This window comes from Phyllostomus discolor, chromosome 3, assembly GCF_004126475.2.
Source record: "Phyllostomus discolor isolate MPI-MPIP mPhyDis1 chromosome 3, mPhyDis1.pri.v3, whole genome shotgun sequence".
Taxonomy (NCBI): Eukaryota; Metazoa; Chordata; class Mammalia; order Chiroptera; family Phyllostomidae; genus Phyllostomus; species Phyllostomus discolor.
The window spans coordinates 90709955-90848115 of NC_040905.2; the positions used below are offsets into that span (position 1 = coordinate 90709955).

Consider the following 138161-nt stretch of genomic DNA (forward strand, 5'->3'; position numbering starts at 1 on the left):
AACAGGGTGTCCAGGAAAGTTACAGAGGGAGATCCAGGAATGCAGAGAATGAGGAACAAGTTCTGGTAAAGAAGAAAGAAGTGAATCAGAGTGAGCAGCAGATACATAGGTACAGAGAAGTGGAGCAAGAGACAGAATGTGACTGGAGGCACGGGGGGAGCCCTGAGGCCTCCAATGCCTCATCCTCACTGACACCACTGGGCTCTGTGGTCATATCTGCTCCAGAAATGGCACATTCCACCCATCCCAGCCCCAGGCTTCCCCTTGTGGCCATATGCGGCCCCATGTGTTCCCTCTGTCTCTTTCCCCCCAGAGAGGAGGCTCATTCTTGCTGGGGTGAGGTGGGGGCTGTGAGGCCGTGTGGGTCTCTGGTGCTCATCAAACTCTGACCTTCTGAGAGGCCCCTCAAGCAGATACTGCGCCCTTACCTCCGCCTGGGGAATGAACATAAACAGGACGTGGTAACGGCCATAGTAAATTTCAGGATAAGTAGAGAAATGACTGTGAGACAAGGGACTGTGCATATAAGTGGTTAAAGGGTTTCGGGGTGCTGTAGACGGGTCAGCAAGAGACGCAGACGTGGGTGGCCGAGGACGGATCAAGAGGGCCAAGACTAGAAGGGCGAGCCAACCAAGTTCAGCTCTGTTTCCACCTGTTGGTAAAACAGGTAAAAGCTTCCCCCACCCCCAAATTCCTGGTACCCTGAAGGGACCAGGACATGTGTCAAGTGGCCCCGCAGTGAGAGAGAAAAATCTTCTGGGATCTAAAACCCTCAAAGGTGGCCAGTGGGAGCACATCAACACCCAGGTGGGGGCAGGAGGATCTGGTCTGAAATGGCCAGGCGGCCATTCTCTCAGGTAAGCCAGCCAACTTCCCAGGCGTTTAGTCTACTCCGCTCATTGCTGAGGGAAGTAAAAAAGAATGCCCGAAACAAGGAGAAACGAGGAGCTTGGGCTGCATCAACAGTAACAGCCCAAGCTGTCCGGGTTCCTCGGTCCTGGCTCGGCCGAAACCGAGAGTGGCCTCCACTTAGAGGAAGCCTAGAATATGGGGGACAGTGATGGACAATATTTCATTTACTCCTCACAACAGGCCTGAAGGATGGAAATCCTCAGCTACCTGTCTACAAACCCCTATGTACGTACCTATCCACAAATCAGAAAACTAAGGCTCACAAATGTTTTGCCTACCAACGTGTCACCAGCTAAGTGTCAGACCCCTGTCCAGGCTGGGTCTGTGCGCCACTGAGTGTTGTTCTCCTGTTGTGGTGTATCGCTGTGTGACTTCAAACACGTTGCTCAGCCTCTCTGGGCCACGGAGCCTTCACCTGCAAGTTCAAAGGACTGGGTTAAGTGGTTCTTAGAGCCTTCCCTGTCCCTGGAACTCCAGCTATACATGGAGAAAAAAGCAACTGTGGAGCGCAAGGGTTACCCCACGGTGGGACGCAGGTTTTAGTGTTGTGACAGTTTTAGGAGACATGGCTGGTAGCAGCTGCAGAAGCCAGGAAGGAGAGGGGCTGCGGAGGCAGAGGAGGGGAGGCAGGTGTGGCACCAGTGTGGGGAAGAACCCCCGGACAGGCCAAGATTCTTCAGGCCGTCCCAAGGCTGTGATCTTAAGAGGATGAGACACGCAGTCCTCCCCCGAGCTCACTTCTAGGAGAGGAGCAGAACTGGCCCAGCCCAAACGCAGGCTATTTTTGGTGTTGTGTTGTTTGGAGGGCAACCAGGCCAGAAATAGTGGTGTGAGTTAGTAAGACCCTGTCCTTCCACCCCCAGCTCTCCCAGTGAAATCACTGAGAATCAGGAGGCCGGCTCCAACATTCCAAGGAGCCTGTGTAACTGATAGGAGGCAGCGCTCTCCTCACCGGAAGGCTTGGAACAGCGCATTTGACTGTAAAAGGGATTCTGGAAGAGGAGAGGAGAGGGAAAGAGGGATTGAGTCATAGAGAGTGGAAAAGAAAGAGTGGGAAAATGGGGGAGAGCTTATGTGGCTGAGGCTTGAAGAGATCTGGGGAAGGAATGGGCAGTAACCCCATAGATGGAGGGTTGAACAGAAGAGATCAAGAAGGGGAAAGTGAAAAAGAAGGCAGGTGGCCAGCATTGGGACAGCAACGGAGAAGCAAAGGGGAGGAGCCAAGTGCAGGCAAGAGGACGGCTGGAGGGCAGGAGGTGAAGGGCTGGAGGCTGACTGAGCCCCGGACTGAACCAGGGTTCCTGGGGCATGGGGATGTGTGTGTTGTGGTGGGTGTGTGTGTGGGGGGGGCAGTGTGGGGGATGGTGGCCAGTCACGGAAAGTGTGAGGCTGGTCTAGTCACGAACCACCTGCCGAGGGACAGATGGAGACATCTTTCTCAGCTGGCTGGAACTGGAACTTCCCCTAAATCCACAGCCCTGTAACTCATCCTCTTATCTCTGACTCTCCCGAAATCAGAGATTCAGCTATTTCAACAGCAGGGACTTTTCTCTTTCTGTCCATTTGACCCCTTACAAAAGAGCCAAAGCTTGAAAGAGGTGATTGGGCCGAGGGTGTTAGTTCCGGTTCAGGGAGAGGAGAGAAAGTGACAGCCCCTTGAGTCAGGCGAGATTCTGAGAAAGGCATTTTGGGAAGTTCTCCTCGGGGTCAGGGAGGCCTCCTGCGGGGCACTGAGTGGTCAGGCAGCATCATAACGAGTAGAAGGTCTCCAGAGGACAGACAGGGTTGAGGCAATGCCATCGCACAGACAGAAGCAGCAGGGACCACCGTCAAGTCTGGGTTTAGATCATCTAGTGGCCCCAGCGCATCAGAAACTCTGGCGTGGGACTTATACTAGGCTTTGCCTCACTTTCTAACACACACATACCAGATGCCTACGAGTCCCTCCAGTTTAGGAAAAGACCCCTTAGTAAGTCAGCCCTTTCTGTTTCCAATGCATAGTGCCCCCTCCCCTCCAACGGGACACAGAGCTACTCCCACACTCCTGTGCCTGGGAACAGAGTGTCTTTTCTGGAATGGTATTGGGATCATCCATTAGGCCCAGGAGTGGGGACAGAATTGTTCACAGCCTTGGCAGGGCCCTGGCCATCCACAGAAAATAGCAGGGGCTTTTACAGCTGAAGCCTGGCAAGGCAATGGACAAGGGCTGCTGGAATAACCAATGGAGCGAAGGAGGGAGGCTCAGCTGAAGTGGCTGGAGCGGCCAGGCAGTGAGGTGCAAGGAGGGAGCAGTTTCGGCTGAGTCTCAACCCACTACTCTTCTGACTTGGGACTTGGCACACCCAACCCAGGTTCCCAAGTGCCCGTCTGCCTTGGGACCCCGAGGATGGAGGCCAAGGCACTGGGGGTATTTCTGGGGACAGGAGATGGGTGGGGGGTGCTGGACTGGACTTCTGTTCTCCCCACCTGAGAGAAGTCAGGGGTGAATACTTCCTCCTCATGGCTAACCACTCTCTCAGGGACTCCAAACCGCAACCAAGAAAATGAAAGGGAATAAAACAGAAGCAGCTACATGGGAACAGTCCTGTAAAGGGTCAGTGATCCTAACTTTCCAAAGGAGGTTGTCCCTTTCTCCCTGTCATCCTGCATCCCCACCTGACTCCCAGGGGCAACAGAGAAAACAAAGGCAGAGTCAGAGCAAACGGGAAAGCCGTCCAGCTGTGGTTGCTCTTGGCATCTGTTTACTGAAAAAATCCAAAACAAATATCTCGATGCTTCCACCCACTTCAACTTGCTGTGGATCTGTATCAGCTGTCTCCATGGATACTCCCGCTTGAACACTACCACCTACACAAATCATGCCCGTGTGTGGACCCCAGGTCAAGTGCAGCATTTCCATCCCTCAGGACCCCTTGCCATCCAGCCCCTCTGTCCACAACATCCGGGCCTCACAGCCAAGGGTACCTGACCCTGCCAGGCCCCCAATGCACTCGCCCAGTCCCACACATCGCTTCTAGCCAGTTCCCACACTCTCTATATAGATTCTTGGGTCACTCTTCCACTTCTAACTCAATGCCCTATGAACACACCCCACAAACCAAACAGGAACCGATGCCCTCGCTTCTATCCCGACTAGTGCCGCTCTGGCCCTCCGAGTGTCTGCATCTGGAGGAAAAGGATAAGGCTTAATTTTCCCCAGTCACATCAGGCAGCTCAGAGAAACAGAACTTACATGTTGGGCAGCTAATTCCTTGGCAAGACTTTACCCCTGTAACTTCTGGTCTCTCCCTCACCCCACACAGCACACCTCAAAGCCCGGCCAGACAGGGCTATTGACACAAAAGAGAGCCCTCGGGGGCTCCTCAGAGTCTGGACACGTGGGAGAGTCAGCCATGCATCATCCCACACTGGAAAGGGAAGACGGAAAGACAGGAGGGAGTCCTCTGCCAGGCTCATGTCTTAGACAGTAAAAACCCAGACAATCACATGGCACGCTCCGTGCCTTGTGGTCGCTGGGACGTGGCCAAGAGGAGGGAGGGATGCTTTCCCCACTGGCATGTGCACGGGGTGGACTATGTGGCGGACACAAGTTCACAGGATCGTTAGCTTCTTTGATAACTCTGTGGTGACCTATTTCCCCAAAGAAAAAGGAGGAAATATAAACCGTTTTCCCCCAAGCTGAGCACTGGGGAAGGTAATCTCAAACTCGGGGCGCTTCGGGGTGTCTGGCCCTGCTGGTGGTCAGGCCGACATATAAAATGCAAAGACGGAGGGATGCAGGTGAAAGGCAGCAAATTCCGAAGAGGCCCTTGGGCCAAGCCTGTCGGGGTTTGCTCACTTGTTCCTGGGACCTCTCACACACATACACACACAGCAGCAGCACGCACGCACATGCCTCAGCAAGTCCAACTCCCAGAGCCAGAAAGTGGGAGGGGCCGAGCCATGAGTTAATCTATTTCCTGCCCACTTCTGGTATAAAGGGAGGGAGCTGCCTCCTTAGCAGCACAGCTGGATCTGGCTGCAGAGCCTAGGGCACTGTCAGGAGAGAGACCTGCTCTTTCCAGCAGCTGAATCACCACAGTCAGCAGCAGCAGCAGCAGCAGCAGCAGCACAAACCTCCAGGCACAGGGCAACTTGAGAACTTCAGGTAAGAAACAAACAAACTCTCTCCATCTCTCCCTTTGGGTTGAGGTAGAGAATGCCCCTCCACAGAATCTCCCAGTCCAAGAGCCGCCCCCCACCCCGCTTGCCTCTGTCCATCCCTTGCCCCAAGACCTGCCGCCCTAAGTTGCCCCCGCCATAGCGGTGATTGCAGAACCTGAACCCTCCATGGTTTCTTAGTGAATGTTGCCCTTTTGTTTTCCTAATACCTGTCAGCAGCAAACACAGGAAGCCTGGCCCATGGCTGGGATGCTGTCTCCCCTCCCCGCTCACCATCCTTCTAGAATTATTCCCTCATCAGATTCTTTCCCACTTGCTCTAGGATGCAAATGTCTCCAGTCTTTGCCAGCCTAGCTCTGGGCCTGGCTCTCATCTTTGGTGAAGGATATGCCTTGCACCACCAGTCTCAGGTGGCCCAGCTGGCCACAGACTTCGGAGTGAAGGTGTTTCAGCAGGTGGCACAGGCCTCCAAGGACCGGAATGTGGTTTTCTCACCCTATGGGGTGGCCTCGGTCCTGGCCATGATGCAGCCGACCACGAGAGGAGAAACCAGGCAGCAGATCCACGCGGCAATGCAATTCGAGATTGAAGGTGAGAGATGGGGCAAAGTAGGAGGCAGGCACTCATGCATCCTTCACAGAACTGGGGTGTAACCAACCAGAAGCAGAGGAAAGGCTGACTCCAGCTTAGCTGAGCCAACACCTGTACTGCCACGGCATAGGGACCACCATTCCCTGTGTCGCTGGGCCCTTGACTAGTTGCAGAGTGTACAGGCCAGTGAATTTGGTGTAAAACAGCCTTATATCACCACGTATTGGCCTACATAACTTTAGCCCCTCTGAGGCTCAGTTTCCTCATTTACAAATTGGGATTAATAAAAGTACCTAGCACAGCCCTGACTGATGTGGCTGAGTGGGCCAGGCATTGTCCTGCAAACTGAAAGGTCGCAGGTTCAATTCCTGATCAGGGCACATGCTTGGGGTGAGGGCTCAGACCCCTGGTTGAGGGCTTATAGGGGGCAGCTGATCGATGTTTCTTTTCTTCTCTTTCTCCCTCCCTTCCCCTCTCTCTAGAAATAAATGAATAAATTTTTTTTTAAAAGAAGAGTACCTAACACAGAGGGCCCCTGTAAGGATTAAAAAGAATTGTGTGTATGAAGTGCTTTGTATAGCTATTATTATGAAAAAAATTAGAGTTTGTAAGTTAAAATCAGAAAAATATTCTAGCCCCCAAAAAGGGTTAGAATCTGAGATTTTTTAGAAAAAGAGAGTTTAGAGGTTTAGAGTGAACTCTCCTTCCAGAGACACCTAGGAGAGCAGAAGAGCCCCATCCGTGAGGGCAGGGTGAGGTCTCTCGTGGGGGACGTTGGCCCCGCTGGGACCCCTGGGCTGAACAGGAGCCTGACGTGTCCTTTCTCCCACCCGCACAGAGAAGGGCGTGGCCCCTGCCCTGCGTCAGCTGTACAAGGAACTCATGGGGCCGTGGAACAAGGACGAGATCAGCATCGCCGACGCCATCTTCGTCCAGCGGGACCTGAAGCTGGTTCAAGGCTTCATGCCTCACTTCTTCAGGCTGTTTCAGACCACAGTCAAGCAGGTAGACTTTTCAGAGGTGGAGAGAGCCAGGTTCATCATCAATGACTGGGTGAAGAGACACACGAAAGGTGAGCAGGCAGGGAGAAGAGGCTGGTCCCCAAGAGCCTGCCAAGAGAGGGGATTCGGAGACAAATCCCAAATATCCCAACCTCTCCCTTTCAGCATTCTCTTCTTTGTAGGCTAAAGGTCAGGTGCTTTAAGCATCACCATCATGTTTTCCAGAATTAGGTCTTCTCATGAACCAACTCTAAAGGCATCCCTAAAAAGTGTTACAGGATTTCATTGGAAGTTAATAACCATGATGAGGAGCACACACAACCCATCAAGACTACAGCTTAGGGAGCAAAGTGAGGGAAGACTTAAGTTTCCAGGTCTGATCCTGGGCAGGATCCCAGGCCCGAGAAAGTGTGGTGAGCTAGGAGGCTTTCTGAGACCCTTAGAAAGTTGGAGCGCGTTGAAAACAGCTGGATTGGTTCGCCTAAACTCCCAGGCTATCTTCTGACAGGATCGCTTCAACAGACACACATCCATTTGAAGCCTGGGAGCTGAAGGGATCTGTGGAAGGGGATTAAAAAAATGGCTAGCCCCTGGCTGGCATAGCTCAGTGGATTGAGCGCGGGCTGCGAACCAAAGTGTCGCAGGTTCGATTCCTAGCCAGGGTACATGCCTGGGTTGCAGGCCATAACCACCAGCAACCACACATTGATGTTTCTCTCTCTCTCTCTCTCTATCTCCCTCCCTTCCCTCTCTAAAAATAAATAAATAAAATCTTAAAAAAAAATGGCTAGCTCCTGATCACCTGGTTTTCCCATAGGCATGATTAGCGACTTACTTGGTGAAGGGGCCGTGGACCAGCTGACGCGCCTGGTGCTGGTGAATGCCCTGTACTTCAATGGCCACTGGAAGACACCCTTCCCAGAGCAGAGCACCCACCACCGCCTCTTCCACAAGTCTGATGGCAGCACCGTCTCGGTGCCCATGATGGCTCAGACCAACAAGTTCAATTACAGTAAGTGCAAGACTCCCTTCCCCAAGTCCCTACTGGAAGTCACCCCTGGGCGTCCCCCTCTAAAGGAGGAGGAACCCTAGAATATACCTCAGCTTTAACAAAGACTTCCCAAAGAAGAAATGCTAGGATCATGGGAGCAGCAGAAGTAGCTTTATTTCATACAAGATGAAACTGAAATCCAGCAATTCCCTCAGGCCCACATTTGACCATCGAACCCTGCCTCTCATCCTCAGGTGTTTCCAGTGTGATGACAAATCGTGCTGTGGGGGGGCTATGTGGAAGTTGAGGTTCAGGAGCTGAGGACTGGAATGAGTCAGTGGGGATATGGGGGAGGGGGAGTGAATATACAGAGAGCCAGAAAGAAACAGAAACCAAACGACACTGAATTGGCAGAAAATAAGGGAAATGGAAATGAAAACACTGAACAGGGGAGTGGTGGGTGTGGGAGCATCAAAAGACAGAACTGAGAGCTGGCTTCCAGAAAGAGCGAAGGGGATGGGAGAACTAGTTGAAAACCCAGTGCTGGGTTGGGATCAACGAGAGCTGGAGCCATGCTAATGTGCCATCTTGGTGTCTTCTCAGCTGAGTTTTCCACCCCTGATGGCCATTACTACGACATCCTGGAATTGCCCTACCATGGGGACACTCTCAGCATGTTCATTGCTGCTCCGTATGAAAAAGAGGTGCCTCTCTCTGCCCTCACCAACATTCTGGATGCCCAGCTCATCAGCCAGTGGAAAGGGAATATGACCTGCCTGCCCCGTCTCCTGGTTCTGCCCAAGTAAGACCCACCTCCTGCCAGGGCCCTAATCCCTTCTACCTCCCGCCTCCACTCTCTCTTAAAAGCACCACCCCCACATTGATTTTCCCAAATGTGATGATGCTTACAGGGCAGGGTTGCTTGTGGGAGGCTGATGGGAAACACTCTGGTTTGGGTTTGATTAAGATTTCTCTCCTCATCCCACTTCTGCTGGAGGGCAAGGAGTTTTCTAGGCTGTGCCCTGGCATAACCTCTCTCAAAATATACAGCAAAAGCCAGCCAAAGGAAGAGCCAGAGTAATGACAGAGGTGGGAGGCTAAATCTGCCTTCACCCTTTTATGAATGCCCCTCACTCCCACCTCCATCTCCCCAAGTGAACATCCAAACAATGGGGACAAAAGGAGTGACTTCTGCAGATGGAGTGGCTGGAAGTGTAGCTGCTAGCTGGCTTCCAGAAAAGCAAGCTTTTAAAATCCTTCTGCAGAAGCCAACAGGGTGGAGAAGGCTGAGGCTGGGTAATTCCAGAATTGTAGGGAAGCCTCCCACCCACCATGCATACCTCAAATTTCCATATACTATAATGTCAGGCTCTGGGGAAGAGGAAAATTTAGCTGGTTTGTTCTCTCTCTCTCTTCTTCTCTCCCTCCCTCCCTCAAAAACGGAGGTAATTAGCTGTGCCCTGATGGGAAGCAGAGGGCACCCTGAAGACTCGCTGCTCGAGTCCTCTTCGGGGTTAACTCTCAGAAATACAATCTACAGACCAGATTTTTGTTCAAATAGTCTTGCAGGAGAATTTGCCCATGCCCCCCGCACCCCAGCCAGGCTGAATAACTACTGCCTTATTAACTGAGAAAGTGATTAGTCATAAATTCCAGAGGGTTGGGAGATGGCAGAAGAACATTCATTAATATTAGAACCTCTAGCAAGCAGAGAGGCTTTGGAAAAAGATTTGAAGCACCAAGCCTCCCTCTGTTACCGTCACATCAGCCCAGTCCCATCAGGCTGCTGGGGTGATACCTGGTGGGGACCTGGAGAGGCGGCCGGAGGCAGCCTGAGCTTAAACTGTTTCCTGCTCCTGTCTATAGGTTCTCCCTCGAGAGTGAAGTTGACCTCAGGAGGCCCTTGGAGAATTTGGGGATGACTAATATGTTTAGTCCAAGCCAGGCGGACTTCTCGAGTTTTTCAGGTAAGAGATTTTCATTTCACTTTCTTATCCTGGTGGACTGTGAGGCCCCTTAGGGAACAAAGGAGCTTCTCCCTGAAAACATGGCTGATGTACTCTTGCATCCACCCATTTCAGATCAAGAGCCTCTCTACGTATCGCAGGCGCTGCAAAAAGTGAAGATCAAGGTGAATGAGAAGGGCACGGTGGCATCCTCCTCTACAGGTGAGTTGGGCTTAGATGAGGCCTGGCAAGTCTCAGCCCAAGGCTTACCGGAGGGGCCGCTATGGCACCCAAACCCAGGACGGACCCCCTCTGCTCTCTTCCACCAAGCCTCTCCTAAAAGCAGCTCTTCCTGTGCGGGGAGTATTGCCTTTTCCTCACTAGCGTTTCCCAGCCTAGAAAATGGGCCCAGTGGCTCCTGAGGTCACCTGAATTTGAAAGGCTTCCCAAAGGAAAGCTCCTGGGTTGCTCTCACAGTGGCTAAGTCAACTTAAGGAACTTGCTTATCAATAGGCCTAGAAAGGTATAAATGTCTGTTTGTAATAGAGCCGCTGATAGATCTCTCCCAAACTCCTGGAGAAAACCAGGCCTCAGAGGACTTCCCTAAACGTTAGGGTTCATGTCCAACAGAACAACGGAGCCTCCTAAAAATCAGCCCCCAGTGCTGCCACCAGACGGAAGGCTGATGTCAGTGGACCACTTGTGACCAATCCAGGAAACAGTGCCGACGTCCCTCTGTTCTAAGACATTGTCCCCTCTCTTCCAGCCATTACTGTCTCAGCCCGAATGGCCCCTGAGGAGATCATCATGGACAGACCCTTCCTCTTTGTGGTGCGGCACAACCCCACAGGTGAGCCCGGGGCCCATGACTTGCCCCCCATTTCGGGTACCAGTCCATTCACGTGTAGACACCACTCTTACGTATGCCAAGACTCTAGGCAAGAAACCCGTAGCTCTGTTCCTCCTCCTCTCCTCAGGGCAGGGCTCTATCACAGAGGGCTGTGCCAGGACCCCAGTCCTAGCTTAGTCACTGAAGCAGCTGTGACTCCAGGCATCTCACTCATCTTCTCACATCTTAGTTCATCCATAGACTTCAAGCTTGGTGAGCCATGCCATTCCTTCTCATTCTCATCTCCCATGATTCTTCCATCCTCAGGAACGGTCCTTTTCATGGGCCAAGTAATGGAACCCTGAACTTGAAGCCCTCACCTGGGACAGAACTGGAGATGTATCAGAGAAGAAGAAACTCTGAAGAAAAGAATTTTTATTTTAATTAATCTTTCTGGAGAAAGAGAAGACATTTGCCTTTTTTGATTGTTTTTAAATGGTAAATCTGCCTTCTAGACCTCAGCCTCTCCCAAGGGAAGAGAAAGAGGACCCCTCAGTAAAACTCCCCAGTGGAGACCCTGGGAGGGACCTCTGAAGTGTGGCTCCCTGAAGGTCTCCAAACCAGACTGTGAGACTCTCAGAGCCACTTAGCAGCTGCTTCTGCCCATCGCTCTGCCTGCTCAGGCCTTCAGACCTGGATCCCACGGAGGCCTGGCAGGGTGGCACAACAAGGCTTACAGGAGCTTTCGTGTGCTTGGTAGCAACTCTTTGTGTTCCAGTCACGTTGCCATCACTCTCGCACTGTCTGCTGCTGCTGAGGAGGCTGGCAGCAGGCCAGAGAAGACCAATGGAAGAAACACTCCTTCATTGCAAGGTTCATCCTTCTCAGCTCAGAGGTGCTGTGGAATGGCAGAGCAGTGGCCCACCCGGTGCAGAGATCCACCCTGGCCTGGCCGTCTCCCTCCCCAGAAACAGAAATATTATTTCAGAGTGTAGGTGACTTGTTTACTTAGAGAAGCAGGTTTCTGCTTCCCACAAACTTTATTTTGCAGGAATAGAGGAAGAAGGTATGCTTGGTTCTTGGCTCCAGTCTCCTAGTGGGGAGGGTGGGATGCCAGAGGTGTGCTTGAATATTTATCACATTCTTGGGTGCCTGTTAGAGAGAAAGAGGACTATCAAGAAAAACATATTATTTAAACTTGCTTAGAGTGTTCCTTTGTGGTCTGTGTCATTGCATCTCAGGAGTCTGGCCACTCAACTGCCATGCCCCTGTGGGCAGCAAGCACAAGGGGCTCACACTGCCACCTTGTGGCTGCCTGAAGCCCATCGTTCTTCTTTTGTTGCCTTTCCACAGGATGGATTAGGACCCCTGCCAAGATTATCCAACTTCATCCACTTTAGGGACCAAAAGGATGTGGTGGGTGAGAGAGATTAGCATGAGGACAGAGTGGTTTCAAAATTTTCCAATATATTTAGGAGCAGGAGTGCAAACGGATGCACGACCTAGCAGGACAGAACTTTCCCCAATTATAGGGTGACTCACAGCTGCATTGGTGACTCACTTCAATGTGTCATTTCCGGCTGCTGTGTGTGAGCAGTGGATACGTGAGGGGGGGGGGGGAGAAAATGAGAGGGAATGAGAGAAAGAGACAGCGAATTCGGGCTCAACTACCCTAGTTAGACAATCTTTCTGAAAACCAACTAAGCTAGGGGTATGGCATGAAGACCAGTTTGTTGAAGAATTGCACATAGATGTTGAATGAATGCAGTCCAATAGAATCCTCATCATCCCACTCTTCACTGAGAAATCTCGGTTCTTTTTTTTTTCTTTTTTCATTATGCACTGGACAATGATATCCACATGCTGTACTCACCAGGTTACCCAAATGTGGGGTCCAATGTTCTCGAAACTGTGTTGAATTATATGCTTTTCTCACTTCTGATATATACAAAGTAAAAATGTTTTTTTAAATTAAATAAATAAATAAAAAGAATATTCTAAAACAGTCCCTGCATTTACTTCCCACGGTTCACACAGCACCAAGTCAACATACTCCCAGTTCACAGCCCCGTTGGGTAGAAGGGACCTTTAGGAAACACGCCCACACCGGCCCAGGCGTGCTGACTTGCCACGGTGAGTCCGCAGGACTGCTGCTGGGGCCCAGCAAGAAGGCCCCGGGGACACATTGTGTGGGCACGAGTCTTCCTTCGGGCATCATCCTGAACGGGGAGAAAGGGTTGCCCAAACGCCACCAGGCAGGCCTGCTCACACCCACTGTCCCTGTGGGTTCCCGTCCCCACTCATGCCACTTCCTTCTACCACCCAACGCCCCCACCCCCTGCACCCACCCTCTCTCCATTTCTCAAAACCCAGGCTGAGTCCATTATCTCCAACCAGCGTCCCTGTGGATCCAGTCAACATCATTGCACTCCAGTTGGCATTCACCGGTTTTTCCTTCCCCTGGTGTTTAACAGTGCTTTCATTCATGCACGCTCAAGTGTGCATGGCACCCCCACCCCCATCTACATATCGGGTTCCTGGAAAACAAGGCCCTTTTGTTATCCACACTCTTCATATCCTCCTTAAAATGGCATCCTGGAAAGTCTTTTATTTTCTTCTTCTAGTATCTTGAAGACTTTTCCCAGAAGACATATGTACTCCAACTAGTTTCTGTTTATATAATCAAAATTTTTTTAAACTGAAAAATTACCAAGAATTATCCATCAAAATTGTGTGCCTGCCTTCTCCAGGGCCCTCAAGACAAGACCGATGGATCTGGCCCCTGGGTTCCTAGGCCATATCTAAATAGAAAAGAATTACCATCTTCAGCGGGAGGGGTACTGGTCAAAACACTGTCTGATAGTTAAGAGGTAATGAGTTCTCCGTCACTGGAAGTGTTCTAGGAAAGCCAGGGTAACCACTTGGTGGGGATACTTCAGTAGTCAGTGTATAAGATGAGGTGACTTTTTTTAAGTGATCAAGAACGTGTGCTTATTGAAAGACAGTCAAACTGTTCAAAGGGTAAAAGTGAGAACTTAGTAGGCCTCAGGTTCTTGGGTGTTTTCTCAGAACTTTGCCGAGCATTTATAAGAATATTTAAAACATTTGTGACTTTTACACAAGATCATTATGTATATATCATATACATTTATCATATATAATATACACACACACACATTCTGCAGCTTGCCTTATTTACCTAATGATATATCCTACACACCTGTCCCTAATTCTTTTTACCAGTTGCATAAATAGATGTACTATAATCCCTTAACCACTGCAGATGGACATTTTGGATTTCGTGGCTTTAGAAATTGTCATTGTTGTTACCAGCAATGCTGAGGTGGATATCTGTCCACGTTTAATCCGTATGTCCGTGTCCTTGTGCATCCGTACAATAACTTCCTAGAAACGGAACTAAGGACCTCCCAGTCCTGCAATTCTGTGATTCTGGTAATATAAACATTTTCAAATGGTACAAAACAATCAAAAGTGATCTTTGCTGGGTTAGAATCTTAACTTTGCTCCAGCTTAAATAAGCCTTCCCAACTTTCCTAAAAAAAGCTCACTGCCGTAAATAAAAATAAATTTTAGACATTGAACTAAAAAGAAACTTCCTATTTTCATTCTCTCTAAAATGATGTTAGACTTTCTTGGAGAAAATCCTGATCATGGTGTAAATCCAGGAATGGCATTCACTCATTTACTCACTCCCCAGTCACCAGCATGTCCTGATGGCCGTCTCACTGCCCTCTGCACTCCTGCCTTCCTCTCGGGCTTCCTCAGGGGCATTCTTGGGTGCTTTGGCACGATGCACTAGGACAGCGATTTTCAACTGGTGTGCCACAGGATTTTTAAAACGTGTAATACCTATTTAGTCAGAGGCACTGACCTCTTTTCCCTTAGACTGTCAAATGAAAAAATGAAAACAGCCAACAGAACAATGGCTGTCTGGTGTGAATGAACCAAAATTATAGCTATTTTTTGGAAGATTGGCAAAAAATTACCTAGAAAAATTGTCATATTTCTTGGTGTGCTGCAGAATTTGAGTGAGAGTGCACGTATGCCCCGGGACGGGGAAGGTTGAAAGTGCTGCACTGAGATATTCAAAGGAGATGTGCTCCTAGGACACCTCTTCCTGACGGGTTCCTCTCTTCAGGTTTGCCTTCTTCAAGCTCTCTCTTCGCCGAAAGCTGATATAGTCAGAGGGGACCCAAAGCCCACTCAAGCCTGGAAGGAAGGTTTCCCTCTCTCCTTAGAAAGCCAGTGGGATCCAGGGCAAGACCCAGAGGAAAGAAGGCCCAGGATGGGTGTCTCACTAAAGTTACTCTCAGATTTAGAGAGAAACTCTCTCTTTTCACCTCAGTGAGTTTTCCATCTTTCTTTTCCCATGCAACTGGCAAGCTTTGTAGGACAAAGACATGGTTGTGGAAGTAGAGAAAAAAGGCCAAAGAGGGCCTTTGGCCTACTTCTGTCTTGGACCATAGACGCAAAAACTTGGTGTGGCTTAATCCGGTTCACAAGATACTTCTACACTGAGATTTGTGGTGAGAACTTCAGCTGGAACTCAAGTATTCCTCTTCCTGCAGGAATAGTTCCTTCCTCTTGTACAGATCCCCCTCTGGGCTCACAGGGGTGCCTGGGGTCCTGAAGACAACAGCCCAAGAATTCAGGGACACCAGGACCCAGATATATCTTTCATCCTCTTTATACCCTAAAAATATGACCGATTCCAGATAGTGGCTGAGGAGTTACCCATCTGTAACAAAGGTGCTTGGGAAGCCAAAAAAGCCTCTTTTTTTCCTCCACAAGATGCTTCAAAAAGTGGAACAAGTGAGCCTTAATTTTGCAGTATACGGTTCAAAAACTGTCTATACATGCTGAGAGGTCTCAGAAGAAAAGAGTTCTTCAGAAGGTCTCATGAAGGCAGAGGGCACTTGCTCCAGAAAGTGTCCCATTTTAACAGTGCCCTCTATTTTCTTAGATATTCTGAGGACAAAGACAGTGATACAGCCTCACAGGCTTTGCCCAGGCCCCCTCCTTCACCGTTCCAAGTCTCTTTTCCTCTATTTCTTTAGAGATTAAAAAGCAACAAGCGCTGCTTCTAGCATCATTACTGCAGATTTCCTGTAAACCTCACACAGTGGAATTCCTCATCAGCCTGCCCAAGTATGCGCAATGAGTAGGAACTTTGTAAATCCCTCAATGGCAAAAAGTATTTTATCAGAGTGAAACTTGTCAAGGAAACACCATCTGTTTCAAAATCACTTTAAAAAGATGGTTCCTCAGTTTTAGTCAGTCTTGTTGTACTAACAGTAGCAAACATTATGTAGAGATTAGGAAACTAAGACCAGAGAGAGGCTGAATGACTTGCTGCTGTTACTGTTACTTAGCCCCAGGCAGTGGGGTGTGTCCATGCTCCTCGCCACTGCACCCCATCTGCATGCCTTCTCCATGCCTGTGAACACAGGTTCCTGAGAGCACACCGCACAGTCAGCTGAAGCCAGGGGCATAGGTGCTGCCCTCAGGTGCCATTCACCAGCACATCCTTCACTTACACCTTTGCCTGACTAGCCTGACCACCGGCATCCTGTAGGTAGCCTCTGGTCCTTAGCCACCAGATGTCGCTTTGACTCCAGTCTTCCTTGTAAACCTTTCTAGACACAAAGCAGCTGTGGCCTCCACCAAAATCTTGCCAAGTTTGAACTCCATTCAATTTAGTAAGTGTTTATTTAAAAGCTTAACTTTATACTGCATGCTGTGAAGCACTTTTTACAAAGTATAAGTGATGTTCTTGACTATCAAGTATCTAAGGAGAATAGACACCAAAAAGCTGAAATGCTATGTGAGTCACTGCAAAAGTGATGGAAAGGAACATTGTAGAAATGATCACTATAGTGTAGATTGGAGCGTAAAGGCTCAGCAGGAGTGGCTGCTTGACTGAAACTTAAAGGATGAATAAGATGAATTTAGGTCCATTGGGGAGGGAATAGCAGGCCATTCCAGAAAACAGTGTGAACAAAATCCCAAAGTAAAACAATAGCAAGGCAGTTTCAAGGAACACACCTGAGGGTGAAATCCCAAGTCGCCAGGTTGGCTTATAGACTGTCGCCTTCCTCCTCTGCTAACCCAGCCAGCTGTCTCTCCCTCTTCCATATAGCCTTTCGAGTCTGGTCAGGCGAGTCTGATCAGGGTGCCTAGAATAGCCATGCTTTTATGTTACTCAGAATGTCCCAGACCTACATTCTGCAAGACTAGGAAAAAGCAGTGACATTGACCACAGTGGGGAACCTAGAGATGGGATAGTTTCAGGGAAAGGCAAGAGGAAGTAACTCTTTTTGGCAAATGAAATTTGAGACGACAATGGAACTTTCAAATGGTTAATTCAATATTCATTTATTCAACAAGTGTCAGGCACTGCGCTAGGCACAGTAGAAATAGCAAAAGAAGATAGTTTATCATCTACCAGGAATAATAGATATTAAATATGTACTATTAAATATGATATTAGAATTTAGCATATTTTGGATGAGAAGTAAGATTTAAATATATAAGTTTGACAATGATCATAATTGAAGCTAATCAATAAGCACTGTCCAGGGTGCTGTGAAGAAGCAAAAGATGAATAAGACACCACCCATAAACAAACAAACAAAAAAAGACACTGCCCAACAGGGAGCTTATAGTCCAGCTGGAGAGATGAGGCCAACCCACACATTCAGCCAGTGGACAATGTAGCAGGAGTGGCACCAATGGCAATGTGAGGTTCAGTGAGGGCACTGGTGTAATTTGGGGCCATTTCACTGCTACCTTAGGAATTTCACCCTATGACCCTCTGCTATAGTCTTTCCTTTCCTCCATCACCCTATCCCCACCTCATTCCTTCTTGGACTGGAGTCCTGGTGAATGTGTGGATTGGCCAAGTCTGGCAGACGTGTCCATGCCGTGGGTGCAAAAAAGGCTGCAAAAGCCAATATCTGGACATTTTAAATGCTACACGGGGAGGTTGTTCTAGCTCCCCTAGACTCATAAGGTGGAGATTCCTAAACCCTAGCAAGGGGATTTAAAGCCTGGGAGGTGAAAAAGAATGGTAAGCCTCTACAACAGAAAGTATTTTAATTGTCAGGACTGCTAGGCACATCATATGATAAGATCTCAATTGCTCAGTTTTTTAAAAAGGCATATAAAAAAAGAGATGACTGCAAATGACATCATCAGGGAACTACGAACTATTTAAAAAATACGCAATCCTGGATGGGTGGCTCAGCTGATTGGAGCGTCATCCCATCCGCAAAAGGCTGCAGTCCCAGATGGCGCTTACTGGGGACAGCCAGGCAATTGATGTTTCTCTCTCCTATCCATCTTTCTTTTTTTTTCTTTCTTGCCTTCTCCCTTCCTTCCTTCCTTCCTCCCTCCCTCCCTCCCTTTCCCTCCCTCCTTCCATCTTTCTCTCCCTCTCTCTCTTCTTCCTTTCTCTTCCTTCCTTTCTCTCTCTCTCTTTCTTTCTTCTTCCCTTTCTCTCTCTCTTTCTTTCTTCTTCCCTTTCTCCCTTTTTCTTTCTTTCTTCCTTTCTTTCTTCCTCTTTCTTTCTTTCTTTCTTTCTTCCTTCCTTCCTTCCTTCCTTCCTTCCTTCCTCTCTCTCACTCTCTCTCTCTTTCCACGCCCCCTTCCTCTCTCTCTGAAATTAGTAAACATATCCTCAGGCAAGGATTTAAAAAAAAGAATGCTCAAAAAATGGGTGCAGAGAGTATCACAAGAGGGAGAAACTCAGATTATAAACTTATAGAGATGAAAGGTTTCAGAGGTCATCTGAGCCACTCTTCCAACAGCTGCAGGAGCCACCTCTACAACCAGGTGAGAGGCCGCACAGGTGGTGCCAGCACAGTCTGCAGAGTGACAGTACAAACGCCATCCACACCTAGGGAAGACAATCTCACCTCTGCCATGGTTCCATTTAAGGAAACCAGAATTTAGCATATTCTGGATGAAAATATTATTAATTAATTTAATTTTATTTTTTATTAAATGTATTGTGGTGACAGTGGTTAACAAGATTATATAGGTTTCACCCAGACTGGTGTGGCTCAGTCACAAAACCAAAGGTCATTGGTTCAATTTCCAGTCAGGGCACATGACTGGGTTGTGGGTATGTCCCTGTTGGGGACAGTGAGAAGCAATGATGGATTGATGTTTCTCTCCCTCCCTTTCTCACTCCTTTCCCCTCTCTCTAAAAATAAATGAATGAAACCTTTTAAAATAAACAACAAAAGATGAGTAAGATGCCATCCAATGAGGAGCTTACAATCCAGTTGGAAAAATGAGACCAACTCACACATGCAACTACTTTCATTCTTCTTTCTTCTCTTCCACTTAGATGAGTGTTCAACTTCAGTTGATTGGACCCTTCCAGGTATCTCTCCAATTTGTCCCTCTGCACTTCTTCCTTGTGCTGGATTCCCCAAACTGCTTCCTAGATGATCTTCCAGCCTTCCACTTATCCTCTCAAGTTGTCCCCCACATTACTTTAAGATTAATTTTCTTAAAATTGTTTTCACCAAGTTATTCACTTGCTCAGACAACCATAACAATTCCCAAATGTGCGCTGCATCAAATCTGAACTCATCCACAGGCACAGGCTGTATTGGATCTACCAACTCATAGATTCTCTACATTCATTGTTCACTAACAATGAATAAATCCAGTCTGGCCCCGGTTGGTATGGCTCAGTTGGTTGGAGCATTGTCCCATAGCCAAAAGGTCATGGGTTCAATTTCTGGTCAGGGCACACGCCCTGCGTTTGGGGTTCAGTCCTGGCTGGCCAGAGTTGTAAGAGGCAGGTGATTGATTTTCTTCTCTCATACCCATGTTTCTCTTCGTCTCTCCCTCCTTTCCCCTTTCTCTAAAATCAACACGCACGTGAGGAGGAGGAGAAGCGGGGGGGGGGGGGGGGGGGGGAGGAAATTGGTCACCTGGTATCTGGGAGGAGGAGGAGGAAGAGAAGAAATCAAGTCCAATGTTTTCTAAATAGTTTAAACCACTTAAGCTGTATGATTCTACATGAGCAAAATCCATATTTCTAACAATTCTCTCAAGAATCTTATCTTTTCTGCAGGTAGGAATACCACACTGAGACAACGAATTCTAAAAGTGTCAGCTTTCTGAGGAGTGCAGGAGTTTATACCTCCAGAGCCTCTGAACTCCTGCTGGCTGTTGCCTTGCGGTCTGCTTTACTTATTTCACTTCTCATTACTCCTTTGTATACAACCTTCTCCTCTCTCCCATGAGAGAGGACACATCTCTTTTCATTTGTTTTGCCTTCCACCCTTCTTACACACTCCCCTTCCTTCTTTTCACTCCATTATGATTTACTCTTTCTAAATCTAACTTGCTTTATTGATATTGTTCTTCACCTAAAAAAAACTCAGCAAGATAATTCAGCCAGTGTCCATACCATCGGCAAGCCTAAGGTATAGGCAGAGGAGAAAGGAAAATGAAAAAGAAGGGAAGAAAAACATTGAAGTAGAAGACAGAATTTGGGAAAAGGAAATAATAATTGCTGCCATTATCAAGTGTTTAGAGTGTGCCAGATACTTTCTATACATCCTCAGAACAATCTTGATCCCCTATCCTCAAGTTTAAAACAAGGAAATGGAGAGTTAAATGATTCATTTGAGGCTAGTAAGGGTCAGAAACCAGACTGCATCCCAGGTGAATTAAGCCCATCCTCTTATAACTAGAGAATATTATCTCCACAACAAAAAGTAAGATAAGAATATAAAGTGGAGACAGATCAAACCTTATCAACAAGTGCTCTGAGTGCTACTAAAGAAATTATAGCACCATTAGTTACTAACAATTATCTAGAGATAGCCATTAAGTTTTCAGCATGATAAAATTTAAGATTTTCTCTTATACACAAACCCCTTTACATGGATACACACACATTGGCATACACACTCACACATGCACATCTCAGCTAAAAAGTCTGTATTAAAATTTGCATCCTCCTGATCTTTACACTTGTATCTGGGTTACCGGTATATCTGTTCCTTTTTAGTTTTGACCCATGCTAATCTTTTAAGATTCTCTTTATTTCTCCCCTTTCGCCTTATTTCATGATTCCCCACCTTTTCCTTACATCACTTTTAATTAGCACCTCTTTTTCTCTTTTATTCTCATCTCCTTCATTGCTTACCCATGTCTCTTACTTTAAGAGGATGTTGTTAGTACAGGAAGTTCTAGCCACAGAAATCAAACAAGAAGAAATAAAAGGCATACAGATTGGAAAGGTAGAAGTAAAACTGTTGTTATTTGCTGATGACATGATACTCTATATAGAGAACCCTAAGGATGACACCAAAAAACTACTAGAGCTGATAAATGAATTAAGTAAAATAGCAGGATACAAAATAAATAGCCAGAGATCAGTTGCATTGCTATACACCAGTAATGAACTATCAGAAAGGGAAACTAAGAAAACAATCCCATTTACAATTGCACAAAAAATAATAAATAAATAAAATATTTAAAAATAAATTTAAGCAAAGATGTAAAAGACCTATACTCAGAAAATTATAAGACACTAGAGAAAGAAGCTGAAGAAGATACACATAAATGGAAGCATATACTGTGTTCACGGATAGAAAGAATTAACATAATTAAAATGTCCATATTACTCAAAGCAATTCAATGCAATTCCCATCAAAATACCAATGGCATATTTCACAGAACTAGAACAAGTATTCCAAAAATTTATATGAAACCACAAAAGACCCAGAATAGCCATAGCAATCTTAAGAAACAAGAACAAAGTTGGAAGAATGATGCTATCAGATATCAAACTATGCTACAAGGTCATAGTAATCAAAACAGCATGGTACTGGCATAAAAGCAGACATATAGATCAATGAAACAGAATAGAGAGCCCAGAAATAAACCCCCGCCTTTACAGTCAATTAATTTAACAAAGGAGGCAAAAACATGTAACGGGGTGAAGATAGTCTATTCAATAAATGATGTTGGGAAAATTGGACAGATGTGTGCAAAAAAAATGAAACCATACCACATTCTTACATCATACACAAGAATAAACTTAAAATGGATTAAAAACTTACACGTTAGACTTGAAACCATAAAAATCGTAGAAGAAAAAACATAGGTAGCAAAATCTCAAACATTTCTTATAGCAATATTGTTTCTGATATATATATCCTTGCACAAGGGAAACAAAAGAAAAAGTAAACAAATTGGACTACGTCAAGCTAAAAAGCTTTTGCACAGCCAAGGAAATGATCAGCAAGATGATAATACAACCCACTGAATGGGAGAACATATTCACCAATGATACATCTGATAAGGGGTTCATATCCAAAATTTATAAAGAACTCAACACCAAAAACCCAAACAATCCAATTAAAAAATGGGCAAAGCACATGAACACACACTTCTCCAAAGAAGATATACAGATATACAGACCAAAAGATGTATGAAAAGATGCTCAGTGTCACTAATCATCACAGATATGCAAATGAAAACCAGAATGAGATATCACTTCATAGTAGTCAGAATGATTATCATCAATAAATCAACAAACAACAAATGCTGGTCAGGATGTGGAGAAAAGATAACTCTCATGCACTGTTGGTAGGAATGCATATTGGTGCATCCACTGTACAAAGAAGTATAGAGTTACCTCAAAAAATTAGAAATGGAAACTGCCTTATGACCCAGCAATTCCACTTCTGGGAATATATCCAAAACAGTGGCTTAAAATTTAAGAATATATGTACCCTTAATGTTCATTGCAGTGTTATTTATAATAGCCAAGATTTTGAAGCAGAGTCCATCAGTAGATGAGTGGGTAAAAAAAGCTATGGCACAATACACAATGGAATATTACTTGGCTTTAAAAAAAAAGAAGAAGGAAATCTTACCCTTAGCAATAGCATGGATGGACCCAAAGAACATTATACTAGGTGAAATAAACCAGTCTGAGAACAAGTACCATATGATTTCAGTCATATTTGGAATCTAATGAACAAAATAAACTGACAAACAAAATAGAAATAGACTCATAGAGAACAGACTGACAGCTGTCAGAGGGGAGGGGTGTTGTGGAGCTGGGTGAAAAAGGTGAAGGGATTAAGTAAAAACACAAAAGAAAACAACAAACAACAGCCCTGGCTGGTGTGGCTCAGTGGTTTGAGTGCCAGCCTGCAAACCAAAAGGTCACTGGTTTGGTTCCCAGTCAGGGCACATGCCTAGGTTGCAGGCCAGATCCCCAATGAGAGGCACTACAGAGGCAACCACACATTAATGTTTCTCTCCCTTTTTTTCTCCCTCCCTTAACCCTCTCTAAAAATAAATAAATAATATCTTTAAAAAATTCTCATAGATATACAGACAGCATGGTGATTACCAAAGGAAAAGGGGGGTGGGTGGAGGTAGAAGAGGGTACGGGGGTGGGGGGGAAATGGCGAGGGAAGGAGACTTGACGTGGGGTGGTGAACATACAATATACAGATGACCATACAATATACAGATGATGTACATATTATAGAATTGTACACCTCAACACCGTATAATTTTACTGACCAATGTCACTCCAATAAATTTGATTTTAAAAGTACAAAAAAAGAGGGTGTCGTTGGTCCTCAGTAGATATCTGTACTTTCCTCATTTCTGCCCCACCACCTTTTGTCTTCATCTTCCTTCTGTCATTCCTCCTTCACTACAACACCAATTCCTACCCTTCTCCCTCTCAATTGCCCATTCCCCTCCACTAATCCTCCCTACTTCCTCACAAACTCCAGTTATCCTCCCATCCACCTTGTACCCTTTTTCCCGCCTTTTCTTCCCAAGGTTCTAAAGCGCGAGGACCTCATTGTCTTTCTCCCCCATCCTCCAACCAGCCCACAGGGCAGCCTTGTTACCATGACGACAGAGCTGGTGAATGCTGAAGTCAAGGACCTGGTTGCCATGACTTCTGCTTCTCCGCCTCCATCCCCGCCCACGCGCCCTGCAGCGTTGGCGCCTGCGCAGTACTCTACAAGTAGGGGCGGGGAGGGGCTTCAAGCCGAGAGGGAGGAGGAGAAGAAAGGATAAGAAAGGGAGTGGAGCTGGCGCCTACGGTGGCCGAAGAGGGACGTGCCAAGACGGAGGCTGCAGGATGGTAGGCTATGCGAAAAGGGAGGGGAGGGGGAACCGAGGGACGTGGGTTGTACCTGCGGGGGTCCTTGGGGGCCGCCCTCTGTGGGATCCGCGCTTTCTTCCTCCGGTCCTGAGAGAACCTCACTTTCCTGGGTGGGCGAGCTGGCCTTGGGAGGAAGAGCAGCTGGAAATGGCTTTAGGGAGAAGGGGCGGGGAGAGGACGTATTAGTGGGGCGATAGGGCTGATTTAGGGGGCGGCGGGACCGTCCCGAGTCAGGGGAGGCGCGCGGGTCGCGATCCAAGTGGTCCCGACCACTGCCGCAGGGAAGTCGCCCGAGGAATAGGGGCGTGAGGGCCTGTTGGCGGAAGGAGGCAGCGGGGAGCGCGGGTCACACTCTGTCCCTGCGCAGCCCTGATAGGAGGCGGTGGCCGCGGAGTTAGGGCTGTATGGGAGGGTATAGTTTCCGGGTCCGAGGAGTGGACGGCCTGCTTCGGTTTATCGCCCGGCTGCCTAGAGGCAGGGTAAGGTGGAAAGGCAAGTGGGCTCGAGGTCTTGCTCTTGAGGACCCAGGCTTTTAACCCCGGCTCCGGTGCTCTTTTGCTCTCCGCTCCCCCCCCCCCCAACATTCTCTTTCCGGAACCCAGGCCTTCCGTCTTCCTGCTCGTCCCTCCACCCCTGTCTTAGAGGTGCAGGGCTCCCTGGCGCCCTTCTGTTGCCTTCCCACCATGCTAACGGCGCTTCCCCTTCCTCACCACCAAAAACAAACAAACACAAACCGCCCCCCCCCCCCCGTAATTGTAATCTTTAGCCTACTAAACGGTATTAAACTTAGTACTATTTCACACACCCAAAGATTCCAGCCCTGGTAAAGTCCGTGGCGAGGAGAGCTGCAGGGAGAAAGCAATAACTCCAGATGTGTCCTGGACCTCCTGGAACTGAGTAGCTGGGGGCACACGTGGTAGGGAAGGCTCTGCATTCCTCCCTAATCTGCCCAGTTTGAGCCTTGTTCCACAAGCATTCCCTAGGAGAACTACCCTGTATGGCTGTGTACTAACTGAAGACCTGAAAGGGAAATTGGTCACCTGGTATCTGGGAAGGAGTGGGCAGGTAGCAAGAGGCACCTTGAAAGAAGGAAGAGAGGAATACCAATGGCCAAGTGCCTGGATGGCTGATGATAGAGGAGGGTGGAATTTGGAGGGTGGGGGTTCTCATTACCAAGTGCTAAGATGAAAAACACCCCTAGGCATATGACTGGCATAGGAAGGCAGTGTGTTAGGGACATCTTCAAATGCGAGTGGCCAGGATGGGGTGGAGAATTGAAGTAGCTTCTTCAGGGACAAAATATCTGATTTCAGTGTGGTGGTGGATAGAAGGAGCATGGAAGGAAGCAGACATCTTGACATCAGCTATGGGCTGATTGTCACAGTGTTAGGCATTTTACTTACCTTTAGGAAACAGGAGGTTGGGGGGAAAATAATAGTTTAGTGTTACAGTGTTTACCATATGCCAGGCACCGTTGCATACATCAACTCATTTAATCCCTCCTAACAAGTCTGTAAGGTAGATACTTTTAATATCTCTGTTTTATAGACCAGGAAACTGAGGCCTAGAGACATAAATTGTCCAAAGCAAATTACTCAACTAGTGAAGGCAGAATTTCAACCCAAGTGACAGACAGATTCAGAAGCTCAGATGCTCCACAGAAGGAAAGGCACTAGCTGGTGGAAATACCCGGAGTTGAGAGCAAGGGCTGATTGTTTGAAGAAAGTAGGAGCTGTGAGTGGAGAAGAATTAGATGAGATGAGTTTGGGGCTGTTTGTTTATGGAGGAAAGAACCTCAGAGAATCAAATCTCTGACCCTCTGCTCTGCCTTTTCTCCTCCTAGATGCGATTCATGCTGCTGTTCAGCCGGCAGGGAAAGCTGAGGCTCCAAAAATGGTACCTGGCCACGTCAGACAAGGAGAGAAAGAAGATGGTTCGGGAGCTTATGCAGGTTGTTCTGGCTCGCAAGCCCAAGATGTGCAGCTTCCTGGAATGGAGGGACCTCAAAGTTGTCTATAAGAGGTGACTCCCCACCTACTTTCAGACCTCCCTGGATCCTGCTTGATTGGCGCCTGGCAATGGGTTTGAATGGCTGAGTAATAAGTAGTCCATAGGTCAGGGAGAACTGAGAGCTAAGGACATCTGAAGGGCAGTGATGAGCTCTAGCTTTCATTCCTTTACTAACTCACCTTGAAGAAATTTTTTAAAAGATTTTATTTATTTATTTATTTAAAGATTTTATTTATTTATTTTTAGACAGAGGGGAAGGGAGGGAGAAAGATAGGGAGAGAAACATCAATGTGTGGTTGCCTCCCTTGTGCCACCACTGGGGACCTGGCCCACATCCAAGGCATGTGCCCTACATTGGGAATCGAACCGGCGACCCTTTGGTTCACAGGCCGGTGCTCAGTCCACTGAGCCACACCAGCCAGAGCTGCCTTGAAGAAATTCTTATTCCCCACTTAGTTTTCCTCTAATCTCACACCTACTTCATGCACATAACTCTGTCCCGCAGGCCCTATTTTGCCCATTACACACGTCCCTTGCTGTCTCACTCAACAATCATAAATCCTGTGCTGCCCTTACTGGTGTGGCTCAGTTGGTTAGACGTCGTCCCACAAAGTGAAAGGTCACTGGTTCAATTCCTGGTGCACATGCCTGGTTTGCAGGTTCAGTTCCCTATTGGAGCCATGCAAGAGGCAACTGATTGATGTTTCTCTCATGTTAAAGTTTCTCTCCCTCTCTTTCTTCCTCCCTTCCCCTCTCTCTAAAAATAAATAAATAAAATATTTTTAAAAAATCCTGTGCTACTTTTCCCAACACACAGACACTTTCCAGTTCCTTTTGTGAGCAGGTGAATTACTTGGCTCAGTTTTTTGCTGAGTCAAAGTGAGCAGATCAAAGAGCAAGAGGAGTTTGGTGTCTGCCTGTTGGTGAGAGGCACTTAGAGACTGAACGAGTTACTGCTTGTATACCCTGGGACCACTCCACATCTGTCCAGTAGCCACACAGACTCTAAGCTGGGAATGAGGAGAAATGAGAGGTTTGAGCCCAGAATGCCTGGTCCTGGAGCAGGCCTAATAGCCTTCCCAGCTACCTCTCTCATGTGCCCCTGCCTTCAGATATGCCAGCCTCTATTTCTGCTGCGCCATCGAGGGCCAAGACAATGAACTCATCACACTGGAACTGATCCACCGATATGTGGAGCTCCTGGACAAATACTTCGGCAGCGTAAGTCTCCCCACCCTTCCCTGTTTTCATACTCAGCAATCCCGTGTTGCCTCCAAACTCTGGGACCCTTCTGTTCTGCCCTGGGATACTTGGGAGAGGTGAAGTTGGAGCAGTGTGAATGGTAAGTTCTCTCTCTCTTTAAGCCTTAAACCTAGCCATGCCCCTTAGCCAGCTGGGGGCAGAGAGTGGGGACCAGAATCTGCCACTTAATAAATCCATCTGCAGCTCAGCTCAGACTTCTCACAAAAGAACAGAGGCCCTATTCAGATTTTATCAGTAGTTCCTGATCTTGACTCCTCCTCCCCCGCCCCACACTACCTAGGGAAGGAGGCTAGCCCAGCTGCTGGTGGGAACAATGTCACAGATTTGGGGTGGGGGGACAGCAACAAGAGCCGCAGTCAAGGGCAACTAATATTTTATGATCACAGAGAAAGAGGCAGGAGAAAGAGAAGGAATACCTGAACCAAGTCTAAGGCTTAGGGGTTGGGAGAACATAAACCTGGGGCCAGAACCCAAGGTGGGAAGGGTCATCGTGAAGGAGGCAGGGAGCCACATTGAGAAAGGAGCTGGGACAGCTTGGATGGGAATGCACTTCATCACTCAGTTCTGCCTTTCCCCCTCCTCTCAGGTGTGTGAGCTGGACATCATCTTTAATTTTGAGAAGGCCTACTTCATCTTGGATGAGTTTTTGATGGGGGGTGATGTCCAAGACACCTCCAAGAAGAGTGTGCTAAAGGCTATTGAGCAGGCTGATCTGCTGCAGGAGGTATGGGCCCAGAACAGTGAGGAGAAGGAAGAATATCATGGTAGAGGGTGCCGTCCCTCCCCTGGACACCCTGCCTGCCTGCCACAGCTGCCCCCTTCCCACCGCCTCCAAAGGAACCCCCCTCCCTGTGGCGTCTGGCCCCCACGCCCAGTTGGCCAGCTTGTCCTCAAGCCCTGATTGCTTGGGGTGGAAAGTTGGGGTGGTAGACAGCCCCCTGCCCCCGTGTCAATTTTCTCCTCCTTTCCACAAGATCCAAAGTATCTCACCCCAGCTAAATATCCTTTGTCCCTTGCTTATCTTAGCATTTAAGGGTTGCTCAACGAATTGGAGAAAGGACACAGTAGATAATTCTTTTCTTCCTCCCTTTTTTTATCCACACTCAATGAGCCTCTGCTTCCCAGAAGCAAAAGGCTGTAGGGATTTGGGGTTGGGATAGAAGGCACCTAGCTACTTACTGGTTCACGCTGCTGTCAGGCACCCCTGCCCTCACCACATTAGTGCTTGCCCCCTCTTCGCTGTGTCACTGCTGAGACTTGGTGCAGGAAGATGAGTCACCGGAATCTGCAGTGACAAGCAAGCTGGCCTGAGCTGGCTTTGAGGAGGGGGTGAGATAGGGGCCTCTTCTCTGCAGTAGGAGAAAAGCAGAACTGAACTTGTCACCTCATTGGTACAGGTTCCCTTATACACATAAGTGTGTGCATGCGCACGTACCCTAGCATACATGTGCCTTGGTACACACACACACACACACACACACACACACACACACCTGTTAACTGGTGCTCTGCTCAGACCCTAATGACTCATCTCTCTGCAGTCTGGTCCACCATACCTCAGGGACCTGATGCCAACCTTTTACTCCTCTCTACCCCTGAAAAAATGGACCCAACCATGTGCCAACCCCAGCCCTCAGAAAGTGTTTTCCATTCCCCAGTCCCAGCTTCACCCCCTTTCCCCTCAGATACTAAAGCTGAGCCCCCTGCTCACCAACCTGGCTTTGGGTTCTCTGGGTGGTGGTGGATTCAACTTGGACCCTTCTCCTTGTCATGGTTGGCTCTGGGAGGTGGTCCTAGGAGGCTGGGGAACTCCCCTGAAGGGTTCCCCAGCTGTTCTGCCTTGGGCTCACATTGGCTTCTCTCTCCCCTCCCCGTTTCTCTGTGTGCTTCCCCCATTCTGCCTCTGTCTTTGTGATGCTGTTGTCTTACCCACCCACCTCCCTCATCCCCTGTCTGCCTCTCCTGGTGTCTCTGCGTCACCCTGTTTGTCTCTGCCTTAGGAGGATGAGTCGCCGCGCAGTGTGTTGGAGGAGATGGGTCTGGCATAGCCCCCGCCTTGGCTGCATGGAAATGTGGGGAGCTGGTGGAGAGGCGGGGCACAAGCCACAAGCAGCCCTTTTCTGAGTGGGACTCAGCTGCCCCTCCTCTGCTGCCTCACCTTCTTTCGGAGTAAGCTGTAGGCTCAGGACCCTCAAACAGTCCCTCCCTTCACCCCCTACCTCCTGTTTCCCTTTTCCTACTGAAGGTTTTTGGAGCTAGGAGGCAGAAAAATATGACCAAGACCCAAGAGGGGGGTGCTATTTGGCTTTCATTCCCTGCCTTTGAAGATCTGTTATTCCAAACTTCCTTCCCTCCCTTATAACTGTAAATATATAAATATGTCAGGTTAAAGGGAAAAGGTTTTCAGGGCTCTTCTCCCTGCCCCATAACCTACCTCCATCCCCCCTGCAGCCAACCAGGGCAGCCTTTCTGCCTGGGAAGGGGGCATCTGTGTAGTGATTGGGTTTTCCTTTCCCCTCATCTGCCTCCTTCCTTTCCTTCCTGGCTGCAGTAGAGCCTGTGTTCAGTGCTCGGGGAGGAACAACACAGTTAATTGTTTTTCTAACCTTGCCATTTGGAAGGAGGGAGGGAGGGTTGTGGGAAGGGCAGGCTTCATGGGCGACTGGGCCCTGTCCCTCTTCACACCTGGTTCTGGATGAGGCAGGAGCTAAGGGGATGGGGTGGGGAAGTGTCTGACTTTATTTCCTTTCATCTGAAATAAAAGGAAACACATTTCTGGACTTTGCCTGCCTGAGGGTCTGTGAAGGAAGGCAGGGCTGCTGGGATCAGTCAGGAGGGGATGGGAACACTGTACAATTGACTTTTCCTGGGAATTGGGGCTGCCAGATTTAGGGCCAAAAATTGTTTTTGAAAAAGGGTTAGAGACCCAGTTCAATTTGTATGAGAAGAATAATTTTTAGCCCTGGCTGGCGTAGTTCAGTGGATTGAGCACAGGCTTCGAACCCAAGTGTCACAGGTTCGATTCCCAATCAGGGCACATGCCTGGGTTGCAGGCCATGGCCCCCAGCAACCGCACATTGATCTCTCTCTCTTTCCCTCCCTTCCCTCTCTAAAAAAATAAATAAATAAAATCTTTAAAAAAAGAAAGAAATCCCTTCAAAAATATTTTAAAAAAGAATAATTTTTAAGGTTAAGCGTGTCCTATGCAAACATATCCATTGTTTCTCTGAAATGCAAGTTTAACTGAGTGTCCTGTTTTATGGTTTCTCTGTGGAAGATTGCATTTGCATGGTTTAGTTATATTTGGAAAGGAGACTCAGGAGTTCAAGGGTATATTCCACCTGCTATGCTTAGAAAAGGGTTGAGAAGTGGCTAGAGCCAGCTTGTTTATGTGGCTGCTGACCACCCCCCCAACACGCACACACAGCGCTCCTCATATTTCTTGTGAAGTATGTAGGCCCAGGGTATTTAGGGAGTAGTTAGGGGAGGCAGGTCAGTGAGGTGGAACAGGGGCTCTGGGGAGCCACCAGCACTGCCCATGTGGCTTCAGGGTCAGGGAAAGCAGAGGCTCCTAGGTAGCCCGGAGCGGTGGCTCCTTATCTACTTTGCATCTTTCTGCCAGGCCCTGGGAACCCAGGACTTAACTACCACCATCCCCAAGCTGGAAATGGACTGTGGGGTTTCCAAATGGATGTGAGCCTATACTATCCCCAAATACAGTATAAGTGTTTGGTGCCACTTCACCCTCACTTGTGAGCAGAGGAGATGGGTAATGTGGCTGGCGTTTCCCTCACCGCCCCTTGGGAAGGACCGCGCTGGCCCAAGGGGACGGGTGAATAACCGAGAACAAAGTCCTAATAAAATAGTCACTTTTATTTCTTAGCAAAACTATTTCCTCCGTGAGGGGTATTTACAAGAGATAAGGGAAAAGAAGGGTAAATTCACAGAGATCGGGAGAGGGTGGAGAGGCTTGTGGAAAGCCGAAAGGGCAGGAGACAGACACAACTGGAACTAGGAGACTAAATAGGGGCAGCTCCCCGTGAGGGGAGAGAACTCGCACAAACCACCTGCCCGCCTGGGCTGGCCCTGGAATACCCGAGAGTGAGTTTGGGGAGTTCGGGTTTTGGACCCCGGAAGAGGTCTGACAGGTTCCCAGCACAGCCCAGGGGGGGAGGGCGGGGGCCGAGGGCGGGGTCGGGACGCATGCAAACACCCAACAGGGACAGGAGCGACACGGAGGGGGGTGCCTGCGCGCCGCGTGGGCGCTCGGGGGCGGGGCCTGTCACGGGCGTTGGAGCAGCACGTGCTCGATGTAATTCTCCAACTCCTCCTGCTCCTGCAGCCTGCGCTCCTCTGCCTCCGCCTCCTCCTGCGCTCGCCGTGCCTGGGCCTCCCCGCCAGGATAGTGGCGCGAAGACGGCAGGGCGTGGTGGTAGTGGCGGCGGCGCGAGGCTGCGGGAGGGTGCAGAGTCCGAGGCCGGATGTAGTTGGGAGAAGGGTGGTAGGGCCCCGGGGGAAATACCTCCACCTCCTCCCGATCCCAAGGCGGGAGCACCTCGTTCCAATCTGGCAGCTCCTCTCGAGCGGGGGCGGGGGCGGGGGGCGGGGATTGAGGGGAGCGGACGTGGGTAGGGGCGGGGGCAGCCCGTGGGGGTGGCACGGGCTCAGGAGGGGCGTTCTTCTTCCGCTTCCGCTTCTCCTCCACCTCCTCGATGATGCTGACCACGTCGTCCGCTGGCAGGTGGAGTTTGGTGGACAGCTCAATGAGGCTATCGATCGTCTGTGGGTCCATCTCTTCGTCGTCGTCGTCGTCCTCCTCCTCCCCGCCCTCCTCTGCCCCCTCAGCGTCCTTCCGATGGTGGCCAGGCGTCTCCTCCTGGGAGCGCTTGTCCTCCGCTCCGGCTTCCCCGTCCTCCTCGGCGAACAGCAGCGCGTTCTGCCGCGCCCTCTCCGCCTCCTCCGCCTCCGCCTCCGCCTCCGCTGCCTCCTCGTCCTCTTCCCCCACCCTCTCCTCACCGCCGCGTCTCTCCTGCTCCGCCTCCTCCCTCTGACTCTCCTGCTCCTTCTCCTCTTGCTGCAGCCCCCGACCCCCCAGGCCGTGTGGCCGGGCCCCGCCCTGCAGCAAATACTGGAGCAGCAGGTCCGAGGCTAGGTCCGCCAGCCGCTCTTCCTGCGCAGCCGCCTGCCGGGTGGCCTCCGCCTGCCGCCGCCCTGCCTCTACCTGAGCCAGCCCTTGCTGTAGAAGGCGCTCCCCCGCCTCGGAGCCACTCAGGAGTGAGCTCTCCGGCCGGCGCACCTTGGGGAAGGGGGCGCCCAGGCCTTGGTACGCCTTCGACAGGGGTGCCAACGCCTCACCTAGGTGTGTTTTGGGGGAGGGCACTTTCCCCCCGAACTGGCGGGCTTCGGGAAGGGGGCGACTCTCGGGCATATGAGCCTGGAATTGCTGAGGAGCCGGGGGCAGCAGCGGCGCGCTCTCTGGGACACGCGCCTGGAACTCTCCCCAGGAAGCGCGCCACACGCGCTCAGGCCCGGGGCTCTCCAGGTTGACTCGGGTCAGCGTGTGGGTGCGAGTTTCCGTCTCTGCTGCTGCGGTCTCCTGCTGGCGCTTGGCGCTGCTCGGACTGAAATCTCTCAGTTCCTGGAGCAGGGAAGCTAGCGCCTCGAGCTCCTCGGAGGGGTCGCCCGCGTCGGGACCGTTTTCCTGAGTCTGAGGGAGAGGCGGAGCCGCGGGTGCTTGGGTCTCTGGCGCTTGGAGGCTGTGGGTTTGGCTTCTCACTGTCTCGGTTAACAGAGCTTCTGCTGCTTCTTCCTCTGGCCCCCGCTGGGAGCCGCCTGGCGCCGGGGGCGAGGCCGGGCGGTCGAGAGTCTGTAGCAGCACCGCGGCCAGCGCCCGGGGATCCACCCCCTGGAAAAGCTCTCCCTCGTCCTGCGGCTCCGAATTTCGAGCGGCTCGGACCTCTGGAACGGGACCATCCTTTGGCCAGGGTATTGCGTCCCCAGCTACCGGCTCTTTATGCTCAGAGGGGAAAGGAGGTGACTTCGCCTCAGGGCGCCCGGGGGGCGCTCCTTCCAGCCCCTTCAGCAGTAGAAGGAAGCAGAAGAGGGAGGAAGCCGGCAACCTGAGCGATTTCATGACCACCGGACTGTCCGAGACTGGAAAACAAAAGAGGGCAAAGGAAAAACAAAAGGATTTCTATAAGAATTTTTTACTCTCTGATTCTATATTCCCTTCCCCCACCTTTAATCAGGAAATCAGGGCTTCCCCAATCCCCATAATCTTACCCAGAAGAGGGATGTTTAGGCTCAAATTAGGAAGATATTATGGCGATCTCTGGAGTCGTGTAAATGGGAAAATGCCCGAAACCCTTGCACCCACGGAGCCTCCTCGCCCCCTTCTCTGAGCCATCTTATTGCCAGCGCCCACGTACTAAGGAGGGAAGATAAGGGAAAAAAATCTCTGCTCCCTCCCCACAGGACTCTGGATGGTGCGTGGGCGACTTCAGCAGCAAGAGAAAAGCAGCGACTCCCCCATTTACCAGGGACCCTCATGGGTGGCTTCCTGATGTGGTTTGAACACCCCCACCCGGGAGGAGAGAGAACCCTCCATCGCTCCCACTGCTGCCAGGGTTTGAGGGTCGGACAGTGGAGTATTTACCAGCTGGTGTCACGACGCAGGTGGTGAAGAGGAGGGTCGAGGCAGGGTGGGGACAGGGGAAGATCTGAATGCGTTCGCCTTGGCTTGGAGAGATGACTGGGATACGAGCGACGGGCAAGGTCTGGCGTCCAGTAGGCTGGACTCCGCTGGGTCCGCGCGTCTCCGGGAAGCTTGCTCGCTCCGGCTTCAGCACGCTGGACAGCGCCCGCGCCGCTGCGGTCTTATAAAGGGGGGCGCGCGTTGTCACGTGGGATGGTCCCGCCCCATTGACGTCAATGTTCATTCATGGGGAAGCGGGCGGGTGCCTAGAGGCTGGAGGATGCCCAGTGATTGGAGGTTGCGGTGCTCTCCCTGTCTGCGCCTGCGCACTGGGCCCTCGACTGGAGGGGCGTGCGCTAGTGAAGCACCCGGGAAATGAATGAATGAATGAGTGAATGAATGAAATGCCGGAGCGGGCAGGGTTGGGGGCTATGAATGAATGAAGGAGGAATGAGGAGAAAAGGATGAATGAATGAATGGGAGAATGAATGGAAAGGTGGATGCAGAGGCGCTGGAAGGCAGGAAGGTGGGTTATCCAGCAACTTGCAGCTGCGAGAATCCGTGTCGTGAAACGGAATAGGATGGGGGCATTCCCAGGTCTGACTGGGCACCAACAGGATATCTTACTGGGAAGGGGGAGGATAAAAATCCAAAGTAGGGGGTGGGGGCCTGCTCCCCATCCCCCGGCCTCAAAATCCATGGGGAACACGCCCAAGGACGGCGTGAACCTGAGAAAGAGGGACGGATCTGCGCGCCTGCAGGCGCTGTTCGCGGATCTGCGATGCAGGGTGCCGGCCCTGGGCCGGGACAGATGGGTGGACCTTGCGGTTTTGATAATCCCACCAAAAAGGGTCCAAGTCTTAAGAGAAAGGGGAAAGTCTGAGGATGTTTGTGCCCCTGTGTCGTGTCTGTACACTGTCGGTGCATGTCTGAAGAAAAAGGTGTGTCTGTCCTTCTGTCCAGCTGACTCTGTAGCGTCTCTTGGCACCTCCGCTGTGCCCCTTTGCAGCCCACCACTCCCCATCCCCCTTCGGCTTCTTTTTCTCCTGCTGCTTCCCCCCCAAAGGACGTTTGGAGGGCAAGAGCAACCAGGTGGGGAGGGGGTTGCGCAGGTGGCGGGGTGACTCAACTCCAGCTCTCTCCACTGCTTAAAGGGAAGGTTTGAACGCGATGCAGGAGGTGGGGGTGGGCGTGCAACGTCAGAGATCGCCCCTTACAGCCACCATACCCCTCGTCCGTATCTCCAGCCTGAGGGGTTGGGGCTGGGGGCTTGGACAGCTAGAGGTTCCGGGGGGGTGGGGGACGATGACGCACAGATTGCGCAAAGAGAATCAATCCATCAGCTAGCCGGGTCCAGTGAAGGGAGACCAGCCGTAGGCGGGGGGGTAGAGGAGGGGGGCGGAAATGGGGAGGGGGTAGGGGAGAGGGGAGATAGCCAAGGGGAGCGGCCACTGCAGGAATGAAGGGGAGGGAGGGGGGCTGCAGTGCAGGCAAAGAGCTGTGCGGGGGCGTGGGCAGGGAAAGGGGGGAGTTAAAATGACACATACCAGACACACAAGAACTGCGGACTCGGGTGCCCATGGCCACACACAGGGTTCAGACTGTCAGACCCAGTTCTCAGCCCCCTCCTCATCTCTTCCTAGCACTGACCCTCATTTCTCTCTTTCTCTCACACATACACAGTCACTCACGTGTTTTCCCTCTATAGCCAACAGTAGATTCTCGGTTCCATCAGTGGCTCGACTTTCCCAGAAGAAAGCCCATCAGCTCTGTGAGGAAAAAGGTGGGGAGGAGTAGAGAGAGAGAGGAAAGAGAGAAGAGAAGGCAGCAGGAGAGGGAGAAAGGAAGGAGGGAATCTGGAAAGGTAGAAGGAACCGGCTAAAGGAGGGAATAAACTGAAAGCCAAGGTGATTTTGGAGATGCCAAGGAAAGGAGGGAGAGGAGAGGACAGCAGACCACTGCACTACTTCACCCCCACCCCCACAAGACAGTTTGGGATCTCCTCCTGCCCCTGTGGGCTCCCCTCATTCTTCTCCCCTCCCCACCTGCCCCCTTTTTTCTCAGCCTGGTTACTGAGAGCGTTGGGATGAGGAGGGGTCACGTTACCTTCCTGAGGAGGATGAATCAGAGAGAGATGCTTCTGACATCTGGAGCGGGGGAGGGGAAGTCATCCAAGAGCGAGAAAGAGGGGAGGGAGCCAAGGGGGAGACTGGGAGGCTGAGGGGGCTGAGAGACCAAGTGTGAGATGAGGGGAGATACACCTAGAGAAACTGTGTTATTGTGGGCTCCTCCATGTGGACACGCACATATGTGAGCATGAACATGTGTGTGTGTGTGTGTGTGTGTGTGTGTGTGCAGGGATTAGTGAAACAGGAAGAAAGAAAAAGAGAGAATTGGGGGAACCAAGAGTGGATGGGCATGGTAGTGTTCCCTTTTAAATACGTAGTCTTTTCGAATCTGTGTGGCTGTGTTTTTGCCTGTTTCAGGTGTCTGTGTGTAAGCGAGTGTGTGTGGGTTCCGATCCCTTCTGAGTGTCAGTATACCTGTGTAGTTAAGATTCTTTACATGTATCCAGTCTGAGCATCTGCTGGTGTCTGGAAGGTGTGCCTGGGTTGGTGTGTCAGTAAGATGTGTCAGTACATATGTGTTTTTGTCCGTTTCTCTGGATTCTCTCATGCCTGATGGTATATGTTAGAGGTTATTTGGACTTTTATGTGCCTTTGCTCTTTCCCACCCCTCCCCCACACTGACATTTTTCTATGCCATAAAGCCTCAGTGCCCAAGCCACTCATCTGTAGCCCTCAAGTTCAGGTCCTTGCCCTTCGTTTTCAGAGTGTTCCTCCATTTCTCCATTCTTCCACAATTCCCCACTCCTTTCTCCACTCAAGCCCAAGAGCCCAGGGGAATAGCTCAGAAGTTAGCATCCCAAGAGTCCCAGACTTCATGGGGTGGATGAGAGGGCAGCAAGATGGAAGCCCCGGGTACCAATGGCAATCGGCTTGGTGATTCCACAATCTGGATCTGATCCCTCTTATCAGCATGGTCTCTGAATCTCTGGGTCTGTTTCTGCCTCTCTCCTCTCCAGTTCCCTACCCGGGTCAGTTTATTCACACACTCTCTACCTCTTGGAGATGTACTGTGCTCTTCATACCCTGCTGGATTGAAGATAGGTTTCTGGGATAGGGAGAGAGGGAGATGGCAGAAAAGAAAGAGAAATGGAGAGACAGAGTTGGAAAAGGCAAAGCTGAAGTGAGGACCCAGAGGGGATGTGTGGTGTTTGCTCTGAGTTGCATGTATATATCTATCTCTCTCTGTCTTTGTTTCCGAACCTCCCACTCTCCAGTAGAGTAGGAGGAGAATGTGGGGTCCAGCAGAGTGGTGATCCAAGCTAAAGGTTTGGAAAACCAGGGGAGGGGGCAGAGCATTGGGTCTTTTCCCAGAAAGTTTGGGAGAGACAGAGAGCGAGCGAGCAAGAGCTTATCTCCCCACCTCCATCCCCACCAACACCCCCTTTCCCGTGAAGCTTACGGTCCCCCATCCCTCCCTTCCCCCCAAATGGTGACTCACCTCTGCAGCCTTTCATTGCGTCAGCGATGGGGGTGGGGGACAGACAGGGTGGGGGCACTTTATGAGAGGGACAGGGGTCTCCACTTTGAATGGAAAGAAGGTGATGAGGCACCCCTTGGAAATGACCCCATTAGAATACATTGTTGCCCTATCCCCTGCTACCCCAGTTTAGTAGAGTGGAGAGTTCTGGGAAGGGGACTGGGAGAGAGTTCTGGGAAGGGGGCCACTGACATGCCTGGGAATTATAAATAATAGGAAGGGGGTGCTCACCCAAATTTTCACTACCCCATCCTATTCCTTCATACCCCCCTACAATCCTGAATGGGGGAGGGGAGACCCAGGAAGCCTGAGGGAGAGCAAAGCCGCAGAGATGAGTCACCAAGAAAGGGAGAGTGATAGAGAGAGAGAGAGAGAGACAGACAGAGATGAGGAGAGACACGAAGAGAGACAAGTACTGGAGAGACTGAGGAGGGAAAACATGCCATGAAGGTGATATCCACAAACTAACAAGAAAAAGGAAATTGTTTACTTCCATAAACCTGAGTCGACCTCCTCCCAACACCCACCTGTCACACACATACAACACACTATCATTCAGAGTTGCACTGATATCCTGAGACACACCCATTGCACAAACACCATGCCTGGCAGGGTCATGCAGACCTGTGCTGAAGATGTGACCAGGGCAACAGAGATTGGCTTTGAGAGCCTTCATTCTTCTTACATGGGATAGAGGGGTAAAAACCCTAAAGGTATGTGACTTCAGAAACCCACGACACGGATCAGGGACTCAGAGGCTACGCCTTGCACACACGACGACACACACACAGTTCCCTGCCTCCCCATCCACACGTACATAGCAACACATCAAGCATCGCCCTCATCAAAAAGACACTTGGAGTACCTGATTCTGGGGTACACCAGCCACGTTGTCCCGAACATATCTTACCCAGACATCCCATTACTTGTACACACATATACAGAAACGCAGACACACAAAGACGCCCATGGACACACACGGACCGAAACCACCTTGCGCTGCCTCGCCCGCGTCCGAACACGTCCTAGCGCCCCCGCGTGTTACTTTTCGGGATCGCAGCCTTCACTGTTCTGGAGCTTGGTTCCTGGGCAAGCGGCACCAGGCTACCTCCACCTCCTTCCACTTCTCCGCGGTGCCCACCCAGGAATGGAGAAAGCGAGAGAGCTGGCCACGAGAGAGTAGAGAGCTATGATTTAGACGCCTGGGTCGCAGGACTAAGGGAGGTGGTCCTGGATGTCAATGGGATACTTGGAGGAAGAGCCCACAGAATTTGGACAGCAGCGTACTCCCGAGTCCAGAGGAAAGTGAGACCAGGGTCTAGCCAGGGAGGAGCGCTGCTGACCTTGTTTTAGTGCAATCGCGTCTTTCTGCCGCTTGTCTGGCGCAGGGATGGGGGTGCGCAAGGGCATGCAGCCTTTCCCAGTTCCCCTCCGGAAAGTCATTAGCACCGTTGCCACAAGGCTTAGAGATCCTCTCTAACATAGGCTACTTGGGAAGGGGGAGGATAAAGCGTCTCGCGCCTCTCCATTGAGAAGAAGTAAAACAAACACAGATGGTGGGCTGAGTTCGTTTTATTGCAACACAGCCTTGGATGAAGTGACTGGAAGGGTGGCCGCAGGGCCGGGCGCAGCAGGTAGAGGAGCACATCAGCAAAGCCGGAACTGGAACGGCAGTGGTTCCCCGTGCCCACTTCCCACCTTCCGGCGCCCTCCTCTGCCCACGTCTCAGATTCCATCCCAGCGAACCGTGTGCTCGCTGTCAATGTAGCTCGCCACCATCCAACAAGGAGTTCAAGCTGCCACCGTCAGAGGCTCTGAGGCATGCTTTGGGCTTGGGACATCTCAGTTCTAGTCCCTGCGAGGCTCCCAGCTACTGTGAGAGACTGGGCAGTCACTTTGATTTTTCTGGGCCTCTATTTCCTCCCTCTGCAGTAGATGTGAGGATGCAGTATAGAAGACAGCACTGTGGAGATACAGCTGTTACTACTTGTATTTAAATAGAAGACTACCAAAGTCCAAAAAGCAGAAAGGAACAAGAGGAAGGGAGGACTGTCCAGAAAAACCTGGAGGTGGGGGTTGCAGTCTCACTAGAAGGAGCCTTTTTAGAATCAGGAGACAGCCCCACATGGGCTGAGGGGCCTGTGCTTCACTACACAACTCTCCAGCCTGAACCTCCTGGTTCTGCCACTGGTTGGGGGACATCACGGAGGGGCCCTGTGAAATAGTAACACCGTGCAAAATTGGAGGAAACCCTCATCAGAAAGGTGCAACAGCAGAGCATAAACAGAGGGCCAAAGTAGGGAGAGCATTATAAATCTGTTTCATTTACAGGGTCCCTCTCCATATTGCACACGGGCTGGGTGACAAAGGTCACGGGGAAAGGGAACAGAGAGGCAATGAGGAGCTAAGTGTCTGGGAGGTCCAGGGAGGAGGAAGATGGGGCTACAGAGAGGAGGGAGAGGCCACCGGTCTGGAGGCGCAAGAGGCTAAGAGAGCGGTGAGGGGAGCACTGGGCAAGCTCTGAGGGCTTGGGAAGGAGCACAAGGAAGACAGTTTTTCCAGGGCAGCTGTGCTCTGGGAGAGGTGCTGGGCGTTGCACACACTTCTGCCCACTTCCAGCCAGGAGGAGGCAGAAAGGAGAGCCAGGAAGCACAGAGGTTACTCCCAGGCTAGGATGAGGGACAGGAAAAAGCTATGAAGCATGTGAAGGAACAGGTTCTTTGGCCGGGAAGGGGAAAATGTGGGCAATAGCAGCACATGGGGATCCCTCAAGCCAGGTGATTCAGTTCAGGCTTTGGGCAACGGCGTTCGGGAGTGTTAAAGGCAAGATGACAGACAGAGGTAGGGGCCAAAGGGAAGGATGGAGAGCTGGTTAGAATAGGCAGCAGGGTAGGGGGTGGAGCTTGCAAATGAGGGCGGGGATTTCTGGGGATCTTGGGCTGGGGTCGGGGAGAGAATATAAAAAGTGCTCCTCAGATGGTAGAGGCCTCAGATGTCGGCCTCCAGCAGACACTGCTCAGCGTAACCCTTGACCAACTCGAACCCCAAGCCGGCTGGCAGAAATAAGCCAGCTGTGACCACAACTGGGGCGCCAGGAAGAGCAGACACAAGACGTTGAGGCCGGTGAGGTGCCGGGTCTGGAGCTGCAGATACCACGGAAACTGGCTCTGCATCTGAGCACAGTTGCAGCCAAAGGCATCTACACCGAGGCAGCACCACGCGCCTTCGCCCGCATGCAGAATGAGGAGAGGGCCTGTGCAAAGCGTGATCACGCGCGGGCACTTGCGGCTGTCCACCCGCCACTCCAGGCCCTTGGCCACCAGCAGGCGCAGGCTGCTCTGGGTCGTAGGGCTTCCAGTCCTGGATGAAGGTCCTGCCTGGCAGCACGTCGCGCTGCATGGAGGGCGAGCGACAGCAGGCTTGCCATGTTGCCGCCTGCCTCTGACAGGGCCTCGGTGGGCAGGGGAGAGAAGGCGCCTGAGACCCCCAGCGCTGCCTGCCTCGAGCCCACACCTGCCAGCAGCGTTGATGCGTAGAATCTGATCAAAAGGACGCCCTGCAGGGGGTACAAGCGAGCTCCCGACAGGCGACCGGAGGGCCGGCGAGCCCAGCGCCTCTCGACATCTTCACTCTCACATTCGCACCCCCGGGCTCCCACTTGGGCCCTACAGGGGTGCAGAATGAAGAGGGATATGTGAAAGCCTGGGTCCCGAAGGGTAACAAGGTCGAACCAGGGGCGAAACCTCCGAATAGGAGAGGGGGGGTCAGTGTGCAGCATCCAGGGAAAGAAGGTGTGAGCCCCTGAATCTCCAAGAGAAGCGGAAATGAGAAGGCAGATTAGTTGAGTTGGCAGGACGAGGGAGGATGAGGGGGGAGAATAAAGGCTCAGATGTCTGGGTCCCTGAAGGGAGGCAGCTTCACGGAAGTCTAGGCTCCTGGGCTTTTCGGCCTCTGGAAGTAAGGGCTGAGGGTTTGACAGCTGGGAGTCGGAAGCTGTTTCACTTCCCCATGGCAAAAGGGCCTGGGTGAGGACTGGGAGTCCCAGTGCTGGGCTCATGGGCGCCCCCTCTCGGTAGTGCCGGTATAGTAAGGAAGTCGGTGACTGGCTGGGCCTGGAGGAGAACGCTGAGCCCCGCCCGTGTCCTTCTCACCTGCTTGATGATTAAGTGGTATTTCTTCAGCCCCCGGAGGGGCAGCGGCTCTTCCCGGGCAAGCTGTGCCACCTTAACCCCCAGGTACTGTCGCTTGACTAGCTGCAAGCAGAAGCGCTGCAGCAGCTCGGTCACGCCCTTGCCGCGCTCCCAGGGCGCCACGCGCAGTCCCTCCACCAGCGCCGTCTTCCCGTGTCAATCAAGTGCACCAACTCCAGCGCGATCTGTGGACCAAGGCCATTAGGGGAACCCTTCCCCGACTCCGCCCCTTTCGGTTCACAAGGCTCGCCTCTTCCCACACGCTGAGCCCTCCTTCGTCACCACTCTTGGCGCCAGGCCAGACCTGGAGCCAGTTCAGGACGCTCTCCTCAGCACTTCGGTCTCAGGTTTCAGAGCCTGCAGAACGGTTATTCGCTGGGGTCGCTTTCACCTCTTGAGATGCTCATAGCTCCAGGGCAACCGGTCTCTGGCCACTCGCTACGCCCCTTTCCTTGGCCCCACCCCCAGGAGCTTGTCACGCTCTCCGTTGCCTACCACACCCCTTTCCTCTAGGCTCTGTCCAGGAGCCCATCTTCGACTGGTCCTGCTCACCCAACGCAACCAGGCCTTCTTTGTGCCAGAGGTCAGTCTCCTCAGGGGTCCTGGCCCCACTCTACCTGCTCCCACCCCTAGCTTACCCCCACTTATCTGCTCCCCTGTTTTTGTGCTCCTGCACTCAGAAACCCCTCAAACAAACGCTCAAATACTGAAGGTCTCACCAGTCCCTCTGGTTCCTCTCTTAGAGCTCTACATGTGCCCCACCCCATGCTCACTGGCTGGGCCCTTGGATCTGAACGCCCTACTCTTTGGTTCCAAAGCCTGCTCTATATCCTCAGCAACCAGACAAGGGCTGAGGGAGAGGCTTGCTTCCTCTCCTTCCTAAGATCCAGGCACCCAAAAGTAGCTTTACCCCTTTTCACCTGGGCCCAGGGTCTCACCACTCCTCTGTCCCACTTGGCCAGCACCGTGGTGCGGTTGGGGTCCTGGAGCCAGCTGTGACAGGGGTTAGAAAGATAGTCGAGACCACCACAGGAGCCCCCTGAGATGACAAGCACCTACTCAAACTCCCACTCTGTGGCCCCCAGGGAGTCCAACCATTCAACCTCAGTCTCAGGTCTAGATCCAGACCTGGGCTGGGCTCCCAAGAACTTGGCCTTGGCCTTAGGCCCTGACTCGGCCCCCAGAGGCTTGCCCACAGTCTCAAACCCTGATCCAGACCTGGCCTCCTGTGGCAGGTTTTCTGAGAGTGGCTCCTCATCTGGCTCAGACTCTTTTTTGGACTTAGGGACCTCTGAGGTGGCTACACCACAGCCAGCTTCCAGCTTCATTATTCTGCAGAAAAGAGAAAACCCAGCATGGGGTGAGAGCCTGCTGTTTCCACAACTGGATCTACATATAAACAGTCCCCACAATCCCTCCCTACACAAATTCTGCTTCCCTTCTGCTCCCCACACCCACCCTAGGGACGGAAGGCCTCCAGCTACCCACTCCCACCAGCTCCAAGAACTCGCAGTCCTATCCTGCTCCACCCAACCAGGACTCTCCTGAACACTCACAAACTCAGGACCCTGTGACCTCCCCAGAGACTAGCCTCTGACCCCCTCCATACCCAGTTAGCCCAAGAACTCAAAGGAAAAAGGGGGTGGTGTAAGTAATGGAAGGATACTCTTCAAGGGCCCTACCACCTCTCAGTGAGAATGTGAGAAAGAAATTTCCATCATCTTCACTCCCCCTCCAGGAGGGTTTCTGGGGAAAGTGAAGGATTCAACTCCCACCCCCTCTTTCCTGCCATTGTCACTTATCTACCAGAGTGAAGGGAGGGGGCATATGCCCCAGATTTCCTTTATATTGCTGCCCCAGTGCCCTCCACCCCAAACACACATATTCAAACATAAACCAAAGGAGTGGACAGATGGACAGTCCCATTAAAAAATTCCAAGCTGACCCTTCTGGGCTCATCAAAACCGTTCTTTCCTTCCTCCTGAGGGATACTTGACTCCACTCCAGGGTGAGCTGACCATTTTGAAAAGGGTTCTGTTGGAGCTTCAGCAATCAAAATATCCACCAAGATCACCCCGTGCCCCCTCCTCATTTTCCTTCCTTCTAAAGATGGAGCCCCTCTTTTTATATATCCTCCCCCGCTTCCTCCTTTTAAAATTTGTCCCGGTAATCTTTGCCCTGTCTCCCACACAGAGCTTTCCTTGCCCTTTCTATTCCTCAAAGTCTCCTTTTTGGGTCAGTCCCCTGTGGATCTGGCCCCCATTTGGCCTCTAGCTTTTCTCTTTTCCCTGCCCAGAAACAGGGCCAAGGAGGAAGTTCCCTCCCTAAGTCCTGATGATTCTTTATTTCCAGACCTCCCTCCTCCAGACCAACCAAATCAACCAAACCCCCTTCCTCTCTTTTTCAGCCAGCTATAACTCTCCCCTCACATAACCTGCTTTAAGCCTCATTAGCCAACATCCTGGGGGACGCACACACAAGCTGTGAAGGCTAATAATGGCTGGGTCAGATTTTTTTTTAAACAAGAGCATGACCTAGGCTTGGGAGGGGTACCAAGGGGTGGTTTAGGGGTGATTTTAGCTTCCATTCCATAAACAGGGCTTACATAAACACAGAGTGCTTGCTATACAAACAAGCTTCAAAAGGAGCACCATCTACCTCTTTCTTTTCAAACTGAGGCTGTTGCCTAGGGCTCTTCCAGGGGAGACAGCTCAGATCAGTATTGTCAAGGGCATAGGCTCAGAGGATCTTAGAGTCCCCGTTAAGGCCACTAGAGACCAGCCAGTTCAACCCGTACCTTTCACAGAGAGGACATTGAGACCCAAGACTATGTTTTCCTGGCTCCCAGGCCAGTGGGGGAGCCAGGAAAATGAAACTATTTTGTGTAGCTTTTTTGTCTATATGGATCTCCAAACCCAGCCTGAAGAGTGAAGATAGGAATTACTGGGTCCTGCTCTGGCTGGTGTGGCTAGGTGCATTGAGTGCCAGCCTGCCAACCGAAAGGGTGCCAGTTTGATTCCCAGTCAAGGCACATGCCTGGGTTTCGGGCCAAGTCCCCAGTTGGGGGTGTGTGAGAGGCAACTGATAGATGTATCTCTTGCACATTGATGTGTCTCTCCCTTCTTTCTCCCTCCATTACCCTCTCTCTAAAAATAAATAAATAAAATATATTTTTAAAGGAATTTCTGGGTCCTTGGCAGGAGTCAGAGGTCCCAAGTGCTAAGGGCTGAGCTGACTCAGAACCAGATATGTGGTAGGAACCCCGAACTGCCTTCCTAGAGTCTCACTGTCAGCAGACTCTAGGCCAACAACAAGCTCCAGCATCAGACTCCTTGCATCAGGCTCGGGGGATGATGTGTCCTAGAGATGAGCAGGTTAACCTGTGGCTCCCATTTGCATCTCCAGGCAACCTCACCAGCTGTTCATGGGTCCCTGGAAAATACAAACTGGTAGTTTAGGGGTAATTTCAGCAATTCCCCACTGCTCCCAAAGGGGGCAGAACGTGAGCAACTTGTAAACTGGAACACATCCAACAGCTCTAAGACATTCCACTTTTGTTTTCCTCCCTTGCTTTCAACCGGGAGACCATTTTCAATGGCGTCTCTACCTCTCAGAGAAACTTGTTTGTTAGGGAGAGGGAGCAGTTACCAGGGTCACAGGGAAGAGGGGACGGTTTGTCAATTCATCAGCCCTCTTTTTCTCTAAGGCACTCCTCAACTTCTATTCTCTTTTTGGGAGACAAATGTTGCAAGGTCCTTAAGCTCTGGGAGAGGTGGGTGCTGGGAAAACATAGGTCAGGGGTTCCAGGCCAACCCAAAGTTACCAGCCAGCTCCACGACCTTTGCTCCACACTCTGATTACTTCCCACCCGTCAGTATGATCCCCTCCAACCTGGCTCTCTGAACTCCCAGGAAGTGTCCAGGCAGAGGTAGTTTTGTGCCTCCAGAGCACTGTGTGAATGCAGTTCAGGCATCTCCTCGAACCAGCTCCTGGAAGAGGGGCAGCATTTCCCTGGCCACCCATACCTCCACCCCCTTGTGTCTGTTCTTTCAGTCTCATAAAGATGAATGACCATTCTTGGGAGAAGGGGTGATGGAAGTCATCGCTGAGCATACTGGGAGTGCCCCTCCACCTTCACTGCACCCCACACACCTGCAATACTGATGCCCTTGAGGTCCCAGGTTTTGGGAGCTGGAAGAGGGAGGAGAGGGAGCAGAGAGCAGAGAGGCGGAGACAGATGGCAGCTACACAAAGCAACTAAAGACAGAAAAAAAAAAAAAAAAGACAATACCCAAGGCAGAAAGGAGACAAAGGCAGGCAGGGAGATTAGGTTGAGAGAGGATGGGAGAGGGGAGCTGAAGGCGGCATGGATACCGAATCACAGACACGACACCTTGTGACTCAGGGCCCAGCTGATGTCAAAAAAGTCCTAGCACTGCACCGCCCCCCCCCACCAGGGAGACTGTAAATAGAAAGCAGCGTGACACACCCCCTTCTCCCGGCTGTGTGATGGGGGAAGGGGTCAAGGAAAGGAGAAAGCCAGAAGAGAGGCTGGAAGAGAACAGAGGTCTGGAAAAAAGAGACGGGGGAGACGAGGCGAAGTGGGGCAGAGGCAAGGGGCGAGGAAGACGGGCCGCGGAGTGGGGAAGAGGGCTGCCTTGGAGGGCCACAGCCAGGGAAGACGGGGCCTGCCCTGGAAGGCTTCCCCCTGTCCCCGCAGCCTCTCCCGGGTGCGGGGGCGGGCGCGGCGCGGGGGGCAGGCGGGAGAGGGACTGCGAGGAAGCTGCCTGCCGTGGCGACGGAGGTGGAGGGGGGGCGCGCCCGCGAGCACCTCGAACACGCGAGGAGAACGCGCTCTCGGCTGTCTGGGCCGCGGGACCGCGAGGGTCTGCCACAGCGGGCAGCGGCTTTCTTCCCCGGGGGGCGCTGGCCTCTGCTGCCCCCATTCCTCCGCCGAGCGGCCGCCCCTCGGGCCGCGCGGCCCCCTTACCTCGCCCGGGCCCGGCTGGGATGCCGGGAGGCGGAGCCCGGCGGCCGCGCAGACAGAACGGCGCCGGGAGGGGGTCACTTCGGAGTCCCGAGGGTCGAACTCGGGTGACGCGCGGGGACCGCAGGGTCCGCACTCGGAGTCCGAACGCACAGGGGCCGCCCGCGGGCTTCGACACCCAGCGCCGGGGGGAGGGGGCGGGGGCCCGGGCGGTGCGAGTGGCGCCCACGGTGACGCGGGCTCGGCCGGGCGGGCGGGCGGCTCCGAGGGGCGGGGACCCCAGCGACGGGGAGGAAACCCGGCTCGGATCCGGAGCGGAGCGGACTGGGTCCGCCCGGGGCTGGCGGGGCGGGGAGGGGCGGTCGCCCCCCCCACCCCCCGGAGGTGCGGCCCTGCGGGGGGCCCAGCTGGGTGGCCGGTTCGATGGCGCGACTCCGCCCCTTGTCCGGGGCGGGGAGCGGCCCTAGCGTGGGGAGGTGTCTCGGGGTTTGGTGGACGGGGCGATGCTGGTTTAGTTCTCGCGCCCTGCGCGCAACACCTCTGTGCTGGGCCCAGGAGTCAGTACCGCCCCGCAGGCCCCTCCGCGAGGTCGCCCCGGAGGTCACCCCCTTTCTCCGACCTCCAGCCTGCAGGTACGAGCAGCTGGAAAAGGGTGGGGAGCTGACGGCCCTGGGGACCGGGTCGGAGAAACTGACAGAGGAAAATGGAAACCCATGAAGACTGGCAAGCGGAGACACCGACAGACGGAAGGAGCATAGAGGCCGAAAGGAGCAAGGCCGAGACGGGCCAGACGGCCCCCAGCGTCGCAGGTCAGCCGTGTGCCGGGATGCACGAGGTGGCCCAGTTCACACTCAGCCACTCGTTTCTCGGGGGCCTCCAGGCAGCAGGGTCTCCGCGAAAGGAAAGACTTCCAAGTGCACGGTGTACACCAAGCGCATGCACACAGACCTCTGCACATGTGCACGGCGCTGGGGATCTGAGCACACGGGGCTTGGCACCACGTGCCAGCCCGGGCGGGTAGAGAAGGGATGGCAGGAAAAGCAAAGCGTGCACCTGGAATCCGAAAGGGTGCGGCACTGTCTCTGACTCTAATAAGCTGCTGGCCCAGCCTCCTAACGTCTAAGGACGTCCGTCTCACACCTTCATAAAGTGGTGTAAATATACCTGCAGTTCTGCCCTATAAAGAGGGGGGGGGGGGGGCGGAAAAGTGATGGATGTGAAAGCCCTTCAGTGACTGTAAAGCGCTGCAGAGAGTGTTAAGGTCTGCTGAGGATGGGACCCCTCCCTTCCTCCACCTGCCCAGCTCCCTTGCTCCCCAATGACCACCAAAGTTGATCCCTCACTTATCTCATTCCATTTTTGTGCTTTCCAAGGTGCCGATTCCATAATCTGGTAAACCGACCCCATTGGCCGAATGTGGTAAGATGGAGGGGACATGTTCCTTGACTTTGGCCCACCAAGTGGGTAAAGGAATGAGCGTTATCTCTTGAATTTTAGCTTCAAGTTGGCCAGGAAAGTAACTGACAAATCACTTAACCGTTTTTTTTTTTTTTAAATAGAACCTCCCCATTTCGATTTTTAAAACTTCTAACATGGCATGCATCTGGCAAAGCTGCAGGCAAACTGGAATATGCTCAGTAGTGGGAAGCGCCTCAAAAAGTTAAAGGTATTGAAGGAAATACTCACCAGTGGCAGGAGGGAGTGGCAATGCAATCACGTTCTTTCACCAGAAGCTTCACCCTCTGCCATCAGAAACTCTTGAATTGGTCCAACATTCACCCACTTCCAGTTCCCTCAGCCTGAGTCAAAATTTCCCAAAGTTCCAATCCCCTCATATTCACATTGTTCAGAGCAAGATGTCGCTGCTCACTGGGCCAGTCAAAAGCCATGTGGTTCTAACATCACTATGTTTAGACTTCTCCATTCTGGCTGACCTGGAGGACAGGGGGCAGTGGTGGTGGTAAGAAGTTGAAAGATAACTTGGCTGCCCCTCCCAGCAAGAGAGAACCAGAGTCATTCAGCATTTTAAAATTCTCTGAGGGTGCAGGGAGGAGGGCCATCACCCTGTGCTACATGTTTTGAAATGACCAAGGTCAAAGCCAGTGGGGGATGGAAGGATGATCTACTAGTTGAAAGGCTTCTCAGGCCTGGGTTGCAGAGCCACCTTGCACCCACTACTGGTGCTAATATGTGTGCAAAGCACTGTGGCTTAACCCTCACAACACTGTAGGATGGGTGGAATTGTTTTCCACTTTACAAATGAAGAAAGTGGGTCCTCAGAAGTTCCGTGGCTTGGGCTATGTCCCATAGCTGTCAAAGAATGCTATCAGGTCTTCTGGCTGCAAACTCAGACCCTTCTGACCACTCACAACTGTACCTTGTGAGAGTATAAAAACACTCGGCAAGCTATAAAGCACAAAACAAATGTCAGTACTATGAATGCTGGAGATTTCCATTAGTCGCTCTGAATTTTGTAAATGTCTTGTACCTTGAGGTTCTGAGTATTGGCTTTGACCCTCATGCTGGGCTTATTTATTTGCAAATAAATAATTAAGGCCTTCTATTTGGGAAGGCTTATTGTTTGTCCTCCCTCTGAGACAGGTATGTCTTACTGTCAGCAGGGTGCTACCTTTGATCTGTGTCATTTCAGTTGGGTCTGATTCTTGATTTCAGGGCCCTCCCCATCCACTCTTTTCTCTCCCATCCTTTCCCTACAATGAACAACCCTGGATCTTTTCCCCAGGTCTTCTGAATACTGCTGCCTCTTGGGTTTCTAGAAACTGTGACTTCCTCCTCCAGATTTGTGAGTCTTGAGTGTTCTCTCTGACCCCTCTCTTCTATCTTCTTCCCTCCTCCTGATATAGTAGCCCCTCCTCTATCTGGGTAATCACCAATCTACAAGTCTTAACTTTCCAGGGCATCTCCAGCTATTTATGAAATATCTGCACTTGGATGAGAACAGTGAAATGAAAGGCACAAAAGTGTTTTACAGGAACTGAGCTGGATACCTCATATATTTTCTGTCATACAATTGATAGAGGAACTCAAGAGTTAAAGATTTTAGCTGTAGTTATAGTTGATAGGCTTAAGTGATTAATGTATGTGGAGAGCTGTTAATTTGAGGAACTGGAATGCATGACTGATGTGATGTGATGCCAGGAGGTTGACAAGCAATCCAACCTTTGTACCTCAGGGGGCTTGCAAGCAGTGGAGATGGTATCTGAGCCATTGTGTTCCAGGGAAGGAACATCTGTGACACAAATAAAAAAATGTTGATCAGCAGATAAAGAAATACTGGGAAAATCACCACTGGATTTCAACTCTTATCCTTATTAACCTTTTCTTCCAAACCCCTTGCCTCACTTTTTTCTCCTTATAAAAAGGTCAGCTTGAGATGAGATGTTGAGATGGTATTTGAGGGCATGTAACCCACTATCTTCTCAGGTCACTGACATCTGAATAAAGTACCCATAAAGTTTCAATCCTTGTCTCTACCTGTTGGTTCTGGTAGTGACAGGCAGAACTAACCCTGGCATTTCTGGTTTCATAACCTTCACTACAAGCTCATTTTGCATATAGAAAGGAGACCAAGATCAAAAGGTTAAATAATTGGTCCAGAGTCACAGAGCCAGTGAGTGCCTAAAAGCCTTACTCAGAATTATAGCCCTGAAGAATCATCTGGTATCACAGATGCCATGCACTCTGGTGACTCACAGCTTCCTCATCTGTAAAGAGGGCATAGTACTTAACTTCCAATAAGGATTAAATAATATAATGTTTGCAAAGTGCCTGGCATAGCATAAAAATTCAGTTAATGGTAGGTATTATGATCTAGCCAACTGGAGAAGCAATTCTCAAATGGGGTGTATTATACAGCTTATACACTGGAATTCGGACATAACTGAAGCTCTCTTGTTTATTACTCTTCCAGGACTGTCAAACTCTAGGAACTTAATTAATCAGGAAGCAGAAAGATGAAAAACCATAGAGCTTGACCATAACCTTTTAGAACAGGGTTACATCACAGTTATCATTATACATCTGGTACTTAGTTCAGGTCTTGGCACATAGTAGATACTTAATAAGTATGTTATGGATAAATGAATGAGCAAAGGAATGGATGATTTCACTCTATTTCTGCAGCTGGGGAGAGTGAGACCAGACATTATTTATCAAATGTCACTCAATTGGGGCTAGCTGAGTTCTGGTCAAGACGGCAGAGTAGGACACTGTACTCACCTCCTCCCATGACCACATCACAGTTACAACTAAATTATAGAACGACCAACCTGTATAACAATCTAAAGACTAGTGGAACGGAAGTCCTATAATTAAGGATATAAAGAAGAAGTCACATCACAACTGGTAGGAGGGGTGGAGACATAAAACAGTCTGGCCCCATGTCCACATGGGGCAGTTGAGAATTCAGAGGGATGTCTCAGCAGCAGAGGTTTCCCCTGATGAATGAGGGGTCTCAGCCCCACACCAGGCTCACCAGCCTAGAATACCAGTGCCAGGAAGAGGAGCCCACATAACAGCTGGCTGTGAAAATCAGTGGGGATTTCGTTCATCCAGGGGAAACAGAAGGCTGCTGGAAACTCAGGCGTTCCCTTAAAGAGCTCACGCACAAACTCTCATTTGCAGGCACTCACCCTGGCCTCCAGGGGTGGGACAAGTTGGGGGTAGGACAGAGACCTACAAGGAGAAACTGAGTTGTGTGGCTTCAGCACAAGGGCTGGAGGTGTTATGGGACTGAGACTGTGCCCAGAGTGGGTCCGCCTCAGGCCAGCTGGTGTGTGGGTTCTTGACTTTATGTAGGCAAGATTCCACAGCATGAGTCCAGGTGATTGTGAGAGTATGCTTATTAAAGCTGGGGACAGTGAAACAAAGGAAGGGCTTAAGAAAGAAGAAGAAACAGTAGAGAGCCTAGGTGGGCTGCTTTGGCCGTCTAAGAAATAGAAGTCACAGTAAAAGAAGTGAGAAGTGACTTCTTTTGGAAAGTCAGAGAAAAAGAGAGCCTTGGAGATAGGTTCAGTGGGTAATTGTGGGACAAGCTGTTGCCCACCTCTCCCCTGGTTGCAAGTCTTGTAGGGTCCCTTAGGGTTTAGGAGAGAGTGAGCTGAGATACAAGGTGTGGATGTGTTCTAGCAAGAGCACTCGGTCATTCTTTGTCTTGAGGCTTTTTATCTCTCCTTGGCCTGTCAGAATCCTAGGGGAGGTCTCAGGGGAGGGTCTTAACAGAACATTCATTAACTTTTCAGGTGTGTCCTTCAATATATTGATTTATCAAAATGTGCATACAGAGGGGTCAGAGGTTATTTTCCAGTTAGTTTCATTTTTAAAGAACATCATCAAGAATGTCATTGAAAACGAAACAGGTCTGAGGCCATTCTGTCCCAGGACAGTCTGGCATGTGTAAACCATTTACTCCTAATTGTCCTTTGTTAGGAAAGATAAAACCTCATGATTCACTAGCTGGCTGTAAATTCTTCAGATTGTTTGGCCTTGTTTAATTATCTTGTCTCAGTTTCCCTTACTCCACTTGTCAAAGAATCAACAGCCAGTTGATGGGGAACAGCTGAAAATGTTTTCCCTAAGATCAGGAACAAGACAAAGATGTCCACTTCCACCACTTTTATTAAACATACTATTGGAAATCCTAGCCATAACAACCAGACAAGAAAAAGAAATAAAAGGCATCCAAATTAGAAAGGAAGAAATAAATTGGTCATTATTTGCAGATGGCATAATACTGTTTATAGAGAACCCTAAAGATTCCACCAAAAAACTACTAGAACAGATAAATGAATTCAGTAAAGTAGCAGGATACAAAGTTAATATTTTGAAATTGGTTGCATTTTTAATACAGAAATACATTATAGGAATGATAAACTAACAGAGAGAGAAAATAAGAAAACAATCTCCTTTTACAATTGTATCAAAAAGAATAAAATACCTAGGAATAAATTTAGCCAAGGAAGTTAAAGATCTACTCTGAAAATTATAAGACATTGAAGAAAATGAAGAAGATAAAAAAAATAGAGGTAGAAGCATATACTATACTCATGGGTAGGAAGAATTACCATTGTTAAAATGTCCATACTCCCCAAAGCAATCTATAGATTCAATAAAATCCCTATCAAAATACCAATGACATTTTTCACAGAGCAAAGACAAATAATTCTAAAATTTGTGTGGAACCACAAGAGACCCTGAATAGACACAGCAGTCTTGACAAAAAAGAACAAAGTTGGAGGTGTCATGCCACCTGATATCAAACTATACTAGAAAGCAACAGTAGCCCTGGCTGGTGTGGCTCAGTGGACTGAGTGTGGGCTGTGAACCAAGGGGTCACCAGTTCGATTCCCAGTCAGGGCACATGCCTGGGTTGCAGGCCAGGTCCCTAGTGGGGGCCATGTGAGAAGCAACCACACATTGATGTTTCTCTCCCTCTCTTTCTCCCTCCCTTCCCCTCTCTCAAAAAAAAAAAGTTAAAAAAAAGAAAGCAACAGTAATGAAAATGACATGGTAGTAACATAAAAACAGAGACATCAGTGGAATAGAACAGAGCCCAGAAATAAACACATGCCTATATGGTCAATTAATCTATGACAAAAGAAGCAAAAACATACATTGGGGTAAAAACAGTCTATTCAATAAATGCTGTTGGGAAAATTGAACAAATACATGCAAAAAGAAATAAAACTAGACTACCTTTTTACACCGTATCAAAAAACCCCCCTCAAATTGGAATGAAGACTTTAATGTAAGATCCCAAACCACAGAACTCCTGGAAGAAAACATAGGCAATAAAATCTGACATTGCTCCTAGTAATATTTTTTTCTGATATATCTCCTTGGGCAAGGAAAACAAAAGTAAAAATAAACAAATGGGACTACATTAAAAAGTTTTTATACATTAAAGGAAACTTCCAACAAAACAAAAAGACAACCTACTGAATGCAAGAAGATATTCACCAATGATACATCTGATAAGGGGTTAATATCCAAAATTTATAAAGAACTCATGCAACTCAACACTACAACAAAACAGCACAATTAAGTTAAAGAATGGACAGAGTCCCTGAATAGACATTTCTCCAAAGAGGATGTACAGATGGCCAATAGACACATGAAAAGATGCTCAGTGTCACTAATCATCAGATAGATGCAAATTAAAACCACAATGAGATGTTGCCTCACACTAGTCAGAATGGCTATCATCAATAAATCAACAAACAACAAGCGTTGGTGAGGTTGTGAGAAAAACGAACTCTCTTGCATTGTTTGTGGGACTGCCAATTGGTGCAACCACTGTGGAAAACTATATGGAGGTTCCTCAACAAATTTAAATTGAACTACCTTATGACCCAGCAATTCCAAAGAAAACCAAAACACTAATTTGAAAAGATAATATGCACCATGCACCCATATGTTTACTGCAGCATTATTTTTTTTATATTTTATTGATTGTACTATTACAGTTGTCCTGACTTTTCCCCATCTGCCTCCCTCCACCCAGCATCCCCTACACTTTCAGGCAATCCCCAAATCATTGTTCATATCCATGGGTCATGCATGGAAGTTCTTTGGCTACTCCATTTCCTGTACTGTACTTTATATCCCATGGCTATTCTGCAGCTACCTATTTGTACTTCTTAATCCCCTCACCTCCTCATCCCTACCCTCAAGCTTTCCTCCCATCTGGCAACTGTCAAAATGCTCTCTGAGTCCATGATTCTGTCTGTTCTTGTTTGCTTAGTTTGTTCTTTTAGATTCAATCATTGATAGATATGTATTTTTTGCCACTTTCTTGTTCATAGTTTTGATCTTCTTTTTCTTAAATAAAAGTCCATTTAACATTTCATTTAATAATGGTTTGGTGATGATGAACTCCTTTAATTTTTTCTTCTCTGGGAAACTTTTATGTGCCCTTCAATTCTAAATAAAAGCATTGCAGGCAGGAGCAATCTTCGCTGTAGGTACCTGCTTTTGTAATGTTGAATATTTCTTGCTAATCCCTTCTAGTCCCCAAAGTTTCTTTTGAGAAATCAGTTGACAGTCATATGGGAATTCTCCTGTAGGTAATGACTGCTTTTCTCTCGCTACTTTTAAGATTCTCTCTTTGTCTTTAACCTTTGGCATTTTATGAGTGGGCCTCTTTGCATTCATCTTGTTTGGGGCTCTCTGTGTTTTCTGAAGTTGTATGTCTCCTTTCTTCACCAAATTAGGCAAATTGTCTTTCATTATTTTTTCAAATAGACGTCCAATTTCTTGCTTTTTCCCTTCTCCTTCTGGCACCCCTATTATGCAAATATTGGGCCTCTTGAAGTTGTCCCAGAGGCTCTTTACACTATCCTCATTTCATTTTGGATTCTTTTTTCTTCTTGTTGTTCCAGTTGGTTGTCTTTACTTCCTTATGTTCCACATCATTGTTTTGATCCTTGGCTTCATCCACTCTACTGTTGTTTCCCCTTAAATTGTTCTGTATTTCAATTAGTGTATCCTTTGTTTCTGAATGGATCTTTTTTATGCTGTTGAGGTCCTCACTAATTTCTTTGAGCATCCTTATAACCAGTGTTTTGAATTCTGCATCTGATAGATTGCTCATCTCCATTTCATTTAGCTCTTTTTCTGGAGTTTTTATCTGTTCTTTTATTTGGGCCATGTTTCTTTGCCTCCTCATTTTGTCAGTCTCCCAGAATACATTTGTTTCAATGTGTTAGGTAGAGCTGCTTTGGCTCTTTGTTTTGTTAGTGTGGCCTAAGGTAGTAGGTGTCCTGTAGGGTGGAGGGGCACAGCCTGCCCTATCACCCAAGATGGTTACTTGAGGTGCACCCTTTGTGTGGGCTGAGTACACCTTCCTCTGGTAGTTGAGTCTTGGTTGCTGTTGGCATATCAATAGGAGAGATTTACCCAGGCCAGTCAGCTGCAAGGATTGGTTGTGACCACTTACCATCAGCCTCTGCCCTCAGTGGAGGATCAGCTGTGCAGGGGGCAGGGTGGTGGTGCTCTGCCACCTTGAAGATTCCCAGGTGAAGCCAAGCTGTGAGTCAAGACTGGCTGCTGCTTCTGTTGGGCCTGGGGCTCACTGAGGCCAGCTCTTGCTTGTTTGAAAGGATTTAGGAAGTTTTGAAGCATGAGGTAAGACCAGCCATTCATATGGAAAAGCAGTTTGGGTGGCCCTGAAAGTTGGGCAGAATCTCTGGGGATCTTCAAGGCAGGTCAAACAGTGTTAGCCATGTTGATGGAGTCTCAGATGTGGCACCAGCCTGCCAGCTCTATGGGGGGAGGGCCCAGAAAAGGGACAATGGCTTCTGCTTGCCTTGATGCCAGACACTTCAGTTTTTCCCCATATACCACTGATGCCCCTCAAGCCACCACTCTAGTGCCAGAGTCCAGAGGTAGTGAGTCTGAGTAGGTGAGTTTACGTGTGCGTTCTCTAAGAGGAATTGCTTAGGGCTCCAGAAGTTTCTTCCACCGACTCAATCCCTGCTGGTTTTTGCGGCCAGAAGTTGTGAGGGTGTATGTTTCTGGCACTGGCACCCTGGGCTAGGGAGGCTGGTATGGGGCTGGGACTCCTCGCTCCTGAGATATCCCTCCCGAATTTTTATCTACCATGCATGTGTGAGGAACCAGCCTGTTCCATGTCTACACCTCTCCTACCAATCTGGATAGATGAGGTTTCTTTAATTCTGTAGTTGTCAGACTTCCATTCAACTTGATTTCTGATGTTTCTGAGTGATGATTGTTCTATATTTTAGTTGTAATTTTGATGTGGTTGTACGAGGAGGTGAGCCTTGTCTACTGTAGCATTATTTACAATTGCCAAGATATGGAAGCAAGCCAAGTCTTATCAATAGATGATGGAATAAAGGAGATGTGATACATATATTCAATGGAATAATACTCAGTCATAATAAGAATGACATCTTACCATTTGTGACAACATGGATAGACCTAGAGGGAATTATACTAAGTAAAATAAGTCAGATAGGGAAAAACAAATACCATATGATTTTGCTTATATGTGAAATCTAAAGAACAAAATAAACAAACAAAATAGAAACAGACTCACAGATACTGATAACAAACTGAGTGTTGCCAGATGAGAGGGGGATTGGAGGACTGGGTGAAATAAGTGAAGGAAGGTCCTGGCTGGGTAGCTTAGATGGTTAGAGTGTCGTCCTGATACACCAAGGCTGAGGTTTTCATTCCCAATCAGGGCACATACAGGAATTGACCAATGGGTGCATAAATAAGTGAAACAACAAATTGGTGTCTCTCTCTCTCTCTCAAATCAATAAATAAAACTTTTTTAAAAAAGCTGAAGGAATTCAGATGTACAACTTGGTAGTTACGTAATAGTCACAGGAATGGAAAATACAGCACAGGGAATACAGTCACTAATATTGTAATAACTATGAATGATGCCAGGGTAACAGCAGATCATTGTTAACGGTGGGAAACTATAACCTACTCCACTATTCTTTTTACATTGTTTCTATAAGTGCAGACTCTGGCTAATATGTAGCTTGCAGATGAACAGCATGTTTATATAAGAATACTAGGAACTAACTTCACAAGATACAGACTTTGACCTTCAGGCATCCCAATTTCAGGAGATTTGCTGACCTTTAACTGTGGAGTCAGGATGATATGAAGCCCAGATGACTGGAGCCAGAATGACTAAACCAGGATGACACACACCGGACCATCACTTGCCTTATTAGAATGGACTGTGCTAGTCTGCATGTAGACAACTTTTCAACCCCCTTCCCTGTTCTTTTTGTTCTGTTCCCCTCTCCCGCTTTATAAAACCCCCTGCCTCCACTGAGATGTAGAGATGGGATTTGAATATGAGCCCCCCATCTTTCCAGGAGATTGGCTTTGTGACATGAATCCCCCATCTCCCAGTGGCCGGCATCTGAATAAACCACTTTCCTTTACACCAGTACCCGCCTCTAGAATATTGGCTTTTGTATCAGCAGGCAGCCAGACTGCTTCGGATTACACCAGACAGATACTAGAATTACAGGGTTATCACTTTGTAAACTATATAATTGTTTGACCACTATGCTGCACACCTAAAACTAGTATAAAATAATATTGAGTGTTAACTCCAATGGAAAAAAAGGTGCTTATAAGTTGAATTGTGTCCCACAAAAAGATATGTTGAAAGTCCAATTCCTAGCAACTAGGAAAGTGACCTTATTTCAAATAGATTCTTTCAGATATAAACAAGTGAAGATTAAGTCATATGGAATGAGTGGGCCCTAATCAGTATGACTGGTATCCTACAAGAAGAGGGAAGTTTGGACACAGACATAGAGGGAGAGCGCCATGTGACAACAGAGGTAGAGATTGGGGTGATGCAGCTGTAAGCCCAGAGTGGATGGCCAACTCCAGGGGCTAGAAGAGGGAAGGAAAAATTTCTCTCCTAAGGATTTCATAGAGAACATGGCCCTGCCAACACCTTGATTTTGACCTCCAGAACTGTGAGATGATAAAATTTTGTTGCCTTAATTTTCCAAGTAAGAGATATTTTTTATGGCAGCCTTAGGAAACAAATTTAGCACCCTTTCTTCCCATGGCGGATGCCACCCCACTTCCAACTCAGTGCAGGAAATCTGCATTCACTCCCACCCCCAGCTGGGTGTCTGATGCAGGGCACACCCTGCAACCACCCTCCCTCTACTCTAGGTCTATTGCACTCATTTCATTTGTTCAGCACTCACCATGCGCCAACCATCGTGATCACCAAGACATGGTCAAAATGCAAAAACAACAAGGCGCACTTCCTGCTCTCTATGTTGGCATTTAAAAATAGGAGATAGATGATAATAAACAAACCGTATATTGGTGTTGTAAAACAATGGTTTGCATAATGTGAAGGTTTGTTAGGTAGCAGTCAGGAATGAGCAGCCAGAGGGGAAATAAAGCAGGGCCCTACCCAGTACAGTATCATAAAGAACTTAAAACAGGAGGCTAGAAACAAAAGGGAGAGACGTGTCTCACCCATTGATTCAGCAGCCCTGAGCCTCATCTGATAAGATTGCCAGGTGTTCCAACATCACAAGCAAAATTATGATGGCACGGGAGGAGGGGAGCCCTTGAAATTCTGTGTGTATTGTGTCCATTAGCTGGGGAAGAAAGCCTTTGTAACTGTCCCAAGGTCTGAAAGGGAGAGGAGGAGAGGGAACTTAGAAACTGATTAAAGCCTATAATTTCTGAGCCCCCATAGTCTGGGCACTCAGATTAGCTGGGTGCCCACTTGCAGCTCTGAGCTCAAGTGTATAGAACAAATTTACTAACAACTTTATTTCCTCTATATGTTGGGCATTCAGATTAGCTGGGTGCCTGCCTGTAGTTTCGTGCTCAAGTGTATTTCATAAATAAACTTGCTATCTCATTTTCCACTATATGTGTTGTCTCTCTCCTGAATTCTTCTCTTGTAAACAAGACTAGGACCCAGGAGGGGGAATTCTGCTAACAGGTTTCACATAACGTGATCACATGATGTGATTCTTGTGATGTGGTCTTGGTTAGGAAAAGATTTTGTGGAAGAGGTGGGCAGAAAAATGGTGAAAATAGCTAACACTGAGTACCCTGCCAGACACTGTGCAAAGCTCATGGTGTAGGTGACTAAGGCTTAGAGAAGTCAAATAAGTCTGACAAAGTTGACAGCTATTAAGTGCTAAACACTGAAGTTGAGTTGTGACTTGACGGTGGGAGTCCCCAGGATGGACGGTGGGCTGAACTCCAGTGACAGGGGGGAGAGCAAGCTAAGGGTGGATGGGAAACTGGGCTGGGCTCTGGCTGTGGGATGCTCTGGCTGTGGGATGCTCTGCTGAGGAGCTTACACCTTCTAACAGTGAGGATCTGGTGACAGTGAGTAGGAAGAATGACACGATGAAAACTGTTTTAAGAAGAGCATCTTGAGAACATGAGAAGGTGTTAGATAGAAGACGAGAGGCAAGACCTCTGACCTCTGAAGAGTGGTCCTGGAGGAAGTCCATGGGAGGCGGGAAGGATGGAGGCATGGAGTAAGGGGAGAAGCTAAAAATAGTTCAGAAGAAAAACAGAAGAGGCTAGGAAGTCTGAGTGGGGTCTTAAAGGGTGGGGGGAGAAGAAGAAGGTGCAGGTGATTCTAGCACCTCCAGCCTGTGACTGGGCAATGATAACCTCTGGTGGCAGCAGGCAGTTCAGGATGCACAGCTCATTGAACACACAGAGGAGATTGGATGAGTTTTCAGAGCCAGAGGGATGAGCTGGAGGGGAGGACCCGCAGGGGTGGAACTCGGAAGGAACAACCGGTAGAAGGACTGGAGAGGAGCCCTCCTCGGAGATGTTGTGGCCGGAGTCCCAAAGCACATTAGGGTCTGCATAGGTGGCAGGTGAATAGGGATGGCACAGGGCTCAAGTCTGACCCCAGCAGGGTTCTCACTGTCTGGTCTGGAGCTTCTAAAACAGCTGCAATGATCTGCTCTAATCTCCTCTGGCCTGCTGGGTTGTCTCCTCTACCAGTTGTGAGGGCTCCTCCCTACCCTAGCCCTCTGCTGTGCTGGCCTTTCTCTTCATTCTACAAAAAGGCTTCCAAATGTTCCCTTCCAGCTGCATTGTGGGTGAATGGGTGCCCACCCAGCAGAGAAATTAAGGGTAGAGAGCAGTGGGAAGCCGGTGGATGACAGTTTTCTTCAACCTAAACACAAAGACATTTGTGCAGCTGTCCCATGAGCTTGCGTGCATCTTACTCACTTCCCAAAATAACTGTGTGTATATGGTTATTTTTGGTGAAAACTCAAGCAGTGTCTTATGATTTGTGCACTTGTCTGTGTTGTATTTCAATGAAAAGTTAAAAAAAAAAACAACCTAACTCTGAAGTAGGGAGCCCCATGTTACCAGGGGGAAACTGTAGATTGAAAAGGTTGAATGACTTGGCTAAGGTCATGGTCAATAGCTGAGATTCAAAGCCAGGTCTGTGGGACTCAGAGATAGGTGCCCTTCCCTCTCTGACCACTCCCTGACCCTTTTCCCTGCCATGTCCCTGAGGTGCTAAGATGGACATGGACAACGTTAGGTCTTCAGACCCAGGTTTTATGACAAGCCTCCCCTTGAAATATGTGCCTCTCAACTCTGTCCTATTTCTGTTTCCAATAAATGTCCATTGTCACAGCACCAGGGCAGCCCTGTGGCACGTCTCTTAGTCAGGACCTAGGACCTAGAAGTGGGAACTGGAAGGAACCGCCCCCTGATCCTGGGGCCTGGGCTCGAGCTCATCCTGTTTTGAGTCTCAATTCCTGCAGGGGCTCCAGTGTTGGTCAAAGTCTGAACCTGACCCCTCAGCCAAGCTCAGCACAAAGGCCAAGCTGGCAATCGAGTTTGGGGGATTTAGTTCCAATGTGAGATTTAGTTGGAACCCATACGATAGCAGCTGCTGGGAAATAGTTGATTGAAGGCCATTCTGAGTGTCTCACCTGGTATCTCAGTCTAGCAGGCTATACCTGTGGCCTGGACACTGTGACCTGGGATCTGCACAGACTGGTGGGCCAGACACATGGCCCAGACACATCCCAGGTACATGGACCAGACACATCCTTGCACAGACATGGACCTGGCACCTGAACTCTCGACTCTTCTTCATATGAGGCTCCAGCCTCTTAGACCAAGTCCCACCCAAAAAAGGTGCTTGATGAAGGAAGTCTGGAAAGCCAAATGACAGAAGAAAAATGGGGATCAGAGGACCCATGCCTCAGAGAGGCTAGGATCACAGCATGACAGCAGAGGTTACCTGGGGAGGCTCAAGAAAGGGTGTGAGTCGTGGCAGGAACTTCTGACACCGAGGGCTTCCTCCCAGGCTGGGCTGACTTCCTGGAGAGGATGGCACACTCAGAGGGTGGATGATGGTGGGGGAGGGCTGCTGGTGGCCGGTCACAGTGGACAGGAAGGATGCCAGGCTGGCATGATGAGCAGGGGAGTGGCACTCATCTTGCCCAAGGGACCCTGGAAGAACACACTAGTCATTGTCCAGGGCTGACATTTCTGTCTTTCTGCCATGTAAGTCTTTCCACAACCCTCTGAAGTAACAACATATTCTACTTGCCAGTCCGTCCCCAATACTCACATGTGGATTCCAAGTCTCTCTCCCAGAGATAGAAACCTGATGTTAATTTTCCTGTACCTTTCTAGTTTGTTTTGTGGTCTATCCCCTAACCCAGATGTTTCCACATAGAGGATAATGTCCCCTTCCAATTCTTCCTCTCTCCAAGAGCAGACCTGGAGTATTTTCTGAGAACCTTGCCCTACTGTCTTCAAAGGTACTGGGAACACTTTGTCCTTTTGATTATATCTCTGGCCCTTGGGCTAACCCCATTTCTTAACTGAGCCTCTTGGCTGCTCCTAATCCTCTCCAGCTTCAGGCCTATTCACTCTCCTCACCATGATTTCATTGGTCTTGGATTTCAGACAGGGGCCTTTCCCCACTTCCCTGCTTCCAAGTCCCACACAAAGTTCCCATTCCTTACCTACTACCCAGCCCAAGCCCACCATCCTAGAAAGGGGCACCCACTGCTCATAGGGAAGAAAAAGAGTAGGGGTCTTCTTGGTGAAAGGCCCAGAGTGATCTAATCCTCACACCCTAGCTCTTGGTGGCCAGTTTGGGTCTTTGGCCCTTCGGGGAAGGACCCAGAGAAAAACACGCAAGATGTGAACATGAAGTTTGGGCTGAGACACAGAGATGCAGTAAGTAGGTCTTCCATTCCATAAGTGACCAGACCACATGCCATATTTTTTTTAAAGATTATTTATTTATTTATTTTTAGAGAGGGAGGGGAGGGAGAAAGAGAGAGAGAGAGAGAGAGAGAGGGAGAGAAACATCAATGTGCGGTTGCTGGGGGCCATGGCCTGCAACCCAGGCATGTGCCCTGACTGGGAATCGAACCTGTGACACTTTGGATCGCAGCCCATGTTCAGTCCACTGAGCTACACCAGCCAGGGCTTCACATGCCACATTTTTAAAAGAAATGATTGAGAAGTGACTCTTGAGCCCCTCACCCATGGCAAGAATCAGTTTGGAGACAGAGAGGAGGGTTGGGGAGGACTTTGAGATTGCTTAAAGCCCTGCCATCAGAGGGCAAGGATTACTTTAACAAGGTCTGTGATGAAAGGCTTCAAGACACAAAGAGTTTGGTATGTTCCAGTGTTTGGTGGAGGTGTCCATCGGAGAAATCCAGTCACCAGAGAGTGGCTGACTGGGACTTTGGCCAGGACAGAAGGGAAAACGAGTGGTCGTATGAAGGCTGGCCTGCAGTCTAAAGGTATCAGGACTGAGGATGCTTGAAGCTGGGCTGTTTTTTTCTCTCCCTTTTCCCACCCCCCAAACCAGAAGAGTAAAGAACTGAAGATAACCCTATGTTGAGTGCATGGGCAGAAAACCAGGGACGGACAATAAGACAGAGAAAGTACAGAAGATGCCAGAGGGGCATTAAAGGGAAATCTTGAAAGAATCCTTCCCTGATTGGTGTGGCTTAGTGGGTTGGGCATCATCCTGCAAACCTAAAGGTTTCTGGTTCGATTCTGAAGAGGGAACAGGCCTGGGTTGTGGGCCAGGTCCCTAGTTGGAGCTTGTGAAAGGCAATGCTCTCTTTCTTTTTTCCTTGCCCTCTCTCTAAAATGAATAAGATCTTAAAAAAAAAAAAAAAAAAAACCCAACAACTTCAAAGAATCCATGGGAGTACCAAGAAGAAAAAGACTTTGAAGATCTGGAGGTCCGGAGAACACATTATTATCTTATGACAATGCCGTCAAGAACTCGTGGGCCCCCCTTCCCTCTCCTGCTCCACTCTTCAGCCTCATAAGGATCAGTAACAGCAGCTGGCAAGGGAGGGGGTGGAAAGAGGTCAGTCCCACCCCTTTCTACTCTGCCTTCCTCAACGGCCACTTCTGGGCAAGCAGGCAGCCCACTTGCAATCAGCCCTTGCTGGAGAGGGGATAATTCCTACCCCTCGCTGAAGATCCAAGTGTCAGTTATGAACTAGTTACCTCTATGTACTAAGTTAAAATGAATATAGAACTTATCACTTGAGAATGACCCAGGTAAGTCATGGGACTGCCAAGATTCTTATCCAGGGACAAGAGAAAATTCTTCCACTGAATAAATTTTAGGAAAGTGGGAGAAGTTACATTCCAATTCCATTCAAACAAATTAATCTTGTTTAAATACAGGCACAAAGCCACTCAACAAATAGGACTGACAAAAGTTTCTATGACTACATAAGGACCGTTAGGCTGTTTAATCTCACCGTCTCATTTGACTGATGCCATACCTATAATGATGACGGTGATAGCAAACTCTCATTGACTCATTTTGCCAATCTCTGTTCTAAGCTGCTAAATCTGAATTCTTTAATCTTCACAGTAGTCCTATGCTTATTAAGCAAATGAGTAAATGCTGGGCTTGCAGTAGGGCTTACTGCTGGTAAAACGAATCCTTGCTTCATCTGATCTCCCAGCCCCAAGGAAACTTCAAGAATGAGGAGGGGGTACAGAAGCAAGCTATGCACTTAACTATCTTTTCTATCACTGGGATCATTCCATTCTCTATACTATCAGGTACCCTGGACCAAGCTCAGTGCTCAGCTTTTCTCACAGTATTCCACTGTCCACACTATCTTTTCCACTTACCTAAACCCTGCTTATCCTTCAAAGCCTACTCCTCCGGCAGCCACCGTCCCCCTCTCAGTCCGAATGCCTCTTAGCTAAGCAGATAACCTCAGTTACAGAGGGAGAAGGGGCTCAGCAAAGGGAAGAGACTTATGCAAGTTCACTCAGCAGAATTAATTCTCACTGGAAGAAGAGTTTAGGATCCTGATACCCAATCTAAGGCAGCAGCTCTGTAGCACATTAGGATGGGCGTTGATTATGCCTGGGCATGCTAACCCCCAGAGCCAGAATGTCAGCCCTGAAAGCATCTGACTCCACAGAGCAGTGGTGGGAGAGAACTAGCTTTTATTGGAGGACTAGACATGGCAGTAGGTGGGGGGCGGGGGAGGGTCTCATCGCACTGGGATCAGGAGCTCAGGGGCGGGGGTGGGGCAGGAGCAGGGCCAGGGCTATATGAAGGTGAGGTGAGTAGAAGCAGGGACACCACAGCTTTCCTTGTGTTCCTCAAACAGTTCCTGCAGAGCCTTCATGTAGAGCTTGTGGTAGTGGTCAACTTCCTCCTCCGTGGGGTAGAGGCACTGAGGCACCGGGATGGGGCGGCCCACTGCAGGGAGAAGGGAGACGGGTGAGGTGAGGCCTCTGCTGCCCACGCCGCTGATGGCAGCTTTCTTCCCTGGAAATGAGGACTCACCCACAGTGGTGATGGGTACAGGGAAGGGCAGCAAGCCGCAGGAGTTAGCAGAGAAGAAACTGCGGCCATGGAAGATGCAAGGAGAAAAGCCTATGAGCTTCTTGAAGGTGGTCTGGCACAGGTGCTGCCAGGAGTCTTGGGCAAAAACCTTAACTCTGAAGGCATCATTCTCCCCAAAGGAGTACACAGGCACCAGGGAGGCCCTGGGAAGGAGAGGCAACAGAGAAGAGCGGTGGTCAGGTCAGCAGCTCCTGGAGCCCCAGAGAATAGCGTACCCCTCCCCACACCTCATGATTCCACTTCCCAAGGCCTTTAAAGCAAATGACAACAGCTACAGAGAAAGATATGGAAGAGGGGACTCCCATTTCCTGAGAAATGATTGTATGCTGAACCTTCCTGTACACATTTCTTCATCTGGTTATTACAACTACACCACTGCAAGGCAGGGGTTAACTCTGTTTCACAGGTAAAGATACATGGCTAAGGTCTTGCTTTTCAAATAGTACTAGAGAAGGATTTGAACCTCTGATCTGATCTGAAGAGTCTGCTATTTGCACCATGACCTTGACTCTCTTGGAGCGAGAGGAAGCCTGGAAAGTGGACATAGTGCTTGGTGCAGAGTAAACACTCAAGCGCTGACACACACGCCTTCTGGTTTAGGGCACAGTGTAAACTCTGGGAACACACAACCCAACCTACAGGTAGCTGGGTATGTAGGGATGGGGAGTGTGCACCCCCAGACACACTGTGAAGTTCTGACCATTAAAAGCCGACTTGACCCAGGCTGGCGTGGCTCAGTGGTTGAGTACCAGCCTGGGAGAGTCAATCTTTCACACGCTGACGTTTCTCTCCCCACCCTTCCTCTCTCTCTAAAAAACAAACTAAAACCTTTAAAAAGATAAAAAATAATAAACAAAATCTTAAAAAAAAAAGAGCAGCCCTGGGCCGGGCACCAGCACCCCACTCACCCATGCCTCAGTGCCAGGCGCACAAAGCCTTTGCGACTCCGGAGAACAATGCGATGCTCCCCTGGCATCGAATACAGGGCCTCCTGGGCACCCCCGACTAGGATGATCACGGCCTGCCCGAGCTGGGGCCGCGACAGAATACAGTCCAGGCCCTGGCGGTTAACAGAACATGCCCCTGCAGGTATGAGGAGGTAGGGAGCAGTTACCACCCCCTGCTTGGCTCCCCAGCCCCTCACCCCATCCTTTAGAATCTGAAGGGTGAACCCTACATCCCATTCCTTCCAAACTCCCCTCTCCACCGTGCCCATGTCTCTGTGCTCTGTGGTATCTGTTCTAGCAAGGACACTTGCTCCAAAGCTGTTCACTGATGCTGTCTGTGAACCTGGCTCGTGTTCAGGCCAGATCCCTGAGCTGAGTGGGTGGAGGCTACCCTAGCCCGGAGGGCACCCCCTCCCACCCAGCTGGAAGCTCACCAAACAACATGAGGTAGTCACGAAAGACTGGGAAGTAGAAGAGTAAGTTCAGCACGGCTAATGAGGGGTGAATCCCAGGGAACTGCCGGGAGAAACCGGTGCCCTCCGTGGCGAAATTACAGGAGCTTCCGATGCACATGATCCCGTGTGGGTGAGAGACGAACACATAATTCCGGTCAGGGGGCAGCTCTACTGTTTTTACCAGCTTTGGGGTGTTGGGCAAAATGAGGGGAAGAAAGCATAGAAGTCAGGACACCCATTGAAAAGTGTTTCCCCCTACCCCAACAGACTTCAGAGTTCAAGGTCCCAGGATGGGGTCAAGGGCAGAGGGGGCCCACTCTTGAACACCATTCCACCCCCTGCCCCATTGCCTTAGCTTTGGCAGCTGGGGCCCAGGCTCCCGGCACAGGGAGTGGTGAATAGGTGGGAGGGGGGAGGGAGGGGGAGGAGGCAGAGTGTCTCTCTGGAGGGTAACCTTTTACCTTGATAGGATGATAATCCCTTAGATGTTTCCAAACGGTCCAGTTCCTTGTCCACTCACACCGCCTTCCACCTTGGGGCAGAGAGACAGGGGTGGAAAAAGCTGTGGAGGCACCGAGCTGCCATTTCTCAATGCACGGATCCCCTCTCCAGAACTCACCTTGGTTGGGTGTGTGCCTGTCTAGGAAGAGCCATGCAAAGTAGAGAACAGAAAATGGCCAGAGGGATGTGAAGAGGAGGCAGAATAAAACAAGGGCTAAGAAAGGACCTGGGTGAAAGATGAGAAAGAAAAACCAGTTAGCTTTGGAAACAGGCATTTCATCCAGGTTCCTTTCCTCCACCCTCACATATCTTATCCTCCTGCTAACTCTCATCCCCAGTGGACCTTCTCCCCTTCTCTTTGCCCTCGGGCATCCAGGTGAGTGGAACTCCAGCCTTTCTCCTCCCAGTCCCTTCTCCCCCTGCAGACCCCGGACACCCATGCCTCTCCCACTCTTCGCACCCAGGAAGAGAAAACTGAGCACGTATTGGTAGATGCTCGCTGCTTCCAGCCACTGCTTCTGCTGGGTCTTCATGGTGCAGGAGGGCCGCAGGAAAGTGGAGACTCCTATTCCAGTAGCTGCCCTCTGCCAGCAGGTCTCCAGCACCCAGAGGACAAATGAGGAAGGTTCCCGCAGGTGTCTGGGGAGGCTTTCTTGTCCAGGGGCGGAGCTCTTGGGACCTCCCGGGACGCGTGTGTGGGGGGGGGGGGCGGGGGGGGGGAGTTGTGGATGAGGAGATCCTTGGACCCGGATGTCTCGAAGCTGTTCTGAGACTGGTCTTTGAGCTTCCAGAGTCTTTGAGCCTGGGCTGGCTGCAGGGCGGGGAGGAGGGAGGGGCTGTGCGAGGGCAGTGAGGCAACCACCGTGCGGAAAGGACTGGGAAGACCGGGAGAGCTCTAGGACTGCGCCTCCGCCGCAGTCTGAGCTTCAGTGCAGCCGAACAGGCCCTCGACACTTGCCCGGGATCTGTTTGAAGGTCTCCCGGAGTGTCAAGGCCAACTGGAGCTTCGGCCAGGAGGGGAGGGAGGGGGTAGGAGATGGGGGTGGGCTGCGGGCGCGCGCGCATGCCTCCCGCGCTGTGCACAAACACACAAACACTGACAGTCTGTTCCCGCCTTTAATTCCAATACCCCCTTCCCCAGTCACCGAGGCGTCCAGTAAGAAAGAAGTGGGAGGCGGCAGCGCGCCTAGGTGAGGACGAGGTGCCGGTCGGCCGGGATCCCATAGCGCCCTTTGTGCTCTTCGAACAGCCCCGTGAGCCTCTCCACGTACAGCGCGTGCAGTGCGTCCACCTGCGCCCGGCTGGGCCGCGGGGTCCGGGGCACCGGGATCGGGGCCCCTACTGTGAGCGGATCGGGGAGACAGCGGTCGCCGGGAGTGCCTCTCCCCCTTCCCTCCCGCCCGCAGCGGCCGTCGGGAACAGAGGTCGCGGCCCGGCAGTTGTCAAAGGCCTGTGTGGCCGACAGCCAGGCGGGGCAGCCAGGATCACAGGCCCCAACCAGTGACCTTCGCCGCCCGGGGCGGGAAGCGTGCAAGGGCTGAGCACCCGAGGAGTGGGCGGGCCCTGGCTCACCTACGGTGCAGACCGGCGTGCGGAAGGGCAGGAGGAGGCCCAGGCGGCCGTGGAACAGTGGCAGCGCCAGGCTCAGCACGCGCTGCAGCGCTTCCTGAGCCCTCCGCACCCAGGAGCCCGGCGGGTTCGGAAACTGCTGGAAGAGCTCGTTCTCCCCGAAAGAGAAGACAGGCACCAGAGAGGCCCTGGGCGAGCAGAGGCACACCTGACTCTGGGCCCAGGGGCACGCTGTTCTCCTCCTTCACAGGGCAGTCCAGAGTGTGCGCCTCGGGCCGCCCGGCTCCCTCACCCGTGTTCCAGCGCCAACTTGACAAATCCCTTCTGATTCCGGATCCGGAGACTCAGCGCTCCGGGCTTTGCCTCCAGCGCCTCCAGGGGCCCTCCTACGGCCAGGACCGCCACCTGGCCGCCCCCAGGCCGGGACAACAGATAAGCGGCGCTGGCCTTGGCGGAGGACACCAAACCTGGGGAAAAGCAAAGCCCGGAGAGTGGGGGTGGGGGGCGGCTGGTGCCTGGGTCTTCCAGAGGAGAGGAGAGGGAGGAGGGGCAGGTAGCGCTAGGACCAGGAGTCCCCGCCCCCTCGCCCCGCGACGGGAGGAATGCAGGTAAGAGGTGACAGCAGGAATTAGGGCTCCAGAGCCCGGGCTCCCCACTCCTCACCACTACACATGATGTAGTCCCGGAAGAGAGGTAGGTGAAACCAACAGGGCAGCATGAGCAGGTGCGGGCAGAGGCCGGGGAAGGTGCGTGAGAAGCCCGTGGCCTCTGTGCAGAAGTTGCTGAAGGCTCCGATGACCAGGACGCCGTGAGGATGGAAGCCGAAGAGATAGTTGTGGGAGGGATCCAACTCTGCGGTTTTAACCAGCTGGGGGGCAGAGGGTGCACACCCAACCAACCCCGACGACAAGATTGGATTTTGGGGAATGGCGTTGGGAAGCGTCTATTCTGTATCCGCGACCCCAACGCGACACCCGGTCCTTGCGGACCCTCACCGAGATGGGGAAGTAGTCCCGGAAATGTCTCCAGACGGCCCAGTTGCGGACCCAGGCAGATCGGCGACCTCCTGCCTGTGGGGTGCCCCTGTCTCCATAGAGCCAGACCAGGTAGAGGACCCCTAGGGTCCAGGCCGGGCCTAGTAGTGCAAGGAGCAGCACGGCCAGGCACACCTGAGCTGCAGAATGGGGAAGGCGGTTTCAGGACCCAGGCGTTTAAGTCCCAGGTTTCCTCTTTGACCCCTCTCCTGTCCCACCTAATTCCTTCACATTTCTTCAAGGACCCTGCTCCACCTCCCTCCCTTGTTGTAACAGGGAAGCAGAGCTCCAGGTGGGTGTGAGGAGGTTCCGCGTAGCGCTTGAGGGCCTCACCCAGCGCCAAGAAGGAGAAGACCCACTGCAGGACAGCAAACACTTGGAGACACCTGCGGAAGCGGCTGCAAGAGGCTGGCATTTTGTAGAAGAGAGCTGCCCAGGGGCCACCATGGGCTCTTAAACACGCTCCTTTTGGCCCAACCCATCGGCCTTGACCCCTAGCCCTGGTTCCACCCCACTTCCATCCCCTGTGCTGCCTGGCACACTGTGCTCTGCTGAGCCCCAGAGAGGAAAGGTTAACCACCACCAGAGGTCTTGGAAAGGGCAGGCTAGGGGTGGTGGAGGGGGTTTGATGGAGGTGTTTGGACTTTGTGGCTGTCAGGACCTCCCCCTCTGTGAGGAGCCAGCTAGTGGAGGCCTGGGACAGTGACTGGGAGGGGGAGGGCGTGTTTCCAGAGTGCTGTGTACCGTGAATGGCAGGGCTCCCAACTCGAGTGACAGCCTCTTGAAAACCCCTTAGTCAGCCTAGGACTAGGTGCGGAGCCCCTCCAGAAGGAAGGACTTTGTGGGTAAATCTTAGGACCAGCGGGCCTACCCTCCGAGTGGGCCGGAGCCAGTCCTCACTGTCGCCATGGCCCTGCGCAGCAATGACCAGAGGCCTGTGGGAGCTGGCACCTTCTGCAGGTCAGGGAATGTCACCTTTTTTTTTCTTTTTGAAAATTCCAGGTGCGCTTAATGTCAACATGACTACTTTATCTGAGTCTGGTTGTGATGCTTGTTGCCTCTTCAAACTGCACTTTTTCCTTTTAGTATGTCCTATATATTTTTTTACCTTTTTGGTTAAAGATTTTATTTATCTATTTTTAGGGAGAGGGAGAGAAACATCAATGTGCAGACGATACATCCACCAGTTGCCTCTTGCATGCTCCCAGCTGGGGAGCTGGCCCACAACCCAGGCATGTGCCCTGACTGGGAATCAAACGGGCGACATTGTGGTTTGGGGGCCAGTGCTCAATCTACTGAGCCACACCAGCTAGGGCCAGTCCTGTATTGAAAACCATTTTTTTGGTTGTTGAAAACCAGACAGAATGTACTAGGTAAAATAGGCCTTTAGTGACATGGCGGGAAGGCGTGAGGAAGGGGAAGCATTCTACAGGCCTATGACTAAGGTCTTGATCGTTGAGTGAGCCTGTGGCCTGGGCTGTGTGCTCCCCGCAGGCTTCTCGGGGTAGGTAGAGGGGGCCGAGTTGGACATTGTCCTTTCTCTAGGTTTGTCAAGCTCTGATAAAACTCCACCGTGTTAGGCTCCCGTAACATAGCATCTCCTGAGCTCAGGCCTTGTTAAGGACAGGATGCGCTGGCAGAGGGAATGCCACTGTTTTAGGAAAATCTGATGCACACACCATCAAGGGTCTCTGTCTCCGCTCTCCTAGCGTAAAATACTTTCCCTCCATCATGGTGATTTCCTGAGGAAGGTCTCCCCTAAACTGTAAGCAACGAGACTTGAGTAATGTGCTTATTATTGCAGCCCTTGTGATGGGTGCCTGGTGCTGGGAGATGCTCTGTAAGTAAATGCACTCCCTGGAGGAGACAGGATGAGCCAGCCCCCAATGCCCAGGACCAACTGCTCGGGCTGGCACACACTTTCTGTCCCACTCTTGTGCAGCCTTCCTCATCCAGGACCTTACCAGGAGGTATTTTCCTCTGCCCCTGCCCAGCGCACGTCCATCTACAGGGCATGAGACGAAGGCGGTGGGGGGTGGGGGGCAGGGTGAGATGAACTTCAAAGTCTGGCCAGAGAAGTGCTCAGCCCACTTGGTAAGGTGACCCACCCACTCAGGTGACATCCCCCACCCCCAGGAAGGAAGGCTTCTTAGGGAAGGTTTCCTGTGGGTCTAAGCAGGAGGTAGGAAATGTCCTGGGACAGGTGAACAGGCCTTCTTGGTTTTTAAAAGGCTTCTTCTGCAAGGGAACAGTTGGGAGATAAATTCAGTAAGGTAGGCTGGTTGGTACAAGGCTGGGCAGACCAAGCTCAAGGGGCAGGCACAGCCAGCTGTCCTCAGGGTTCCTGGGTGGAGGGGTCTTGGCAAGAGCTTGACAGCCCCCTAGAGGCTGGAGGCAGGACTTGCTCTCAGGAGGTCTCATCTTTTGGGGGCGGTGGGGTGTGATTCCAACATTTTATTTGGGACATTGAAATTTGAACGTCATATCATTTCCACCTGTCACAAAACATGATTCTTTTGTTTCTTTTCAACCATTTAATATTGTAAACACTTTCCGTCCTGGCTGGTGTAGCTCAGTGGATTGAGTGCCAGCCTGTGAATCAAGGGGTCGCAGGTTCAATTCCCAGTCAGGGCACATGTCTGGGTTGCAGGCTGGGTCCCCAGTGGGGAGTGCGTGAGAAGCAGCGACACATTGATGTTTCTCTCCTCCTCTTTCTCCCTCTCTTCCCTTCTCCCAAGATAAATAATCTTAAAAAAACAGAAAGTAAAAGTGTGAACACTTTTGACTCTGGCCAGTGTGGCTCAATTGGTTGGGCATTGTTCAGCAAAGCAAAAGGTCATGCGTTCAATTCCAGCTCAGGGTGAATGCCTGGATTGCAGGTGGGTCTCAGGTCATCCCAGTTTGGGGCGCCTGTGAGAGGCAGCTGATCAGTGTTTCTCTCTCACGTTGATGTTTCTCTCCCTCTTCCTCCCTTCCCCTCTAAGAATAAATAAAATCTCTGAAAAATAATAAATAAAAGTATAAACACCTTTGCTACTTCACAGGTTGTGAGACGGTCTCTCTTCTAAGGCTACTTCATATTCCTCTTCCAGGAAGTTTTCCTTGGGATGAGCCACAGGGCTTTGGACACCCCAGCGGCAGTTAAGGCCCTGGCCTGCCTTCCCTCGTGGGACACATGCCTCCAAGGAGCCTCCCTTCTCTGACCACCGTCCCTGAAGCCGGGCTCAGGGATATGCTGCTCCACCCTTAGGTAAAGGAGAAGTGCCATCAAGAGATGAGAGACTCAGGGAGAAGTGTGTGGGGGCTGGGTGGGGGTGACTTTCAGCTGAACCTGACAGTGAAGTCTTTTTGGTTTGTCCCCTCCAAGGTAATTCCCCAGCTCGGTCAGTAAAGGGCAGTGAGGAATGGGATCCAGGGAAGCTTCCAGGGTCCCGTACATTCTGCTTCTGCTTTTTCCTCTTCTCGGTTCTTTTTCTTTGGAGTAAGTCCAATCTCTCTCTACTCTGGATGGCAGGAGGGGTACAAGGTCAACAGGCAGGTGAAAGACAATAAGTGGACTCAAGAATTACAAATCCTCCTTTATTGGGAGTGAGGCTAAGAAACAATAAGTTATCACATGGGGAACCTCCCCAGAAACTCTTTCTCCACGAACCCTCGGGGGCTGAGGGGAGGCTCAAGGGGGCTCCGGGAGCTTCCTGAGACAGCTGTGTGTTGTGGGAGACAGTGAGGTGAGACATTCAGTCCCAGACACACCGGACGCACACTCAGTGAGCGAGGAGCCAGACAGACGCCCTCCGAGGAGTAGGGCACAAGAAGGCACGGTGGTAGGAGAGGTTTGGCAGAGTGGTTGAGCGTCAGGGGTCGACAAAGGACACCATGATGTAGCGAGTGCCCCTCGTGGTGGGCAGCCCCTCATGGTAGTGGGTGAGACGGCCAGGGTGCAGGAGCCCCCAGCCCTTCCGTGGGGCCGAGACCACACAGTCATAGCGCAGGAAGCGGCAGCCACCTCCCTGGAAGGGGACGGAAGGGGACAATGAGAAGGCATGGGGTTGGGGGCAGACAGATGCAAGGACATACGAGGCAGATAAAAAAGATAAGGGAGGGGGAGGCAGGGGGTTTGGGGAGACACAGGAGCAAGGAGGAGGCAGCCAGCCTAGAAGTGATCCAGGACAGGGTACCAGCAAAGAAACTGGGGAATGCGCAGGGGGCGGGCTGCGGGCAGGGTTGTAAGAGGCAGACACGGGGTCCCAGGGGAGGAGAGAGAGTGTGCGTGTAGGGACCCTGGTGGTACCCTGAAACAGGAAGACATGAGGGGCTCACCTCATAATCCAGGCCCTTGTGGTTAAGGGCAACGTTGAGAGTAAAGGTGGATGAGTCATGATGTGGCCGTAGAGAGGGCTGTTCATCTGGCCGGTAGCGGACCACAAAGTTCATCACTGCCCGGGTCTGGGGGCGGGGACACAAGAAAAGAGGATGGAGGGATGACCCTCAGGTTGAGGGGCCCTTCTAAGGAGGTGACAGCCCCGGTCCAGGGTGTGGCAGTGGCTGCAGGGGCTGGGCAGGCTCCCTCCAGGGCGGCTCTCCTGTGGTATTTCTTTCCACGGGGCCCCAAATGCTACAGGGGCCGGAAGGGTGCTGCACGGAAACTCCCAGTTTGGACTGGGGTGTGGGAAGTTTGAAGGGGCGAGGGTGGCAGGAACAGCAGCCCACCTTGGTGTGGTAGCCTGGGAATAGCTTCTCGGTCATGGGCCCCACGTATGTCCTCAGCAGCTGCAGCCACTGGTCCTCATAGCCCACCTGCTTCATGTGGATGTCCACAGTGGGCACGTTCTCGTAGCCACCAGCCAGTCTGGAGTCCTGTGCACAGTGGGCACTGAGCCCCTGACAGCAGTGCCAGGCCCGCCCCATGCCCCGCTCCTCTTGCTCCCAGGCCTGAAAGCCTGTGTTCCCTCATCTGGAACAGCCTCAACCACTTCTTAGCTTGACTCGTTCTTACAGTCTCTTCAAGTCTCAGCTAAGATGTCACCTCTTCTGCGAAGCTGCTTGGTCCCCCACGTCATGTTTGGGCCAAGGGCCCTTCCTCTGGCTCCCATAGTACCTGGGCTGCTGCTGCTAACGACAGCCGCAGCTGAGAGGGCGAGTGTGGCCTGCACAGCTCGCCAGCGTGTCTGTACAATCTGGGTCCGTGGCTGGCACCCAGCGCTTGCCCAGCAAGGATTTCTTGAACGAATAAATGAATGCAGTTGTGACCCTTACGGGCCCTCTCCCCGATAGGGACTCCTCTCTGTCCCCACTCTCCTGGTACTACTTTCCCTCCATCAGACGGACCCAGCACCTCGCTCTCCCTAGAAGGCCCCCCTGCCCCCCTTGCCCCCCAGCCCCTGTCACCTCATGCCGGCCTCCTGACCATTGGCCGTAGTGCTCCATCTCCTCCACCAGCTCATCGCACATTTGGTCCGACAGCAGAGGGAACCAGTACACATCTGGGCATGGCTGAGAATAGCCAGGGAAGAACAACAGGGCTGGGAGACACTCAGGGAGGGGACGGGCAGCCAATGAAGGACAGAAAAAGCAGGGAGCAGAAAAGGAAGCCGGGAGGTGAGAGAGGCTAGGGGAACGGGGTCGGAGCGTAAGGATGGGCCGTGGCAAGGGCTCGGCCAGGAGAGGCCGCCGGACATGGAGGGAGTGGCACCGAGAACACAGCACAAACGGCAGGAGAGTCCTGGGCCGCAGATTCTGGGACTGTGCTTTTCAGACTTCTTTACAAAAATGGCATTTTGCCTGTCATACCAATGTACCCAGTAGACAAGAGGGGCTCACTGACTAATGCTGAGGTTGGGGGGCTGAAAACCTATCTGATCAGCCTCTGCCTTCATCTTGCCTGAGCAGAAAACCCTAAGACACCTAGGGGAAGTCAGTTTGGAAACCACTAATCCAGGCAGTGGACCCAAGGGGGTGACAGCCATCGGGATGGTCAGGAGTCCTGCGTGGGGCTTACCTGTTCCACGAGTCCCTCCCCTTCAAGGGCCCGGCTGTAGTTCTCATGAATGTACTGCTCCTTCCAGTCCTGGGGCGGAGGCAGGGGAGCACACCTCGATGTGTGTCTTTTTGCTTCATCTGGTCCCACCCGGGAAGCCCCAGCACCTGGACAGCCCCTCCCTGGGCAGCAGCAGGTCCTGTAAGGGTGTGCATGCCCACATGCACCCTCCTACAGTGAAGGGCACTCACATTTTTTGAGCAAGGGGCCCACTACTCACTAGGGGGTTGTCAAAGATCTGCCAGAGGTCAGGATGCAGGTGGTCTGTGTCATAACGGGAAGTGGCCAGGAGTCGGCCAAACTCGTGCTGATTGCTGAGGTGGAGGAAGATGCCCTGGAGTGGAGAGAGGATGTGAGCAGGAGACACGAGGTCTCAGCACCTCCCGGCACCCCAGCACTGGGTCCAACCGCCCTGCTCACCTTCTCCCGCAGGCTCTTACAGAAGGCCATGTCCGGGTCAGTGTCGCTGCCCGAAAACACCTCCCTCTGGGGCAGCTCTGTCCTCAGAGTCTCCCCTTGGATCACATATGCCTGGGAGATGTAGGGCACATTCCACACGCCCCTGGAGGTGCCCACATTAAGGTCAGCAAGGTGGGTGGCCCCCACAATTCTGCCCAGTTTAGCCTTGGATCCCTCCCCTCAGGGCACCCCACTCTCTCAGCCAGGAGGCCCTGTCACTTCCTCCGTCAGGCACTGTGGTTGCAACCCTCTCATGCCCTGCTCCACAGTCACTTCCTACCCCAGAGCCACACCAGACCCCTGAGACTGTTCAGGCCCAGGTCGGAGGAGGAGAGGGGCTGCAGCCCGGGCAGGACTCACACTCGCTTCCGCTGCACTAACTCCACATAGTCCTCAGAGCGGGCGTAGTACTCATCGGGGCTCAGGGCTCCCCAGAAGTTGGACCACAGCTTCCCGTGGCGGGACAGCATGGGTGCTATGACCTTCCTGTGAACAGCGGGAGGTGAGGACTGGGCAGCGGAGAGTCCCATGCCCAGGGAACGAGCGGGGGGCTTCTGGGGGACTACTTGGGGGCCCTCTGGCTGAGCCAGGAAAGTAACCTGTTCTCTTCAATGAGGATGCGCAGGACCTGCTGGTTGGTAATGACGGCATCAGCATCCAGGCTGAAGTAGAATTCACAGTCGGGGTCCTGCCGACAGCTGTCCCTGGTGGGGACAGACAACAGACAAAAGAACTGAAATTGAAGCAGGTGGAAGAAGGAGGGGACTGCAGAGTGGGAGAAACTGCCCCTCTCTGGAACCCCCAGCTTGTCTAGTCTGTGAAAGAGGGGCAAGGGAGGGACAGAATGCTGGGCAGGCAGCACTGTGGAGGCCATGGAAAAGCTGGATGGTGGGTGGAGAGGGAAGGGGGACACAGTGGGTGGCAGCCTCACCCCCTCCCACCCCTTGCCCCCCTACAGTCCTCCCTGCCCAGGTTTCACTCACATGGCCATGTCCCTGGCCTCGCCTGGAGTCAGGGCCTCTTCTGGTCCCACCAGCTTCACTGCTGAGAAGTGGTTCTGGAGCTGAGGCCAGGAGTCTGCAATGTGGGGCTCGTGGTACACCTCCTGGAGATGGGAGGAAATGGGAGATGGTGCTGAGAGGGCAGAAAAGATGACTCCGAGGGGTGCAATGGAGAGGAAGGGAGGGAAGTGAACAGGGTGTTGGAAGCAATCTGGGGGGGGGGGGGCAGGAGTCCCTCAGGGCAGGTCCCTCGGGAGGGCCTAATGGAGAGGCTGCCAGGGTGTCTTACGTTGTTATGCAGGAAAAGGGTGATCCTGTCAGGGGGATAGTCCAGGAGCATCAGCCGTTGCAGGAAGCGGGGCAGGAATGGGGTAGGTTGTTCTACAAACACAGCCAGAAGCACCCGGGGGGGAGGCTGGAAAATACACAACAGAGCTCACAGGAAAGCCCAGAACCCCACCTGGTCTGTCTTCTACCACCCACCTGGCCAGGTTTGGGGCTTCCGGAGCTTTGCCCCCCACTGCTATCCAGCACGCTCTCCCTGCATCCCCTGCTTCAATGTGCTCTCCTGCCCCACCACTCCTTACCTGCCCCCCCGGGAGTGTCCTCCGGTCCTGGTCACAGAACCCACAGCCTCCCCCAGGAGTCCAGCCATTGGGGACATAGTTTCCCAGGTAATTCAGCTGTAGCTGTTGGGAGAGGCAGAAAGAGAGGCTGAGATAGAGGAGTCCAGGACCAGACATGAGGCAGATTGGGTAGACAGACAGGAACAAGGAAGTGGGGAAGCAGCGGACACTTGGAACCTCTCCTAGTACCTCCGTGGCTGGGACTGGGGAGGACCGACTGCCTGGAAGGGTTGGAGGTACCTCGGGGCTAGGGTGAGGTCTGGGGCAGGGACAGAGGTTGTGAGGCCAAGCCTGGGACAAGGTGAAGGGCTGAGGGTGTGAGTCTCTGAGGCACCTTGGTGGGACCGTTTCCATGCACCACCACAGGAAGCGTATCATAGGCCACGTTCCGTATACGCACACGATTCCGATCAAACTTTAAAACCACCTCATCTGGGGAAGAAAGGTCAGGATTTAGACTCCCTTTCTCTTGAAGCTGCTGAGCAGCACGTGCTTCTAAATATGAAGGAATCCAGCTTCTCTAATAACCTCCTGGGGAGCTCCTCCACTTACTACTGGCGTGACCTGGGCAAGGCACCAGCCCCTCAGAGAGGCAGTCTCCTCGTCTGTAAGAGGTAGATAACCAGAGACCCCAGCCCCCCTTTGTAGGATTGCTGTGTTAATGAGATTACAGAGGTAAAGGCCCTGGCCCAGGGCCTTGACACACAGTATTTTCATAGATATTGTATGATGGCCACTGCTTTTACTACTGTTAGCACTGTGCAACTTTACCTATCAGCCATTCAGATGTTTAATAAGTTAACATGAAGGTGAGCTGAAGACCACCCCAGTTCCACCAGGAGCTCTTCCCTAATTCAGGACCCCACAGTCTCTCTTATCTCCCCTTCTGATTGCCTTTCTGCTCACCTAACGCCCCATTGAGGTTCTGAAAGATCCGTGATTTATGATCCAGATTAAGGCTGAGTTTCTCCTGGATGGGATGAGATGGGGCAGTTAATTCAAGAAGGGGTGAGACAACATCTCTCACTCTTTTCTCTTTACGTCTTCCCCAAACCCCTTTACCCCTTCTCTCCCATTCAGCCTGAGGTCTGCCATGCCCACAGGGCTGAAAGTGGTCGCCCCTCCTCTGTCCGTCCCTACCCTCAGTCCTGGGTCCAGGTAGAGTCGAGTGTAGAACAGCTGATCATCATCGTCGTCCTTGTACTTCCACTGGCGGACAATTTGGTGGATGGTAGGAGCGAAGCCAATGAATCCTGTGGGGGGAGGGGAGGTGCTGACTCAAAGACTCCCTTTGTCCCATGAACCTGTCCTCACTCCCTCTCTGGCTCCTGGGCACCTGGAACACTCCAGACCCCACACTCTCAGCCCCTCTGCTTCAGGCACTCTGCCACTCACCACCAGAGTTGAGGAAGCGCTTCCCTGTGCCCACCTCAGGGTACTGCTCTGCCAGCCCCCACTCAGGCCAGCAGAAGCTCTCGGCAGAGAACAGCAGGCGGCTGCCACTCTGAACGAACTTCTTCAGCAGCTCTGAGGGGCTGCCAGCCAAAATCACATCATAGCTGGCAAGGAAGGGCAGGATGAACAGACAGCCGCTAGGACCCTCAGTATCCTCACCTCCTTCCTCTTGTTTGCCCCACCCATTTCTCCCCATCTCCAGCCTCTTTACCTGTCCACAAACATGATGACCATATCCTTCTGGTCTGCATATTTCTCCATTTCCTTCTTTAGCCACCTGACCTTCTGTCCTCCACCAACAGTTCGGGCTACATCACCCCCTCGCCACTCCTCTCCCAGGCCCAGGGTCTGTGGGGGAGATCCACCACGCCGGGGAAGGATTCAGCTGGCCAGGCTCACCATGGGGCCCCAGGCATCCAGCCCTCAGCCCACTCCTCCAGCGGGAAGCCATCCATCCCCACCTCCTAGCGCCCACAAGGGCATTCCTCTCACCCGCACTGTGTAGTTGAAGAACTCCGCTGATTGCAGGAAACGCCGGTACCCCTCGGTCTCGGCTGTGGCCACGGTGATCACCAGCAACTTCTCTGTCACCAGTCGAGAATTGGCAGTCGGGACCCACTCACCCAGCTCACTGCCCCACGTGCTCCACTCACCTCAGGCCCCCTTCCCCTCCCTCAAACTCTGCTAAAGTCCCTTGCTTCTTTTTTTCCATTCCCTCTTAAAATCTTCCCCCTGAGAAACTTCGACCCCAGTGAGAGCTATGGGAGTGACACCCAGGAATTCGGGGTCACTTAAAAGCGGGGATGAAAACAGTTCAGGGTCGGGAGCGAGTCGTTCGGTCCCAAGGAGCACGCTGGGCAGGGGAGAGACAGCCCCGCGCCCCAGCCCGCAGACACGTCAGCCCGGAGCTCACCGGGCACTCCCTGGGAGTTTCACCTGGGTTGACTGGGTGGCCACCCCGGGGACGGTCCGAGGCCGAGGCCGCGGCCGCGGCCGCGGCCTCAGGAGGTGGTGGTAGCAGCAGCAGCAGCAACAACAGCAGGAGCCGGAGTCCCAGGCCCCAGGAGGCCATCGCGGGGAGCTGGCTGAGACCGCACACAGGCCGGCAACGGGCTCCGGCTGTGTGCCTGGATCCCAACTACGGAGCGAGGTGGCTCTAGAAAGGCGATCGGGGCTGCAGTGCGACCCAGGAGGGGCCGGGCCGGGGCTCCGCCCTGGAAAAAAGGCGTATCCGGAGGCTACAGAAAACTCTAGATGCAGGCGCCCCAGACAAGGCGAGGATTGTCCCCGGACGCCGGCTCGCGGACTGCGCGGTGCGGGCGGAGGGGCCGCTGGGCCGTGAGGCGAAAGAGGGGCGGGGGCTTGGGCGGGTGAGCACTAGCCGAGGATTTTGGTAGAGACAGCCCAGCCCACCGCTCAGCAGACACTTGAGGAAACTGAAACCCCCAGAGGGGAAGTGACCGCTTGCGGGTCCGACCAGACGCGGAGGCGGGTCTTTGCTACAGCCCTGCCCCATCGGCGGGGCTGGAGACTGAGCGAGGCTGGGAGGGTGCGCAGAGCGGGAACGGGTGGAGGAGCGAGCACAAGAGAGGGAAAATGCCGAAGAGTCTGAAGCTCCAGGGGAGCTAGGGGTTGAAATATCTGCAGAGCGTCACCAGCGACCTCTCGGATTGCCCACTCAAGCTTTCCTACAATCTTTGAGTCCCTCCTGTCATCTCTACTGCCTAGACTGCCTAGAGAGAAGCTCCAGGGTCTGCCTTTCTGATAATAGCATCAAAGAAGGACCAAAAGCAAAGGACGTTTCTGGAAAGACCACTGGCACCACATCTTTAAAATGACCCATTTCAGGGCCCCCACAAAATACAAAACTACACTGAGGCCGGAAGTACATTTGCCCCTATAAAATATGGCAGAAAGCTTGCTTGTCTCCAAGGGAACAGCACGTAATAAATCTAAGCATTGGAGTTATTTTGCGCACGCGCGGAAGCACAGGCCGCCGGAAGTTACGGGGCCCTCACCCAAGCGGAGGGTTTAGCACGCGCGCGCCGTAGGCTCTTCCGTCAGCTGTGTTGTGGAAATGGTGGAGAAGAAAACTTCTGGTATGTGAGCCCCTCTGGGGTTGGCTCTTTGCCTCCTCTCAAATCTGAACCTAGCCTAAGATTTTCTCACCCAATTATTAGTCTCAAATTCCTTCCCTGGCCCTCAGGTCCTGGCATCCGGGCAGCTCCCAAGCCATCCATTTACATTTTATTGATGCCTGCTCAAAGCCGGCGCTGAGAATGGAAAAAGCAAAAAGATCTTTATCTTCCTGGAAGTGGTTGTTTGGGAGGGGGACAGACTTGCAGACCTACCGTTGTACTTCATACGCGCTATGGCAGAGGGATGCACAGCGCCTGAGCCCCTGGAAAGTAGGGGGCGGTAAATGAAGGCTTGCAGGGGAAAATAACGCTCAAGTCTTGACAGTCGAATTAGGTTTCGCTTTGTGTGGGTGCGCAGGGACTCATTCCCGGCAGCGAGAAATGCACTTACTAAGGCATGAAAGCAAGAAAAAGTAAGTCGCTTAGGAAGCCAAGTTCACAGTTCCATACTTTCGGAGGAATAATAAGAGAGGCTGGAGGGCTAGGGAAAGACACACTTGAAAGGCATTATATGAACTGCGGAAAATCTGAGAGCAGTGGAGACCCATTAAGGGCTTTTAAGCCAGGGGCGTGACCCAAACAAACTTATCTTTTAGAAAGGCAGTTCTAGCTTCAGTGAGAGGATGAATTGGAGGGAATAGAGCAGCGCTGCCCAGAACTTCTGGGATGATGGGAATGTTCTTAACCAGCACTGTTCATCATGGCAGCCTTAGCTACAAGTGTCTATTGAGCACTTGTAATATGACTATTGCAATCATGGGACTGAATTTTAAATTTTATTTCATCTTAACCTACATCTAAGCTTATTTTTTATTTTAAAATATATTTTATTGATTATGCTTCTACAGTTGTCCCAATTTTGTCTCCTTTGCTCCCCAACACCTGGTATCCCCATTCTCCCCAGCAATCCTCCCTTTTAATTCATGTCCATGGGTCATGCATATAAGTTCTTTGGCTATTCCATTAACTATACTGTTCTTAACATCTGTGTGTCTGTTTTGTACCTACTATTTTGTGCTTCTTAGTCCCGGTACTTTCTCCCCCATTTCCCCCCTTTCCCCTCCCAACTGATAACCATCCAGATGATCTCCATATCTATGATTCTGTTCCTGTTCGGCTTGTTTGCTTAGTTTGTTATTTGGATTCAGTTATTATAGTTGTGAATTTATTGCCATTTTAATGTTCATCGTTTTGATCTTTTTCTTCTATAATTCCTTTAGCATTTCATATAATAGTGGCTTGGTGATGATGAATTCCTTTAGTTTTACCTTGTATAGGAAGTGCTTTATCTGCCTTTCAATTCTAAATGATAGTTTTGCTGGATAGAGTAATCTAGATCTTTGCTTTTTTATCACTTTGAATAATTCTTGCCAGTCTCTTCTAGCCTGCAACGTTTCTTTTGAGAAATCAGCTGACAGTATTATGGAAACGCCTTTGTAGGTAACCATCTGCTTTTCTCTTGCTGCTTTTAAGGTTCTCTCTTATGTTTAACCTTTGGCATTTTAATTATGGTGTGTCTTAGTGTGGTCCTCTTTGTGTCCATCTTCTTTGGGCCTCTCTGTGCTTCCTGGACTTGTATGTCCATTTCCTTCACCAAATTAGGAAAATTTTCTTTTACTATTTTTTCAAATATTTTTTCAATTTCTTGTTCTTCTGAACAAGAAATTCTCCTTCTGGCATCCCTATGAGTCGAATGTTGGTATGTTTAAAAATGTCCCAGAGCTTCCTAAGTTTGTCCTTGTTTTTTTGAATTCTTTTTTCTTCCCAGTGTTCTGATCCAATGCGTTTTCCTTCCTTGTATTCCAAATCACTGATTTGATTCTTGGCTTCATCCCCTCCACTGTTGGTTCCCTGTAGATTTTTCTTTATTTCACTTAATGCAAACTTCATTTCTGCCTGGGTCTTTTTTATGCTGGTGAAGTACACAGTGAGTTCCTGAAGCATCCTGATAACCAGTGTTTTGAACTCTGCATCTGATAGGTTGCTTATCTCCTTTTCATTTAGTTATTTTTCTGGAGTTTTGTTCTGTTCTTTCATTTGGACCATATTTCTTGGTCTTCATATTTTGGCAGCCTCCCTGTGTTTGTTTCTGTGTATTAAGTAGAGCTGCTTTGACTCCCTGTCTTAGTAGTGTGGCCTATTGTAGAAAAGTGCACCTGTTAAGTTGTATTGGGCAGAGCATTCCATGTCACAGCTCTGTTGCTCTGTGTGGGGGAATGCTTGGAGAGGGGACAATGCCGCTGCCTGGCCTCTTGAGTTTTGCCTTGGAGGAAGCTGTCTCCGGGCACTAGCTCTGTTGCCAGTTACTTCACTCTCTCCCTGTATGCCACTGGTGCCCTTCAAGCTGTTGCTTTGGTGCTGAATGCCAGAGGGGATGAGTCTGAGTGAGTCCTAAGTCTGTTGTGGACCCTTTAAGAGGAATCTCTTGAGACCCTACAGTTTCTTCTGGTGCACCAACCCCCACTGGTTTTTATAGCCAGAAGTTATGGGTACTTATCTTCCTGGCACTGGAACCCTGGTTAGATAGTCTGGTCCAGGGCTGGGATCCCTTGCTCCCAAGATATCACTCCTGATTTTTTCCCATTGCATGTGGATGTGGTACCACTGGTTCCCCTCTCCACTCTTCTCCATGTCTCTGAGCCTCTCTGCCAACTCCCTACCTCCCCTCTTCATACCCATCTGCATGAATGTGACTTCTTTAAATCCTTGGTTGTTAGACAGAGCTCAGTTTTCTGACAATTCTGGGTGATATTTGTTTTGTAGTCCAGTAGTATTTTTGGCTATAGTTGTGTGAGGAAGGGGAGGCATGTTTACCTATGCCTCCATCTTGACCAGAAGTCTATATCTAAATTTAAATAACCACATGTGACTAGTAGTTACTTTATTATATAGCACAGGTCTAGAGCCTGGAAGGCCAGTTAGGAAGCTATTGAATAGTCCAAATTAAAAAAGGATGAGAGCTGGAACACCTTTAGATTGACTTGTAATAATCCTAGTCATGTTACTCCTTTCTTAAAACCCATCACTGGATTTCTATCACCTTCACCATAAAATCTCCAAATCTAGTATCCTGTAGATACTTAAAAGAAATAATTTTAAAGGGTCTGCCTGACTTCATACCCCATCCCCCATACACGCATATATACCAGCCATACAGAACTTCTTTTAATTTATTGAAGGCACTTAAGTCTCCCATCCAAGCCTCCTCTCATGCTGGTACCAAGGTCTGAGACACCCTCTCCTTACCTCCAACCAGGTTTACTTCTGTTCATCAGGCTGGCCTCACCTTAGACTTACTTTCCTCTGGAAATCTTTCTGACTACCCTAAGTCCAAGCTAGTTGTTTCTGTCATGTGCTCTGTAGCACTTTGTACTTCCCCATATTAGCATATGCTATGATTTACCATTCTTGTTTGATCGTTTGTATTCCCCAATAGCCTAGTGTACAACCTAGCACTTGGAAGGGCGGCGGTATAATGTAGTGATCAAGACCATGCTTTTTTTTCTTTTAAATTATATTTTATTGATTATGCTGTTACAGTTGTCCCAATTTTCTCTCTTTGCCCCCTCCCAGTACCTCCCACTTCCTTAGGCAATCCCCACCCCTTTGTCCATGGGTCATGCATATAATTTCTTTGGCTACTCTATTTCCTGTGCTGTACTTTACATTCCCATGGCTATTTTGTGATTATCAATTTGTACTTCTTAATCTCACCTCTTCACCCCTTTCCCTATACCCCCCTCCCACCTGACAACCATCAAAACGTTTTCTGTATCCATTCACAATTCTGTCTCTGTTCTTGTTTGCTTAGTTTGGTTTTTAGATTTAAATTGTTGATAGATGCATATTTATTGCCATTTTATTGTTCATAATTTTGATCTTTTTCTTAAATAAGTCCCTTTAACTTTTCATATAATAATGGTTTGGTGATGATGAAATCCTTTAGTATTTTCTTGTCTGGAAAGCACTTTATCTACTCTTTTGTTCTAAATGATAACTTTGCAGGCAGGAGCAGTCTTCACTGTAGGTACCTGCTTTTCATGACTTTGAGTATTGCTTGCCAATCCCTTCTAGTCCCCAAAGTTTCTTTTGAGAAATCAGTTGACAGTCTTATGGGAATTCCCCTGTCAGTAACTGAGTGCTTTTCTCTTGCTGCTTTTAAGGTTCTCTCTTTATCTTTAATCTTTGGCATTTTAATTATGTGTCTTGGAGTGGGCCTCTCTGCATCCATCATGTTTGGGAATCTCTGTGCTTCCTTTACTAAATTAGGAACGTTTTCTTTCATTATTTTTTCAAATAGATTTCCAATTTCTTTCTTTTCTTCTTTTGGCCCCCCTATGCTGTGAATGTTGGATTGCATGAAGTTGCCCTAGACTTCAAGTCTCCTTATACTATCCTCCTTTTTTTTGTTGTTGTTGTTCTTTTTCTTTTTGTTATTCTGATTAGTTGTTTTTTGTGTCTTATGTTCCATATTATTGCTTTGATTCTTGATTTTATCCATTTGACTGTTGATTCCCTGTAAATTGTTCTTTATTTCCATCATTTCTGCCTTTATATCCTTCATTTCTGCCTGGATCTTTTTTATGCTGTTGAGACACTCACCAAGTCCCTCGAGCATTCTTATAACCAGTGTTTTGAATTGTGCATCTGATAAATTGCTCATCTCCATTTCGTTTAGTCTTTTTCTGGAGTTTTGATTCTTTCATTGGGGCCATGTTTTCTTGTCTCTTCATTTTGGCAGCCTCCCTATATTTGTTTCTATATTAGGTAGAGCTGCTATGACTCTCTATCTTGGTAGCGTGGCATAATGTAGTAGGTGTTCTGAAGGATCTAGTGGCACAGCCTCCCCATGACCCAAGCTGGGTACTCAAGGTGCACCCTCCTTTTGTAGTTGAGCTTTGATTGCTGTTGGCAGATCAATGGGAGGGATTTACCCAGGCCAGTCAGCTGCAAGGACTGGCTCTGACCACAGACTACCAACCTCTTTCCTCTGTGGAGGATCAGCTGGTCAGGGGCTGGGTGGTGGTATTCTGACATGGTCTGTAGCTATTTACGGGTAAGCATGCTCTGATGTTTCCCAGGTGGTACAGGCCAGGATCAGCCACCACCTGTGTTCCACCTGGAGCCACCCTGCATGAGCTACAAAGCAATCTGCAGGTGGCTGCTACTTGTGCTGGGCTTGGAGATCCAGGCGAAGCAAAACTGTGATCCAAAGCTGGCTGCTGCTAGTGCTGGGTCTGGTGCTGCTTTGCCAGAAGTACGGGGGCTGGGGACTAGCTGAGTCCTGCTGTTGCTTGTTTGAGAGGATTTAGGAAGGTGTGAAGCCTGAACTAAGACTAGCCATTCATATGGAAAAGCCACTGTTAACAGCTTGGGTGGGGCCCCAGGGATTCCCCAGGGTGGAGCAAACTGTGTGAGTGAGGATGATGGAGTCCCAGATATGGCCCCTCCCTGCCAGCTCTGTGGCTCCAGGTGGGGAGGGCTCAGAAAAGGAACAATGTCTCTGTCCACCCTTCTGTCTGGGAGAAAGCTGTTCTCCAGCTGTCACCCTGATGCCAGACAATGCAGTGGCACCCTGCATGCCACTGGTGCCCCCAAGCTGCCACCCTGATGCTGGACTTCAGACAGGGTGAATCTGAGTAAGCCCGTATGCAGACCCTTTAACAGACATTGCTTGGGACTAAGCAGTTCCTTTCACTGAATGAAACCTCACTGGTTTTTACAGCCAGAAGGTATGGGAACTTATCTTCCTGGCACTGTAGCCCTGGGCTGGGGGCCCTGGTGTGGGGCCGGAGCCCCTTGCTCCAGATATATCCCTTCCTGAATTTTTATCCACCACATGTGGGTGTGGGCCAGCCTACTCTGTGTATCTGTGTCTTCCACCAGTCCAGATGGATGTGGTTTCTTTAGTTCCATAGTTGTTGGACTTCCATTCCACATGATTTCTGACGGTTCTGAGTGATGGTTGTTCTGTAGTTTACTTGTAATTTTGATGTTGGTTGTGCGAAAGAGCGAGCCATGTTTACCTCCACTTCTATCTTGACCGGAAGTGCTCACAAGCATGTTTTTTGATGCTTGGCAGTTCAGGGTTGAATTCTGACGCTGCCATTTACTAGTTACAAACTCTAGTAAGTTGGGGTGATAATGAAACCTGTTTCACAGGGTGGTCGTAAGGGTTAAAGGGTTCCATTTATGCAGAGCTGAGTGTAGTGCCTGACTCACAGTACATGCCCAGTAAGTGTTAGCAATGTAGCATCCAGCACACGCGAGAACCAATATTGGAGACTTTCAGGGGTTCAAAGATGTTATTTTATTGGCCAAGTTTAACCTGCGCAGGGGCGAACTCTCAAAGTGTCCAGCGACACAGTGCCCACAAGGAGCCGCAAACGAGAGCCGCGCCCAGCGGGTACAACTACTTTCTTATATAGGGGCGGGCAAGCAAGCGTTATACAGAAGCAGACGTGGCAGTTAGCAATCCGCTGACAGAGACCGCGCGCGGGAATTTCAAACCAAGCATTTTTGCATAAGGCGGGAAGGCAGGCTGTTTGTTCATTAACCTAGTTATCTCCTGGCTCTAGCTAGCTAGTTTTCTATTTTCTCATTAAAAACTACAAAGCATTGCTTATCTAGCCTACTCAGGGGAGAGCATCTGCTAGACACAGGATGTTTGCTTAACTGTACTTTGTCTCTTTTATCATTTCCTTTTAGCTACAATGTGGTTCTTGTCTATTAGAGGAAATTTAGTTCTTAATTTCCTTATTCCCAACAAGCAACTGGCACTAATGGTACTATTATGGTTACAGGCACTCAATAAATATTTGTTTAATGAATAAAGAGATATTTTGTGTAGAATTATCGGAACCTAGTGAACAGTTGATATGGTAATGAAGAAAGGTTTAAAATATATTAGGTTTTCTGGTTTGGATGTCTATGTAGATGGTTCCATTTATTTAAAGAAAGTCTGCAGGAGGAGAATCAGACTTGAGTGGGAAGATTTTTAATTTTGAGTTGCAGTGTCAATGGGGTCAGCTGGTAATTTCCTGCAGCCAGTTGAATAGTCAGTTTTGGAGCTCAAGAGAAGGTTCTGGATGGAGAGAATCACTTTTGGACTCATTTGCTTGTGGGTGAGAGAGCCCTGTGTTTGGATTAGAAATCTCAGTCTCTTTATAGACTGAGAAAGAGAATGGGGATAGCCATCTCCTTAGAGGCCGAGAGAGAAGGCAAGGTTAGAAACAGAACCATAGCCAGAGATGGGAAAGGAACACCTGGAGTTCATATCAAAGAAACAGACAAAGAGACCCTTTCAACCTGAGTGAGATGGTCAGCATAGTCTCAGGTGTAGAGAATTCAAGTAAACTGCACTCTGGGCTTGGCTCAAGGAGGTCACCAGCATTCTGAATGTGAATAGTTACCATAAAAAACCAGCCCATTACTGGGTGTTGAGAGATGGCCAGGAGATGAGGAAATGAAACATCACGTGGAGCACTCTGTCAAAGAAGAACAGGTATGAAGTTAAGTAGATAGAGTTTAGTAGGTTTTTCCTGGAAGGAAAAATGTCAGTTGAGGAGGAGAGATTAAAGATGCTAGAGGGAGGGGAGGACTCGGCTGGAGAAGAAAGGTTGGGGTTAGCAGTGGAATTTGGTGTGGGGGGGGGGGTTGGGTGTCCATGCAATTATGATTGAGGGTGGGCTAAAAGACAAGTGTCTCTATGTATCAGTGACCTATTTCCTTTGAGGTAGGAAACGAGATTGCTGAGCGTGAAGGCCAAGTGCATTAAGGCCTCAGTGGAGCCTGTAAGCCTTGAGTGTACACTGGTCTCATCAGCATGATTCTGTGATTTCTGCCAGCAGTGAGAAGTCTCCAGGAGGCATTTCCTTGGTTAGGTCTGGGATTGGGAGGACAGGCTGGGGCCAAAGAGATAAAACACAGGGCTGAGTGACTGAAATAGCAATCTTCACGAGGAAGGAAGCAGACCAGAAGGGCTGATAGACAGTCCCCGCTTATCCACATCAAAAAAGTTCCAAGACTCCCAATGGTGCTTGAAATTGCAGATGGTACCAGACCCTGTGCGTATTATGTTTTTTTCCCTGTACATACCTATATTTTATGGCTTCTCTTTGGCATGACTACTCTTGTGTCTTGAGTTCATCATTAGGTAAAATGCGGATTACTTGAACACAAGAACTGTGACACCATGACAGCTGATCTCGTTAACTGAGACAGCTGCTTGGTGGTTAACAGACAGGTAGTGTGTACAGCCTGGATCCTTGGCCAGAGGGGTGATTCACATCCCAGGCAGGGTGGAGTGGGTTGGCATGAGATTTCATCACAGGCTCCTGTTCTGGGTGGCCCTGGATGCTGTGACTCTTGTGTGGTACTAGAGCTTCTTACACCCACACCTACTCAGAACAGCACACAATTTAAAACTTACGAATTTTTTATTTCAGTATCCATATAATGTTTTCAGATCATGGTTGACTGTAGGTAACTGAAACTTTGGTAAGTAAAACCACAGATGAGGGGAACTACTGTACTGGTAGAAGATACAGGGGCCAAGGGCTTGGTGACCAGCATGAGATCAGAGAACTGTGGCTCCCTACCACATGGACATCAGCCACACACGCCTAGAGCCACTGGCACCTCAGCTTCTGTCTTCTCCATGCCCCCCATAACTCTCTGGCTCTGTCCCATCTAGTTCGCTCCCAGGACCCTGGACAGCGGCGGGTACTGGACAGGGCTGCCCGGCAGCGCCGCATCAACAGGCAGCTTGAGGCCTTGGAGAATGACAACTTCCAGGATGATCCCCACGCAGGACTCCCCCAGCTTGGCAAAAGACTGCCTCAGTTTGATGATGATGCAGACACTGGTGAGGCGGGTGAGGCAGGTGGGGCTGGGGAGACAAGGCTGAAGGAAGGGGAAAGAGTTTACCTAGGTTAGGGTTGTGGAAGGACATTAGACTGAGGGGACGATGACCCGGGAGCTGCTGTGGCTCTGCCACGGGCTGGCTCCTGTGATGTTGAGCTAGTTGCTCTCCCCGTTCTGTGCCTCAGTGTCTTCTTGTGTATGTAGAACAAAGAAGATGGAGCAGATGCACTCTAAATCCCTTCCAGCTCTGATATAAAGGCTTAGATTCAGGGAGTGTAGAGAGGAAGGAAGGCTGGGATTAGAGATGTTGGGGGGAGGGAAAAGGATGGTAGACAGAGACCTACCTAGAGCCCAGGTGAGTAATGTGGGCAGGGAATGGACATGAGGGCATTGTGAATGACGGGGCAGAGAAAGATGGTGTCTTTCTTGAAAGGTGCCAAGTAACTCATTGCTCTCGATCTTTAGGAAAGAAAAAGAAGAAAACTCGAGGTGATCATTTTAAACTTCGCTTCCGAAAAAATTTCCAGGCCTTGCTGGAGGAGCAGGTGAGAAAGGAACTGGCAGGGAGGAACCCACGGAGAGGGGCTGCGCCTAGAGAGATGCTTGTCCCGGGCAGGTGTTTGCTATGTGGGTGGGCAGAGAAGTCATGGAGCCTGCCCCCTTGTATCTGCAGAACCTGAATGTGGCCGAGGGCCCCAACTACCTGACAGCTTGTGCAGGACCCCCATCCCGGCCCCAGCGCCCCTTCTGTGCTGTATGCGGCTTCCCCTCTCCGTATACCTGCGTCAGCTGTGGCGCCCGGTACTGCACCGTGCGCTGTCTGGGCACTCACCAGGAGACCAGGTGAGCTGGGAATGTCCCCAGGTCCACACCCTCTTCCTCCTATACCCCACAGCCTCCCAGACCCTCTCCTCACCCTGGGTTTCCTCTGCCTTCAGGTGCTTGAAGTGGACCGTGTGACCCTGGGTGTCCCTGGAGAGGAAGACCCTCCATGCATCATTCCGCTGGCCTTGGAGAGGACATCAAAAGGAAAGGTGCTCCCCTGGACCAAGAGAAGAACTGTTCACCCACCCAATAAACCTCACATCTCATCTCCCAGGGAAGACTAGTCTCACCCCTGGGGATGTGGAGGAAAGTGGGCCAGCCCTCAGGGTACCATCTACTGAAAGGTCTTGTGTGAGGAGGCACCTGCCTTTTGGTCACAGGGTGTTTTGGGGGTGAAGGTGATTGGTCGTGTCTTTCTCCTACTCACTGCTCTGTGTCTTTTTCTCCCTTTTTTGTCAATCACCCCTCCCACTGTCTGCCCCTCTAGGTCCCTGACTGCAAGATTTTGTCCCATTGTCCTACCATTCCCATGTCTCTGTCTTCCTTGACTGCTTCTCTGTGTCACTTTTTTGGTTATTGATTTGGTTCACTTGTTTTTGCTTTTAGTTTCTCGAGTTCCTCTGCATGTCTTTTGAATACTGTGAGGCCCCAGGAATGGCCAGCCTAATGGAAGGGTTGTCCTGAGGATGCTCTTATTAGCAGGGACCGTGGTACGTGCAGTTATTAGCAGAGGAAACCCAGGAGTTCCTGGGAGGCATGGAGAATTCATGGTGTAGAGGTTCCTGTTCTGGGTGGCCCTGGGTGCTGTAACTCTTGTGTGGTCCTGGGGCTTCTCACGTCACGCCTAACGTCCTTGGAGTTGCTGTCCTAGTTGCCCAGTACCCTGTTGGGACATAGCCAAGTAGGTGCTTAGGAAGTATTTGTTGAACATATGAGCTTAATAAGAAATTAATGAAATCCAGCAAAGTCAGTGTTAGGCACCTTCTTAGGTTCTTCTCCCCATCTTGAGGGACTTTCTTGGGGCTGGCCCAAATGTTCCTGGTGTTTTCCTGAAGAACTGCTTGCTCTTTCTCTGGAGACTTGCAGTTGGGAAAGTGGCATTGGTGACAGCTTTGTGTTGAATAGTAGTGAGAATGGGGTTTACAGGCAGTCTCAAGTGTGGTGGTGGTTTTAAAAGAAGGCCCTGGCTAGAGTAGCTCAGTGGATTGAGAGCTGGGCTGCAAACTAAAAGGTTGTTGGTTCGATTCCCAGTCAGGGCACATGCCTGGGTTGGAGTTCAGATCCCCAGTAGGGGGCATGCAAGAGACAACCACACATTGATGTTTCTCTCACTCCCTTCCCCTCTCACTAAAAATAAATAAATGAAATTTTAAAAGATGGCTATACATTTTTTGACTGTTCTTCCATTAAAGGTGAGGTCTTTGTCCCCTTTCTGTAGGATCCAGGTAGGCTTAGGACTGCTTCAACCAGTAGAGTGGCAGAAGTGAAACCATGTGACATTAAAGGCTGGTGGTCAAAGGCAATGCAGCTTCTGCCTTGTCCCTGGGACACTTGCTTTTGGAGCCCCCAGCTGCCATGTAAGAAATCTGTGCTCTGAGGAAACCCAGGCTACAGGAAGAGGCCACGGGCCGGTGCTCCCAGGGACAGGTCCAGTTGGCCAAGCCTTTAAGCCATCCCAGCCCAGACTCCTGTCATGGGAGTGAAGATGTGATGATTTAGGCCCTAAGGCACCAAGGTCAGCCTCAGCCATTTGAGTTCCTAGCTGTGTCCTCAGTAGCATGGAGCAGGCACATTTTATTATAAAGAATCACACATGCTTTGCTTGGTGTAAGGTTTGTGTATTCAATGACACACTCAGTCTTCTCCAACCGACCTTGGTAAGACCGAGCCAGACCCCAGGGGCCTTCCCTTGCTCTGATGCTGATTGTCTCCACAGATCACCCATTCACAATCTTTAGGAAGGATCTCCAGACCCCCATTTAAAACCATAGCTCCTCAAGAAAAGCCTTGAACTACTTTTGCCAGCTTCCTGTATACTAGTGAAGACCTTGTCCCCCACCTTGGGAGACACCGGGCCTTTGGGAAACCTATACTATACCAAAAGCTTCTAGAGGCTAGCACCAGTGTTGTGTGGTGGAGCACCAGAAGAGGCGAATGGTAGGATCTGGAAGACTAGAGACTTGCGGGGCTCACAGCTAAAGACCTCAGTGAGCACTGAATTGAACTGATGTGAACTCGTTTGCAGAGCCAGGAATTCTGGGCAGTGGGCCCATTGTGTCTTCAGTTTTGGACAAATCTTGGTCTTACTACTCACTAATTGTGTAGCTTGGGTAGGTCACTGTACTCATTCTGTAGCCACCTGCCAGATATGTGAGGGTTAAATGAGACAGGGCACCTGCCCCAGTGCCTGGAGAGTACTCAGTGAATGACAGCTGTTGACCTCATTGCCCGAGCTCTAACCCAGTTCATTGTGGAGCTTTTTCACGAGTTCCCTCAAAAACTGGAGGGCTCCTTGGAGTAGCCCCAGCACCTTGCCCATTATATGTTAATGAGCTGTTGACATTTCTTCTTGCTTCCAGCTTGTGATTTTTTGAAAGCAGGGGTCATGTCTCAGTGCTCTAACTTCTAAAAAAGAATGTGTTAAGAGGGGTGTGTCAGTAGCCCTATAGAGCCATGTGACCATGACTGGTGGACAAAGAAATCAATAATTACTCTGGTGATCATACTAAGTCACATATTTAAATGCTCAAATGTGAGACCTGGTTAAGGCTAGTTTACCTGAAAAGGGGAAGAGATGAGAAGAGGCAGGATGGAGTTGGGGAAAGGAGGTAGAAGCTGTGGGTGGGGCCGAGAGAGAGTTTGGGTTGGAGGTGCCTGGGTAGCAGTATCAGGAGTTGAAACTGGCTTCTGTCCTTCACTGTGGGGTACACGGGCATCCTTGTGCTTTTCGGAGCCTTTCAGAATTGTAAGGCCCTTTTTAAGCTGTGTGTCTTGCAGGTTCTGCTTGGTGTGAGATATGTCTGTCATACCACAGAGAGAAGCCTACTGTTGGTTTGCTAATGAAGCAAGTCAGGCGGCCCGATACTTGCCATAGTAGATTGTTACACTAAGGGCCCCCATGAAACACACTTCCCAGTGTCTGTGCTCTGTGCAGTCCCTTCCGTGTGGGCTTTGGACTTAGCCAGGGGAACTGGCTTGGCCGTGGGACATCCACAAACTGTCCACAAACAGAAGGGCATAGAATATGCAGAGTTTTTTGGACTCCTTGGCCATGGAAGCTTTCATATAGGGGAACAGCTCAAATGCACCAGTGTTTCTGGGTGGAGCCCGGTGGGAAGCCCTGATCCAAGTGTGTGTCCAAGGCCAGTGGAGCCGTCCAGCTTGCTGGGAGAGCAAGGCTGTGCAGAGGAATAGTGAACAGTGGGGACAGAAGGATGGGCCAGTGCCAGGCAGTGTGATGAGGTCTTGTGTTCCCCCACCCCCCACAAGCCACCAGGGGGCTGCCAGGGCAGGACAATGAATGATGCTCCGGTAGAGAAACATGGGCTAGAAGCTCAATTAGGGAAACCCTGTGACGAGTCTGGGCAAGGGAGGGTGAAGGCCTGACCCAGCATCAGGCAGTGGAAGGAAAGAAGGAGGATGTGAAAACTGGAGGGAGAACTGAGGATTTGGCAGCCAGCTGAGGGGAGGGAGTGGCGGAGGGGAAGTGAAGAGAGAAGTCAGAGATGATTGAAGTTGTCAGTCTGTTGACCGAGAGGCTGGCGATGACAGGAGCTGTGGGTGTGGGGGAAAGGAACAAATTTGCCCAGCCTGTGAAACGACCCAGTGGGTGCTCATACATCTGAACCCCAGAGAGAGCCCAGTTAGAATTTGGATGTGAGTGTCTTTACATCCCAGGGGCAGATGGATGAATGGGGAAGGAGAAGGGGCCGAGGTCAGAACCCAGGCCACCCCCAAGTGACTAGTGACCCTAGCCAGTGCTGCAGGGGAAGGTACCAGCGTAAGGTCTTATCACCTCCTTCCACTAGATGCCAGGCATCTTTCTCGTGGCCTCATTTTAGTCTAAAGTGAGTACCAGGTCTGCCCAGTTCCCTGTGCCAACCCTGTTCGTGATCCAGTGCTGTGTCTGAGCTGGACATCATGACGTCATACACATGCCACTAACAGACACGCCTCTGTGAATGGACCTTCAGAGCCTTTTCTGGAAGTTAATGAACCTTCCCCAGAAAAATGTGCCTGCACGGGACCCTTGATTTGACACAATTTCATAGGACTGGTCAATTTCTGACACCCACTGTCAGGCCCAGGCAAAGAAACTGCTCTAGACCACCTGTGTCCTTGCACAGCTGTGAAGAAAGGTCGAGAGTAAAAGGAATGACTTGTTATCTCAAGCTGGCCAGTTTCCTCCAGCTGGGTCTCCCAGGCTGCTCCTTGATGACTCTTATCAGTAATTATAAGAGTGCCACACTTTTGAAATCACTTGCAACCCTGCCTCTGTTTTGCTGGATAAGACAGTCCAAAGGTGATGGAGGGGGCACAGGTGACAGTCTGGTGTCCAAGAGCCGAGATGACTCTCGGTGCCTCCCCAGTCACCCCTTGCTTGACCAACTTCTTCATGACACTCTCAGCCCCTGAACAGTTCACAATACAAATTTATTTATGCATGTATTTATATGAAATGCAACCGCTCGGGGTCGTCCCCACATGCCTAGCCGCCCAGACCCCAGACTCAGAAGATAAAGAGGGTTTGAGTCCAGTCTCAGGAGTCCGAAGTGAGTCCTCAGGAGGCGGGTTCTAGGCCAGAGCAGGGAAGCATCGCCAGGGAGGAGCTCCGGCTGAGGAGGCGGGGCCTGAGCAGGGTGTGGCTTCCAGGCCCAAAGTGGAGCCCCAGGCGTGGCTTGGCCCTGAGGTGGTAACTGCAGGCAGCAGTCGGCACCTGCTGCCCTGGGTTCGAGGAATCCCTTTCCACTGGGGGGCAGTGAAAGGGGAGTAGGGCCTACAGGCCATGGCTTCTACACGTAAGCGTTTTTCCCGTATTTGTCAAAGCTGTTGTCTCCGTCCGAGGCTGCTGGGGGCAGGTGGGCAGCAAGGGCAGCAGACCGCACTGCGGAGGCCTTGTAGGAGAGCCGGGTGCTGCCGAGGGAGGGTCCTGTGTCGGAAGGAGGTGGCGCCCTCGTTGTCCCCTCCCACCTCCACCATGCGCTGCTCCCCTTCCCTTACCTGGCAGCGGGGTCCTCCTCCCGAGCCTTGCAGCAGTTGGAGCAGAGACAGACACCGCCCAGTATGGCCAAAAGGGAGGCACTCCAGCCCAGGTAGAGCGCAGGGCCCAGCTCATACCTAGGGACAACAACCATGCAGTGCCACGCTAGCTCAGGGGCGTGGCAGAGTTCCACCCAGTGCCCCAGAGGGTGAGCCTCCCACACTCACTTGGTTCCGGAGTATAAGGGGTTGAAGAAGTCCTGGGTGATGTTGGAGGCATACCAAGAGATGGCCACCATCCCGCAGCAACCTGGCACAGGGAGAGAACTGCACTGGAGCCCTAGGCCCCTAGGGAAATAGGGGAAGGGCCAGGCGGGAGCAGCCAAGAGAGGAGGTGTGGGACATCAAGTCCAAGAGCAAATTTCATTCCCTCCCTTTCTTCCCTTTCCCAGTTCATGACTCTTCTGTTTCCCAGGGTCAACTGCAAACTTCTCTATCTAGCCCTCACCAAGGACCCAGCCCCACCCACCTTTCTCATCTAGTCTCCCATGTGCTGCCCCTCAGCCAGCCTTTGTCCCCTCTCTACCCCTGACCTGCCTTGTCCTTCCAGGGCCTCTAGTGCCTTGGTCATTTAGTTTCCTCACTCAGTCTGTGCCCCATCCATCCTCGGAAACCCAGCTGCCCTAATCAGCCTTCTCCTACCAGCTCTGTCTGTTCTGACACCCTGGCCTTTGGCCTCTCAAAGCCCTCAGAGCCCGTGACACACCTTTGCATTCAGTGAAGTGAAGGCCTGAAGCCCGTGAGGCCCCTGGACTATGGGACCAGCCTTGCACTCACTGCGGGCTTGTCCTCCAGTAAGTCATCTGACCTCTCTGAGCCTTTTTCCACATCTGGAGAGCAGGATGAGACCCTCCCCGCCTCACAGGCTTATGAAATGATGTGCGTAGGTATGTTTCACAGACGGAAAAGGGAGGGCCTGTCAGACAGCACTGTTCCTGTGTGCACTGGGGTGCACACACACCCTGACTCTGATCTTCCCAGCCAGGCTGTAAGCTCAGGAGCGCAGACCCTCACTTCCACCTTTGGAATCCCACCCCTGCCTCACCTGTGGCCTGGCTCCTGTGGGCACTCAAGAAACATTGCTGATGGACTGATTCGTAGCCAAGGGATTTGGTGGGTGTGGGTGAAGCTGAGGTGATCAGGGAGGGAGGGAAGAGCTTAGCCTGGGAGGGTGGGCGTCCATGCAAAGGGGAAAGTGAGGCAAACATTAGGAGTGGGAGCTGGTGAAGACAGAGCCCCCGGGGTCTGTTGCCTAGGGCCATTCCCGACCTCCCACCACAGCGCAGGGCTCACCCATCACCTTCCGTCAATTACCAGCCAGTATGTGTAGGGCTCCTGCAGTGGCCGCCAGCTTGGCCTTCCTGGAGAGCACGATGCCCCCAATGTTTGTGCAGCGCAGCCCTGCCATGCCCAAGAACAGGCCCAGGAAGCCCAGGAGGATGGCGGTGATCATGAGTGCCCGGCAGGCCTGGATGTATCCTGGGGAGGTGGGTTGCAGCTGTGGGTCCCTGAGCCAGACCCACACCCCTCCATCTCCTCTCCCCTCGATGACAGCCAGGCCCTTACAGCCCCTGCTCAGGCCTTGTCCCTAGAAGCCCTCAAATCCTTTTCTTCCCCTTTAGACCCATCCAGCCTGCAGGCTGAGGAGTCACACACCCCTTCTTTTCTGGAGCTCACCTCAGTCCCAAGGAGTCTCAGCCCCTCCTGCCCTGTCACCTGCACTGGTGCACTTCGCCTATGCCTCAGTTATAGGATTTCTCCTCTGCACTATTGGCTTTTTGGCGGGATAATGCTTGGTTCTGGGGGGCAATCCTGTGCATTGTGGGATATTTAGCAGCATTCTTAGCCTCCACCACTAGATGTCAGTAGTCTCCCCAGGCAGGGCAATCAAAATATGTTGACTGTCAAATGACCCTTGGCAAAATCGCCTAGTTGAGAGCTACTGCTCTGTGAGATCACCACTAAGCTCTGCTGTGTATTGTAGAAACTGCACGTGGGCATCCCCAGCCCCTTCCCCACATCTGCCTCTTTCCAGGTCCTACCTAGTGCCTAGCACTGTGCCAGACATCTGGACCTGAGCTTCTTCCTGGAGTGAATGGTAGGGGGCAGCAGTGGCCTATGGGTCACTGGGTCCAGGGCAGTTTCTGATCTGGGAGGTGGGATACCTGGACCCAGGACCAATCCAAGTCAATCTTGTACATGTGCTTTCAGTGCCTCAGTTTCCCCTTTCTCAAAGCTGTAGGAAATGGCAGGCTTTCTGGTCCCCCTTCCCCCTTCTTGACTTTGATAGTTGCCAAGCACCCAAGGACCTTGCACCGCTTTCCCAGGTGGGGCAGTGCCATCAATGCTGAAGGGGAAAGGCTGGGTCCCTGCCAAGAGGATGTTTAGTGGCTCGGAGCTGGGGGGTAGGGAGGAGGAACAAAGTTCTCTGGGAGCACTTTCTCACTCCCAGCCATTCCCTCTGGAGTTCCTGCCCTCTCTCCCTACCCCATATCTTATCCCCACCCATCCATCTAACAGTCTCCACCTGTGAGAGCATAGGCCAAATGGCTGGAGGCTGGGGGTGCATGCTGGGAGGTGGCTAAATGACAGTCTGGATCCGTCTCAGGACCAGAACCGGCCTTGAAAGTTTGCCAGCGCTGGACTCAGAAACACGAGGCAGGATTCCAACTTTCCTACCACCTGTGCGATTCAGGGCAGGTTAACGCTTATCCCTGCGGTTTCCAGGTTCTGTAAAATGGAGTTACTAATGCACCCAACAGCAGAACTATTTTGTAAACCACCCTAAAATGGCGTTATGTGAAGCATCCAGCGCCACACTGGAACCAAGATGCCCCTCGACACTGGGCAGCTGCGCTCTGACCTTCCCCCAAGCCCACTCAGCCCCGTCTTTCCTGTGCACTCATGGTCCTCTCTCAGGCCAAGTGCTGCGGCTGCGAGTGGGCGCAAGTGAGGTGGGGGTGGCCAGGGTTGCTGAGCTGGCTGTCACTCATGTCCTTTCTGGCCACTGAGTATTCTGGGCTTCTGGCCCAGTTTGTGTTCAGCTTTTATAGGGTTTTGGTGGGGCACTTGCTTTGTAAGTCCTAGAGAGGGGGATGAAAACACGGAGCCTCTGCAGCTGCCTCAGGAGATTCTGGGAATAGTGGGGGCACAAGAGACCCACATGGACCCTCTCACTGCTCAGAGCATCTTCCTAGGGGGGTTTCGTGGATCCCTGCTTTAAACCCAGTTTAGTCTCTGCCCCTTCCCCTACCTGCGGCACCTGCAGAAGGGGATCTAGAAGAGCGAGAGGGCTTCACGAAGACCCAGTCAGGGCGAAGGAGTGGTACTGCAGAGGGTTCCTGGTCACCCCCTCTTGGTCTCTGGCAGGGGCTGACTGAAGGGAGACTCCCCTAGGGAATAGTGGGGGGCTACTTATAGGGTGAGCAGGAAGCAGGAGGACGTTATAGCCACCAGGGTGAATCTTTCTGGGCCAAAAGAGCCGTAGGCTCCAGCTCACCAAGAATCAAAAAAAATACACTACCCTGAGAACCCCAAACACACATGCACACCCCCTCACCTGCTTACATTAGACACTCAGACTCTTTAAAACAGCCTTTTAGAATTCGCCATGGCAGTGAGCTACTGAGAGTCTCAACTCTCAAGATTCCAAGATGGGGCCTCCTCTTCACCCCACAAACTCCAACACTCCCGACCCAATACTAAAATGCTAAAATTGTTTGAGTGCATATAGGTATTAACATTTTGCACCTTTTATTTTGTAAAGTCCCCACCACTACTCTGAATGAGTGCTATTATGATCTTTATTTGACAGATGGGTCAAATAGAGCTCATTTTACCACCTGTCCTAGGCACAGAGCTAGGGCACAGCAGGCGCTGGACCTGGCAGTCTGACCCTGGTGCCTGCACTTGTAGCCAGTGAGACAGTGTCACATGAGGGCAGGGGGCCATGTCACCACTAGCTCCAGACGGGGGTCTATCCCCAGAATTCCATGCTGCAGGAGCCAGTCTCTGAGCTTGATCAGGCCTCCCCTATCTGTACGGCACCCAAGGGCAGACCACAGGCAGCACCCGCACTTGCCAGAGCTCTCTCCAACCTCCCCCCTCCCTCTGCCCCCTTCACCCTCCACCTTGTACCGGAGAGGGCCAGCATGGACGGGAACTCCCAGCAGTTGTAGACTCCCAGGGAGTCAGTTGCGCAGCTGTGCCAGAGGTTCTCGAAGATCGTGTTGGTGGTGATGACATTCCCGTGCACAGTGGACACTCTCCAGTAGCTGTGTGGCAGGGTCACCCCCAGCATCAGCAGCCCCACAGCTGCCAGGAAGAAGCCAAAGGTCTCCACAGCCACTGACATGGTGGGATGCAGGCCCTGAGGGGCACCAGGGGCCCCGGAGGGAGAAGGGCTGCGCCCCAGGGGACCTTGAAGGGCTTTGGCTGAGGTGGGAAGAGAGAGGGGAAGGGTGGAAGACCAGCTGCAGCCCTGGCCTCTTCCTCAGCCTCAGGTCCGTCTCCAGGTTTCTGCCTTCCTCCCGTCTTTCTAGGTTTCTGCTTCCCTGCAGGCCAGTCAGAGAAATGAGGCAAGAGCCGGCGGCAGATGTTGATGAGATGTAGGGAATAAACGAAACGGGCCAAAAGTCCACTGCCTCCGGGCTGCCCCGGGCTCCCCGCCCTGGTGGGGGGGGGGCTCACCAGGGAGTGACTAACGGATGCAGCCAAGGAGGGGCCCCCCCGGGAGGCATCGGGAGCCAAGGGGAAGCGTGTCTCCGACTCGGCTTTCATCGGGGGCCAGAGCATGGAATACGAGGGACAAACAGAGGGAATAACCACAGGTACGCTGCTGTGGCCTTCACTGGGGAAGAAACCAGGGAGCAGAGCCACTGCCTCTAGGCACTGGTGAGAACAATTCAGGAAACTCCAAGGCCTGGGGCTTGGAGCATTGAGTCTTCCAGGAAGATTAAGTTTAGAGAAGGATCTGTGGGGGAAACCAATGGCTCTGGAGTCCAACCAACCTAGATTCACACCAAACCTCATCGTTCACTAAATTGACACGGGCATGAAGTTTGAGCCGTGAGTTCATTTCTGCTTCTGTGAACTAAAACTACTGCTGCCCCCCTCACAAGATATAACAAGAATTTTCACCAGAGATCAAAGCTCCCCACGTGTATGAATTACTCAATACTTGGTGACTAACCTGGGTTTTGGTGCAGCAGACCCAGGGTGAAGCCATTAGGAGTTGCTTTCCTCTAAACTTCAAGTTCATGAACTCGAGCTTTCCCCTTTGGTGGGTGGATCTTTGACCCTCAGCAACAAGCTTGATTTTGTGGCCAAGGGTCCCCCAAGGGGGATAAATCTCAGACCCAGGTGATCCTGTGGCTAATCTAAGTGACTCATTATCAGAAATGTCACTAAACTATATTAATTATGATGGATTAGAAACCTCTGGGCTGCCACTTCTAGCCAAAGCTGAGTACCTGTCCTGGTGTGGATGGTCTCGTTTTCTGCTCCAAGGCCACAGCAGGACAGCCCTGGTTCTCTTCTGGCGAGTGTGGCTGGGGCTCAGTCTCAAGGGGCTCACCCTATACCCAGGCAGTCACACAGTACAGCCCTGAGCTGAAGTGTAAGCCCCATTCCCCTCCTTCGTGTGTCAGGCTGCTCTGTGCTCTGCTCCGGGGCCTCCTCCCCAATCCCCCAGCGGGGCTGGCTTGGCTGTGGAATGAGAGGTATGCAGTGAAGCAAGACAGGTCCAAGCTGAGCCTGGCACGGGGCGGGTGTGGGGCACAGCGGGCTGGGTGGGGACCGGGTCCTCACCTTCCATCTTGGAGGCTATAACTGGTGTGTACTGCATCTATAACCTCTTCAAAGATCCCTGCCAACTCCATGCCAAATGCCTGTATCCTTCCACCCACCAGTGGCACCCCCTCTCCTCAGGAGGCTACAGGAGGAGGAAGAGGAGGAAGCAAGAAGACAAAGGGTGGGGAAGGGTGGAGGTTTTGGAGGAAACTGAGTGGGGGGGCCCCATGGTGTGGAAAACTCCACATACTTAAGAGCCAGCTGAGTGGGTAAGAGGAGACAGGAGACATAAATCCAAGCCTGTCCCTTCAGCTCTGCCCTTCCCTCCTCCAGTTGTTGCTTTCTCCCAGGATCCTAGGGCTGTGCAAAGGCCACGTGGCTTTAGTGGAGGGGAGGAAGGGTGTAGGATCCGGGCAGCTTACAGACAAAGAACCCCATGCCAGTGTGGAGGTAATAGGACAACACAGAGCAGGAGAGGACCATGCGTTACCCCCGCTTCTGGGACTGAGGGAACCTGCCCCTCCTTCAACACAGACACAGAGGTTCCCAAGTCAAAGCCTAATTTTATTTACACTCATACTAAAGCACATGATTTGGGGCTACAGGACAGGTCTCAGGGGGCCGCAGAGGACAGTGATGGGGTGCAGAAGAAAGGGACAGCGAGGATGGATGGGCCCTCCCTGAGTGTCCTCCATGGGCTCCCCCGTGTCCCCGGGTAGAGGCAGAGGTGCAGTCTCATTCAGGATTTGGACTTGGATACAGCAAATCCGATGAGTCCAGCCAGTCCCGCCACACCGAGGGCCATGCCTCCAACAATGGCCATGCCCACCAGTCCATCTGGGGAGAAGAAGAGGGAGATCGTCAAGAGTCAACCCCCAGCCCACCAGGACCCTGGCTACTATCTTCTTCCTGCCCACTGCTCCTCCACAGACGTGCCTCTCCATTTGGGAGTCACAGGGCGAGGGACTCTGAGGGCTGGACAAAGAAGGCTCCTGGGAGTTTGAAGAGGAGCTGCTGGCAGGGAGAGTCACTTCAAGAGGGCCCAGAGGGCCCAGGCATGCGGTAGGGGTGAGGAGGAGGACTAAACTAACAGTTGAGAGGGACCTGGGGATGACAGAGGCCCGGGAGACAGGAGAGTGGGAATGGAGGAAAACAGGAGAAGACGTTCACCTTTCTTCATAGCCTTGTCAATGAGCCGTTCCAGTTCCTTGGCCTGGTTGTTCTGGGGCTCTGTCTGCAGCAGCCCTCGCACATACTTCAGGGCCTTTTCATATTCCTACACACACACACATCCCTCTCTCAGTATTTCAGCACTCCTCCTGCCCATCAGAGGGGCATTCCCTTCACGTGCCCTGGGGGCTCCTCCCTCTACCACCACCCCCTCCCTCACCCTAGCCCCACCCAATGGAGTAGAGTCCACAAACAACCCCAACTGTGTGGGGATGATAAGCTAGGGGAGATAACAACCCAAGGCTCTGGGGCTGCACCCCAATCCTGACGTCACCTTTTCCCCACACCCTAGGCACCCTGATCCTCTGTCTCATCTTCCCTCAGCATCCTGATCAGCTATCACTTTGAACCTCTGTACCCAATACCACCCTCTACCTACTGCTCTCTTCAGGCTCTACCCTGGAGGACGGTGAGGAGAAGGTGCATGGCTCATCCAAATAGGATGGGGTGGGAAGGGAGCTTCCCGCCTTACCTTGAGGCGGTAGTTCCCCACAGCCAGGTAGAAGACATAATCCCGCTGCTCCTCTTTGCTACCTTTGGGCAATAGCTCTGGGGAGGAGAGAGTAAAGAGTAAAAACCGCTTTCTCTTTTCCTAATACTTGTGTCCCAGAGACCCCTTCCATTCTCTGAATCCCTACATAATTCTGGGAGAAAGTCACTGCTCAGAGCCTGCAGTTCCGGGCTTCCTAGTCAGAGCTCTGGGAAGCATGACTCCAGGCTGCCCAGACACCTGGGTGCCAATCCCACAGTCAACCTGGTTCATCCAAGTGAGCTGAAAGGCAGTAGAGCCACCGGAAAAGCCAGGAGGCACCTCTGCTCAGTTTTAACATCTGTTGTGTTTCAACTACAGTTGTGAGTTACCCAAATAAGTGTTAAAAAAAAGTAAGTTTGTATTCCCCACCCCGATTAAAAAAAAAAACAAAACAGCCTTTCCTGAATAACCCTGACTCATAATCCAGTGACTTCCCAGAAGTTTGTGTTCAACTGTACTCTATGCACTAGAATTTGTTGATAAATAGCTTTGTGGATATTTATAAATCTTCCCAAGTGTCTGTACGGTCTCCTCAAGTAGACTGGCATCTCTTAGAGACCACCACTTTTACAGCTGTGCCCTGCTATAGAGGAAACCTGAAAAATCTGAGTTGGCAAATTAGACAAATGTAGGGTGAAATTCTTTGCATTAAGCAAGATTATTATATTTAAAGATTTACAACAGGCATCCTTTGCCAGTACACTGACTTGTTTGCTTATATCCAATTACCTGACCAAGAGGGTTCAATGAACTTTAAAGGTCATATATAGAGGCTCCTGACAAATGGTGCCATATCCCAAAACAACTGGAACTAGGGTTCCTACTAAAAAGGCATCATCTGCTCACAGGGTTTCGGGACTGTCTCCTGAACATCTTCCACGCCACCCTCACGAAAGTTTTGTTCTCTCTACAATAGCTGCTGAATAAGCAACATGGTAGGGGGTGGGGTGGGGACAAAGAACCCAGGACCGGCACACATGAAACAGGAGCCTCTGGTCCTACTTCAGCCAATAGCTGTGGCACTTCAGACAAGTCACTTTCTTCATGGTTAGACTACCAGGTTACCCAAGTCCTGTGGAAACTGACACGGTCTGACTGTTGGGCAAAACAATGATGAGGTGGTAGGTAATTAGCCCGAAGTACACTGGGAGAAGCTAGGCTAATGTACACAGCCCCTTGTTAGTGAGTTTGCTGTAAAATAACTGTGAGGTGACTGGACTACAGGGTCCCATGTTGACCCTATGAAGGGAGGGCATGACCAATGGCAGTAAAGAAGGGCAGACCCTGACTGCAGTTGGGAAGGGGACGGTCGGGCAGCCTAGCACCTCACCCTCCAGCAGTACAATGCCTTTACGGATGTCATCGTTGTACTTGCTTCGCACCAAGCACCAGGCATACTCAAACTGCGTGCTCTTGGACACCGAGCCTGCTGCCTTCTCAGACTGAAATTTCTTTTCAAACTTCTGCCATAGGAGAGGAGAGGAGTCATTTAGAAATGAAGGGGGTAAACCATTCTCTATCAGGACCTAGGTGTCCATTTCCCAGTTACAATCCATCTTCCCCAGTCTCTGCCACATCTCCCTCGCGGGTCTTGATACCTCTCTCCACACAGGTTCTATACCCTTCTCTGGGACTCGGCTTTCTGTTTCTTGTAGGAATGATGTCTCCTTGGACAGTTCCCCTACCCTCCGCTCCCTCCCCCTAGTGGTACCGAGTGGAGATGCCACCTGGTGGCGGCTCCAGGCACCGCTCCCAGAGCAGCTGACCCAGAGCGGCTGAACAGTAAACACACTGTTCAACAACATTCAGAACAGCTCAACAGCCCACGCACTCCATCATCAGAGACTGCTGCCCCCTGCCCGCCCCACCCTGCCGCGTCTGGAGTTTTTCCCATCTGCAAAACGGGAATTCAAGAATAGTGCCTACCTCTTAGAACTCAAAGATTGAGATAATCGCCTGCAATGCACTTGGCATCGTGATGGATACAGTGAGTAATATATGACACTTTATGGTGGTCGTTATACTCCCCCGCCACTGCGAGAGCACTCAAAAACAGCTTAGGACCCTGACCTAACTGTTGCACGCACCCAGAACCCATCAGTCTTTCCACACCAGACTCTAGGCCTTGAGTCTGAGGGATGGTGGCGCAGGAAACTACAACTCCCACTAGCCTTTGGGGTAAAGTGGAATCTCTCCGCAGGAGCCGGGCGCCGCAAAGGCTGCCGGGAGCAGTAGTTCGGCTTCCCTAGGCAAAGCTGGTGATGGGAAGAGTTTGGCCCATATTCGATTCTCTTCGGGACCCGCTCGCCCAAATCTTTCCCTTCCCTCCCTCGGGGCCAGGCCTCACCAGCAGGTCCTCCGCAGACACCAGCTCGTTTAGCACGGCCTCCATAGCCGCTGGCCCCGCAATCCTTACACCTCAGACGTTACTGTGCCAGCGACTCCATGGCCCACTGGCAGGGGCGGAGAGCCACTTCCGGCGAGCAACGGAAGCTGGTCCCGCCCCTAACTCGTAGCCAACCGCCTCGGGTAGCCCGGTAGCAGACAGCGAGCCTCCACCCCCAGTGGCGTCCCGCCCCTTCCTCCGGCACAGCTGGCGCGCTGGTGGGCCTAGTAAAGCGCACGCGCGGCACAGGTCCCACTGTCAATCCCACCACCCTCGCGCCGAGCACAGTGCCACTCCTGTCCCCACATCCATCTTCCAGGTTGCCCTGTATGTGCCTTCTTCCTCCACGGAGGCTGCCACAATAAAGTCGGAGGCTACCTCTCCTCTCGGTGGTTAGCTCCTGGGACTGAAAATAGCAGGAAGAGGAAGGTGGAGAGTCGGTATTGGGTCACTTAATTTCAAGGACCAGTCTTACTCTACCAGTCCCACCCTCCACCCTCAGGTCAGCTGTAGGACCCTCTCAGAAATCTAGGACCCTGGAGGCTATGTGACTTCTCAGTGCCTGCAAGAACGTCAGAACAACTACCACAGGGTCTCCAGGGCCTCTGCTGCTCTTACAATGCAAGAGGACAGAAACATAGATAATAACCGGGGATATTACTGGGAATTTAAAGAAAAGCTGTTGGCATTATTTGCAGAGAGGGTCCAATCTTTTAAATATTATTTAGATAACCCCCCTTCCCCCCACCAAAGGGGAAGGCCTGCCTGCCATGTGGGGTTAAGGGCAATCAGGAGCTTGGCAGTGAGGAGCAAAAAAGTATGAAACGGGGAGATGCTTCTGGCTTCTCTGTCTAGCATCATTCTATGCAGTGATGGGACTGGGTAGGTAGTGACTTTCAAATTGTTTTTACCTTGTTAAAGAGAAAACCATGGGCCCAAAATAGCATCACTCAGTGTAAAAGCCATACACAATATAGATTTGATACCTAATTTAATTGCAGTTTCAAACTTCTCCCAGAAATGTAATCTGAATCAGTTTAGAATTTTCTGGTCAAGCACCAATAAGATAAATCTGTCACGTGGGCTCTCTCCATTCCCTCCATGCCCCCCCCCCCCCAAAGAAAGAAGAGGCAATCTGTATGACGAAAAACCTTTGCCATTCCTTCTCCCTAACAGGGGGGTCCAACCTGAGGCCTGAGGGGCACATGCAGCCCAGGATGGCTGTCAATGCAGCCCAACACAAAATTGTAAATTTACTTAAAACATTATGAGGGTTTTTTTTGTGTGTGATTACATGTCACAATGTATTTAATCTGTGGCCCAAAACAACTCTTCTTCTTCCAATGTGGTGCAGAGACGCCAAAAAGTTGGACAACCTGCGGGATGTCCTGGCTTAAAAAGAATACTTTCTTTTGTTAATAGTTCCACTTCATACAATCCTCTAGGAGCACCCTACCAGTTGCTATGGGATGCTGCCCAATGAATCGTTTAATAATGCCAATTAGATCTTCAAAGTTACTTGGTTGAATTTTTTAAACAACTTTGACCCTCAGTGCTCTAGTGTATATTAGAATGTAAGTTCCATGAAGGCAGAGACTGAATCTTGTTTATCCTTGCATCTTCAGCTCCTAATGTAGTAGGCAGTCAGGCAGGCATGAGCAGAGTAGGAGCAATAGACCAGGTACAGAAGGTCACCAGGGTGGAAAGTCTTTGGTGCCTAGCAACGGAGGAAACTGGGGTGGGACTTTGCTCCACAGGATGACCTTTCCTCCCCTTACGTGTTGCTAGTCATGCCGTAGACTCCCCTCTTACAGGAGGAACAAGGGGGCCAGAGAATAGCCTCATATGACTTCCTTGCACAAGCACTCCCTTAAGCATTAAGCCCCAGAGATAATATCTAGGCCACAGTTGTGTTTCTGCTCCAGGCTCAGAGCAGCAAGGCCAGGAGGGGTGACACCATAGCTGACCTCAAGACCAGCTGCGATGACTAATGACCCCCTGCCTAGGTGCCAACCAATCAGTGGAGACCATGACTCTTGAGAGGATACAACAGGAAAGCTGAAAAACATTCTATTGAGATCCACCTGAGACCTCCCCTAAAACCGCTGCTTTTGGGAAACAGATAAAACCTCTTCAGGTAAAGGGCTCGGGGCCCTGTCTCCTTCTACCCCCCCACCCCCCCCGTCACCCAGAAGCATGCCATGCCTTGCCCCACTCCCTTCTTTCCTCAGACCTAGTTCTCTCTGAAGCAACCCAAGCTTTCCCCCTTCACCCTCCCTCAGGTGTGTATATCCTTGCTTTTTCTCCTAATTATTCCAAGGGCCCTTCTTTTGCCTCTGTAACCTGTTTCCTGAGCCCATGCAGCCTAGCTGGCTCACTTTTTCTATCTCTGGGACTTTCTAAATAAACTTGCTTGTATTTGAGTCTTGGCTCTGAATTGTTCCTTAGCCAGAACTCTGGTACTGAGGTTGTTGAACTGAGGTCCAATTACTAGTAACATTCTGGTGCCATTTCACCGCTAACACTAGTACAAGTTCAATGTTCAAAAAATATCTGTTGAATAAACATGAAATAAAGTCAACACTAGCACAACCATGTCCTGCTTAACGATGGGGACACATCCTGAGAAATGCATTATTAGGTGATTTCCTTTGCAAACATCAGAGAGTGCACTTATACAAAGCTAGATGGTATAGTCTACAACACACCTAGGCTATATGGTATAGCCTATTCTCTGTAGGGGAAAGAAAGTAATTTTCCCTTTATCCTTCTGTGTTCTTGAATGAGACACCCCTGTATAAAAGACATAGTAGTATAAAAACAAACAAAAGTTTAATAAAATGTATTCCTCCAGTATACTTGGGCAAGGCTTACAAAAGCTGAGCAACTCACCAAAATGACTGAAGCCACCACCTTAAATACTGTCTTTGGCTGAAGAGAAACATGTTGGAGGAGGGGAGGAGTCAGTTATGGGAAGTTACCAGGACAAGCACAGTGACAAAGGGTAAGGCTGTTATGCAGGTTTAAGTCTTGGCCTTCAGCATAAGTTTCTACAGATAAGGTCATCCCCTCTTCCTGGTATAGCAAGGGAGACACCCTTACAAGTGTGGATTCCCTTACAGTGTAAATGTCTTTTGCACAGGGTAACTTCCACTTGGCTTTCTGAGTTTCTCCCATGGCTGCTGTTTCTTAAAATTAACTGGCCTAAAATAATCCTTATGCCAAATATGCATATTTTGGGGTGACAAATTCTGTCCCCTACAGTACAGGTTACAAACCTGTATAGCACGGCAACTTATTGTACTATAGACTGTAGGCAACTATAGCACAGTGGTATCTGTGTAGTGCATTGGGCTGTGGCATTATGACATGACTAGGCAATAGAGATTTTTCGGCTCCATTATTTATGGGACCACCTTCATATATGTGATGTGGCGCATGACTGTAAAGAGGGCTGTTCAAATGGAAGGATTACCTATCATCCAAGCACCTTTCACATTTGCAAATCCCCGTAAATTTCTTTTTTACTCTCCTAATAACTCTGTGAGTGAGGTAGATGTTTATTCTCTATTGGACAGAAACTCCAGTTTAGAGAACTGGCTCCTTCATTACCATGAGTATAATAGCAAGGAGAATAATTCCTGTTTATTCAAAGTTGCATCATTGCATCCAGCACCCAATTTTGATTTGGCCTTGGGGTAAGAAGGGGGCATAAAAATACGCACACAATATGAAGTAGACCAGGACCAAAAACACAGAGCAGGTACTGGCAAGGCAGGGACCGTAGGAAGGCCAAAGAATATGATTTTTATTGGGATGTTACTTCTATGCAATGGCTTCTTGCACCTTGATCATCTCTGTATCTGCTGCAGCTCTCGGAACAGGCCTAAAGCATGGCAAAAGCTCCATCAGAGTTTGTTGAATGAATATATATATAGAGAGAGGAGGGGGTAGAGAAGGGAGGGAGGAAGAGATAGAAACATCGACATGAAAAAAACATCCATCAGTTGCCTCTCACACACCCCAAACCAGGGGCCTGGCCTGCAACCCTGGTCAGGCATGTGCCCTAACCAGGAATTGAACCAGTGAATTTTCAGTTTGCAGGATGATACTCAACCCACTGAGCCACACCAGGCAGGGCATGCTGTTAACTTTTTATACAAATTATGTTTGTCTGCCTTCTTCAACCAGAATCTAAATGCAAACCTCTGTCATCTCTGCCTAGATGACTTTGACAGCCACCTCACTGGTCTCACACATCCATTCTTGCCCCATTACTATCAGATTTACCACCCAGTAGTCAGAGGGTCTTATTAAAACACAGTTCTCAATTTACCTGAAACCTTTTAATGGCTGATCTCATTGCCCTTAGAACAAAGGCCAAAATATTGTAACACAGCCTACAAGTCCTCTGCAGTCTGGTCCATGCTTAACTCTCTGCCTCATCTCTTCATTACTACTGTTAAAACAAAATTCAACTGAGTAGATTTGACTATCTAATTGACTTTATTATGTGATCCATGAATTGGGCAGCATCCCATTGAGCACCTCCAAGGGGTTATACAAAATAGAAGACTTTTACAGGAAAAAAGGTAGGCAAGGGAGCTATTAACAAAAGAAAAGATTATTTTTAAGACCTAGACATCTTCTTTTGGGGGTGGGGGAAGGAAATGGCAAGAGTTTTTATCATGCAGGTTGCCACTTCTTTCTATGGAGGGTGGAGAGGGTCCAAGTGGCATATTACCTTAATGATGCTTGATGAGAAAATTCCAGACCGGTTTATTAAGATTAAGTTTTATGAGAGAGGTAGAAACTGCAATTATGTCAGGTGTTAAATCTAGGTTTGGTATCATTGTCCTTAGCACCAGTGACAACATTTTGGGCCTGTGGTTTTGTCTTCAACACTACCTCTCCCTGTCTCTACCCCAGCCCCACGGGCCTTCTTTCACTCTGAAACCCCCAGGGGCCACAGACCCTCTGCACGGGCAGCCCCCTCTGCCTGGAACATCTATCCTCTCCCTCTTATTTGGCTCATTCATTCGTTTATGATTTAATTCATTCAGAAAGTACTCATTGAGCACCTACTATGTGCCAGGCACTAGCACCAAATAAGATTAAGTTCCTGTTCTCACAGAGCTTGCATTTTAGTGGGAAAACAGAAAAAATAATTGAAAAAGTGAATAACTAAAAATAATGATGTCTGGAGTGGAAAGTGCTGTGAAAACGAATCGGGGTAAAGGAACCACAAGAGAAGAGGAGTGCCTGGAGAAGGTCCCTCTGGAAAGCTGACACCTGGGCAGAGCACTTGAGTGAATGAGCCATGCAGGTGAATGAGGAAAAACATTCCAGGCCAACGAATGTTGGCAAATGAGACATGCTGAAGAGGCAACATACAAGGGTTGTTTGAGGCTGAACCAGGAAGCCAGTGTGACCAGAGAGGAATGGGCAGGCAAAGGAAGGAGTGACACAAAACGAGGGCAGAGAGGGAGCCAGGGGAAGATCATACAGGGCCTTGTAAACTTTGGTAAGGAATCTGGGTTTAATTCTATGCATGGTAGGTGAGCACGGAAGGGTTTTGAGCAACAGAGTGAAATGATCCATTGTGAAAGGATCCCTCTGGCTGCTGCTGGAAAAAAAGGCGGTAGGAATGAGAATGAAAATGGGGTGCCAGTTAGGAGGCTGCTGTGGTGGCCCAGGCAAGAGACAGTGGTGACCGGGTCTACAGCAATAGCAGTGGAGGTGAAGGGATTTAGGAACTGTGGTCAGAAGGCACGGCTGGCAGGATCGCTGATGTCCTGGATGTGTGCAAGTACAATATGACAGGCAGGCTCTGATTGGATCCACCTGGGTTCTCAGCTCTAAGACTCTTCTTTAAGGAAGACCTTCTCCATCATCCACACTAGGTAAGGTCTCCTGTAGAAAGGGAGAACATTACCTGTCCTACACTTTTAGAATATAAAACTGTAACTTGCACATTCCTGTCTTTGTTAGCAGTGTTTTTTGTGAGCCATGCAAGCACTGGGTTGGGTACGGTAATAATCTGCCAGGAGCTGGTGACTCTATTTTGCTCTCACCTATTTTTTCCTGCATAAAAGAATGCTCACAGAGGACATGTGGCCAAAAGTCACACCACGAAGGTGCTCTTATTAGTTCCATTTGAAACTAGGGCTCAAAAAGATTAAGTTATATGTCCAAAGTCACAGTGCTAGAAGTGGAGGAGCTGGGATTCAAATCCAGCTCCTGCTTCAGCTAAGAGACAGAGGTGTGTGCTCAGAGTAGAGGATGAGTCAGTTGAAGGATAAATAGGAGGAGAGAAGAGGAAAAGTTCGTAAGTACACTCTAGTTATTCATCTTTTAACAATTCAGGCACAGCCCTGGCCAGTGTGGCCCAGATGGTTGGGCCTTGTCCCACAAAGCAGAAGGTCGATGTTTCGATTCCTAGTCAGGGCATTAATTGAGGAGCGTGTGAGAGGCAACCGATCGGTGTTTCTCACAATGATGTTTCTCTCCCTCTCTTCCCCTCTTTCTAAAAATAAATAAATAAAATCTTTAAAAATTTTTAGGCATAAATTTTTATTTTTTTGTTGGTTCACAACAAAGGACTTTCCTTAAGCAGCAGGTGCACTAGGAAGAAACAATTCGGGTTAATGCAAAACCAAAACAGGAAAGGAATCCCAAGAAACCATTTTTTTTAGCCAATAGAGTAGTAAAATTTAAAATGAAAGCTTCCCCCCCCCACCCCGCAACCATCACCATAGCTGCTGAAATTGTTGTAAAACTGGTTTCTACCTCTTGGCTAGTGGCCAGTATTTTTAATTTACACTATTTGTCAGTTTGTAATTAATACCTGTGTGATGATGTGATTAATGCCTCCCTCCTGTTCCAGACTGGAAGCTACACAAGGGCAGGATCTGTGTCTGTTATGCCTTCTAGAGCCCAGCCCAGTGCTTAGCACCAGAAGATATTCAATTTGTCATTTCTGCACAAACGGATGTTGCTGTTGCTAAGATTAACTTTTTGGAAAGCAGTGAGACACTATAAAGTAAGTTCTGTAAGATGTAGTATCACTTGACTAAACTATCTTGTGGGAAAATATTCAACAAAAGAAAAAAAAGACAGGAAGATACTCATTTCTGCATTATCTGTGAAGGTAAACCACTAGTCATATGGATTCTATGCGTGTGGATGGCAGTATTCAAAACAAAAAACAGAACAAAGCAAGGCATGTACGTTTCCAATTCGGTCACACAAGGAGGCAGAAAGGAAAATGACATGTTTCTTGTTAGGGGCTGAAACCTAGAACTGGTACCTGTTAGCAGGTTCTGAGCTCTTGGCCCCTCCCCTGACCACAGCAGAAGTTTGAGTCTGTCCTGGACTTCTGCCCCACACCACATCTTGTCGGGGTCAGCCCAGGAAAGTGCTCAGCAAATACCCACCAAACAGGATTTCAGTATTTGTGTTCTTCCCATCTTCAGTGATCCATCCGCTCCACTTCACACTTGCATCTACTAGCCCATGGGTTAGGAAGGCTCATCAAGGGCAGATCGAGTTATTCATCAACACATATTTATTTGTTCAGGGCCCAATGGGTGCTAGGTACTCTTCTAGGTGTTGGCTAAGAGAAATAACTAAACAGGCAAAGTTCTTCCATTGAAAGTTACACCTTAGTAGAGGAGACAACGAATAAATACACGATTTCAGGTCACCCCGCCTCCATTCTGTCGCCATACTTCAACAGCCTTCGGATTTTTTACCCCTTCCAGCCCAGCCTGAATGCCAGTTGTATTTTAAAGTGCAAATCAGAGCTCATAATTGAAATACCGTTTAGGCTACTAGGACATTGTTTACATTTCTCATGTACACGAAGCCCTTCAAGCTCGCCCCTGCTTACCTTTCCAGCTTCATCTCCAGGCACCCACGCACCCTACACACGGACACGTTTTCATGCCACCTTTCTTCCACCCGGGATGTTCTCCAATCGGGGATCTCCATCCTCCAAACACCTGAGTGCCCGAGTGACCACATGGCAGGCAACTGCCAGGCTCGGGGCTGTTACCCCTCCGGTACAGCTTTCTTCTTTGCGGCCCGCGCCTCCAGCTCCTAGGAGGCGCGGCATTTATCACCCAAACCTACAATCCTTTATGCGGACAGGGGTTGTGTCTCGTTCATCTGTCTGCCAAACGGGAGGCATCCAAGACTCGTTTGTGGGGCAAATGAAAGAGTAACAACAAGCGTTCTAAAACGGACGCTAGGAACCTCTGAGACGTCTGCACTTCCGGGCGGCGGCTGGGTTGGCGCCCGAGTGAGGGAGAAGTGCGTGCCTCCTCGGGGCTGCTCTAGGAGGAGGGCTCGGTGGTCGGGAAGACCCGCGGAGACGCGAGGAAAGCCCAGCGTTGGCATCTGCGCAGTCGTCGTCCTCCACGGGGCGGGGCTTGGGGGACTTGGCTGGCCAAATAACCGGCTTCGCTCCGTGGGTGCTGCGGGCAGCGACGCTACCGAGAGGTGGAGCGGGCGGTGCCCAGGCCTGGAAGTCCAGAACCTTTACCTTTGGCCCTGCCCTTCGCTCTCCTGGCCAAGTGGACCAGTGGTGAACGAAGTTCTCTCTGCTAAACCTTGCCCCAGAGACGCTCTCTGTAAATTAAAGTTTACCTGTTGCCTCATTTAGAGTCTCTCTATCCCAAAACTGTGTGATGAGTGCGCACAAAGAACGTGCACAGGAGTCATCTGAAATCTTGTTTAAAATGCCGACTTTGATTCACTAGTCGAGGGTGAGCCTGCCTTTCTAACAAGCGCCCAGGGGGTGCCAATGCTAAGGATTCTCTGATACACTTTGAGCAGCAAGATCAAGGGCATCATCGCCTGGGAATTGCTAGAAATGCATATTATTGGGTCCCACGCCACAGCTGCTGATCATACGATACGGTCTGGGAGAGGGGCCCAGCAGTCTGTGTTTTAGGAGCCTGTAGGTGCACGCTAGGGTGTGAGAACCTCTGGGCAGGGGAAAGTCAAATTGAACCCCACCCCTCCACAGACTTGTGGCTTAGCGGGCTAAGCTTCAGTTTCTTCTGCTGAAAAATCCAAATAAAAATACTAATGCCTTCCTAGTGAATCTATTATGAGGAGGAAATGCGAGATATACATTGGCACATATAATAAGCATTCTATAAAAATTAGTTATAACCATTCCATTATTGCATTTTTACCACAGTGCTATTTACAATAGTCAAGACATGGAAACAATGTAAGTGTCCATTGATGGATGAATGAATAAAGAAGATATGGCACACACACACACACACACACACACACAATATAATATTATTCAGCCATATAAAGAAGGAAATCCTGTCATTGACAAGACAGCATGGAATGACCTTGAGGGCATTATGCTAAGTGAAATAAATCAGAGAAAGATAGTGTGTGTTCTCACTTAAATGTGGAATCTGTAAAAGCCAAACTCATAGAAACAGAGTGGAAGGGTGGTTGCCACCGCCTGAGGGGTGGGGGAGATGGGGAGGTGTGGGTCAAAGGGTTCAGATGTGCAGTTGTAAAATGAATGAATTCCAGAGAGCATAGCAGGGTGACTGTAGTTAGCAATAACATATTATATACTTGAAGGTCGGTAAGTAAATATGAAATGGTCTCATCACATCAAAAAAGTTATTATGTGAGGTGATGAATGTATGAAATAATCTGATCATGGTGATTATTCCACAATGTATCAAGTCACGGTGTTGCACACATTAAAGTTACACAATATTACATGTCAATTCTTTTTCAACAATGTTGGGAAAAGGAGAAATATTATAAGACTTTAGGTGATTGATTATAAATTTATTTATAGATCAATTAAACCATTGGCCAGAAATGGCTTTAAGTGAATTATGTTTAGACAGTTGATTTTAAACAAATTGGCCTAGAATTACTTTGAACATATTGCATTTAACATTTACATTTCATACACAATTACTTAAATGGTAGGTTAAGAAAGATTGAATGATTGACCACTTAATTATGTAAGTTGATCAAAAATCATAAACACCGATGCTTTTAGAATCTATTGGTAATAAGATTGTAAATTCATAGGATTGAAGGTAATAAGTGGGGACTGAAAGTTTGTGGGGTTCTAGAGAGCACATTCAAATTCAGGTTTTAGGATAACATTGTGGTGGCCCAACAACACAAATGGAAGGCCAGATCAGCCCATTGGATTCCAGCATTTGACCTCACTTTTTGTGAGCTGGCCTTATGCATGCTCATTACAACTAGTTTACTGCACGGCGATGCCCACTCTGTCTTTGTGGATTTATCCATTATGAGAGCAATTAATTTAAAAATTTAAGCAGGTACTTATTTTATTTTCTTTAAAGAGATTTTATTTATTTATTTTTAGAGAGAGGGGAAGGGAGGGAGGAAGAGCGGGGGTGAAACATCCATGTGAGAGAAAACGTTAATCAATTACTTCCTGTATGTGCCCCGACTGAAGACTGAACCCACACCCAGGAATGTGCCCTGACCAGGAATTGAATCCATGACATTTTGTTTTGCAGGATGAAGCCCAACCAACTGAGCCACCTGGGTCAGGGCAAGCAGTTATTTATTTTGAATAAGAAACCTATTTGGTGGTGGCTAGATTAGACAGTGGTGGAGGGGCAGAAGGAACCCTTGGTATAGAGGCCAGACATTTACTTTCTTAATTCTCTGAAATATAAGGAAAACAACTTTTTAAAACATCTGAGTATGTGGTTTGTGCTATTCATTACTGCTCTATCACCATTCAGAAAACAATTTCTGCAACAGACCATGTTTTTGGACACTTGCCCAGTTATTTATTCTGTCTTTTCTTGGAGAAATGCCACCATACACCTGGATAGTCCGCAGTTTTGGGACCAAGATGAGTCATTCAGATTCTCTTTTGGACTTAGCCATAGTGAGTTAAGCCTCAGCCTGTGTCTGACCTGAAGGTCAGTCATCATTTTTCTCTGTGCATGAGGAGCAGACAGAGCCATCTATATATAGACAGAGAAAAATGTAGTAGATAAACAGAGAAAAGTAGAGACAAAAGAATCTTTGGTGCCAACAAGGAAGATCCTGAAGGCCGAGCTCAAGATCTTTGGCTGATGTCTTCAATCCCAGTTTTAGTTCCTCTTGAAGGTAACTACACTCCTCTGGTTAGATTCTGAGAAAGAGTCTATATTCTTTTTTTTTTTTTACCTTAAGCTAACTTAAGTTGGTTTCTATTATTTGCTGTAGATGTATAATGTCAAGAGTTAGTGGATTTTCTTTCCAACCCCAGTGGTTGAAAATTACAAAATAAAGCTTTAGCACCCAGCCTGCCAGGGAACGTGGAATGCTCTCGGACAGACCCTGGATGCAGACCTCCCTGGGACTGGTCATAGGTCTTACAATTTCAGGCCATTATATGAATTCCCAAGGCAATAAAATAACTTATATTGTGAGTTATAATCATGTCATTTAGTTAAGCAGTTTTTAAAACCTTTTTACTTTGAAGTATAACATTCATACAAAAAAGAACACAAAACAAAAATGTGCAGCTCAGTGATTTTTACAGAATGAACAACCACCTCACCAACACCCAGTCAAGAAAGAGAACATCGTCAGGCTTCCAGAGGCATGTCCCTCCACAACTTGGACTCGCTGCCAGTATCACACCCTCCTACCTCTCCAATAGTGACCAATACCCTGAATTTTATGGCCACAGTTTCTTTCTTTCTTTTTTTTTGCTTTCCTTTAATAGTTTTACCACCTAAGCATGTATTGCTAAATACTATAGTTTAGTTTGTTTTTTAAAAAAACTTACTTGCACTTTTTAGTGTCTGGCTTCTCTCACTGAATGTCATGTTAATGAGATGCATCCATGTTGTTGTAACTCCAGTTTGTTCATTTTTCATCGCTGAATTATATTCCATTGCATATGAATATATCGAACAACTGTACTTTGCATGATTGCAGTTAAACAGAGCATAAAACCAGACTAAAGTCATCTATAGTTTAGAAATTGTGTTAGTGGTTATTCTTTGAAGGGACTTCTGGGATGTTGTTCTATTTTTTGGTCTGGGTGCTTATGTTCACACTGTAAAAATTAATTGAGCTGTAAATTTGTGTTTTGTGCATCTTTCAATATGTATAATTTACTTTGTTATGATGCAAAAAAAAAAAGAAAAGAAAAGAAGGCCTCCTTGCACAACCAAAAGAAGGACAACAACCAATTTAAAAACAAAAAACCACCAGAACTTCCAGAAAATCAAACTGTATGGAAGCCTGATAACCAAGGAGTTAAAGAAGAAACATTCATCCATACTGCACCACAACGCAGCAATGTGTGTTGCCCCATGCTGGTGAATACCTAAGGCTCAGCCCTTTACAACTTAACAGCTGTGCTGAGACAAAGAAATGTGGCCCAAATGAAAGAACAGATCAAACTCCAAAAAAAGAACTAAGCAATGAAGAAGTAGCCAACCTATCAGATCTAGAGGTCAAAACACTGATAATCAGGATGCTCACAGAAATGGTTAAGAATGGTCATAAAATAGAAAAAGAAGTGAAGGCTCTGCAAAGTGAAATAAAGAAAAATATACAGGGAACCAACAATGAAGGGAAGGAAACCGGGACTTAAATCAATGATTTGGAGCAGAAGAAAGAAAACATTCAAGCAGAACAGAATGAAGAAACAAGAATTCAAAAAAAAAAGTAAGGAGAGGTTTAGGAATCTCTGGGATAACTTTAAGTGCTCCAACATCTGAATCGTAGGAGTGCCAGGAAAAGAAGAGGAAGAGCAAGAAATTGAAAACTTATTTGAAAACATAATGAATGAGAATGTCCCCAGTCTGGCAAAGAAAATAGAATTCCAGGAAGTCCAGGAATCTCAGAGAGTCCCAAAGAAGTTGGACCCAAGGAAGCACACACCAAGGCACATCCTAATTACATTACCCAAGATGAAAGATAAGAAGAGAATCTTAAAAGCAGCAAGAGAAAAGGAGACAGATACCTACAAAGGAGTTCCCATCAGACTATCAGCTGATTTCTCACAAGAAACCTTACAGACAAGAAGGAGCTGGAAAGAAGTATTCCAAGTCATGAAAGGCAAGGATCTGCATCCAAGATTACTCTATCCAGCAAAGCTATCATTGAGAATGAGAGGGTAGATAAAGTGCTTCCCAGATAAGGTCAAGTTAAAGGAGTTCATCATCACCAAGCCCCTATTATATGAAATGTTAAAGAGACTTATCTAAGAAAAAGATGATCAAAACTATGAACAGTAAAATGACAACAAACTTACAACTATCAACAACTGAACCTAAAAACAAAAACAAAAACAAAAACAAACTAAGCAAATGGCTGAAACAGGAACAGAATTACAGAAATGGAGATCACATGGAGAGTTATCAGTGGGGAGGCGGACGGGGGAAATTGGGGGAAAAGGTACAAGGAATACGAAGCATAATTGGTAGGCACAAAATAGACAGGGGGAGGTTAAGAATAGTATGAGAAATGGAGAAGCCAAAGAACTTGTATGTAGGAACCATGGACATGAACTAAGGGGGAGAAATGCTGGTGGGAGGGGGGTGCAGGGTGGAGGGGAATAAAAGGAAGAAAAAAATGGGACAAGTGTAATAGCATAATCAATAAAATATACTTAAAATTTAAAAGAAAAGAAAATCTGATTGGCCTTCTAGACCTCAAGGCCAGGCTCATATATCACAGAGCCTCTCTGTCTTTTCCTGGACCCTGGGTTGGTAATTCTTTTTTTTTTTAGATTTTATTTATTTATTTTTAGAGAGAGTGGAAAGGAGGGACAAAGAGAGGGAGAGAAACTTCTATGTGAGAGAGAAACACCCATCAAGCTGCTGCCTCTTATACGTAACCCAACTGGGGACCAAACTTGCAATCCAGGAATCAAACCATAACCATTCACTTTGCAGAACGACGCCCAACCAACAGAGCCACACCATCAGGGCTGGGCTGGCAATTCTTCAATTTTTTAAAAAAACATTTTATTTACTTTAATTTTAGAGAGAGGGGAAGCGAGGGAGAAAGAGAGGTAGAGAAACATCAATGCACAAGAGAAACATGGATCACTGTTTTGTTGGCTATCTGATGCTTTTCATACCCTGACTCAGATTTTGTCTCCTCAGCAGGACAGATGGGCTGCATGACCTAATCTATCATGATCATAAGCAGAAGTTATCATATAATTTTATCAGGGTTCCAAGTTAAATTGAAATCATGGCTAAAGGTAAAGTCACATCTGTTAAAACATTAATTGTATTTTATTAGTGATTGTTATCCATTTTATTTCTAGGAAGTATATGGATCTTAGTGATCACTGGAACATTTATGTTGTTAAAGTCAGATTTTGTTTACAAGTTAATCAGTTAATCATATTAAACAATGGACGAGCTCACCCTGGCAGGATTGCTCAGTTGGTTGGAGTATCATCCCATTCACCAAAAGGTTGCCAGTTCGATTCCCAGTGAGGTCACATACCTAGGTTGTGGGTTCAGTCCCCAGTTCAGGCATGTATGGGAGGCAACCAATTGATGATTCTCACACATCAGTGTCTCTCTCTCTAAAGTCAATAAACATATCCTCTGGTGAAGATTAAAAATAATAATAATAATAGTCAGAAGAGCTCTATTATTCTACTGAAATACCATATATCCAAAAATTTGTTTAACTTTTTTTTTGCTTTCAACTGCCTTACTTGAAATAGTGAGATTTAGTCTATAAATTTAGCTGACCATCAACATAAATTAATACTAAAATACATCTGTCCAGGCTGTAGCAACAATAGGAAGCTTCCTTAAATTGTATATTTCATTTTAAGCTTTAAAAATCTCTATGGAAAATGCTTTTCTTTTTCCCAGTGCTTTCATTTGAAATACTTGAGAGAGAGAGAGAGAGAGCAAGAGAGAGAAGAAATATCAATGAGTTAATTTTTCTTTTTCATTCACATTATTTTATGTTCCCTAAAGGAATTTCCACAGGAGTTTTATCTATGAGTCCTCTTCAGCCAACTCATACACATTCTTCTCTGGTCATTTCTATTTTCTGCTCAAAGATTTCAAGAGCTACAAGTGACCTCAGGCAGCTTCAGCTTCATTTTTCCATCATAATGCATGTCTTCCCATTTCTTTTGCCATCAGGACTTCCAGTTAACAAACTTGCTCTGATTTCCCAGCAAGCACAAGAGCAAAAGGACAGAGTGGACATGAGAGGGTCCCTGACATGTAAGTGAGGGAAACAGAATAAGGCAGATGGGAGAGAATATAATAAGCAAAAGTCCTAACAACCTGTTTGGCATGCATGCAAGGGACAGAAGGTTCTTTTCAGCAATGTCCCCCTTCCTACCACGTCTAATAAAAGTATCATATTGGTGGCCACAATTTATTATCCAAATAAGAACATTTTTGAGAGTGCAACAGTGGTGATATCAATATTTATACAAGGACAACAGGGGTAAACTGGGACTGTTCTGGCAAACCAAGCCTCTGGTCACTCGAGTCATACAGGTTGCAAAGGGCTCCTTTTGTCAGCACCCCTGCCCTAACCCTGCATCACAACTTCACCCGGATGTTACTGTTTGCTTCCCTATTTCGATTTGGTTTGAGTTGACACTGAGCCTCAGGTCTTTACTTGGGCTCTAGAGCACTGGTTTTCAAACTTTAGATGCCCCAGAATCACATGAAGAGCTTATTAGAACACAGAGAGCTGGGTCACAGCCCCAGAGTTTCTGAACCAGCAGCTTTGGGTAGGGACCAAGAATCTGTTTCCAACAAGTTCCAAATGATGCTGTTGCATCTGGGACCACTTTTGGTTTCCAAGATTCTAGAGCATCTCCATGGAACTCAAGGTTGTTCCACGTTCCGAGTGAACCCTACCAATGTATGCTAATTTAATTTGAAGAAGACTGTTACTCTAGACCGTCAATTTATAGCAGGTAATTGTGATAACTGCTGAACTTTTACATGTTCTGCAAATAAGCCCTTCCTATTTTTGCAGAATATCGGCGTGGAAATAATTCATACCATGTGAATCATCTTGTTACGACACACTGCCCACATGTTCTCAGCAGTGCTCTTTACGGTCATCCTGAGGCTTCACTTGGTCTATTTGCAAGCTCACTGCTGCTGAAGCACCTTTTTCTGTATAGTAGTTTGCCAGGATTACCTAACATCAGGGAGTGCCACAGGTTGAGGCACATTACGGGACTGAAAACATTTAAACATTTAAATAATTAAACATTGTTATCGTTAAACCCCTATCTGTGTTCTCTCCGACGCGACTGGCAACGTGCCACTGGGCCCACAGGGCCGGGAGAAAAGTGAAAGGAGCGGCACCTCTTCCAAGGCAGGAACCTCAGTCTGGACACAGGGCACTTGCTTTCCAAGAAATGAGCCAGTTTCCAGAAGACCTATCTGGTTAGCATAAAATTTATCTTAAAACAATAATGCTTTCATAAAAGTGGTTGAAAAATAGTATTTTCAGCAAACTTGTGTATCACCCTCTGTCTACCAAGAGACATAGTATAATGTCCTAGTATGTTATCCATTTCTTCTATAAACCCTGTCCCAGCCTCACCCTGGTGTAAAACTCACTTTCCCTCCTGTGTTTCTCTTTTTCTTTCTCACTACTTCCACACTCACAGTACTCATGATCAGCAAGCAATCCTCTGTGAACCAGCTGGGTGTCCTACAATACAGTTCAGTTCTGACAATGACTGAGCTAGCACAAACCCTAGGGGTTAAGGGTTTAATCCCACAAGACTGCCCCTCCACTCAGATGCCAATTGCAAGTAACAGGCCCCCAGGTAATCCACAACTTCTGTTCCAGTAGGCTACAAATTAAAGGTTCCCCAACCCCCCAACCCCCACCTTCCAATTAGATTATTTGCTAGAACAGCTCACAGAACTCAGGGAAGCATTTACTTATGTTTCCCAGTTTATTATAATAATAAAGGCTATGGTAAAGGATACAGATGAACAGCCAGATGAGGAGATTCACAGGGGGAGGCCTGGAAGTGTCCAGCGCTCAGGAAATTCTGGGCCAGTAGAGGTGAGGCACATCACCCTCCAGGTGTGACTGTGTTCATCCAACCCCATATTCTTGGGATTTTATGGAGGCTGCCTTATGTCGGCACGACCAATCATTAACTCCGTTACCAGCCCCTCTCCTCTCTCTGCAGAATGGGGGCTGGCACTGAAAATTCTAAACTTCTAATCATGGGTTGGTCTTTCTGGTGACCGGTCCCCATCCGGGAACCCACCGGACGCTACAGTAGAACAAGAGATGCTCCAGTGCTCTTATCACTCGGGAAATTATAAGGTTTTCAGGGGCTCTGTTCCAGGAACTGGGAGCAAAGACCAATATGTATATTTTTTTTATCATTTCACACTTTTCTAAGCAGTGCTAGCATGATATTAAAATTACTCAGATTATTTAACATTTTAAGTTAGTATTCCAACTTCTCATTTACATTGCTTTATTTTCCTGGTTGCTACACTTTTTTAAACAAAATATTTATTTTTTAGAGAGACAGGAATGGAGGGAGAAAGAGAGGGAGAGAAACATCAATCAGTCGTCTGTCTCTGCCCTGAACCAGGGACTGGCCCACAACTCAGGCGTGTGCCCTGACTGGGGATTGAAGTAGCAACCTTTCAGTTGGCAGGCCGGCACTCAGTCCACTGAGCCACACCAGCCAGGGCACTGCGCTTTAATTTTACACACCAATTCAGACTAATTAGTGTGTGAGGAGAATAATTTTGAATCAGAGCAAAATTAGTATTAGATTACATCTTGCACTAAAAGTAGTGGATGTTTCTCTCTCTTTCTTCCTTTCTTTCTTTCTTTCTTTCTTTCTTTCTTTCTTTCTTTCTTTCTTTCTTTCTTTCTTTCTTTCTTTCTTTCTTTCTTTCTTTCAGTGTTCAGAAAAGAGTGAAGATAGGGAGTATGCAAAATGGGGTAACTTTAATCAAGTCGTAACAATTTTTGACATTATGAAAGTAGAGCATGAGACAAGGCCTTGTTCTTGTTCTAACTAGCCTGGGCACTTAAATCCAGGCCTACTCGTGCCTGGTTGTATACGTCTGGGCATGTACCAAGCCTCCAGACAACCCTCGGATTGCCCTGGGAAGGGCTGATGTACCCAGGCCACCTGACCGTGCTCCGAAGGACTCACTTATCTCAACCACCTGACAGCAATCTGACCTCACTGCTGCACGTGACCAGGCCTCCTGGCACCCCCTTTTGGATCACTGGCATCCATAATCCTGACTGCCTGGCATCTGGCTGATAACCGTCCTGGATCTGTCGTAGGGCTAAGAAACTGATAATTCTCAAGAATGTACTTGTTACTACAAGAACTTTGAACTTTTCTCTCTTCTTTGGAACACTTCTGTGTCCAAAGAAGTGTTTTGCCAGGCTGTGTTTACAGTTTGCAAATTCTAAGACCCTTGAATAAATCTCTATCATTTTTTTCTAGCAAAGTCTCCAGACTCCTTTTGAGTTGGTCTAAAGAGGGTGCAGTTTAATCACTTTTGAGTACAGTATATTGGCCTATATTAGCATTAATTAATAAAAGCCCTTGAGATTCATTCTGTAAAAGGAATGCTCTCTATCTGAAGATAAATCAATATAAAGAAGATGCTTGGAGATTGTCATTTCAGTTAAGGGATTTAATTATTTCTTTGAAATCATTAGTATAGTGGGAATGTACCATCAATTTCTGATTACCCGACATGATAGGAAGGAGGTCACATAGGTCACATATACTTTAAGATAGTGATTAAAACAAAACATAATGCAAAGTATATTTTTAATGTAAGTCTGTTAATATTACATATATTTACACACTATTCTATAGACCTTATTCAAAGTATTAAAAACCTTTAAAATAAGACAAGTACAATAGTTTATAAACCAAAATATATTTTATTTTATTTTTTTAAAGATTTTGTTTACTTATTTTTAGAGAGAGGGGAAAGGAAAGAGAAAGAGAGGGAGAGAAACATCAATGTGTGGTTGCCTCTCGCACACCCGCTGCTGGGAACCTGGCCCAAAACCCAGGCATGTGATGTGACTGGGAATTGAACCAATGACCCATTGGTTCACAGGTTGGCATTCAGTCCACTGAGCCATACCAGCCATGGGCCAAAATATATTTTAAAATCCATAAATTGATTGACAAAAAATAGCCATGTTTCTAATGGTTAAAATAATTTGTTACTGTTTTTAACTGAGCTCTGGTTTTTTTGCTTGTTTGTTTTGTGAAGAGTAAAGCGAGGTTGGTCACTGAACACACTATCTTCTTTTTTCCCTAACAGTCCAGCAGGCACGTGGAGTCCTCGAACTAGGGATGACAGATGTGGAGTAAATGGACATGGCCCTTTCCCCTCCCATGACTAAGGGCCGGTCAGGCAGCCACTGGCCAGAAAGCAATGTGTATTATTTTCAGAATGGATTATAACTCCTTCCTTACCTCCTTTCAGGAACAGCTTCTTGTCCTGTGACTGTTCTTGACCCTTTTGCACTCTGAGATGATGTCCTTTAGAGTCGCGTGTGGGACACGTGGCTCCTTTGTCTGGGACTCCTCGTTAGGAGCCTCATACTGGAGGAGGTGCAGTCTCTCCCACTGAACCCCATTGTCGGTGCACTCTCTTGTAATTGATTAGTCGAATCCACATCGGCAGGTCCTCTGGGTGGCTTTTCAAAAATATCACAAACACTTAAGCAGCTCCCCGGTTTGAGTGTTGAGCTCCTGTGCTGTGAGTATTCATGAATGAGCTTGAAAGAGTTCATGAATTTCAGAAAATTGAATGCAGAACAAAATGTATACACACATATGCATATATATTTTGGGGGGAAGAAAGGGTCCATAGTTTTCATCAGATCCTTAAAGTAATAAATATAGAGAAGCAAGGACTTTTGTAAGTCTTGGGGGGTGGGGGTGTTCATAGTGATTGAGGGAGCGTGGGGGCCAAGCCGGAAGAGTCTGTTTGGAGTGAGATGGGAGGCTTGGTGGCAGCACTCTGGTATCAACACAGCACGTTCAGGGTCGTGTTAGGACAAGGGCCTTAAGGGCTTACTAAATGCTATTCTTGCTAAATGTTAAAATGTAGCTTGGAGTTCTGCAGACCAGCTGTAAACAGGATAAGCTTGACAGGAACCCGACCTGATAAGTGTACCAACTGCAAAGAAGAAATCAGCATGTAAATTGATCAAATAGTGTATATCAGCAATGAATAAGCCTCCCTTTGGGAAGGCAGAGCTTTGGATATAAATCCCCCATCTCCTTTACTTGCCACAAAATAATAAAACCACCTTGTGACAACTGTGTCTCATTTTGTAAAAAATATATTATTTATTCATTTTTTAGAGAGGGCGGAGGGAGGGAGAAAGAGTGGGAGAGAAACGTGATGTGTGAGAGAATCAGCGATCGGGTGCCTCTCTCACACCCCCAGCTGGGGACCTGGCTCACAACACAGGCCTGTGCCCCGACTGGGAATCAAACCGGCAACCTTTCAATTCTCTGGCTGGCACTCAATCCACTGAGCCACACCAGCCAGGGCATCCATGTCTCATTTCTTAACAGAGCATCCCAAGCAGCAAACCCCACAAGTTTGGAAACAGTTGTGATCTTTTAACCTGGTAATTCCTAATGGCCTTCATCTGTGTATTGCTAAGGGGTATGAGATAGAAAATAGTTGGGTAACTATGCTTAAAGTCAGAATTCACTTTTTAGGGTGAGTTAAGAATCTGCCAGTGTGATGAAGGCTGTTTGTTTTCTATTAACCTTTTAGAATATTATAGCAGGAAGGAATTTTAATTTTATAGCAGGAAGGACTTTATATCCAGCCACTCATGTTTTAAGTGAAAAAACAGGACAGGAAGTAATTTTCTCAAAGTTCCTAGGTTTCCTGTTTCTCAGTCTACAGCAATTTTTTATGCACTATTATCTCTTTTGATGTGTGGTAGATTAACTCTTTTAAAAATAGCAATTCTGATACAAAATCATCTGTTTCTGGTAAAAAGTCAGGTAGCTCAGTCACTCATGAGGAATGTCTGCGTGAGCAAGAGCACTTAAAATGTTCCAGTCGAAAAAACATCCTCTCCCACCACTCGGATGTATTCAGATGCTAGATGTTCCAGAAGTCCAGCTGTGACTCAGCGCTGAGCAGAAGCTGCTTCCTCTGAAAAATGAGATCATATCAAGCTGGGCTAAGAGCTAGCTAAGGCACCGAACCTTCCTGAATGTCAAAATTGTTAAGGTATTTTTAAAATGTGGAGACTGTTATTGATAAGCATGCTCAGTCCAAAGTGCAGGACAGAGACCAACCTTCACTGAGGCACACAGTACAGTCTAACGGCAGATACCACTTACTGAGCACGACCACGTACCGACTCGGAGAGAAATTCTTGCTTTACCCTTGCAGCAGCTGTCCCCAGGGGCTGCTATTACATCCATTTTAGAGAGAAGGGACATGGGCTCAGATGAGAACATTGAAGCACTAAAGAGGTGAAATATTTTATCTGTTGCTAGTTTTTTAAAAAATCCTTTAACAGGGTCTTTTGCAGAACAAAACTTTTAATTTTGAGAGTTAAATTTATCTTTTTTAAAATGGATCATGCCTTCAATGTCATATCTAAGAACTTACTGCCCAGACCAGAGTTCCCAACCTTGGCACTACTGACCTTTTGGATGGATGATTCTTTATTTGAGGGAGCTGTCCTGTGTGTTATAGGACGTTTATCATTGTCCCTGACCTTCTACCCACTAAATGCCAGTCGCACCCTCATCTCCAGTTATGAAAATAAAAAATGTTTCCAGACATTGGCAAATGCCCTCTGGGGGCAAAATCACCCTCCACTGAGCCCTGTTGGGGGTGGGGGGGGGTGTGGTGCTCAGTTGGTTGGAGTGCCGTCCTGTGCACCAAAATGTTGCAGGTTCAATTTGTAGGTCCAGTCCTTGGTTTGACCATGTACAGGAGACAACCAATTGGTGTTTTTCTGTTTCTCTCTCACATCAGTGTTTCTCCTTCTCTCTAAAAAGCAATGAACATATCCTGGGGTGAGGACTTAAAAAAATATCACCCTTGGTTGAGAACCACCAGCCTAGCCCTAGGTCTTGAAAATTTTTTCCTGTTCTAAAAGTTTTATAGTTTACACGAATTTTATGAATTAATTTTTATATAAAGTGTGAGGTTTAGGTTGAGGTGGGTTTTGTTTGTTTGTTTGTTTGTTTTGCCTATGGATGTCTAATTACTTCCCTACCATTTGGTAAAAAGACCGTCTCCTTGTTCAAATCGCTGTTGTGCCTTTGCCAAAAATCAGTTGAGTGTATTTATTTGTATGGGTCTGTTTCTCAGTTCTCTGTTGTGTTCCATTGAGCTACATACTGCTTGTCAGCATTTTGGCTAAAATCAGGTGTTGTCTATGTGTCTCCGTTTGCTGATACCTCCTCCCTTCTTCCCTCCCTCCCTTCCTTTTCTTTCTTCCTTGAGGGGAAGGAGGCAGGAAGAGAGGGAGGGAAACATCAATATGTGAGAGAAACATCGATTGGTTGCCTCTTGCATGCCACCAGCCAACCACCAACCAGGGACCTGGCTGGCAACCCAGGCATGTGCCCTGACCAGGACCAAATTGGCAACCTTTTGGTTTGCAGGATGACGCCCAGCCCACTCGGCCACACCAGTCAGGGCACACATTTTTGATTACCGTAGCTATACAGTAAGTCTCGAAATCAAGTAAAGTTATACCTCCCACTTTAATCTTTTTCAAAGTTGTTTTGGCTCTTCTAGTTCATTTGCCTTTCCACTTATATATTTTAGAATGTTTGTCAATATCAACAAAAAATCTTGCAAAGATTTTGATAGAGATTGCATCGAATCTATAGATTAATTTGGGAAAAGTTGACATCTTTACTATGTTAAGTCTTTCAATACATGTACATGATATGTCTCTCCATTTATTTACATCTTTTTATTAGCATTTTGTAGTTTTCAGTACACAAATTGTTAGATTTATACTTTATACCTACATATTTAATTTTTTAAAGGTTTTTTTAAAGATTTTTATTTATTTATTTTTAGAGAGATGGGGAAGGGAGGGAGAAAGAGAGAGAGTGAAACATCAATGTGTGGTTGCCTCTAGCACACCCCATACTGGGGATATGGCCTGCAACCCAGGCATGTGCTCTGACTGGGAATCAAACTGGTGATGCTTTGGCTCGCAGGCCTGCGCTCAATCCACTGAGCTACACCAGCCAGGGCCATATTTAATTTTTGAGTAATTGTAAATATTATGTTTTAAATGTTATAAATGTATTTTAAATTTCAGTTTCCAAATGTTTATTGTTTGAATGTTGAAATATAATTAATTTTTGTATGTTGGTCTTGTATCATGAGGACTTGTTGAATTGGCAAATTCATTTATTAGTTCTAGTTTTTTTTAAAATTATTGTTGATTTTTTGAGGGTTTTCTTTTTAGACATCCAGGGCTGTGCTGAACTGAGCGAGGAGAGCAAAGGTCTTGGCCTCGTGCTCAGCGGCAGCGGAGAAGCACTCGGCCTCCCCCCATTAAGTAAAACGTCAGCCGTAGATTCTTTTGTGGATGCTCTTTATAGGGTTAAGGAAGTGCCCTTCTATTCCAAGTTCATTGAGAGTTTTGGTTTTTATCATGAATGGGTGCTGAGTTTCGTCAAATGCTTTTCTATGTCAATTGATAAGATCGTGTGGTTTTTCTTTAGTCTGTTAATATGGTGCATTGCACTGTTTGATTTTTGAATATGGAACTCTCCTTGAATTTTTGGAATGAACCCTACTTGCTTAGAGTGTCCAGTCATTTTTATGGAGTGCCGGATTTGGTTTGCTAGGACTGCGCTGAGGACTTCGCATCTGTGTTGATGGGGAACTTGGGCCTCTAGCCTTTGTTTTTGGTGTCACGGTCACGCTGGCCTCATAACATGCGGTAGGGAGTGCTCCCTCTTCCATTTTCTGAACATTGTGTATAATTGGTGTTATTATTTCTTTAAATATGGGTAGAATTTTCCGGTGAAACATCTGGGTCTAGAGATTTCTTTTTTTAAGAGTGTGAGGTAACAGTGAACATAGCTGGTCTGTTTCACTCATTTCTCACTTATCTCTGTGTCCATGGCGATGACCCTTGGTCAAACTCGGAGAACTAAACTCCCGGAATATTCACATAGCAACAGTAAAATATTATTCTCTATGTCCAAAGCAGTGGGTCAAGATAAACCAGGTTGTCGGCATGTTTAAAGTAATAATAAAAATTCACGATGTACACCTGGTGCCTTGATTGGGGCCAGGCTCGGTCACCAGCTGGTAGGCAGCCAGCTCCCTTTAAAGACTTTGGACTCCAAGACTCAAGTAGGACTTACTGGAAAAGGACATCTCACGTCTGTCCCTGCAGTTTGCATGTGGAGAAGATGAGCCTGTGTTATCCCCGAAGAGAGATAAGAAAACGTACATTGATCTTTCCCGCCTTTGCCCGTAAATATTTTTTTCTGCTCTTCCTGCATTGTATTCTTGGGAAATCTTGAATATAACTTCGTATGGAGCCCTATGAGTCCTTCCAGTGAATCACCAGACTAGCTGTGGGGCCACTGAGACAGGAAGTTGTTTTTTTTTTTAAACTATGAATTCGATGTTTAAATTATTATATGACTTTTATAATGATCTCTTTCATGTTGAGTGAGTGTTGGTAGTTTGTGGTTTTCAAGGAACTGGTTTATTTATCTGAGTTGTTGAATGTATGTGGGTAGAGACATCTATAGTGTTTCTTTATTATTTGAGGTCTTCATAGTCTGTAATGATGGCCAATCTCTCTCTCTCTTTCTCTCTCTTTGGTTTTCAACACACTTTATGGAATTATTGACTTGACTCTAACTATAACCCATATGCCAGGCAGAGCAGGTGGCATTATTTGCATACAGTTGACAAAGAAACTTACTTGCTCAGAAGCGACTTTTCCAAGACTGTAAGGATAGTGAACTGCAGAGCTGATAGGAGAGCCCGAACTTCTGTTGGTAATGAGGTCCCAACTGTCGCTCTTACATGTTCCATTTCCTTCCGCACTGACCTTGTGGCTCTTTCTGAATGGACTCCTTTACTCTCTATCTAATCTTTCCTGTCATGCTTCTCTTTAGCAAATCCTATCTTGGACATCTTTTCCCGAGTCTACTCCAGACCTTCTTACACCTGGCCTCTCTCCTTTCTCTAGGTTTCAACCCTGTCAAATCATACTTTCTCTTTTTGGACACCCCAACATACTAAAATCTAATCCAGTGGTTTTCAACGGGGGACAACTTGGTCCCCAACGGACCTTTGGCAATGTCTGAGGACATTCTTGACTATCACTACTTTGGGAGTTGCTACTGGTATTTAGGGAGGAGGTGCCACGGATATTGCAAAATATCCTACAACATACAGGACAGCCCATCCCCCACCCACACAAAGAACTCTCCAGCCCAAGAGTGATAAGGCCAGTCATGCCAAGGCTGAGGAACCTGCTGCAACCCTGTGCCGGGGGAGACCTTGTCCCACCCCTGACCGGCTCTCTGTAGGTGGGGCAGCAGTGCCAGGCCATCGGGGCTATACTGCTTGAACTTGTAGTGGACGACCTGACAATTTGTGGCTTTCTGGGCTACGTGGGGGAGAGTGGCTTCCTGCTACATGGTCATAAAATAGGGCCCTGGACCCCTTGGATTCCACTTAGAATTTGATCTCCATGACCTTCATGGAGATCAAGTTGTATTTGCCAATGTCTCAGTGTGGGACATCCAAGCCCCACTGTCTGGACTGGTTACAGCCTCACTCACACCTATGGCATACACTGGTCTGACACTTCAGTGGGGTGTCAAGTGACACTTGTCATGGAGATGATGGTAGTGACTTCTTTTCCTGGACACTGGAAATATATTGGCTGTCCATCATCAATTCCATGAGCTCATGTTATTACTGGTGGGTTTTGTGGCTGCAGTTCTCATGCATGTGCTTTGGAATGACCTGCTTCAGTACAACTCAGACATAGTGATGACCTCTGGAGGTTCTGGTGAGGACTGGCCAGGCTGACAAAGGCTGAAAAATTATCTGTACAGACATCTTCCACTTCCCTCCATGCCACAGTCTGCTCCGTGCTGTGCTTGGTGTGGGTGCCCAGGGACGCAGGGCACTGATTTCCTGGCCCTTGGCACCAGCAAGGTGTTAAGAATTAATCAGGAGTTTCTCTCAAGGGGTAGAAGTAAACAGGTAGTTTGTTCAAAAGGGTTTGCAGAGCTCTTGTGTCCAAGGTGAGGGGCAGACCCAAGGGGTGAGGTGGCTATAGTGAGGATGAGTATATTCTATTGTGGATTTTTTTGGACAACAGAATTGGAGGAGATTGTTTTATTGGAGGCCCTGGGTCTGGGGAAGATGGGGCTAATTCCTCTGAAATTACTAGAAGAGAGAGAAGTGAGACTGAATGCAGGCTTTCCACTACTACCTTGTGGGCATTATTTTCATGGTGCTGTGGGGTGTGTTTAATGAGCACCGGCGTGAGGCCATTAACCTGGTGCCGTCTTGTTGCACGACCCAACCAGATGCTTTTCTGGCTCTGGGTCCAGACACTTTCACTGGCCGATCAGAGCCAAGGCTGGGTGTGGGACATTATTCTCATCATCGCAGAGTGAGGCTTCCTGCCTGGACCCTCACATTGCTACAGAAATAACCCCATCCCCACTGGGGTCTTTATGTATTATGGTTCTTTGCCCACTGCTATGTTAGGAACTGTGGCTCTCAATGCCAGAGTTTGGTAAAAAGGAAAGGAACTAATTATTCAAAAGCTATACAGGTTTAGAGTAATGGCGAAATGTTGCCATTAAATCCCAAAGTCCTTTTAAAACACCCCCCCCATACCCCCACACACAGTCCTGCCTCTTCTTGCCAAACCAGGCTAGTCAGGGGCGCTGTATCTCAGGACAAGAAACAAGTCCGAAGCTCCTGTTCTTAATCTAAAACCTCCTCCTCATGGTGGGCCAGTGGGAGTCCTTCTGCATTCTTTCAAACTGCTAAGAGAGAGCTCCGCTTGGCTGCTACATTTTGCTTTCCTGCTTCCTAAGCCTTGTGGTCAGGAACGTTCTTATCTGGCTCCCAAAATCATGTGCTAAAAGCCCCCGCATGGCTGCCGTGCCTGGGCTTAAATCCCATGTGGATCTTTCTCCATAACTCCATTTCTGACTCTTCCCACAACCACCTACACCTGCCAGTAGTCTGGGTTCTTCTGCCCTTCTGTGCTGCCATTGTTAGTCTGGGCAGGCCTGGCCCTATGGAGTGGAATGGACCATCTCCAAGCTCTGAAGCAGGCACTGTAACTGGGGGAGCTGCCTCCCAGCTACATCATGCGTCAAAGTCACACCCGCTCCCGGGCTCCACGAAGGCTGTGGAGCTAGCCTGCTGTTACTGACAGACAAAGTAACTCCCAATCACTGCACTGCTCCTTTCCCCAGCCCCTCAGCTAGGCTTGTGGGGGTCCCTGGGGTCTCTCAGCCTACACCCCATTAAGCCTACACCCTGTAAAGCCTATACCCCATTACATGCCTTTCTTCCTTGTCCTAGATCCAACCAGTTCCCAGCTGTCCAATGTTTCATTCTTGATATTGGTAATTTGTGCTCTTCCTCTTTTTCTTTATCAGTCTTGCTAGAGGTTTACAAGCTTTTATTGACCTTTCAAAGAACCAGCTCTTTGTTTAACTGCCTTTCTGTTGTTTCTGTTTTTCATTTCATTGGTTTTGGCTCTTTACTTTATTATTTCCTTCTTATTGTTTGTTTTGGGCTTATTTCCTTTTCTTTTTCTAGTGTCTTGTGATAGTAGCTTAAATTATTGATTTGAGATATTTCTGTAAGCATTTAGTATTATGAATTTCCATCTCAGGTGGTTTTAGCTGTGCCCCCCAAATTTTGATATCTATAGGTAATGGTTGTTTCTTTGAGATACACCATGGCTGTTTTCAAGACTTCATGTTTAGTTTTCAGAAGTTTGATTATGTGTCTTTGTGTGAATTTCTTTGCATTTATTGACTTTATAGGTGTCTGCTTTTTGCCTGCTTAGGGGAAATTTCAGCCATTATTTCTTCCAATACTTTTTCAGGCCCCCCACTCTCAATTCTCCTTCTGAGACTACCATGGCGAGAATGTTAGATCTTTTGTTATTTTTCCACAGGTCCCTGAAGTTCTGGTGATTTTTTTTTCAGTGAGTTTCCTGTTTAGTGTGGGCACGTTCTACCCACCAGTTTTCATCGACTGGTTCATTGTCACCCCTATCCTGTTATCGAGCCCATGCAATGAGTTTTTGAGTTTGATTATTATATTTTTCAGTTCCTAATTTTCCACTTGATTCCTCTTTATGTTTTTTACTTCTTTGCCAAGACTTTCATTTTCATTTGTTCCCAGAATGTGTACAGCTGCTCACTGAAACATGTTCATGATGTTTTTTGACAACATTTTGTTGTCAAGTCTTCTCAGGCTCTTCTCGGATGTGACAGTTTCTCAGACTTTTCTTGTTTTCAATGACCTGACAGTTTTCAGCAGTCAGTGTTTTGTAGAATCTCCCTCAGTTGAGATTCATCTGATGCTTTTCTCATGATCAGACTGCTGCAGCTACAGGTTTGGGGGACAAAGGTTGCAGAGGTGAAGGGCCACTGTCATCCTCCTATCAAGGACACATACTGTCAACATGTCTCATCGCCGTCTGGCGTTGACCCGGCTCACCGGGTGGAGGCCGTGTGTTTTGGGCTTCCTCGTTTGTCAAGTTTCTCTTTCAACTTCGCCCCCGCCCCATTCTACACCACAGTCTTTGGAAGTTACTATGCACAGCTACTCTATTTTTAAAACAGTCACATCAGATCTTGTTTTACTTTTACAAATTCTGATGTACTCGAGGCATTCATTTTTACTGGGTCCACATTTTCCCAAACATTTCATTTTAATGCTCATTGTGCCAACACAAAGCATTTATGCAGCAAAGAAAAGATGAATAAAAACCATGATTTGAGAGACTAGTTCTCTTAATACTTTCAAATACTGCGATATCCATTTTCAGAAGAAGGCTGGGGTCATACGCAGCTATATTGTCAATGGAATTATTCTGAACGCTTCAGTTTGTTTCAAAGAAATTTCTCAGAAAAAAAAATGGATCATTTCAGGTTTCTTTGGAAAGCTTATTTTAGAAAGAGACTTAGATCTTACACGTAATTTCCTCATGACTCTCCTAAATTCCAAAAGGGAAGCGCAATTGTTAATGTTATATTTGTCCTCTCATCACAGACAGGGCTATTTTCAGAGTAGATGGAATGGATTGTGCTTTGTGTAGGGCTCACAGTACACGGAGGCCTGTAAAATAATCATCTTGAGTGTACATAAATTTGTGTCATGGGACTCGAAGCGTAATGTTACCCTTTTATATTTATTTAAATATATTTTATATTTTGCTTTTATGACATATTAACTAACTTGTTTGATGCTGAGTTTCTGGATATGAGTAATTAGTAAGAGAAAAATAATGACGTTTAAACAAAATGATCCCAGGAATACACTGTAGAGGAAAAGGATGACTGCTTAAAATAAAGATATCGCTATCACTCTATCTATATTAAGGAGCCTTTGCGCAATCCCTGACATCATGATAAACACAATATTTTGTGATGATGTCACATTCTCATTTCATTCTTTTTCATTTTATTGAATGTGTTGGTGATACACACAACTGATCACAGTAACTTAACACCTCTCAAAGGCACGGCTCAGTCTCTGAGTAACTTGCCAGCTCCAACTTATCCGCCTTATTTTCACCACGAGCATTTTGAAAAAGAAGAGTAATGAGAGGAGTAACCTTATCAGACATCAAAACAACTTATAAAAAAGTTAAAAATAATTATGTATTGGAGAAGGTACATATAAATGAAGTAAAAATTCAAGAAAAAGACCCAAATTTAAATGGAAACATAACAAAGGCAGCATTTCAAAATTGCTAGAAAAAGAAAAGAGTTATTTACCAGATAGTGGTGAGAGGTGATAGAAGTGGGGAGGCTAAGTCTTCACCTCAGTCTTTACATTGTATTAAATTCTACCTGGACCCAATATTTTCACATACAAAAATGAAACCATGAAGATGCTGTTAAAAGGATCCCCATTTTGCCTTGGCTGGTGTGGGTCAGTGGACTGAGTGCTGGCCTCTGAACCAAAGGGTTGCCAGTTCGATTCCCAGTCAGGACACATGCCTGGGTTGGAGTCCAGTTCCCCACTACGGGGTCTGCAAGAGACAACCACACATTGATGTTCCTCTCCCTCTCTCTCTCCCTTCCTTACCCTCTCTCTAAAAATAAATAAATAAAGTCTTTAAAAAAAGGATTCACATTTTAACAATTCTAGAGTAGAAAGAGTATAAATATTACACAAAATTTAGAAGCCATAAAATAAAAATGTACTGACCTCGGCTTTAAAACACACATACATACACCAAAATGAATAAGTAAATAAACAAATAAGCCAACCACAGAGAATTGCACATTTAGCTCAATAAATAAATAAATAAATAACACACATACACACAAACTTAAAAGACAAATGACAAATTTGGAAGCCTATCTGTCACACATATGACACACAAAGGGCCAATATCTTCACCGAATATGGAAGTTTTACAAAGGAGGAAGGGGAAAGACAAATAAATAAAACATGAGGCAATAAACATAGGAAGAGATATTTAACCTCACAACAAAATGCAAATCATTCTTAACCCATTAGACTAAAAAAAAGTAAAGATTCCAGAGGTGAGAGATTCAAGGCCATCTGGGATGGGTACCTTCCAAGGATGCTGTGGCATCCTTGCCCACGGCCCTCCTCCACGAGCTCCCTGGACGGCAGCTGCACCTTCGGGCATCACACCCAGGCTCCACAGGAGGAAGCGGGGCAGGCAGGGAGAAAACAAAAGGTCCCTGCTCCAGAGGACAAGTTTTCTTGGAAGCTCACTTCTGCTTATATCTCATGTGCCAGAACTGTCTCATGGCTGCATGGCAGGAAGGGAAAGTGATTTATTCCTAAATTTTCATCATATTAAGTGCACAGATCAGAAGTATGCCACTCACGGATTTTCACAGAGTGAACACACGCATCTGCCCAGCATCCGTATCAAGAAATGAAGTGGAAATAGCCTCCTTTCGACTCCCCATGTGCTCTCTCTCTCAGTCGTTAGAGAAGATATTTTTTAAAGATTTTATTTATTTGTTTTTAGAGAGGGAAGGGAGGGAGATAGAGAGAGAGAGAGAGAGAGAAACATCAATGTGTGGTTGCTGGGGGTTATGGCCTGCAACCCAGGAATGTACCCTGGCTGGGAATTGAACCTGGGACACTTTGGTTCCCAGCCCGCGCTCAATCCACTGAGCTACACCAGCCAGGGCGAAGATATTTTTAATGGGTACGTTCTCACTGTGACCACGATGGGGTTCATTCAGAAAAAAGCAAGTAAATAACCAGCAGTCTGTCACACACATCATTTTATAACATATATTCGCCCAAAGGCACTCATTCTTAAATCTTCTCAAATCTTTCATTTTCAGTCCAAGAAATCTCCCTGTCCTTTAAGACAGAATGGTTAACATTTACATTTTCATATTGTGAGACCAAGACCAAGAGCAGAAACTGACCCGGAGCAAAACCTTTCGGCATCAGTAGACCGGTAGGTAGGTGGATGTGACCAGGAGGTGCCTGTGGAAAGCCGACCAGGTCCCTGAGGGTGCAGAGGTCTGTGAATATGGAGACATCCACAGAGAACCAGTAGGGACCTCACCCACGAATGTGATGAATATTTGAAACCTCTGCAATTCTACTTATATTTTTCATAAGTGAGAAAACTGCAAAATAAGTGTGACCAGTTTTAGAAAGGAATTCAAAATTTATCCAGTATTACAGTATTCATATTGGAGAGAACAGCTTTGTTATGAATGCTGGCAACCGTCCTTGAGGCTCCCATCCCACTGAACTCCCTAACACTCCTGTTGGAGAGAATCCCTGTTTGTGGGAGGCATCTGTCAGCCCCAGCACCATGTGACATCAGCTAATTCACACCCTACAAATGCAGTAAATGTGAACGCTTTCACGAGGTAGAGCTCATTCAACATCAGAGAATTCACACTGGAGAAAAATCATATGCATGCAATGGATGTAAAAATGCTTTTAGACAGTGCTCAGAGCTAATTA

The 138161-nt window shown here is 49.0% G+C and overlaps 9 protein-coding genes and 1 long non-coding RNA gene across 16 annotated transcripts; 3 read left to right on the forward strand and 7 right to left on the reverse strand.

Annotated features, from left to right (window-relative positions):
* The first annotated feature begins 4895 nt into the window (after positions 1–4895).
* On the forward strand, positions 4896–12426 carry SERPINE1 (serpin family E member 1). The gene is made up of 9 exons (XM_028509874.2): positions 4896–5059; positions 5396–5664; positions 6503–6736; positions 7483–7677; positions 8260–8458; positions 9523–9623; positions 9738–9824; positions 10369–10452; positions 10759–12426. Exons 2-9 carry the CDS (start codon positions 5397–5399, stop codon positions 10794–10796), a joined length of 1206 nt encoding a protein of 401 aa, XP_028365675.1. The 5' UTR covers positions 4896–5059; position 5396; the 3' UTR covers positions 10797–12426.
* On the reverse strand, positions 11464–14430 carry LOC118499534. The gene is made up of 3 exons (XR_004902030.1): positions 12780–14430; positions 12537–12650; positions 11464–11583 (listed from the first exon to the last, which is right to left on the reverse strand). It is a non-coding gene; the product is annotated as an uncharacterized LOC118499534 (long non-coding RNA).
* A 9042-nt stretch (positions 14431–23472) lies between these two features.
* Positions 23473–29676, forward strand: AP1S1 (adaptor related protein complex 1 subunit sigma 1). Of its 3 annotated transcripts, none has more exons than XM_028509935.2 (5): positions 23473–23602; positions 25467–25645; positions 26746–26854; positions 27483–27620; positions 28897–29676. In XM_028509935.2, the coding sequence occupies exons 1-5, from the start codon at positions 23600–23602 to the stop codon at positions 28942–28944; spliced, it is 477 nt and encodes a 158-aa protein (XP_028365736.1). In that variant the 5' UTR covers positions 23473–23599; the 3' UTR covers positions 28945–29676. The 3 variants fall into 3 exon arrangements, with proteins under 3 accessions (XP_028365736.1, XP_028365702.2, XP_028365718.1); XM_028509901.2 differs by lacking the exon at positions 23473–23602 and adding an exon at positions 23673–23733; XM_028509917.2 differs by lacking the exon at positions 23473–23602 and adding an exon at positions 23881–24102.
* A 1072-nt stretch (positions 29677–30748) lies between these two features.
* Positions 30749–33780, reverse strand: VGF (VGF nerve growth factor inducible). Its single transcript, XM_028525939.2, has 2 exons — positions 33552–33780; positions 30749–33049 (listed from the first exon to the last, which is right to left on the reverse strand). Exon 2 carries the CDS (start codon positions 33027–33029, stop codon positions 31179–31181), a length of 1851 nt encoding a protein of 616 aa, XP_028381740.1. The 5' UTR covers positions 33030–33049; positions 33552–33780; the 3' UTR covers positions 30749–31178.
* A 4970-nt stretch (positions 33781–38750) lies between these two features.
* NAT16 (N-acetyltransferase 16 (putative)) lies at positions 38751–44038 on the reverse strand. The gene is given in 8 exon segments (XM_036020769.1): positions 38751–40249; positions 40252–40535; positions 40537–40607; positions 40609–40752; positions 41348–41541; positions 41544–41571; positions 42325–42718; positions 43332–44038. Coding segments are annotated over 8 exon segments (1194 nt in total). The 5' UTR covers positions 43346–44038; the 3' UTR covers positions 38751–40184.
* A 20242-nt stretch (positions 44039–64280) lies between these two features.
* Positions 64281–69804, reverse strand: MOGAT3 (monoacylglycerol O-acyltransferase 3). 5 transcript variants are annotated; one of them, XM_036020770.1, is made up of 8 exons: positions 69625–69804; positions 69255–69431; positions 68921–69066; positions 68550–68724; positions 67803–68029; positions 66807–66914; positions 66649–66719; positions 66003–66371 (listed from the first exon to the last, which is right to left on the reverse strand). In XM_036020770.1, the coding sequence occupies exons 1-8, from the start codon at positions 69771–69773 to the stop codon at positions 66120–66122; spliced, it is 1305 nt and encodes a 434-aa protein (XP_035876663.1). In that variant the 5' UTR covers positions 69774–69804; the 3' UTR covers positions 66003–66119. The 5 variants fall into 5 exon arrangements, with proteins under 5 accessions (XP_028387041.1, XP_035876663.1, XP_035876664.1 ...); XM_036020771.1 differs by having other exon boundaries at positions 68921–69125; positions 69253–69431; positions 69625–69784; XM_028531240.2 differs by lacking the exons at positions 67803–68029; positions 68550–68724; positions 68921–69066; positions 69255–69431; positions 69625–69804 and adding exons at positions 64281–64638; positions 64726–64928; positions 65694–65868; positions 67149–67547 and having other exon boundaries at positions 66167–66371.
* Positions 69805–72849: 3045 nt separating this feature from the next.
* On the reverse strand, positions 72850–80343 carry PLOD3 (procollagen-lysine,2-oxoglutarate 5-dioxygenase 3). Its single transcript, XM_028517272.2, has 19 exons — positions 79806–80343; positions 79362–79453; positions 79081–79217; positions 78810–78973; positions 78555–78667; positions 78321–78384; positions 77749–77846; positions 77376–77477; positions 77078–77203; positions 76771–76892; positions 76387–76491; positions 76148–76273; positions 75749–75890; positions 75549–75662; positions 75290–75358; positions 74680–74784; positions 74002–74148; positions 73612–73737; positions 72850–73301 (listed from the first exon to the last, which is right to left on the reverse strand). The coding sequence occupies exons 1-19, from the start codon at positions 79939–79941 to the stop codon at positions 73146–73148; spliced, it is 2244 nt and encodes a 747-aa protein (XP_028373073.1). The 5' UTR covers positions 79942–80343; the 3' UTR covers positions 72850–73145.
* Positions 80344–80835: 492 nt separating this feature from the next.
* On the forward strand, positions 80836–91361 carry ZNHIT1 (zinc finger HIT-type containing 1). The gene is made up of 5 exons (XM_028513526.2): positions 80836–80968; positions 89703–89873; positions 90338–90417; positions 90546–90715; positions 90811–91361. The coding sequence occupies exons 1-5, from the start codon at positions 80947–80949 to the stop codon at positions 90830–90832; spliced, it is 465 nt and encodes a 154-aa protein (XP_028369327.1). The 5' UTR covers positions 80836–80946; the 3' UTR covers positions 90833–91361.
* A 2816-nt stretch (positions 91362–94177) lies between these two features.
* CLDN15 (claudin 15) lies at positions 94178–102158 on the reverse strand. The gene is made up of 5 exons (XM_028523030.2): positions 100094–102158; positions 97271–97435; positions 96125–96206; positions 95918–96034; positions 94178–95830 (listed from the first exon to the last, which is right to left on the reverse strand). Exons 1-5 carry the CDS (start codon positions 100308–100310, stop codon positions 95710–95712), a joined length of 702 nt encoding a protein of 233 aa, XP_028378831.1. The 5' UTR covers positions 100311–102158; the 3' UTR covers positions 94178–95709.
* A 131-nt stretch (positions 102159–102289) lies between these two features.
* Positions 102290–105996, reverse strand: FIS1 (fission, mitochondrial 1). Its single transcript, XM_028528858.2, has 5 exons — positions 105856–105996; positions 104839–104971; positions 103449–103525; positions 102917–103022; positions 102290–102583 (listed from the first exon to the last, which is right to left on the reverse strand). The coding sequence occupies exons 1-5, from the start codon at positions 105898–105900 to the stop codon at positions 102486–102488; spliced, it is 459 nt and encodes a 152-aa protein (XP_028384659.1). The 5' UTR covers positions 105901–105996; the 3' UTR covers positions 102290–102485.
* Positions 105997–138161: the final 32165 nt, after the last annotated feature.

Bases quoted from the DNA above. Each gene is read 5' to 3' on its own strand.
- AP1S1 (XM_028509917.2), top strand. From the start codon at position 24,028: ATGGGAGGGTATAGTTTCCGGGTCCGAGGAGTGGACGGCCTGCTTCGG. The intron at 25,646-26,745 runs GTGACTCCCCAC...CCCTGCCTTCAG, and splicing joins CTCAAAGTTGTCTATAAGAG to ATATGCCAGCCTCTATTTCT. The intron at 26,855-27,482 runs GTAAGTCTCCCC...CCCTCCTCTCAG, and splicing joins TGGACAAATACTTCGGCAGC to GTGTGTGAGCTGGACATCAT.
- VGF (XM_028525939.2), bottom strand. From the start codon at position 33,029: ATGAAATCGCTCAGGTTGCCGGCTTCCTCCCTCTTCTGCTTCCTTCTA.
- CLDN15 (XM_028523030.2), bottom strand. From the start codon at position 100,310: ATGTCAGTGGCTGTGGAGACCTTTGGCTTCTTCCTGGCAGCTGTGGGG. The intron at 97,436-100,093 runs GTACAAGGTGGA...CCACCTCCCCAG, and splicing joins GTCCATGCTGGCCCTCTCCG to GATACATCCAGGCCTGCCGG. The intron at 96,207-97,270 runs GTAATTGACGGA...TCCCTGTGCCAG, and splicing joins AGCCCTACACATACTGGCTG to GTTGCTGCGGGATGGTGGCC.
- SERPINE1 (XM_028509874.2), top strand. From the start codon at position 5,397: ATGCAAATGTCTCCAGTCTTTGCCAGCCTAGCTCTGGGCCTGGCTCTC. The intron at 5,665-6,502 runs GTGAGAGATGGG...CCACCCGCACAG, and splicing joins AATGCAATTCGAGATTGAAG to AGAAGGGCGTGGCCCCTGCC. The intron at 8,459-9,522 runs GTAAGACCCACC...TCCTGTCTATAG, and splicing joins CGTCTCCTGGTTCTGCCCAA to GTTCTCCCTCGAGAGTGAAG.
- FIS1 (XM_028528858.2), bottom strand. From the start codon at position 105,900: ATGGAGGCCGTGCTAAACGAGCTGGTGTCTGCGGAGGACCTGCTG. The intron at 104,972-105,855 runs GTGAGGCCTGGC...CTCCTATGGCAG, and splicing joins TGTCTGCGGAGGACCTGCTG to AAGTTTGAAAAGAAATTTCA. The intron at 102,584-102,916 runs GTGAACGTCTTC...TCTTCTCCCCAG, and splicing joins TGACAAGGCTATGAAGAAAG to ATGGACTGGTGGGCATGGCC.
- MOGAT3 (XM_036020770.1), bottom strand. From the start codon at position 69,773: ATGGGTTGGGCCAAAAGGAGCGTGTTTAAGAGCCCATGGTGGCCCCTG. The intron at 66,915-67,802 runs GCGGGAACAGAC...TCTTTCACCCAG, and splicing joins AGGGGGTATTGGAATTAAAG to GTCCTTTCTTAGCCCTTGTT. The intron at 66,720-66,806 runs GTGAGTTCTGGA...CTCTGCCCCAAG, and splicing joins CAGGCACACACCCAACCAAG to GTGGAAGGCGGTGTGAGTGG.
- ZNHIT1 (XM_028513526.2), top strand. From the start codon at position 80,947: ATGGTGGAGAAGAAAACTTCTG. The intron at 80,969-89,702 runs GTATGTGAGCCC...TGTCCCATCTAG, and splicing joins GGTGGAGAAGAAAACTTCTG to TTCGCTCCCAGGACCCTGGA. The intron at 90,716-90,810 runs GTGAGCTGGGAA...CTCTGCCTTCAG, and splicing joins GGCACTCACCAGGAGACCAG to GTGCTTGAAGTGGACCGTGT.
- PLOD3 (XM_028517272.2), bottom strand. From the start codon at position 79,941: ATGGCCTCCTGGGGCCTGGGACTCCGGCTCCTGCTGTTGTTGCTGCTG. The intron at 79,454-79,805 runs GTGAAACTCCCA...GACTGGTGACAG, and splicing joins TGGCCACCCAGTCAACCCAG to AGAAGTTGCTGGTGATCACC. The intron at 75,891-76,147 runs GTGAGTCCTGCC...GGGCACCTCCAG, and splicing joins TTAGTGCAGCGGAAGCGAGT to GGGCGTGTGGAATGTGCCCT.